The sequence below is a fragment of the Cetorhinus maximus genome, chromosome 12 (genome assembly GCF_964194155.1).
Source record: "Cetorhinus maximus chromosome 12, sCetMax3.hap1.1, whole genome shotgun sequence".
Taxonomy (NCBI): Eukaryota; Metazoa; Chordata; class Chondrichthyes; order Lamniformes; family Cetorhinidae; genus Cetorhinus; species Cetorhinus maximus.
In genome coordinates, this window is record NC_135890.1 from 64,597,829 (window position 1) to 64,741,488 (window position 143,660).

Sequence of the window (143,660 nt, forward strand, 5' to 3'; positions counted from 1 at the left end):
CTCGATGTTTCTCTCTCCCCTACCCGATGCTTCTCTCTCCCCTTCCCGATGCTTCTCTCTCCCCTGCCCGATGCTTCTCTCTCCCCTGCCCGATGCTTCTCTCTCCCCTGCCCGATGCTTCTCTCTCCCCTGCCCGATGCTTCTCTCTCCCCTGCCCGATGCTTCTCTCTCCCCTGCCCGATGCTTCTCTCTCCCCTGCCCGATGCTTCTCTCTCCCCTGCCCGATGCTTCTCTCTCCCCTGCCCGATGCTTCTCTCTCCCCTGCCCGATGCTTCTCTCTCCCCTGCCCGATGCTTCTCTCTCCCCTGCCCGATGCTTCTCTCTCCCCTGCCCGATGCTTCTCTCTCCCCTGCCCGATGCTTCTCTCTCCCCTGCCCGATGCTTCTCTCTCCCCTGCCCGATGCTTCTCTCTCCCCTGCCCGATGCTTCTCTCTCCCCTGCCCGATGCTTCTCTCTCCCCTGCCCGATGCTTCTCTCTCCCCTGCCCGATGCTTCTCTCTCCCCTGCCCGATGCTTCTCTCTCCCCTGCCCGATGCTTCTCTCTCCCCTGCCCGATGCTTCTCTCTCCCCTGCCCGATGCTTCTCTCTCCCCTGCCCGATGCTTCTCTCTCCCCTGCCCGATGCTTCTCTCTCCCCTGCCCGATGCTTCTCTCTCCCCTGCCCGATGCTTCTCTCTCCCCTGCCCGATGCTTCTCTCTCCCTTGCTGCCCGATGCTTCTCTCTCCCTTGCTGCCCGATGCTTCTCTCTCCCTTGCTGCCCGATGCTTCTCTCTCCCTTGCTGCCCGATGCTTCTCTCTCCCTTGCTGCCCGATGCTTCTCTCTCCCTTGCTGCCCGATGCTTCTCTCTCCCTTGCTGCCCGATGCTTCTCTCTCCCCTGCCCGATGCTTCTCTCTCCCCTGCCCGATGCTTCTCTCTCCCCTGCCCGATGCTTCTCTCTCCCCTGCCCGATGCTTCTCTCTCCCCTGCCCGATGCTTCTCTCTCCCCTGCCCGATGCTTCTCTCTCCCCTGCCCGATGCTTCTCTCTCCCCTGCCCGATGCTTCTCTCTCCCCTGCCCGATGCTTCTCTCTCCCCTGCCCGATGCTTCTCTCTCCCTTGCTGCCCGATGCTTCTCTCTCCCTTGCTGCCCGATGCTTCTCTCTCCCTTGCTGCCCGATGCTTCTCTCTCCCTTGCTGCCCGATGCTTCTCTCTCCCTTGCTGCCCGATGCTTCTCTCTCCCTTGCTGCCCGATGCTTCTCTCTCCCTTGCTGCCCGATGCTTCTCTCTCCCTTGCTGCCCGATGCTTCTCTCTCCCTTGCTGCCCGATGCTTCTCTCTCCCTTGCTGCCCGATGCTTCTCTCTCCCTTGCTGCCCGATGCTTCTCTCTCCCTTGCTGCCCGATGCTTCTCTCTCCCTTGCTGCCCGATGCTTCTCTCTCCCTTGCTGCCCGATGCTTCTCTCTCCCTTGCTGCCCGATGCTTCTCTCTCCCTTGCTGCCCGATGCTTCTCTCTCCCTTGCTGCCCGATGCTTCTCTCTCCCTTGCTGCCCGATGCTTCTCTCTCCCTTGCTGCCCGATGCTTCTCTCTCCCTTGCTGCCCGATGCTTCTCTCTCCCTTGCTGCCCGATGCTTCTCTCTCCCTTGCTGCCCGATGCTTCTCTCTCCCTTGCTGCCCGATGCTTCTCTCTCCCTTGCTGCCCGATGCTTCTCTCTCCCTTGCTGCCCGATGCTTCTCTCTCCCTTGCTGCCCGATGCTTCTCTCTCCCTTGCTGCCCGATGCTTCTCTCTCCCTTGCTGCCCGATGCTTCTCTCTCCCTTGCTGCCCGATGCTTCTCTCTCCCTTGCTGCCCGATGCTTCTCTCTCCCTTGCTGCCCGATGCTTCTCTCTCCCTTGCTGCCCGATGCTTCTCTCTCCCTTGCTGCCCGATGCTTCTCTCTCCCTTGCTGCCCGATGCTTCTCTCTCCCTTGCTGCCCGATGCTTCTCTCTCCCTTGCTGCCCGATGCTTCTCTCTCCCTTGCTGCCCGATGCTTCTCTCTCCCTTGCTGCCCGATGCTTCTCTCTCCCTTGCTGCCCGATGCTTCTCTCTCCCTTGCTGCCCGATGCTTCTCTCTCCCTTGCTGCCCGATGCTTCTCTCTCCCTTGCTGCCCGATGCTTCTCTCTCCCTTGCTGCCCGATGCTTCTCTCTCCCTTGCTGCCCGATGCTTCTCTCTCCCTTGCTGCCCGATGCTTCTCTCTCCCTTGCTGCCCGATGCTTCTCTCTCCCTTGCTGCCCGATGCTTCTCTCTCCCTTGCTGCCCGATGCTTCTCTCTCCCTTGCTGCCCGATGCTTCTCTCTCCCTTGCTGCCCGATGCTTCTCTCTCCCTTGCTGCCCGATGCTTCTCTCTCCCTTGCTGCCCGATGCTTCTCTCTCCCTTGCTGCCCGATGCTTCTCTCTCCCTTGCTGCCCGATGCTTCTCTCTCCCTTGCTGCCCGATGCTTCTCTCTCCCTTGCTGCCCGATGCTTCTCTCTCCCTTGCTGCCCGATGCTTCTCTCTCCCTTGCTGCCCGATGCTTCTCTCTCCCTTGCTGCCCGATGCTTCTCTCTCCCTTGCTGCCCGATGCTTCTCTCTCCCTTGCTGCCCGATGCTTCTCTCTCCCTTGCTGCCCGATGCTTCTCTCTCCCTTGCTGCCCGATGCTTCTCTCTCCCTTGCTGCCCGATGCTTCTCTCTCCCTTGCTGCCCGATGCTTCTCTCTCCCTTGCTGCCCGATGCTTCTCTCTCCCTTGCTGCCCGATGCTTCTCTCTCCCTTGCTGCCCGATGCTTCTCTCTCCCTTGCTGCCCGATGCTTCTCTCTCCCTTGCTGCCCGATGCTTCTCTCTCCCTTGCTGCCCGATGCTTCTCTCTCCCTTGCTGCCCGATGCTTCTCTCTCCCTTGCTGCCCGATGCTTCTCTCTCCCTTGCTGCCCGATGCTTCTCTCTCCCTTGCTGCCCGATGCTTCTCTCTCCCCTGCCCGATGCTTCTCTCTCCCCTGCCCGATGCTTCTCTCTCCCCTGCCCGATGCTTCTCTCTCCCCTGCCCGATGCTTCTCTCTCCCCTGCCCGATGCTTCTCTCTCCCCTGCCCGATGTGTCTCTCTCTCTTGCTGCCCGATGTTTCTCTTTCTCTCTCTGCCTGATGTTTCTCTCCCTCTCTCTGCCTGATGTTTCTTTCTCTCTCTGCCCTGTTTTTCTCTCTCCGGCCGATGTTTCTCTCTCTCTCTCCCCGATGTTTCTTTCTCTCTCTCTGCCCGGTGTTTCTCTCTCTCTCTCTCTCTCTCTCTCTCTGTCTAATGTTTCTTTCTCTCTCTCTGTCCGGTGTTTCTTTCTCTCTCTCTCTGCCCGGTGTTTCTCCTCTCTCTCTCTCTCCCTCCCCGATGTTTCTCTCTCTCTGCCTAATGTTTCTCTCTGTCTCTCTGCCCGATGTTTCTCTCTCTCCGCCCGATGTTTCTCTCTCTCTCTGCCCCATGTTAATCTCTCTCCCCTGCCCGATGTTTCTCTCTCCCCTGCCCGATGCTTCTCTCTCTCTCGCTGCCCGATGTTTGTTTCTCTCTCTCTCGCTGCCCGATGTTTGTTTCTCTCTCTCTCTCTGCCTGATGTTTCTCTCTCTCTCTCTGCCTGGTGTTTCTCTCTCTCTCTCCCCAATGTTTCTCTCTCTCTCTCTCCCTCCCCGATGTTTCTCTCTCGCTCTCCCTCCCCGATGTTTCTCTCTCTCTCTCCCTCCCCGATGTTTCTCTGTCTATCTCCCTCCCCGATGTTTCTCTGTCTATCTCCCCCCTCGATGTTTCTCTCACTCTGCCTGACGTTTCTCTCTCTCTCTGCCTGATGTTTCTCTCTCTCTCTGCCCGATGTTTCTCTCTCTCTCTGCCTGATGTTTCTCTCTCTCTCTGCCTGATGTTTCTCTCTCTCTCTGCCTGGTGTTTCTCTCTCTCTCTGCCTGATGTTTCTCTCTCTCTCTCTCTGCCCGGTGTTTCTCCTCTCTCTCTCTCCCACCCCGATGTTTCTCTCTCTCTGCCTAATGTTTCTCTCTGTCTCTCTGCCCGATGTTTCTCTCTCTCTGCCCGTTGTTTCTCTCTCTCTCTGCCCGATGTATCTCTCTCTCTCTGCCTGATGTATCTCTCTCTCCCTCTGCCTGAAGTTTCTCACTCTCTCTCTGCCCGAAGTTTCTCTCTCTCTCTGCCCGATGTTTCTCTCTTTCTGCCCGTTGTTTCTCTCTCTCTCTGCCCGATGTTTCTCTCACTCCCCTGCCGGATGTTTCTCTCTCCCCTGCCCGATGCTTCTCTCTCCCCTGCCCGATGCTTCTCTCTCCCTTGCTGCCCGATGCTTCTCTCTCCCTTGCTGCCCGATGCTTCTCTCTCCCTTGCTGCCCGATGCTTCTCTCTCCCTTGCTGCCCGATGCTTCTCTCTCCCTTGCTGCCCGATGCTTCTCTCTCCCTTGCTGCCCGATGCTTCTCTCTCCCTTGCTGCCCGATGCTTCTCTCTCCCTTGCTGCCCGATGCTTCTCTCTCCCTTGCTGCCCGATGCTTCTCTCTCCCCTGCCCGATGCTTCTCTCTCCCCTGCCCGATGCTTCTCTCTCCCCTGCCCGATGCTTCTCTCTCCCCTGCCCGATGCTTCTCTCTCCCCTGCCCGATGTGTCTCTCTCTCTTGCTGCCCGATGTTTCTCTTTCTCTCTCTGCCCGATGTTTCTCTCTCTCGCTGCCCGATGTTTCTCTCTCTCTCTCCCTCCCCGATGTTTCTCTCTCTCTCTCCCTCCCCGATGTTTCTCTCTCTCCCTCCCCGATGTTTCTCTCTCTCTCTGCCCGATGTTTCTCTCTCTCTGCCCGATGTTTCTCTCTCTCTGCCCGATGTTTCTCTCTCTCTGCCTGGTGTTTCTCTCTGTCTCTCTGCCCGATGTTTCTCTCTCTCTTTGCCCGATGTTTCTCTCTCTCTCTGCCCGATGTTTCTCTCTCTCTCTGCCCGATGTTTCTCTCTCTCTCTGCCCGATGTTTCTCTCTCTCTCTGCCCGATGTTAATCTCTCTCCCCTGCCCGATGCTTCTCTCTCTCTGCCCGATGTTTCTCTCTCTCTCTCTGCCTGGTGTTTCTCTCTCTCTCTTTCCCCAATGTTTCTCACTCTCTCTGCCCGGTGTTTCTTTCTCTCTCTCTCTGCCCGGTGTTTCTTTCTCTCTCTCTCTGCCCGATGTTTCTCTCTCTCTCTCTGCCTGGTGTTTCCTTCTCTCTCTTCACCCTGTTTTTCTCTCTCTCTCTCTCCGGCCGGTGTTTCTCTCTCTCTCTCTCTCCCCGATGTTTCTCTCTCTCTGCCTAATGTTTCTCTCTCTGCCTAATGTTTTTCTCTCTCTGCCCGATGTTTCTCTCTCTCTCTGCCCTGTTTTTCTCTCTCCTGCCGGTGTTTTTCTCTCTCTCTCTCTCCCCCCCCATGTTTCTCTCTCTCTCTGCCTAATGTTTCTTTCTCTCTCTCTGCCCGCTGTTTCTTTCTCTCTCTCTCTGCCCGCTGTTTCTTTCTCTCTCTCTCTGCCCGGTGTTTCTTTCTCTCTCTCTCTCTGCCTGATGTTTCTCTCTCTCTCTCTCTCTGCCTAATGTTTCTCTCTCTCTCTGCCTGATGTTTCTCTCTCTCTCTCTCTCTCTCTCTGCCCGATGTTTCTCTCTCTCTCTCTGCCTGGTGTTTCCTTCTCTCTCTTCGCCCTGTTTTTCTCTCTCTCTCTCTCCGGCCGGTGTTTTTCTCTCTCTCCCCGATGTTTCTCTCTCTCTGCCTAATGTTTCTCTCTCTCTCTCTCTCTCTGCCTAATGTTTCTCTCTCTCTGCCCGATGTTTCTCTCTCTCTCCATCCCCGATGTTTCTCTCTCTCTGCCCGATGTTTCTCTCTCTCTCTGCCCTATTTTTCTCTCTCCTGCCAGTGTTTTTCTTTCTCTGTCTCTCCTCCCCCCGCCCACCCCCCATGTTTTTCTCTCTCTCTGCCTAATGTTTCTCTCTCTCTGCCCGCTGTTTCTCCTCTCTCTTTCTCTCTCCCTCCCCGATGTTTCTCTCTCTCTGCCCGGTGTTTCTCCTTCTCTCTCTCTCTCTCCCTCCCTGATATTTCTCTCTGCCTAATGTTTCTCTCTGTCTCTCTGCCCGATGTTTCTCTCTCTCTCTGCCCGTTGTTTCTCTCTCTCTCTGCCCGTTGTTTCTCTCTCTCCCCTGCCCGATACTTCTCTCTCCCCTGCCCGATGCTTTTCTCTCCACTGCCCGATGCTTCTCTCTCCCCTGCCCGATGCTTCTCTCTCCCCTGCCCGATGCTTCTCTCTCTCTCTCTGCCCGATGTTTCTATCTCTCTCTCTGCCTGGTGTTTCTCTCTCTCTGCCTGATGTTTCTATCTCTCTCTCCGGCCGGTGTTTCTCTCTCTCTCTCCCCCCCATGTTTCTCTCCCTCTCTGCCTAATGTTTCTTTCTCTCTCTCTGCCCGGTGTTTCTCCTCTCTCTGCCCGCTGTTTCTTTCACTCTCTCTCCCCCCCATGTTTCTCTCCCTCTCTGCCCGCTGTTTCTTTCTCTCTCTCTGCCCGATTTTAATCTCTCTCCCCTGCCCGATGTTAATCTCTCTCCCCTGCCCGATGCTTCTCTCTCTTGCTGCCCGATGTTTCTCTCTCTCTTGCTGCCCGATGTTTCTCTCTCTCTTGCTGCCCGATGTTTCTCTCTCTCTCTGCCTGATGTTTCTCTCTGTCTCTCTGCCTGATGTTTCTCTCTCTCTGCCCAATGTTTCTCTCTCTCTGCCCGATGTTTCTCTCTCTCTGCCCGATGTTTCTCTCTCTCTGCCCGATGTTTCTCTCTCTCTGCCCGATGTTTCTCTCTCTCTGCCCGATGTTTCTCTCTCTCTGCCCGATGTTTCTCTCTGTCTCTCTGCCCGATGTTTCTCTCTGTCTCTCTGCCCGATGTTTCTCTCTGTCTCTCTGCCCGATGTTTCTCTCTGTCTCTCTGCCTGATGTTTCTCTCTGTCTCTCTGCCTGATGTTTCTCTCTGTCTCTCTGCCTGATGTTTCTCTCTCTCTCTCTCTGCCTGATGTTTCTCTCTGTCTCTCTGCCTGATGTCTCTCTCTGTCTCTCTGCCTGATGTTTCTCTCTCTCTCTCTCTGCCTGATGTATCTCTCTCTCTCAACAAAAACAGAATTACCTGGAAAAACTCAGCAGGTCTGGCAGCATCGGTGGAGAAGAAAAGAGCCGGCGTTTCGAGTCCAATGACCCTTCAACAGAACTTCAACAGAGTTCTGTTGAAGGGTCATTGGACTCGAAACGTCGGCTCTTTTCTTCTCCACCGATGCTGCCAGACCTGCTGAGTTTTTCCAGGTAATTCTGTTTTTCTTTTGGATTTCCAGCATCCGCAGTAGTTTTTTTGTTTTTATCTCTCTCTCTGCCTGATGTTTCTCTCTCTCTCTCTGCCCTGTTTCTCTCTCTCCGGCCGGTATTTCTCTCTCCCCCCCACCCCATGTTTCTCTCTCTCTCTCTGCCTAATGTTTCTTTCTCTCTCTCTTCCCGGTGTTTCTCTCTCTCTCTCTCCCTCCCCGATGTTTCTCTCTCTCTGCCTAATGTTTCTCTCTCTCTGCCCGATGTTTGTTTCTCTCTCTCTGCCTTGTGTTTCTCTCTCTCTCTCTCTCCCCAATGTTTCTCTCCCTCTCTCTCTCTCCCTCCCCGATGTTTCTCTCTCTCTCTGCCTAATGTTTCTCTCTCTCTGTCTGATGCTTCTCTCTCTCTCTCTGCCGGATGTTTCGCTGTCTCTCTGCCCGACGTTTCTCTCTCTCTCTCTGCCCGACGTTTCTCTCTCTCTCTCTGCCCGACGTTTCTCTCTCTCTCTCTGCCCGACGTTTCTCTCTCTCTCTCTGCCCGACGTTTCTCTCTCTCTCTCTGCCCGACGTTTCTCTCTCTCTCTCTGCCCGACGTTTCTCTCTCTCTCTCTGCCCGACGTTTCTCTCTCTCTCTCTGCCCGACGTTTCTCTCTCTCTCTCTGCCCGACGTTTCTCTCTCTCTCTCTGCCCGACGTTTCTCTCTCTCTCTCTGCCCGACGTTTCTCTCTCTCTCTCTGCCCGACGTTTCTCTCTCTCTCTCTGCCCGACGTTTCTTTCTCTCTCTCTGCCCGACGTTTCTCTCTCTCTCGCTGCCCGACGTTTCTCTCGCTGCCCGATGTTTCTCTCTCTCTGCCTGGTGTGTCTCTCTCTCTGTGCCTGATGTTTCTCTCTCTCTCTGTGCCTGATGTTTCTCTCTCTCTCTGTGCCTGATGTTTCTCTCTCTCTCTGTGCCGGATGTTTCTCTCTCTCTCTGCCTGGTGTGTCTCTCTCTCTCTGCCTGATGTTTCTCTCTCTCTCTCTGCCTGGTGTGTCTCTCTCTCTGTGCCTGATGTTTCTCTATCTCTGTGCCGGAAGTTTCTCTCTCTCTCTGTGCCGGATGTTTCTCTCTCTCTCTGCCTGGTGTGTCTCTCTCTCTGTGCCTGATGTTTCTCTCTCTCTCTCTCTGCCTGGTGTGTCTCTCTCTCTGTGCCTGATGTTTCTCTCTCTCTCTCTGCCTGATGTTTCTCTCTCTCTCTGCCTGGTGTGTCTCTCTCTCTGTGTCTGATGTTTCTCTCTCTCTCTGTGCCGGATGTTTCTCTCTCTCTCTGCCTGGTGTGTCTCTCTCTCTGTGCCTGATGTTTCTCTCTGCCTGCCTGATGTTTCTCTCTGCCTGCCTGATGTTTCTCTCTCTGCCTGCCTGATGTTTCCCTCTCCCTTCACACCTCCTGTTTGAATCTCCCGTATGCTCTCTCGGTGTCTGCATTTGGCTCTCAGTGTCTCTTCCCATGTCTCTTTCTTTACAACCTTTTAATAACTCGTATAAACCATAATACCATAAGACATTGGAGCCGAAATTAGGCCATTCGGCCCATCGAGTCTGCTCCGCCATTCAATCATGGCTGATAAGTTTCTCAACCCCTTTCTCCCGCCTTCTCCCCATAACCTTTCATCCCCTTACCAATCAAGAACCTATCTATCTCGTTCTTAAATACACTCAATGACCTGGCCTCCACAGCCTTCTGTGCCAATCAATTCCATAGATTCACCACTCTCTGGCTAAAGGAGTTTCTCCTCATCTCTGTTCTAAAAGGTCTTTCCTTTATTCTGAGGCTGTGCCCTCGGGTCCTAGTCTCTCCTGCTAATGGAAACATCTTCCCCACGTCCACTCTATCCAGGCCTTTCAGTATTCTGTAAATTTCAATCAGATCCCCTCTCATCCTTCTAAACTCCATCGAGTATAGACCCAGAGTCCTCAAACGTTCCTTATATGTTAAGCCTTTCATTCCTGGGATCGTTCTCGTGAACCTCCTCTGGACCCTCTCCAGGGCCAACACATCCTTCCTGAGATACGGGGCCCAAAATTGCTCACAATGTTCTAAATGTGGTCTGACCAGAGCCTTAGAAAGCCTCAGCAGCACATCCCTGCTTTTATATTCTAGTCCTGTCGAAATAAATGCCAACATTGCATTTGCCTTCCTAACTACCAACTCAACCTGCAAGTTAACCTTAAGAGAATCCTGAACTAGGTCCAAGTCCCTTTGCACTCCAGATTTCTGAATTCTCTCCCCATTTAGAAAATAGTCTATGCCTCTATTCTTCCTACCATATTGTGTAACCACACACATCCCCACGTTGTATTCCATCTGCCACTTCTTTGCCCATTCTCCTAACCTGTCTAAATCCTTCTGCAGCCTCCCCGCCTCCTCAATCCTACCTGTCCCTCCACCTATCATTGTATCATCTGCAAACGTATCCAGAATGTCCTCAGTTCCTTCATCTGGAACATTAATGTATAAAGTGAGAAGTTGTGGTCCCAACACTGACCCTTGCGGAACTCCACTAGTCACCGGCTGCCATCCTGAGAAGGACCCCCTTATCCCCACTCTCTGCCTCCTGCCAGACAGCCAATCTTCTATCCATGCTAGTACCTTGCCTCTAACACCATAGGCTCTTATCTTACTGAGCAGCCTCCTGTGCGGCACCTTGTCAAAGGCCTTCTGGAAGTCCAAGTAGATAACATCCATTGGCTCTCCTTTGTCTAACCTACTCGTTACCTCCTCAAAGAATTCTAACAGATCTGTCAGGCATGACCTTCCCTTGATGAAACCATGCTGACTTTGCCCTATTTTACCATGCACTTCCAAGTATTCTGAAATCTCATCCTTAATAATGGACTCTAAAATCTTACCAACGACTGAGGTCAGGCTAATCGGCCTGTAATTTCCTGTCTTTTGCCTCACTCCCTTCTTAAACGTTTAAGTATTTTGAAAACTGTCTTAACTGTTTTAGCCACGTAAAATGAGAATCATCTCCTCTGTCATTGAACTGAAGACTGAGCTCAGCTGGCTTTGCTTCAGTTTGTCAGATGACCAGGGTAGTGTGCGTTCCATAGCATTGCACTGGATTTGTCCTGACACTAGGCCCATCTGTAGCAGGAAGAGGAAGTTGCTGTAGTCAGCGAAGCAGGTAAGTTTGTTTTCCTCTGTGCGGTCAACAGTGAATGTCACCACTTCATCACTGACTACATTGTGGGAACTTTGTGCAAATTGGGTGTTTCATGTCCTACATTACAACTGTGATAACACTTCAAAAAAACTTCATTCGCTGTAAAACAGTTTGGGACTTCCTGAGGTTGTGAAAATGCTATAGAAATGTAAGCCTGTCTGTTATTTTTACTCCTTTCTTTACCTGTTGAGATGATGTAATCCCTTTCACAAGCTCTCTTTCTCTTAGGTTGGTAACTACCTGCGCATGTTCAGGGGTTCCCTGTACAAGAGGTACCCGTCTCTGTGTCGTCGACTAGCCACAGTTGAAGAAAGGAAGAAGATTGTAGCATCCTCACATGGTAGGTACCCTGCCCCTTCAACATAGTGTTTGTGTTGAAATGCTGACTCTTACATTAGATGTTGCTGAAAGAGCAAATATTTGAGGTTCATCCTAGGCCAGCTTTGCGTTAGGTAAAATGTTTTGTAGTTTTTAAGCCCCCACTGGCCACAGCACCATTGAAGGTACTGACTCTCACTGCAGAATAATGCCTGGACCATACCTGAAGCTGTATGAGTGCAGTGTGTTGGCCCACTGTTTAACTGTGGAGGCTATTACAGCCAAATCTATTCCTATTCAGGTCATATTCCCACATGCTTGCACTTTCAAAATGGTTGGGCGGGGTGGGATGGTCATTGGACAGTCAGTGCAGAGTCTGGCTGAATTCCTCCCCCACCCCCAACTCTGAACCCTTTTGTAGAGCCCAAGCCAGGGATTATACCTGGATCTTGGTGCTGTAATGCAACAGCCAGTGTGGAATGTGTTTCTGTTTTGCCCTCTTAATACTGCTTGCCGAAACTGACCAGGGAATTCCTCCATCCTAGTCCACTCCAGCATTGGAACCATAGTACCTACCCCATAATGGGAGCAACTCCCATGAATTAGACACCCACCTTTCTTGGGTGCACTGTGGGGAGGGGAGGGGACGGAACCAACCAGTAGATCCTGCACTGATTCCACATTTTGTGGAATTTGGTTTGTGCTCGAGGTGTAATCCCAGCTGCCCCATTCTCTTGTCAGTGGTAGTGGGACTGCCTGAGTGTCAGTGTCCATTGACATTGGAGCTCAGTAAGCAGGAGTCCAGTGGCACAGGGTCCATCTCATTTTACTGCACTGCCTGAAAGGACAGTGAAAGCAGATTCAATAATGACTTTCAAAAGGTAACTGGATAAATATTTGAATAGCCAACATTCTCAGGCCAGGGAATGGGATTAATTGGATAGCTCTTTCAAAGAACCGGCACATGCAGGATTTTGGTTTTTATTAAGTGTTGGGATGTGGCTGGGCCAGCATTTATTGCCCATCTCTACTTGCCCTTGAGAAGGTGGTGGTGAGCTGCTTTCTTGAACCGCTGCAGTCCCTGTGGTGTAGGTACACCCACAGTGCTGTTAGGAAGGGAGTTCTAGGGTTTTGACCCAGCGACAGTGAAGGAATGGCGATATTTGTCCAAGTCAGGATGGTGAATGACTTGGAGGGGAACTTCCAGGTGGTGGTGTTCCCTTTTGTCTGCTGCCCTTGTGTTTCTCGGTGGTAGTGGTCGTGGGTTTGAAAGGTGCTGTTCAAAAGGCCTCTTTTTGTGTTGTATCATTCTGACTGTAGTATATAACTCTTTCCATATCCGGTGTGGCTTTCAACAGTTTTGATAGGTTTGTACTTGTTACCTGGAAGACTTGCTGAAACACCTCACTCTCTCCTGTCCTGTCCTGGATGATTTGCCTGTAGGTAGGATTCCAGTTCCCTCCTCCTAGCCTCCTGTACTGTGCCACACAGATCTTCTTTGTGTAAGAACCAAGCAGTGAGTGTTGGCAGGATTCTCCCCTGCACTGATCTGGATGACTGGGTTCTGAGCAAGAGTGGGAACCCCGCCTGTGTTTCAACCCCCACCCGCCCACTCCCTGCAATGTTTATAGCATCGCACTTGAATTTTCTACACTGCTTAGTAATAATTAGCTTGCTGCTGCTCATTTATCATTTGACCTGTTTAAGTGTTTTGAACTGACATAAGTGTTGATGAAATACTTGATTCATGTAACTCCAGAATCACTACCTTTTATAAACAAGTCCCAGCCTAGTGAGAAATTGGCCCATGGAAACCATGTGACCACAGCCTCCATTGTCATTGATCCCAATAGTGTCTCCTTAGGTTACTGGCAGTCACATGACTATTAATACATTAATAGTCCACTGAGGGAGGGGATGGGGTGTGTCCAATGGAGGAAGGCTGAGGTAAGTGGGGAGTGTGGCAATGCAGACTGCAGGCTGGATGGGGCGGCAGTTAGTGCAGGGGTGAGTGTAGGCCAGGGGTGGCAGGTGAGGAGCATAGAAGTCTGAGCCATCGTGGCAAGAATTGTTTTGGAGATGGGGTGTTCAGAGTCTAGGATTTAGGCAGGGGAGGGGTGGAGAGTGGTTGGGGATGTTGCGGGGTGGCAAGTGAGGAGTACACGAGTCTGGGCCAGCAGGACAGGTGCTCTTTCAGGGGTGGGGTTGTCAGAGTGCAGGATTTGAGTGGGGGAATGGAAAGTGGTTGGGAATGCTGGGGAAGGTAGCGGGGTAGACAATAAGAGAAGTCGTCACCCTGGCCAATTGCACACTTGCAGTGCACAGTACTGCATCAGTCGTCAACCTCGGAGCATGCCACCCAGTTGTATCAGAGAAGCCTTGAAGTATAATCAAGGGACTAAAAGTAGAGAACCCTACAAAGCTTGCTATCTTCTAGCATTTTAGATTAAAACTGTACATTTGAAGTATTTATATTGTGTTTTTTTAATTGATCAGATCATGGTTATACCACTTTAGCTACCAGCGTGACGCTTCTCAAAGCAGCGGAGGTTGAAGAAATCCTAGAGGGAAACGATGAGAAGTACAAGGCCATCTCAATCAGCACTGAACCACCTGCCTATCTCAGGTACTGTCTGTATCTGACACTGTCCCAGTACAGTCCATACTCGCACTGATCCATTACCTATCTCGAGTACTGTCTGTATCTGACACAGTCCCAGTACAGTCCATACTTGCACTGACCCATCACCTATCTCAAGTACTGTCTGTATCTGACACTGTCCCTGGAGAGTCCACACTCAAACTGACCCATCACAGGTACTGTCTGAGTATAATAAAAGCAGAATGCTACAGATGCTGGAAATCTGAAATAAAAACCAAGTGCTGGAAATACTCAGCAGGTCTGGCAGCATCTCTGAAGAGAGAAACAAAGTTAATATTTCAAGTTGAATATGAATGAAGAACAGTCATATTTCACTTGAAGCATTGACTCTTTCTTTCTCCACAGATGCTGCCAGACCTGCTGAGTAGTTTCACTTTTACTGTCCCAGTACAGCACACACTGACACTGAACCCACCTGCATATCTCTGGCACTATCTGTATCTAATACTATCCCTGTACAGCCCACACTGACACTGACCCATCACCTATCTCTGGTATTATATGTATCTAACTCTGTCCTAGCAGAGAAGGATGAGTGACAACTAATGAGATAATTATATTTTTCTTCTAATTGGTAGCATGAATAAAGGTTATTACTGATGGGATTAATGACGGTTATGGCTAACAGGTTAGATTTACGCATAGTATTGACAGGATTTAAGTGGTCTCTGCTGACTGGTAGGATTAATGGTTAATGTACACATAGGATTAATTCTAGGTTAATGCTGATTGCTGGGATTAACATTGCGTTAGTGCTGATTGCGAGGACTAATGCTGGGTTCGTGCTGATTGCGAGGGCTAATGCTGATTGCGAGGGCTAATGCTGATTGCGAGGGCTAATGCTGATTGCGAGGGCTAATGCTGATTGCGAGGGCTAATGCTGATTGCGAGGGCTAATGCTGATTGCGAGGGCTAATGCTGATTGCGAGGGCTAATGCTGATTGCGAGGGCTAATGCTGGGTTAGTGCTGATTGCGAGGGTTAATGCTGGGTTAGCGCTGATTGCGAGGGTTAATGCTGGGTTAGCGCTGATTGCGAGGGTGAATGCTGAGTTAGCGCTGATTGCGAGGGTGAATGCTGGGTTAGCGCTGATTGCGAGGGTGAATGCTGGGTTAGCGCTGATTGCGAGGGTGAATGCTGGGTTAGCGCTGATTGCGAGAGTGAATGCTGGGTTAGCGCTGATTGCGAGGGTTAATGCTGGGTTAGCGCTGATTGCGAGGGTTAATGCTGGGTTAGCGCTGATTGCGAGGGTGAATGCTGGGTTAGCGCTGATTGCGAGGGTGAATGCTGGGTGAATGCTGGGTTAGTGCTGATTGCGAGGGTGAATGCTGGGTGTTATGACACATCAGATGGTAAATGCTGAGCTGTTCCAATCCCAGAGGTAAACTTGAAACAACTGTCACAACTAATTTTCAATTTGTATTTATAAAACTAAATTAACCATTTATTAATAAGGGAAAAGATTGTAAGCATATACGTATGTCTACAAATTACTATTATAATAACTTGTAAGTTCCCTAATCAATTTAGCTCCCAGTTACACTTTCATTAAGGCAACAGTAAGACACACAGATTTTATAAGACCCAGGCAGAGTAAACGATACCCTGAACAATCGGATTCAAATTGAATTCTCTTTCCTTCATTCCTTGGAGGCAGCAGTTTGGTACATACAGCCTGCAGGCTTTTCACACTTGTTGGATCTTAAGCTGCCTCCCTTACAAACAGCCTTCTCTCCTTTGTACATATTTTCCACTTTGAATGCAAATTCCCAATGTTTCACTATGTCTTTTGAACTTTACCTCTCTACTAATAAATAATCTATCATAGTACCAATTCCACCAGTAATCTTTGGGAAAAATAAATAAACACACTATTTCTTACTACTTCTGAGGAGGTATACATTACACCCACTCCTTTGAATTCAAGCCACTACAGTTTGTTTAAAAATGCAACTGTTCCCTTTACACTTTGCATTCTAAAACTTCACCATGTTTACCTAACATTTCAAACCTAACTTCTCCTTTTACATCAAAGCACCCAGACTAGCTGCCTTTAATTCAATTAAGTCTTATATACACACACACACACACACACATCCCACTATTACTGTATTTTACAATAAATACCAATAACATTATGGAAATTATTATATCCTCCTGAAATCCCCTCCGTATTGAAAAATGAACCGTCATGATTTAAAAAGACAGTTTCATTTTTATTAACCCATCTTATACTACCTCCTATACTTACCTATACACTCACACTATTACATTACCAGATGCATGCGTTAACATAATATATATACAAATCCTTCACAGCAACAGAAATCATTCCACTCAGAGTCCAGGTTTTTAAATGTCCAATTTCCCCTTTAAGCTTCAGAATCTTGATAAAGCATCGCCATCAGATTTTTTCGCCATGTATAATCTGTAGATTAAATGGTTGCAATAATAAACTCCATTTGAACAGCCTTGCACTTCTGTCTCAAAATTTCTCCAGAAACTTTAAAGGATTGTCCCTGATGAATTGTTTGCCACATAAATTTCAAAATGCTGCAACACTAACACCGAACCCAAAGTTTCCTTTTCGATTGTTGAATGTCTTCTCTGTTGTACATTCAATTTCCGTGAAAAATACCTTATCGGTTTTTCAATTCCAGTGTCATCTTGTAACAGTACCTATAACAATGCCTATATCACTGGCGTCAACAGCCAAATTAAATTGCTTGGTGTAATTGTGTAATGCCAAAACTGGTGTCGTCAATACAGTTTTCAAACTGTCAAATGCCTTCTGACACTCCAGTGTCCATTGAAACTTTTTGTTCTTTTTTAATAGTTCAGTCAATGGAGCAACCACACGGCTAAATTTTGGTACAAATTTCCAATAAAACTCACTCATGCCCAGAAATCTCAAAACTTCTTGTTTTGTTGTAGGTACTGGGAAATCCACGATAGCCTTGACCTTCACATCCCTTGGAGCCACCTTACCATGTCCAATGGTATGGCCTAGATATGTAACTTGAGCTTTGAAAATTCACTTTTAGTCAAGTTCATTACCAAATTAGCTTCTTGTAATTGAGAAAATAATTCTTCCAGATGTTGTAAATGCTCCTCCCACGTAGGACTGAAAAGTATCAAGTCGTCAATGTAAACAGCACAGTTGCTCAGACCTGCAATTACTTTGTTTGTCAGCCTTTGAAATGTCGCAGGTGCATTCTTCATACCAAATGGAATGATTTTAAACTGATATAGTCCATTTGGCGTCACAAAAGCCGATATCTCCTTTGCTCTCTCCGACAGCGGTACCTGCCAATATCCTTTTAGCAAGTCAATCTTTCAGATAAATTTTGATTGTCCCACCTTCTCAATGCAATCTTCCAACCTTGTTATAGGATATGAATCTGCTTTCGTCACCGCATTCACCGTTCGATAGTCCACACGCTGTCTTTGTGTTCCATCCAGTTTCGGTACCAGCACAACAGGCGAACTCCAGTTACTGCAACTAGACTCTATGATATAATTTTGAAGCGTGAAGTCAATTTCTTTCTGTACTTGTGATAACTTTGCCAGATTTAATCTATAAGGATGTTGCCTTACCAAAGATGAAACTTCTACAGACACATCATGTATAGCTAAATCTGTCCTCCCAAACTTAATTCCACAAATAGCTTTGTGTGACTACAATAGCTTTTCCAAATCACTTTGACACTTGTCTGGAAGGTAATTCAATATTACATTTAAAATTTTCAAGTACCCCCTCATTATTCAATTTTATTAAAAGAAAATCAATTTCAAAATCCTGCATTTCTTCTACTTTCTCATTATCTACCACCACTAATATCTCCTTCTGGTCCTCTTCCCTGTCAAAGTACTTTTTAAGCATGTTTACATGACACACCCTCTGCTTCTTTCTTCTATCTGGAATATTTATTAAATAATTTGCTTCACTCAGTTTCTTTTCAATCCTGTAAGGCCCACTAAACCTTGCCTTTAATGAGTTACCCAGTATTGGTAACAGAACAAGCACTTTCTCTCCAACAACAAAATTCTGAGCTGTAGCTTTCCTGTCTGCTTTCACTTTCATCACTTGCTGTGATATCTTTAAATGTCCCCGAACCAACTCATATGCTCTGTCCAATCTCTCTCTCTGAGGTTTGATACGTAATCCAGGAGAGTAGTTTCTGAATTTTGACCCACCAATTTCTCATAAATAAATTTCAGTGGTCCCCTTACCTCATGACCGTAGACTAGTTAGAAAGGACTAAAACCAGTTGATGCATTAGACATGTCCCTAATAGCAAATAAGAAGAATGGAATTCTTCTATCCCAATCCTGTGGATAATCCTGTATGCTCGCATCATAGTTTTTAAAGTTTGATTCCATCTTTCCAAAGCCCCTTGTGGCTCAGGATGATAAGCTGTTGTCTTAATTTGTTTTATCCCCAAACTGTTCATTACTTCCGTAAACAGCTGTGACATACAATCAGATCAGGGTTTAAGTTTTATTTCCTTCGGTAAACCATATCTTGTAAAAAAATTTAGTTAACTCTTCCACAATCATCTTTGTTGTAATGTTTCTCAAAGATATTGCTTCAGGAAATCTGGCAGACACATCTATTTTTGTCAGTGGGTACTGATTTCCACTTTTCGTCTTAGGGAGGGGTCCTACACAATCAATCATGACCCTAGTGAAAGGTTCTTCAAATGCTTGAATTGGAATTAAAGGTGCCTGCTTAATCACTGCTTGTGGTTTCCCTATCACCTGACATGACCTTCTACAGAATTTGACTATACAATTCAGGCCAAAAAATCTTTTTGTATCTTCGCCAGTGTCTTTCTAATTTCTAAATGTCCCCCCATTAGAATTTCTTGAGCTATCCTCAGAATCTCATTTCTATATTCAAATGGTATTACTATCTGATGTACCTCCCTCCAGCTTTCATTTGCTGAAACATGATACGGCCTCAATTTTCTCATTAAAACATTACTCTTAAGGCAATAACATTCTGGAATACATTTTGCCTCTGTTTCTGAGTAAGCTGTTTAATATAAATGTTTCATTTGCAAATCCTTTTCCTGTAACTCCACTAACCTCCTTGAGTTGAACACTTCAGCTGAATTATCCTCTGTTCTTTCCTCCTGAGCAATGTTATCAAACACTGTTAGCTAATTGGATTTCCACACCATCTCCCTGCCTTTGAACTTCCTGTTCTTCTTATTTTAATCTAATGAGTCTGTCATCTTGTTAACACACAATCTGGAAACAACCCAGGATGCTCTCTCAGCAACACTTCTGTTGAAGATACCTCTACAGGCTGCTCAACTACCATAGGCATAACCCACATTTGTGATCCAGCTATACAATTACCCAAGATAAATTGAACTCCTGCAATGGGCAATTTTTCCACCACTCCAACAGAAACTTTGCCTGTTTTCCACTTATTCTTTAAATTTACCTTCCACAATGGAATAGGTTTAGCATCTCCATGAATGCCACTTAACACCTGTTCCTGCAATACTCCCTCTGAACAACAAACATCACTATCCCACAACATTAAGGATTGACTAGCCCCTGTGTGTCTTAAAATTTTAACATCTTTACCTACTCCATCCTGTATACATGGAAAGACTTTCCCTTCACACAAAAAATCTTTAAACATCTCTGCAACCTGCTCCTCAGAATTCTCATGAGTAAATTGTGAACACGTTCCCACTTCTTTACCTATCACTGATTCTTCCTGTTTTACCTGTGCACAAACCACTGGTTTTTCCTGTGCCTGAACCTCAAAAACCCACAGTACTTTTACTTCCAGAACTTTTCTGCACCCCTATAATTCCAACAGATTTTCCTTGCAATTTCCAGCACACTGACTTTGTGTGTCACCTGTACCCTCAGCACCTTCCTTTTTATTCTGAGAGAAAACTTGCTGCAAATTTCCAACTCATACTTCTCTTCCCTGACTACCCACCTTCCTTTTACCTTCCCATTTTCTATTCTTTCCCGATTTGAAAGGGTGACGGAAAAAAGATTTGGCTTTGTGAACTAACTCATAATCATGAGCTATCTCTGCTGCTTGCCTTACAGATTCAACTCTCTGTTCCTTCACATGAGTTCTCACTACCAAAGGAATTGAATCTTTAAATTCTTCCAGAAGGATTACTTCTCAAAGACTCTTATCTTTAATGCCCGCATCCACTGATCAAAATTACTTTGTTTTACTCTCTCAAACTCAATATAAGTTTGTCCAGGCTGTTTTCTCATATTCCTAAATATCTGCCTGTATGCCTCAGGAACCAACTCGTATGCACTCAAAATAGCCTTTGTTTTTACGATTTCATAGTTCACCAATACCTCTTCTGACAGCGAAGCATAAACCTCATGTGCTCTACCCTCCAACCTGTATTGTAACAACAATGTCCAGTTTTCCTGTGGCCATTTCATCTGTTTAGCTATCTTCTCAGATGAAATAAAGAATGCTTCAACATCCCTTTCCTCAAACTTTGGAAGAGTTTGTACAAATTTAAACATCTCCCCATTGGGTTCTGATCTGGAAATAAGTCTTTCCTCACCTACTGGCATCTCTTTATTAACCGCCTGCATTTTAAGCTGGAATTCTCTCTCTCTCTTTCTTTCCTCGTTTTCTAAACTCACCATTTCTAATTCCCTTTTTTGTTTTCTTTCTCTCTCTTGCCTTTCTGCCTGTTCCCTTTGAAATGCTCCTTTTCTTTTTCTGCTGCCTTTAGTTCCATTTTTTTTCAAGTGCAACTGAATTTGAGCCCATTCCAATGAACCACCCCTTGGAAAACTTGATCTCTCAGGTATTCCTTCCAATTTCAAATGCTGTGCTATACCTTCAATTATGTCTGATTTCCTCACCCCTGAAAGTAATCCTAATTGTAACTTATCTGCCAATTCCATTAATTTAGCTTTATTTACCTTTTGTAAACCAACCAAAGTTATAACTTGGCTCCCAGACAAGACTTAGCAATTGCCAAAGCCATGTTGCAGTCTCACTACTACAAGAAAAACCTCACACCAACTCCTAAATTCAAAGTGCTTCTCGTACTCATAACCTTAAGATTCACCAGTTCCAAACTAGCCAAGGAATTTCAAATATGTCCAGCAAAAAGCCCCCAATTTTTGTTATGACACAGCAGATGGTAAATGCGGAACTATTCAAATCCCAGAGGGAAACTTGAAACAACTGTCACAACTAATTTTCAATTTGTATGTTTTGAGATGTGGGCTTTGAATTCAATAGTAAGACCACCAAGTCTTAAGAGGTTTTTAAAAAAAACTAAATTAAACATTTATTAATAAAAGAAAAGTTTGTAAGCACATAAGTATATCTACAAATTACCACTATAATAACTTGTAAATTCCCTAATCAATTTAACTCCCAGTTACACTTCCCCATGTTTACCTAACTTCTCTTCTTACATCAAAGCACCCAGACTAGCTGCCTCTAATTCAATTAAATCTCTGTCACTCTCTCTCGCAAACAAACACACTGACACATCCCACTATTACTCTATTTTACAATAAATTCCAATAAAATTATGGAAATTATTATTGGATTCTTCCTGACACTGGATTAGTGCTGATTGTGAGGGTTAATGCTGGGTTAGTGCTGCTTGCGAGGGTTAATGCTGGGTTAGTGCTGCTTGCGAGGGTTAATGCTGGGTTAGTGCTGCTTGCGAGGGTGAACGCTGGGTTAGTGCTGCTTGTGAGGGTGAACGCTGGGTTAGTGCTGCTTGCGAGGGTGAATGCAGGGTTAGTGCTGCTTGCGAGGGTGAATGCTGGGTTAGTGCTGCTTGCGAGGGTGAATGCTGGGTTAGTGCTGCTTGCGAGGGTGAATGCTGGGTTAGTGCTGCTTGCGAGGGTGAATGCTGGGTTAGTGCTGCTTGCGAGGGTGAATGCTGGGTTAGTGCTGCTTGCGAGGGTGAATGCTGGGTTAGTGCTGATTGCGAGGATTACTGCTGGGTTAGTGCTGATAGGGTTAATGCTGGGTTAGTGCTGCTTGCGAGGGTGAATGCTGGGTTAGTGCTGCTTGCGAGGGCGAATGCTGGGTTAGTGCTGATTGCGAGGATTACTGCTGGGTTAGTGCTGATAGCGAGGGTTAATGCTGGGTTAGTGCTGCTTGCGAGGATTAATGCTGGGTTAGTGATGATTGCGAGGATTAATGCTGGGTTAGTGCTGATTGCGAGGGTTAATGCTGGGTTAGTGCTGCTTGCGAGGGCGAATGCTGGGTTAGTGCTGATTGCGAGGGTTAATGCTGGGTTAGTGCTGCTTGCGAGGGCGAATGCTGGGTTAGTGCTGATTGCGAGGATTAATGCTGGGTTAGTGCTGATTGCGAGGGTTAATGCTGGGTTAGTGCTGATTGCGAGGATGAATGCTGGGTTAGTGCTGATTGCGAGGGTTAATGCTGGGTTAGCGCTGATTTGCAGGTGCAAAATGCTGGCAGCCTTGTGTAAACAATCTGCCATCTATTGAAAATCGATATGGGATGTGTGACTGTGGAGCACCCCAGCCGCAGCTTTATGAATATTCTTTATTCCTTTGTGCCAAAATAGAGAGCAGAAGGCGAAACGGAATAGTCAGTGGGTGCCAACCCTGCCCAACAGCTCACACCACCTCGATGCTGTGCCCTGTTCCACAACCATCAATCGCAACCGTATGAGCCGGGACAAGAAAAGAACATTCCCTCTCTGGTAAGTATTATTGGAAACCGCTACCAAGCTTGTTGAGGGCCTTGAGCCTGTTTGTGTATATCTGTTGAGGCTCAGTGCTGCTGATCCTGAGTTCAAATTCCAGTATGGCAAACTGTGCAACTGAATTGAGTAAATCTGGTTAATTGTGGCTGGCACTGGGAAAATGAGCTTGAAATCTGGATTGACCTAAAAACCAAACTGGTTCAGTAATGTCCTTCAGAGAAAGAAACCTGCCTCCCTTGCCAAAAACCCCAATGACAAATTTTAAAAAAACAATCCCATTGTGCATTTCACAATGTGATCTGACTGTTAAATGACCTGGCAGAATGGGAAAAGAAATCCATTGCAGCGGTCCCTGGGAAATCTTTAACTACATTTGTTGCCAGTGCCTTGGATCCACTAGCCACTAAGAACCCCTGCTTATCAGGGGTGAAGTCTTCAACTTAAAAGCCCTCAATTCCATTCCTCGGTATCCCGCCTGACTTGATCTCAGTGCTACCCCAGTCTGCAGCAAAGATGTAAAAGCCTTTCAACGGCTGAAAAACAACAAGGCTTCCGGAGCAGATGGAATCCCTGCCAAAGTTCTGAAATATGGTGGAGGTACACTCCTGTCACAGCTGCACAACCTCATATCGCTCATGTGGGAAAAGGAGTGCATGCCAGGTGATCCGCTGTGATTGTGATTCTACTGGAGAAGATGGACACGTCTGATTGTAGTAACTACAAAGGAGACTGCCTCCTCCCAGTGGCCAAGGAACTCCTTCCAGGGTTACATTGTGGTTTTTGCCCATTAAGAGGCACCACAGACATGATCTTCACTCCCTGGAAAATTCAAGAAAAATGCAACAGCATTAACCGCTGTACATGGCCTTTTTCATCCTCACCAAAGCCTTTGACTCTGTGAAGGCTAATGGAGTGTACTCCTGAAATTTGGTTGCCCTCAGAAACGTCACCATCCTCTGCCTATTGAAAGTAACATTGTAAAAGAAGTAGATCATTTAACCTGTCAATTTGTTCTGTCATTCACTGAGATCATGGCTGTTCTGTGACCCAGATCCACATACCTACCAATACCCCATATCCCTTAATACCTCTGGTTAACAAAAAATTTATCATTTTCAGATTTACAGTGAACCAATTGATTTAACATCAATTGCTGTTTGCAGAAGAGAGTTCCAAACTGCTATCACCCTTTGTGTGTGGAAATGTTTCCTAATTTCACCCCTGAAAGGTCTAGCTCTAATTTTTAAACTGTCCCCTGGTCCTAAGCCAGCAGAAATAGTTCCTCAGCTGGTTGGAAATCTATTTAAACATGCTTAGTGGAATTTGTTTTATAAAGAGCGATATATTATAACCATAGAAAAATTACAGCACGGAAATAGGTCATTCAGCTCATTGTGTCTGTGCTAGTTGGAAAAAAATAGCCACCCATTCTAATCCCACCTTCCAGCACTTGTCCATAGCCTTGCAGGTTGCAACACGTCAGGTGCAGATCCAGGTATCTTTTAAATGAGTTAAAGATTTCAGCCTCAACCACCAATCCGGGCAATGAATACCAGACACCTACCACCCTCTGGGTGAAAACGTTTTCCTAATATCCCCTCTAATCCTTCTACCAATCACCTTAAATCTGTGCCCCGGTAACTGACCTCTCCGCTAGGAGAAACGGGTCTTTCCTGTATACTCCATCTAGGCCCCTCAATCTTGTCCAACTCTCCACATTCCCCTGTATCCCATGGACTTTTACTTTTCTGACCAGTCTGCCATGTGGGACCTTGTCAAATGCCTTATTAAAATCCATGTAGACAACATCCACTGCATTACTCTCATCAATCCTCCTTGTTACTTACTCAAAAAGTTCTATTAAGTTAGTAAGACATGATCTTCCCCTAACAAAAACATGCTGACTGTCCCTGATCAACCCGTGCCTTTCTAAATGACAGTTTATTCTGTGTCTCAGAATTGATTCTAATTTTCCTACCACTGAAGTCAGACTGACTGGCCTATAATTATTTGGCCTATCCTTTGCACCCTTTTTAAACAATGGTACAATGTTCATAGACCTCCAATCCTCTGGTACCTCACCTGTATGTAGTAAGGATTGGAAAATGATCCTCAGGGCATCCTCTACTTCCTCCCTGGCTTCCTTCAACGGCCTGGGATACGATCCATCCAGCCCTGGTGACTCATCCACCTTCAAGGATGCCAGTCCCTCTAGTACTTCCTCTCCCATTACGCTTACTGTATCTAATATTTCACACTCCTGCTCATTAACTAGAATGTCTGCATCATCCCTCTTCTTAATGAAGACAGAGACAAAGTACTCATCGAGAACCCTGCCCACATCTTCTGCATCCACACATAAATGATCTTGTACATCCCTGATAGGACCTAACTTTTCCTTAGTTATCCTCTTGCTCTAAAAGTACTGGTAAAACATCTTTGGGTTTTACTTGATTTTACCTGCCAGTATCTTTTCATGTCCTCTCATTGCTTTCTTAATTTCCTTTTTTTACTTCACCCCTGTACTTTCTATACTCCTATAAGCTTTCTAATGTATTAAGCTTTTTGTAACTGTCAAAAGCTTTATTTTTCTGCTTTATCTTACCCTGTATGCTTCTAGATAGCCAGGATTTGGCATAACCACCCTTTTACTTTGTGGGGACACATCTACACTGTGCCTGTAGAATTTCGCTTTTGAATGCCCCCCACTGGTCTGTCACTGATTTCCTCCCAAGTAACTGTAACCAGTCCACTTTCACCAGATCACTTCTCAGCTTTGTAAAATTTGCCTTTCCCCAATTTAGAACTCTTACTCCTGTTCTATCTTTATCCTTTTCCATAATGCTTCTAAATCTAAGTGTATTGTGGTCACTATCTCCAAAATGGTCACCCACTGCTACTTCATCCACTTGCCCAGCTTCATTTCCTAAGTCTAAATCTAGAATTGCACTCCCTCTCATTGGGTTTGTTGCGTGCTGGCTAAAAAAATTCTCTAGAATGCGGTTCAACAATTTTGTGCCCTCTGTGCCTTTCACACTGTTCGTATCCCAGTTGATATGAAGGTAGTTGAATTCCTCAGTTAATATTGCCCTATTGTTTTTGTACTCAGAGATGTGCCTGTATAATTGTTTTTCTATCTCCCTCTCACTACTTGGGGGTTTATAGTGCACTCCTAGTAATGTGGCTGCCCTTTTTTATATTTCTGAGCTCAACCCAAACGGCCTCATTTGGTGATTCATTTATTACATCATCCCTCCTCACAGCCATAATTGATTCTTTAATCGATAATGCTACACCCTCACCTCTTTTAGCCCACCCCCATCCTGCCTGAAAACCCTATATCCAGGGCTGTTGAGCTGCCATTTTTGCCCCTCTTTAAGCGAAGTTTCCATTATAGCAATGATATCATGCTGCCATGTTTATTGTTTGCTAAACTCCTTGCATTTAAATATGTACCTTTTAACAATGCCAAATTTCTGTGCTGTACACTTTTAACCTTTGTTTCTTCTGTCTTTCAGAGTCAGTCACTAATTTTCTATCACCTGCTACCTGTGCTGTATTTGTCCTATCTGAATCTGCCCTTAGGTTCCATCTCCTGCGAGGATATTCATCACATAAGACATAAGATCACATAAGACATAGGAGCAGAAATTAGGCCAATCGGCCCATCGAGTCTGCTCCGCCATTCAATCATGGCTGATAAGTTTCTCAACCCCATTCTCCCGCCTTATCCCTGTAACCTTTGATCCCCTTACCAATCAAGAACCTATCTATCTCAGTCTTAAATACACTCAATGACCTGGCCTCCACAACCTTCTGTGGCAATGAATTCCATAGATTCACCACTCTCTGGCTAAAGAAGTTTCTCCTCATCTCTGTTCTAAAAGGTCTTCCCTTTACTCTGAGGCTGTGCCCTCAGGTCCTAGTCTCTCCCACTAATGGAAACATCTTCCCCAAGTCCACTCTATCCACGCCTTTCAGTATTTTGTAAGTTTCAATCAGATCCCCCCTCATCCTTAAACTCCATCGAGTATAGACCCAGAGTCCTCAAACGTTGCTCATATGTTAAACCTTTCATTCCTGGGATCATTCTCATGAACCTCCTCTGGACCCTCTCCAGGGCCAGCACATCCTTCCTGAGATACGGGGCCCAAAATTGCTCTCAATATTCTAAATGTGGTCTGACCAGAGCCTTATAAAGCCTCAGCAGCACATCCCTGCTTTTATATTCTAGTCCTGTCGAAATAAATGCCAACATTGCATTTGCCTTCCTAACTACCGACTCAACCTGCAAGTTAACCTTAAGAGAATCCTGGACTAGGACTTCCAAGTGCCTTTGCACTCCAGATTTCTGAATTCTCTCCCCATTTAGAAAATAGTCTATGCCTCTATTCTTCCTACCGAAGTGCATGACCTCATACTTCCCCACATTGTATTCCATCTGCCACTTCTTTGCCCATTCTCCTAACCTGTCCAAATCCTTCTGCAGCCTCCCCGCCTCCTCAATACTACCTGTCCCTCAACCTAGAACCATAGAATTTTATTCTATATTATATATTATAATTATATATATTATATATAAACTCTAGGGTTGTAAAGAAAGCTTTTGGCATACTGACCTTCATAAATCAAAGTATTGAGTATAGGGAGTTGGGATGTTATGGTGAGGTTGTATAAGACATTGGTGAGGCCAACTTTGGAGTATTGTGTGCAGTTCTGGTCGCCTAACTACAGGAAGGATATCAGTAAGATTGAAAGAGTGCAGAGAAGATTTACTAGGATGTTGCCGGGTCTTAAGGAGTTGAGTTACAGGGAAAGATTAAACAGGTTAGGACTTTATTCCTTGGAGCGTAGAAGAATGAGGGGAGATTTGATAGAAGTTTACAAAATTATGAGGGGTATAGACAGAGTAAATGCGAGTAGGCTCTTTCCACTTAGATTAGGAGAGATAAACACGAGAGGACATGGCTTTAGGGGAAAGGTTTAGGGGGAACATTAGGGGGAAACTTCTTCACTCAGAGAGTGGTGAGAGTGTGGAACGAGCTGCCATCTGACGTGGTAAATGCGGGCTCACTCTTAATTTTTAAGAATAAATTAGATAGAAACATGGATGGGAGAGGTCTGGAGGGTTATGGACTGGGTGCAGGTCAATGGGATTAGCAGAATAATATTTCAGCACAGACTAGAAGGGCCGAACTGCAAACTTAGCCAGGATGCCCTCAGTTCCTTCATCTAGATCATTAATGTGTAAAGTGAAAAGTTGTGGTCCCAACACTGACCCCCGCGGAACTCCACTAGTCACCGGCCGCCATCCTGAGAAGGACCCCCTTATCCCCACTCTCTGCCTCCTGCCAGACAGCCAATCTTCTATCCATGCTAATACCTTGCCTCTAACGCCATGGGCTCTTATCTTATTGAGCAGCCTCCTGTGCGGCACCTTGTCAAAGGCCTTCTGGAAGTCCAAGTAGATAACATCCATTGGCTCTCCTTGGTCCAACCTACTTGTTACCTCCTCAAAGAATTCTAACAGATTTGTCAGGCATGACCTCCCCTTGATGAAACCATGCTGACTTTGCCCTATTTTACCATGCACTTCCAAGTATTATGAAATCTCATCCTTAATAATGGACTCTAAAATCCTACCAACGACCGAGGTCAGGCTAATCGGCCTGTAATTTCCCGTCTTTTGCCTCACTCCCTTCTTAAACAGGGGGGTTACATTAGCGATTTTCCAGTCCTCTGGGACCCTCCCTGACTCCAGTGATTCCTGAAAGATCACCACTAACGCCGCCACTATCTCTTCAGCTATCTCCTTCAGAACTCTGGGGTGTAATCCATCTGGTCCAGGTGATTTATCCACCTTCAGACCTTTCAGTTTTCCTAGCATCTTCTCTTTGGTAATGGCCACCATACTCACCTCTGCCCCCTGACTCTCTTGAACTTTGGGGATGTCACTCGTGTCTTCCACTGTGAAGACTGACGCCAAGTACCCATTCAGTTCCTCCGCCATTTCTTTGTTCCCCACAACTACTTCTCCAGCGTCATTTTCCAGCGGCCCAATGTCCACTTTTGCCTCTCTCTTCCCCTTTATATATCTAAAAGAACTCTTGCAATCTTCTTTTATATTACTGGCTAGTTTACCCTCATATTTAATCTTCTCCCTCATTTCTTTTTTAGTTGTCCTCTGTTGGTCTTTGTAAGCTTCCCAATCCCCTGGTTTCCCATTGCTCTTCGCCGCATTGTATGCTTTCTCTTTAGCTTGTATGCTGTCCCTGACTTCCCTTGTCAGCTATGGTTGCCTCGTCCTCCGTTTAGTATGCTTCTTCTTCCTAGGGATGAATTTTTGCTGTGTCTCCCAAATTACTCCAAGAAACTCCTGCCATAGCTGTTCCACTTTCCTGCTAGGCTCATCTCCCAGTCAATTCTGGCCAGTTCCTCCCTCATGCCTCTGTAGTTGCCTTTATTCAACTGTAATACCGTTACATCTGATTCCAGCTTTTTCCTCTCAAATTGCAGGATATTATGATAGAATTTTCTATCATATTATGGTCACTTCCTCCTAAGGGCTCCTTCACCTTAAGCTCCCTTATCAAATCTGCCTCATTACACATCACTAAATCTAGAATTGCCTGTTCCCTTATGGGCTCCACCACAAGCTGCTCCAAAAAGCCACCTCATAGACATTCCACAAATTCCTTTTCTTGGGATCCACTACCAACCTGATTTTCCCAGTCTACGTGCATATTGAAATCCCCCATGATCACTGTAACCTTGCCTTTCTTACACACCTTTTCTATCTCCTGGTGTATCTTGTGCCCCACATCCTGACTACTGTTCGGAGGCCTGTACATAACTCCCATTATGGTTTTTTACCTTTGCAGTTCCTCAACTCTACCCACACAGATCCTACATCATCTGACCCTACATCATTTCTTACTATCGATTTAATTTCATTTCTTACTAACAAAGCAACCCCACCCCCTCTGCCAACCTGCCTATCTTTTCGATAGGATGTATATCCTTGGATATTTAGCTCCCAGTCCTGATCCCCTTGCAGCTATGTCTCCCGTAATGCCCACCACATCATACCTGCCAATTTCAATCTGCGCCACAAGCTCATTTACCCTATTTCGTATACTGCGTGCATTCAGATACAACACCTTCAGTCCTGTATTTCCCGTCACCTTTCTCATTGTCGTCCCTTTATTTGATGTGCTTGAAGTTAGATTCCTAGCCCTTTCCAAACACTCTGTCCTATTTTGTGTTCTGGGGACTTTAATAGCCTCTCCTGGGCTCTCCTTTCTTTTCAGTTTTTTCATAATTTTCCATGAAGTTGGATCCACCACCCCCCCCCCCCCCCCCCGCCACACGCCAACCTGCTGCTTTGTTTCCCATTTGTCATATTTCTTCGAGTTTTACCCTTCCCTCCCCCCCCACTTTCTAGTTTAAAGCCCTGTTGACCACCCTATTTACCCTTTTCGCTAGAACATTGGTCCCAGATCGGTTCAGGTGGAGACCATCCCAATGGTACAGATCCCTCCTGTTCCAATACTGATGCCAGTGCCCCACGAAATGGAACCCCTCTTTCCCATACCACGTGTTTACTTCCCTTATTCTCGTGTCCCTATGCCAATTTGCACCTGGTCCTGTTCAGGTGTAGACCGTCCAACTTGTACAGATCCCACCTTTCCCCAGAACTGTTCCCAATGCCCCAGAAATCTGAAGCCCTCCCTCCTGCACCATCTCTCCAACCACGCATTCATCTGGTGTATTCTGCTATTTCCATGCTCAAGTGGCTTTGAGAGTAATCCGGAGATTACCACTTTAGAAGTCTTGCTAGCTAATCTCTTTCCTAACTCCCTATACTCAGCCCACAGGACCTCATCCCTTTTTCTACCAAATCGTTAGTACCAATGTGGACAATGACTTCTGGCTATTCACCCTCCCCTAGAAGGATGCCCTGCAACCGCTACGTGACATCTTTGACCCTGGCAGCAGGGAGGCAACATACCATCCTGGAGTCATGGGACTGTTTACTGCCACGGATATGCCTGTCTGCTCCCCTGACTATTGAATCCCCTATCACTATTGCACTTCTTTCTCTCCTCCTGTGCAGCTGAGCCTCCTGGGGTGCCATGGACTGGCTGCATTCCCCTGAGGAACCATCTCGCTCACCAGTATCCAAAATGGAAAACTGATTAGCAAGCAAATCGATTCCAGGAACTTCCGCACTACCTTCCTGGTTCTCTTAGACTCCCTGGTGGCCACCCATTCCCTCTCTGCCAATATGCTCCTTACCTGCAGTGTGACTGCCTGCCTAGTCATGCCATCCATGTAATTCTGTGCCTTGTGGATGCACCACGGTGACCCCAGCTGCTGCTCAAGTTCCAAAACCCGGAGCTCAAGCTTCTGCAGCCGGTGACACTTCCTGCAGATGTGTTCATCTAGGTCGCATGGTGCCTCCATGACTTCTCACTTTTCACAGGATGCACATTCTACTGGGTCAAGCTAATCTGCCTATAAGTTTGAAAACTATTTATTACAATTGGAATAACTTACCAATTACTCTCCAATCATCATCCTCCCCTGTACCAAAGAGCCAACTGCTGGAGGCTGAAAAAAAAGTAGAGGAAGAAAGAGAAAAGAGCAGCATCTTCACCGAACTCCCTCACTCACCAAACCTTCACTTTGCATTCTATGCAGGCAAAAAGCATAGGTTTTGATAAACCAAAATGACACACTCACTGGGTCTGTGCAGCTTCAAAGCTCTAATTGAAATAATAAAAGCAAACCACTGCAGGTGCTGGAAATCTGAAGTAAAAACAGAAAATGCTGGAAAAACTCAGCAGGTCTGGTAGCATCTGTGGAGAGAAAAAAACAATGTTTCGAGTCCATATGACTTCAGAGCTGAAAAGAAGTAGAAATGTGATGGATTTTATACTGTTTAAGAGGGGATGGAGCAAAATAGAAGGTCAGGGATAGGTGGGAGTGAGAAGAGATAGACAAAGATGTCATGGATGCAAAACAAATGGAGCATTAATGATGTTAAAGACTAAAGAAGGTGCTGATAGTGGCATTAAGGTAAGATAGCAGAATGTGTTAATAACAGAACAAGGGTCAGCGCTTTGAAAGCACAACATAGAAACAAGCGACAGATGGCTCTGTGGGGGGAGGACGTAGGAGGAAAAGGATTAAAAAAAAACAATTTTTAAAACAATATTTTAAAAAAACATGAATAAATAAAAATAAATTTAAAAAAGTAAAAAAATAATTTTAAAATTGGATTTATAAAGGAGTAAAGATGAAGAAGAGAGTTCATGGTCTGAAGTTGTTGAACACAATGTTAAGCCGGAAGTCTGTTAAATGCCTAATTGGAAGATGAGGTGCTGATCCTCCAGTTTGCGTTGGGCCTCACGAGAACATTTATTAAGATTCAGGATCCTAGTCTCAGAATCAACTACGTCACTCTCCATCTTGATGAAGAATTCTTGATGAAGAATTGTATCATATTATGGTTGCTCATCCCCAAGGGGCCTCGCACAACTAAATTGCCAATTATTCCTTTCTCATTACACGATACCCAGTCTAGGATGTCCTGTTCTCTGTTGGTTCCTCAACATATTGGTCAAGAAAACCATCCTGTATACACTCCAGGAATTCCTCCTCTACAGTATTGTTACTAATTTGATTTGCCCAATCTATATGCAGATTAGAGTCACCCATAATTACAGATGTTCCTTTATTGCATGCGTCTCTAATTTCCTGTTTAATGCCATTCCTAACATCAGCACTACAGTTTGGGTGTCTATATACAACCCCCACTAATGTTTTTTGCCCCTTAGTGTTTCTCAGCACTACCCATACAGATTCCACATCATCGGAGCTAATATCTTTCCTCACTATTGCGTTAATTTCCTCTTTAACTGGCAATGCAACTCTACCGCCTTTTCCTTTTTGTCTGCCCTTCCTAAATACTGAATGCCCTTGGATGTTCAGTTCCCATCCCTGGTTACCCTGCAGCCATGACTCTCTAATCCTGACTATATCATACCTGTTTACATCTATTTGCGCGGTTAATTCATCCACTTTATTGCGAATGCTCCTCATGTTAAGACACAAAGCCTTAAGGCTTGTCTTTTTAACATCACTTGTCCCGTTCCCACTATTTTTAACTGAGGCACTGTTGGATTCTTGCCCTTGATTTCTCTGCCTATCACTTATTCCCCTTTCTGTGTTTCATTCTTGTCCTTGATCCTCCTTCCTCTGACTCCTAAGTTAATTAGGGTTCCCAGTAGCTCATACTGTCTCCACAAACTGGAAAATGTCATCAATGCTGCATCCAATTTTCACCATTCTATCACCTTCACATGATCCATCTCTGACTCTTCACTTCTTCAACTTCTCCATCTCCATTTCTGGGAATAGACCATCAACCAGTATCTACTACAAACCCACTGAGACCCAAGACTCATTGGTTACACTCCCTTCCATCCCGCTCCCCATAAGTACTCTGTTCCATTCTCCCAGACTCTCCATCTCTGTCATATCTGTTCTGACAATCACACTTTCCATACCAGCCTGTCCAATGGCTCTTCCTTTTTCCTCAGGACTGCCCTTCACCGTGGAGGCCAGGGCCCTTAACTGTGTCCAGCCCATTTCCAACATTTCTCTTCTCTCCCCACCCCCACCCCACCCAACTCCCCCACTTTCTCAGAACCACAATAATGTTCCCCTTTTTTCTCACCTTCCACTCCACCAGCCTTCACATTCAACAGATTTCCACCAGCACAGGACACACACACAGTCTCTTTTCCTTCATTTCCACCAACACCACCAAACATCTTCCTTGGTCCTCCCCTTTCAGCATTCTGAAGGGGACATTTCCTCTGTGTCATCCTGTTCCACTCCTCTCAACCCCCAATAAGTCCTCCATTTCCTATAACACCTTCCCATGTAAACACAGGAGATACAACACCTGCCCTTTTACTTCCCCTCTCCTCACTATCCAAGGCCATGAGGTGAAACAGTGATTCCAGTTTATAATACAGTATTTGCTGTACATTGGGAATACCTAATGCAGATTGGGTGCTACGTGAAACAACTCTGTTCAGTTTGCAAGTGTAGCGCTAAGCTTCCAGTTGCCTGTGTTTTTAATTCTCTGCCCCAGTGCCACTCTAACCTCTCTGTTCTAGGCCTTCTACACTGCTCCAGTGAAGCTCAATGTAAGTTTGAGGAACAGAAGCTGATCTTTTGATTCAGCACTGTCCGTGCATGTGTGTGTGGCCTGTGATGAACTGTCCTGGGTGTACCCTGCCTAGCACCCATTGTCTGTCGGGATAGGCTCCGACTCCCCACGACCCTGAATTGGATGAAACGGTTCTGGAAAAGTGAGTGAGTGACCTGTGCTGTGATGTAATTAAATATTGATTGAACGCTCAGAGCTGTATTCTATTGTAGCACTGTGGATCTGCTCAGTGAGTTTTAATGAGACCTTTCCTTTTCTCTTCCTCTGTCTTTCCCTCTCCCCTCTCTCTTTCTCTATCTCACACTATCTTTTGTGTGTTCTGTCTCTCACGTACTTTCTTCTCTCTCTTTCTCTCACCCAGTTTTGATGACCATGACCCAGCAGTGATCCATGAAAACGCCTCTCAGGCCGAGGTGCTGGTTCCTATCCGCCTCGACATGGAGATAGATGGACAGAAGCTGAGGGACGCCTTCACGTGGAACATGAATGGTGAGTAGCAGCAAATGAGATAGCTCAAGTCTCCCCTTCGCTGTAACCCATAGGACACACTGGAACCATTCTGCTTCAGGCTTCTGTACACTGAGGCAACCTGTGGAAGGGCTTCCTTTAGCCCACATGCTTAATCCAGGACCAATTGTAAGGGGAACAGAGGAAGAGTTTGCATGAGAGGGGGGCCAGGATTCGCAACCTGCAGAGGCAGCCATAGAGTCACAGAATGACAGCCGCGGCACCTGGCGCTGTGCTGACTCTATCCAATTAATCCCACACCTGCTAATTTTTCCTTCATTTATCCAGTTCCATTTTGAAAGTCACTGTTGAATCTGGTTCCACTGCTCTTTCAGGCAGCACATTCTAGATCATTGTAATGCACTGTGTTTAAAAAAAAAAAATCTTTGATCCTGACTGATGCCCTTTGCTAAAACCCCTAATGTGAGACCTGAATCAAGCAGTTAATAATCCTGATAAACAGTCCTGCAGAATAACTAGGGGATGGGGATGTTACAGATTCTCCTGTGTAGGCGAAGAAACTCCAGGCAGGTTCTGCTGGCAGAAAGCTGGGACTTGAGAACCAGAGAAAATACATTCATTGGATTTATCTTATTGAATCCCATAATCATTTTAAATACCTTTGAGTATATCACCCCTCAACCTCCTAAACTCAAGGGAATGCAAGCCAGCTTTGTGCAAACTGTTCTTCTAACTTGACTGTCTGGGGTCTGATAGTATTTTGGTCAGTCTGCACTCTATCCCCTCCCAGGCCAATATATATCACTGTTGAGTTGCAGTGCTCGTAATAGCCTCTATTTCCAGTGAAGTATTTTTGAAATGTAGTCACTGTTGTAATGTAGCAAACACAGCAGCTAATTTGTGCAAACAAGATCATCTGCATTTTAGTCATGTTGGTTGAGGGATAAATAGAAGCCAGGATACTGAGCCGAGCTCTCCTGCTTCAAAACAATGCCGCTGTATATTTTATACCAGGTAGCTGGTGTTTTAGAGAACAGGCCATGCCTCCATTCAGTGTCTGATCTGAAAGATTGAATCTGTAACAGTGCTGCACTGCACAATCAGCCTAGATAATTTGCTCAAGTCTGTGGAATATGACTAAAACCCACTGAACCACAGCTGATACCTTAGCATCTACACCTGGCCCTGGATATGTATGATGGAGTGTCAGTGGGGCTGATTGGGCAGGCCTGAGTACTTGCTCATTCAGCATGGTGTTGTGCCAGTCTTGCTGCATCTGCTGTTATTGAGCATTGCTTTTCCTATTCACAACCAGCTTCTCACTTCCTTTGCAGAGAAGTTGATGACCCCAGAGATGTTTGCAGAGATTTTGTGTGATGACCTGGATTTGAATCCTTTGACCTTTGTCCCTGCCATCGCCTCAGCAATTCGTCAACAGATTGACTCATATCCGACAGACAGTATTCTAGAAGATCAGTCCGATCAGAGGGTCATCATTAAGGTGAGTCCTTCCAAATCCTGTCATAGTCCTTGGCTTCAGTGGTGCTGGGTTAGGAAGAGGAATAAATCCAGGCTGTTTGATGCTTCCAATTCATTTTATCCCTCCTGCAGCTCCATAGTTTGGGGAAGATGACATTAGGCCCAGCTGTGATAGAATCCCCTTGTGTTCAAACAGTCTGCCAATACTGAATCCCATCCAGCTTCCTTTGGAGCTAGATACCACAATGGAGCAGCATTTGAAGATGGCATGGGGCATGTATTGTGTTTTATTTTCAATTCAAGTTGACACTTGATGCAGAGTCTGTAATGGGTAGATGGGCTGAGTCATTTTAGTTTTGGTCACAGACCTAACCCATTTTTTTCCCTCCCAGCAGAGCTGCTGGTGCTTGTGATCCAGTCCTGGTCTATCCTAGCCCAGCTGGAAATGTTGTTGATGTTGCCCTGGTTCTGTACCAAGCCTGCCATTGTTGGGGTGATAGCTGCTTCCAGTTGAGTTCAGTTAGCACCTTGATAGGAAAACCTGCTGAAGGTGATCATCTCATGCAAAGGGTAACTTCAGTGTGAGGGAATAAGTTGGATTCTAGGGACATGAGCTGCAGTGGATGAGAACCTGATCACACTCCCTCCAGTGGATCTGCCAAAATGACAATGTAATGCTCCACCGAGTCTTCCCTAGTGCCCTAATAAAGAAGCACACAGCCTGCTGCAATGCTGAGAACAGGAAGATCCTAGTTCATCCCCAGGGCTGTGCTGAGCTCATTGATCTTGGCCAGGAAAAATGGTTTGGGTGCTGCTGCACTAGGGATCTGGTCATCAGGTAATGATCACCACTTGCTGTGGGAAAGCACGCATGTGGCCACACACCCAGAGCAAGGAGCCTGGCTGTGATACCCTTAGTGGCTGAATAGCTGGCTACACATAACTGTCTGAACTACGAGTGTGTTGTTTCTTTAGAGCAAGAAGTGTACTGGTTCCAATCTGAGTTCAGCCCATTAGGCCCTCTCTAAACAGTTATTTATATAGTTGGGGGCTGAGTGAAACTGGGCAGTAATGGAGGTGTTGTGTTTGTGCAGCTGAACATCCATGTGGGGAACATCTCGCTGGTGGATCAGTTTGAGTGGGACATGTCTGAGAGGGAGAACTCGCCTGAGAAGTTTGCTCTGAAGCTGTGCTCTGAGTTGGGTCTCGGAGGAGAGTTTGTCACCACCATTGCTTACAGTATCAGGGGTCAGCTGAGCTGGCATCAGCGCACATATGCCTTCAGGTAGGCCGGAGTCAATTGGCAAAGGTTTTCTTGCTTTTTCATTGCTTTAATACTGGTTTACTAGTTTTTCATGATTTCTGAACATGGATCCCTAAATCTCTCTCTCAAACTGTTCTTACCTTCTCAGCATTTAGGAAATACTTTGATCTCTTTCTTAGGTCCAAAGTGGATTATCTCTCACCTCCTCGCATTGAACTCCATCTGCCAGTTTTGCCCACTCACTTAATGTACCAATGTTCCTTTGCAACTTTCTGCTCCCATCTACACTACTTATTGTGCCACCAAACTTAGTGTTGTGCGCAAATTTGGATATACGGCCCTCATTCCCTTTATTTATGAAATTGATAAATATAGTGAAAAGCTGAGGCCCAGTACAGAACCCTGAAGGACAGCACTGCTGACATCCTGCTATTACACAGTCTATTCAGTCTCCTACCTCCTAATAGATTCCCTATCCATGTTAGTAGGTTGTCACTCCCCCTCATTGTTCCCCATTTGCCCACTTAGAGTCACAAACTCATTCCTATTTGCTAGGTCACCCTGCAACCGTTGAGTCCTGGCTGGGAAACAGGGTGTCACTAACCCACTGACCATGTGTGAGTCTGGATTTTGATTATCAACTACCTGCAAACGACTACCTGGAGGCCTGGGCAAAAGCTGTGATCCCTGGCTATGATAATAATAGGACTAGCCCGTGCAGTCCATTGAGCCCGCTCCAGTATTGAAAAAGATCAAGGCTGATCTATCTCAACTTCACCTTCCTGTCTGATCCTTTGATTTATTTTTGATCTGTTTTAATTATATTTAACAATAGATAATCCACAGCTCTGGGCTAGAGAATTCCAAAGATTCATAATACTTTGAAATTTCTCATCTCATCTCAGTCCTTAATGACCAACCTTTTATCCTGAGACTCCTAGTGTTAACTCTCCAGACAAGGGAACTACCCTCCCAGCATCTATCTGGTCAAACTGCTTAAGAATTTTATGTTTCAATGAGATCATCCCTCATTCTTCAAAATTCCAGCGCATATAGGCCCAATTTATTCAATGTGCCCTCAAAGGAGAGCCCTCTTTTCCAGGAGTAAGTCTTCAATGCACTCCCTCTCGGACAAGTACATCCTTCCTTGGATAAGAAGAACAAAACTGTACACGGGTGTGGTCTCACCAAAGCCCTGTATAATTGTAGCAAGACTCCCTTATTCATACTCCAATCCCCTTACAATAAGGCAAATATAGCATTTGCTTTCCAAATTGCTTGTGGTTCCTAAATGTTAACTTTGTGATATATGTACAGGAGCACCCAGACCCCTCTGAACTAGGTTCCCAATACCAAAGTGCGTAACTGCATTTCTCCACTTCATTTTCCACCTGCCGTATTCTTGCCAACTCACATATCCTTTCAATCTCTTGCAGCTTCTTTGTGTCCACCTCACAGCTTACTTTCCCATGCAGCATTGTATTGTCAGCAAACTTAAATACATTAATTCTTCCTAATCATTGACATACAGTGTAATTGGCTGAGGCCACAGCTCTGATCATTGCACAGCCTGCCAAACTGAAAATGTCCTATTGGTTCCTACAGCCTGTAGGAATACAAGATCCTGAAGGGGTTTGACAGGGTAGACACTGAGAGGTTGTTTGTCATGGCTGGTAAATCTAGAATAGGAGGGCACAGTTTTCAGGATAAGGGTTTGGTCATTTAGGACTGAGGTGAGGGTTGAGTTTTTAGAATTCTCTACCCTAGAAGGTTGTGGATTCTCTACCATTGAATATATTTAAGGCTGAAATAGACAGATTTTTTGGCCTCAAGGAATCGAGGGATAGGGGGAATCGGCAGGAAAGTAGAGTTGAGGCAGAAGATCAGCCATGATCATATTGAATAACGGAGCAGGCTTGAGGACAGTATGGTCTACTGATGCTCCTATTTCCTAGCTTCTTATGTCTGTTAACCAATCTGAATCCAATATGTTACCTCCAATTCCATGAGCCTTGGTTTTGTGTAGCTCCTTGTCAAATGCTTTTTGAAAATCCAAATACATAACATCCACTTATTTACCCTGCTGGTTACAACCTCATTTTTTGATAGATTTTTAATCTTTAATAGATTTGTCAAGCATTGTCAAAGATTTGTCCCTTTCAAAAATGTTTACTTTTACTCTGCACAATCGTATTATGATTTTCTAAGTCCCTAATAATAGGTCATGATGTCAGCCAAACAGGCCCAGTTTTCTCCTGCCCTCTCTTCTTGAATAGCTGGCTTACATTTGCTACCTTCTAATCCATGGGGACTGTTCTAAAATCTCAGAATCCTGTAAGAACGTACCAATCTCAATCTTTGAAGCCATATCATTTAAAACCTGGACTATTGCTGGGAGCTCTTTCATGGGCTGTTTATCCTGTGAGTTTCTGATAATGTATATATGCTTTCAGCTGAACCCAGTGTTGTAATCCCAGAGAAAAGCCAGCACCAGGTCAGGGATGGGGCCTAGACTCTTATCTGCTTAGTGTGAGGCTCAGTATCACACAGGGTGAGCCCAGTTAGCACAAGCTGAGATCTTTGATAGTGTCATGAACCACACACTCCATCAGCCAACACCACTTAAAACACAGTAATCGGTCATTCACATCATAGTTGTATATGGAATCCCACCATACACAAAATAGCTGCTGCATTCACCTACATGGGTGACATAAATAGTTTAAAAAGTGGTAAAAGGAGTAGGGCTGATTAGGGACCAAAAAGGGGATTTACATATGGAGGCAGAGAGGGTTGACGAGGATAATGCTGTTGGTGTGGTGTACATGGACTTCCAAAAAGCATTCGATACAGTGCCACACAACAGATTTGTGAGAAAAAGTTATAGCTCATGAAATAAAAGGGACTGGCAATATGGATACAAAATTGGCTGTGTAATAGGAAACTGAGTAATGGATATTTTTCAGGCTGGAGGAAGGTTCGTAGTGGAGTTCCCCAGGGACCCTTGGTTATTGGGACCCTTGCTTTTCCTGATATATATTAATGATCTTGGTATGCAGGGGACAGTTTCAAAGTTTGCGGATGATACAAAACATAGGAGCATTATAAACTGCGAGGAGGACAAAGTGGAACTTCAGACGGACATTGATCAGTTCGTAGAGTGGGCAGATAGGTGGCAGGTGAAGTTCCATGCAGCGAAGTGTGAGGTGATTCATTTTGGTAGGAAGAACATGGAGAGACGATATAAAATGAGGGGTTCAACTCTCAAGGGTGTGCAGGAGCAGAGGGACCTGGGTGTATATGTGCACAGATAATTAAATGTGGCAGGACAGGCACAGAGAGCAGTTAATAAAGCATATGCAGTACATATATAAAGTACAAGAGCAGGGAGGTTAAGCTAAACTTGTATTGGACACTAGTTAGACCTCAGCTGGAGTATTGTGTACAGTTCTGGATGACACACTTTAGGAAGGATGTGAACGCATTGGACAGAGTGTAGAAGAGGTTTACAAAATTGGTTCTAGGAATGAGAAATTTCAGTTATGAAGATAGACTGTCGAGGTTGGGACTGTTCTCCTTGGAGAGCTAAAGGCTAAGAGGAGATTTGATAGAGGTGCTCAAAATCATGAGGGGGCTGGACAGAGTAGATAGGGAGAAACTATCCCAGCTTGAAAAAGGATCAAGAACAAGAGGGCACAGATTTAAAATTATTTGCAAAAGAAGAGAAAATTTTTCACACAGCAAATGGTTTGGGTCTGGAATGCACTGGCTGGAAGTCTGGTGGAGGCAGGTTCAATCGAGGCATTCAAAAGGGCATTAGATGATTGTTTCTATTTAAATGATGTGCAGGGTTATGGGGCAAAGGCAGGAAATTGGCACTAAGACACAGTGCTCGTTCAGAAAGCTAGTGCGCACACGATGGGCCGAATGGCTGTCTTCTGCACTGTAACAATTATGTGATTCTGTGACAGGAGTTCACTGTGTGAAATGCTTTGGACTATGACCTGGCTCCCCATGCAGTATACCTAACTGCTAAGCTGGCTGTGAGGGGGTGCTTTCTGCAGCCAGTGATTATAATGCCTGTTTCTTCTTTCTTGTGATATGACAGTGAGAACCCGCTGCCCACGGTGGAGATTGCGATCCGAAACACTGGAGACGCTGATCAGTGGTGCCCCCTGCTCGAGACGCTGACTGATGCCGAAATGGAGAAGAAGATTCGAGATCAGGACAGAAACACGAGGTACGTTCATATTACCAGGATCACCAAATGATCTCCACACCCTCCAATGCACATGCTCCCTATCCCCCAACACACACCAGCCCAGACTTGTCAGTCAGTCTTGACAGGCTGATTAAGGATAGTCAGCATGGCTTTGTGCGTGGTAGGTCGTGTTTAACGAACCTTGTAGAGTTTTTCGAGGAGGTTACCAAGAAAGTAGATGAAGGAAAGGCTGTGGATTTTGTCTACATGGACTTTAGTAAGGCCTTTGACAAGGTCCCACATGGGAGGTTAGTTCAGAAGGTTCAGACACTTGGTATCCATGTAAACTGGATTCGAAATTGGCTGTGTGGGAGAAGACAGAGAGTGGTAGTGGATGATTGCTTCTCAGACTGGAGGTCTGTGACTAGTGGTGTGCCTCAGGGATCTGTACTGGGACCATTGTTGTTTGTTGTCTATATCGATGATTTGGATGATAATGTGGTGAATTGGATCAGCAAGTTTGCTGATGACACTAAGATTGGAGGCGTTGTGGACAGCGAGCAAGGCTTTCAAAGCTTGCAGAGAGATCTGGACCAACTGGAAAAATGGGCCAGAAAATGGCAGATGGAATTTAATGCGGAAAAGTGTGAGGTGTTACATTTTGGAAGGTCAAGCCAAGGTAGGACATACGCAGTAAATGGTAGAGCACTGAGGAGTGCGGAGGAACAAAGGGATCTGGGAGTTCAGATACATAATTCCCCGAAAGTGGTGTCACAGGTAGACAAGGTTGTAAAGAAAGCTTTTGGCATACTGGCCTTCATAAATCAAAGTATTGAGTATAGGGAGTTGGGATGTTATGGTGAGGTTGTATAAGACATTGGTGAGGCCAACTTTGGAGTATTGTGTGCAGTTCTGGTCGCCTAACTACAGGAAGGATATCAGTAAGATTGAGAGAGTGCAGAGAAGATTTACTAGGATGTTGCCGGATCTTAAGGAGTTGAGTTACAGGGAAAGATTAAACAGGTTAGGACTTTATTCCTTGGAGCGTAGAAGAATGAGGGGAGATTTGATAGAAGTTTACAAAATTGTGAGGGGTATAGACAAAGTAAATGCAAGTAGGCTCTTTCCACTTAGATTAGGAGAAATAAACACGAGAGGACATGGCTTTAGGGTGAAAGGGGAAAGGTTTAGGGGGAACATTAGGGGGAACTTCTTCACTCAGAGAGTGGTGAGAATGTTGAACGAGCTACCATCTGACGTGGTAAATGCGGGCTCACTCCTAAGTTTTAAGAATAAATTAGATACATGGATGGGAGAGGTCTGAAGGGTTATGGACTAGGTGCAGGTCAATGGGACTAGCAGAATAATATTTCGGCACAGACTAGAAGGGCCGAATGGCCTGTTTTCTGTGCTGTAGTGATCTATGGTTCTATGCATGCACACGTGCGCACGCGTACACCCACTCCCCACCCTTCACATGCACACACATATACTGCCCACCCTGTGACACACACACACACATCCCCCCAACACACCCTGCCCCCAATGCTCAATGATTCACAGCTAATGAAGTATTTTTGAAGTGTCATTATTGCTGTAATGTAGGAGGCATATCAACCAATTTGCGCACAGCAAGCTCCCACAAGAAGCAGTGTGATGATCATGATCTGTTAAATCTGTTTTATGATGTTTGTTATGGGATGTGTTGCCCAGGACTCTCTTGCTTTCCGAATAGTTCCATGGAATCTTTTACACCCGCGTGAGAGGGCAGATGAGGCTTCAGTTAAAGGGCACATCTGGAAAGACGGCACCTCCAACAGTGCAGCACTCCCTCTGTACTGCAGTGGAGTGTTAGCCTCCACTTTGTGACTCCTACTCAACTGTGAGCATTTGGATGTGAGGAGAATAGGCTCGGGCTTTAGCTAAATGCTAGTGACAACACAACCAAGCAGTAAGGGTGAACTATATGTTGTGATTAGGATATGGAATCTGCTTCCACAGGGAGTGGTTGAGGCAAATAGTATAGAAGCATTTAAATAGAATTCAGATAAACACATGAGGCAGAAGGGAAGGGAATATTTTGTTTTTGTGTTGTGAATAGTATGTAATGACAGGTTATTTTTTTGTTTTACAGACGCATGAGACGTCTTGCAAACACAGCTCCAGCCTGGTAACTGAACCTATGTTCACCCTGGTCACCAGCCTGGTAACTGAACCTGTGCTCACCCTGGTCACCAGCCTGGTAACTGAACCCGTGCTCACCCTGGTCACCAGCCTGGTACAGATAATGAAGTTCCTGCAGCAATCATTGCAAGGGCTAATTCTGAAAGAATAGACATTCCCCACAGTGGCCTTGTCACAGACCCCCACACTGTGTATAAGGACTGGTGCAGTAGTGTCAGTGCTCCTTACAAGATGTCTTGATCTTATCCAGTTCCTATCCCTGCAGTCACTGCACAGGAGTCTTGCCTTAATCCGTTTTTTGTATAGGTGCCTATTGCACTTCTAGCGAAGTTTTTTAAATAAAGTTCTTAATTTTAATTATATTGTATTGTAATTGTTTTCATTTTTAATGCTTTTTGATGTGATCACTTGCTTGGCAGAGGTTATCAAACTGGTCATAAATTATAGCTACTAGTTGTCTCTCTTCACCTCACCACATCTCCCGATCCATTGATTCTTTGGTACAGAGGTTTGGAATGTCTGAAAGTGAAGTACAAGCTTTGTCATGAATGCTTTTTTCTCAGTCTGACGGGTCATACTTGTGTTTGGGGAAAGCAGAGAGAACCAAAGGCAGTGAAGTGATTGGTGAAAGCTACTGTTCCTGCTGAGTTGAATCTCCAACTTGAATGTTATTCAAAATGGGTTTGATGAGCTTTGGCTAGTCCTTAATGAAAGGCTGGCAAAAGGAGTTCCTCTCTCTCCAGGGTTATGGACAGTCATTCACACATTGATTTTCTGCTTAGAGTTGGGCACGTCCCTACAGTCAGACGTTGGAAAACATAGAACTTGGATTGAGCACTGTGCTGTGCAGGTCCATGGTCAGTATCTTTCCTGTTCTATAACATGCTGCTGATGTTCAAAACCCTATTGGCAATTGACATCTGATTGGAAAGAAGGGGGAGATTCTTTTTTTGAATGAGACCAGTTGACTGAGGATTGCATTGCTCTGTCTAAGCATAGTCATTTATGGCACAGGAGGAGGCTATTCAGCCCATTGAATCTATGCTGGCTCTCTGCAGAGCAATCCAGTGAGCCCCATTCTATCCTCATAGCCCTGCAGGTTTATTTCCCTCAAGTGCCCATCCAATTTCTTTTTGAAATCCTTGTCTCTGCTTCCACCACCCTCATGGGCAGAGTTACAGGTTTATTACCACTAGCTGCATAAAAATGTTCTTCCACACAACCCTCCTGCATCTCTTGCCCAAAATCTTAAAACTCTTTAGCAAGCCTGAGTTATTCAGTCCCTTTTAACTCAGTTGTACATCACTTCCCACAGTCACCTTCAAACCAGGGCAACCATCAAGTAGGCACACCTTTTAAAAATGTATTTTTGATGCCTTGACCGCTTGGGAGGAGCATTGCAATACACTCTTGTGAAGATGCAATGGATTGTGGTTTGTTTGTTCCTTTGTTTTTCCCATCTCACCAGCAGGAACCATCTGCCACCAGAACACAGGCCCAGGGAGACATTGTCATGAATGTGGGACGTTACAAGATGGTTATGTTTTTTAAGGTGAAGTAGAATGGTGGTCATACTAAATCTCTTCCCAGACACAGACCAATGTGACCTGGTTGTCCTGGAAAAGAAAGAAACCAAAACCTATTGAAAATCAAGTGACAGTTTTTGCATCTTGACAACTTTTTTGATACAGAGAGTGAACGAGATCATGCAGCTTTGAAAGTCTGTGTTTGCATTAGCTACCAAGCAGGATGCTAGTAAGAGCTGATCCCCTGTTCAAAAAAATATACAGACAAGATTTTTGGAGATTTAAGGAACAAGGAGTCAAGTTACTCAGGGGCTGGTTCCTATAACCTATCTGCCAGTAGTGTGCTACACAGCAAAAAGTGTTGTAAGAGCCCAGGACAATTTTCCTCTCAGGAACTCCACTGCACTAACTGGTTGAACCAGCTAAATTATACAGATTTGGTTCTGCTCTTTGCTGAGTATCAGAGGAATTTTACCCAGTCGTAAGAATAAGTAGAAAAATACACACACCCATTGCTAAAGTAGGTGGTCATACACTGAATAAGAAGCTGTTATAATAGATATTACTCCTTTACATTTCTCATCTCTTCCCACAAACTGTCATGGGCAGAAGGCCAGATTGGAGATAAAATGGAATACAAAGTAATGTGATTGGCAAGCTACTCAGTTCTAGGGCAATTAGGAATGGGCAACAAATACTGGCCTTGCCAATGACACCCACATCCCATGGATGTAGAAATAAAAAATGAATAAGATTATGTTTGGGATACATATCAAAAGGAGTAAAGGAAATGATGGCTATGCGTAACATCTGTGATTTTCATACAGAGCAAACAATGAACAAGAGAGGTAGAACTGCTTACAATTAACATAACATGGTGATATAGTGAGCAAACATACTCCCATATTAAATAGACTAATTGACAGAATGACACAATGTTAAGCTTATAAAGATACAGCACACCAGAGCCAGTCTGGAACTTAACCCAATCTTGCTTAAGCTAACGTGAACAGTCAAGACAACACCAAATGAATCTGTTGGCCTGTTGGGTGTATCATTGATTTAATAAAGAATATTCTTTATATTCGACATGTTTAAGAGCAGGAGGTTTTTTTTAAAATCAGGAACTAGTTTTTAAAGAGAAAAGCAAAATACTACGGATGCTGGAAATCTGAAATAAAAATAGTTGGAAAAACTCAGTAGGTCGGACAGCATCTGCAGAGAGGAATACAGTTAATGTATCGAGTCCATGTGACTCTTCATCAGATGAAGAGTCATACGGACTTGAAACGTTAACTGTATTCCTCTCCGCAGATGCTGTCAGACCTGCTGAGTTTTTCCAGCTACTTTTATTTTTGTTTTACTTTTAAAGAGACTTGGTAAATTGTCAGAATTTCCAATTCCTTCAGAGATAAATGACACTGAACAGGGCGAGATCCAGTTTGTCAAAATTTTTTCCATTTCTGCCCCAAACAGCTTGCTCCCTTTTACCATGGATTGGTGAACCCCCAGCTCTGGGTTGGATTTGGGCCAGGGTCTAAAACCCAGTGTGCAAACCCCAGACACAGTTACAGCCCCAACAGATTCCCCACCTCATTCTTCTGAAGTTGCCAACTCTCACTGGTGCCATTCTTCATATGAGCTTGGACAATGAAGGTCAGCCTCACATGCACACATTTCCAAGCAGGAATCATGTGCAGGCCTCAATCCGTGTTGAATACTGCATGTTCCTGTCAGCCTGCACAGTAACAGCAGGCCTTGGTCCCTGATGAATACTGCATGTGTTTATTAAGACTCTTTCACGGTCCAAGCACCTGGGATACAATGGATTTACACACAAATAAAAATGTTCAAAGTACTACGAGATACTCTATGAATAAAAACTCAAAATATTCTGGAATTTGTCCATGATTCTGATGCGACAATCGTGATCAGTTAGCATTTTAATTGCCATAGTCGGAAATCAAAGACCGTGAATGGACCACAATCTCTACATAAAATGAAAATTAAAAAATCAACTTTCTTCAGTTCAGTAATGTCCAGTCTCTTGAAAGAATGTGGAGTATCACTGCCGTGCGTTAGGGTTCTGTTCGTTCTGCCCCCCGAGTCTTTGCCCCTGGCCCCAGTTCAACCCCCCAGGCTGATCTTCAGGCAGCACGTTGTAATTGGGATCTTCGTCTGCGACATCAAATATTGCCTTCCTGTAATTCAGAGAGGAGCAGGAAACAGAGACTTACATAGGGTGTGGAAATTGCTATAAAAATCTTGACAGCTGTGGCAATGTTCAATATAGCAGGGACCCTGAGCACCGACAGCGCTGGTGGTGCAGGGAATTTGCATAATCAGATTTTAACTGAACAATCGGGCACAGCTGGTGCTAACAGGGTACTGGTTGTACCACAGCAGCCCTACCGGCTCCTATTCAGTCTCAAACAACATCACTACTAACATCGAACTCTCGCTAATACAATGGAACAACCTCCAAAGCACAATGTTCATCAGTTATTTCTTGTAAGTTGACTGCACTCTATGTGGTCATTATAGTTGATGGGTTGTGAATACTGTGCTATAATAGATTTGAAGTCAGTTCTGGGGTACATGTACCAACCGCGTTGGTAGCAGGAGCCCCAGGCCAATGCTGAAGTAGCAGTGGAAAAACTACAATTAGCCTCAGCACCTTTAGTCTGGGGAAACCAGGGCAATCTGGCAATCAGAACATTTGCCCACACTCTGAGAACAAGGTCTGGCTTGGCTGTGTTGTTGTTGAGATTCACAGTGGCCGAACCGGAGCAGGATACGAGAATGCAGAAAGTACCATGAAAGCCTAGCCCAGCGTCAGTCATCAGCCTTCAGAGCAGGGTACTCTGAGGTTAGAAAGTAAAGTTAGCAGAAGCCAAACAACTGAGATTATGAACAGGTGTAACAATGATTAAATGGTTCTTGGAGTGAAGGGGATTTACTCCAGCGCTCAGCTGAAGGCAGCCAGCTCCATTTCGCTAAATGTATTTTGTTCATTGCATTAACAAAAAATGGTAAAACTCAAAGGAAAGAGACAACACTTACAGAAACCCCGGGGTTACCAGTAACTTCACTCCTCCCGGCTGATTTGGGAATACATCTTCCAGAAAGTAATATATATGGCCAACTGCAATCCCTGTATCAAAGAGAATGTACAGGCTTCAATCTACTTGGGGTCTGATATCGATTTCCACTGACAGAATGATTTGACACTACTGAGATGGAGAGGGACAGGAGATCAGATAGTCCACTTGTACCTCACACACAACAGATTAATATTTACAAAGTGATCGAATAGCTCATTTCCTGCATTCTTATTCATGGATGACCCACAACATGGTTCCCCTCTCTGATGTTTCGCTGTTAATTCGCACTTTAAAATTCTTCCATTCATCGGCCCACACTCCGTGACCTCCTCTGCATTCTTCCTCTCCCCCCCAACTCCTCACACCCCCCTCTCACAATGATTTCTCCTCACCCCTCCCTCCCTCCAACACTGGCTGCTCCTTGTCCACGCCCCTTATCACTGGCCTCTCTTCAGCCCCGTAGATATACTCACAAATGAACATTGGAAACCAAGGTAATAAAACAGAAAATGCTGCAAATTCTCAGCAGGTCTGGCAGCATCATACTGAGAGAAATATTTAATGTTTCAGGTCCCCCTGGCCTTTCATCAGAATCATCACAACCTGAATTTCTCTCTCCACAGATGCTGCCAGACTGCTGAGTATTTCCAGCATTTGTGTTTTTATTGCAGGTTTCCAGAATTCACAGTATTTTGCTTTTGGATTGGTAACTCCGATCACCGGGTAGAATTTCACACTGCAATCAGAGGACAACTGAACAAAATGTCTCCTTCCAAGCTGAGGTTTGAATTCACTTTGATGAAGCTTAAGAGCACAGCAATGAAGAGATTGATAAATGCGTAGATATCCATCTCCCTTTCTAATACTGAAGATTCAGAAACAATTCAGTAGAATCTACTTTAAATCAGTTTACCATCAGACAATTAGTTAAATAAGGCTTGTCTGGGACGAGCATGAACAACTTAGTAAATTTAAACGCTTCATCTTACCCAACAAGTCAACGATGACAGAGTTGCCCAGAAGCAGTGAGAATCCCATCAGCACCCATGGTAAGAATGGAGCCTGGAAGTTTAGCAGCCCAAAGAAATTCATTCGTACAAATGGGTTCCTCCTGCTCCAGATGTACACCAGCATGATAGTGAAGGCCTGGCCCAGGAAGAACAAGCTTGCAAAGATTCCAAACAGCTGAGTACCAGAGTCAAGGGTCACTGAACAGGAGGAGCAGGTGAGACACTAGGCTGGTTTTCATATAATGAACTGTGGGAGGTTAGTCATGGCTGCCTTACACTCAATTGCATTTAATGAAACCTAGCCTTTTGCTTAGTTTGCTCATTGACAGGTGAACCAAGCATTTAAAAAGTGAGTAAAAATGACATCTCTGTTTATCACAGACAAATTAACTCAATCTAGTTTGATGAACACAGAAGTAAAATGCCAGAAAAAGAGTAAACCTTGCTTACCAGCCTCTCCCACCCATATCCAGCTAACAGGCCAGCATCTCTCTGCTTTCCTGCAATGATTTACAAACTATTCCTCAGCTGTACAGCCCTGTAAATGGTCTCCAGGTATTGTGCATAGATACCTCCTAGGCCTTTCATTCCCCCTTCTAGACCAATGTGTACAGCTGAGTTCATCTCTCTTGCAAACTAACCAATGCAGCCCAGTGTGTAGGCCATTTGTGCTCACTAAAAGGTGCACTCAACTGAAAATCAAAGGTGAACAGCTCCATCCAGACTACAACGCTGTACCAGTCCCTGAAAGTTCTCAATATATTTAGTGATTTACATGGGGTTACTCATCAGTGCTCTCCCCAGCACAGTGTTTGACACGACCGATTGGTCAATCGCCCAGAGCTTGACACAGCTGATTGGTCAATCACCCAGGCCTGGTGTTTGGTGTACCTGCACCTCTTGAGTGGAGTGAGAGAGAACAATGGCCATGTTTTACTGCACTGGGGTAATTTCCCTACATTAATTGAAGTACTTTTTGAAATTTAGTCAATGTAATATGCTCAGAGATCCTATGCTGTGAAAGGTGCTATATAAATGTAAACCTTTCCTTCTATTACAAACAGCCCTGCCCTGGATATTTGGAGCAGATGGTGATCAAAGGTTCAGGATGTTGGCTAGAGAGGGAAGAGAGTTGACATTATCCCTACATAGTCCACAGCAACATGTTCAGAACGATCTTCAAAGGCTTAGAAATGAGGCACTCACCAATCTGAGAAATATAAAGCAGGTGTAATGAAGCACTGTGTATGAGAAACCAACAATAATGACTGCTGCAGCTATCAGATACACTGCAAAAAGGATACTGTCATTAAAAACCCACCAAAAATAAACATCAGCAGAAAGTCAGCCGTTCTTCCCCTGAATGATCCTTCTTCCAACATTCGACAATATCTGTATCTGGGACACTGAGTAAAAGAAGACAGCCTGCAAATCACCATCAGATCCAGTCCCACTGGAACAATGGGCATTCAACCCAAAACCCTCCCAGTTACCCACACAGAAGCAGCCACTTTACAGGTACTGGGATTCGGACATCACAGACAGATTATGGACACCATCTGATGTGATCCCAGATGCTATCCCATTCTGTGCCTGATTTGGCAGTGGGGGGTGGGGGGGGGGGGGGGGGCGCGGTGGTAGTTGAAACCTGTGAGGGCTGAAATTTTTCTGCTCTACTCTCCAACACCTCATTCTGCACTTCAACTGTCCTGGGATGAGACCCATTAACCTCAACCACCAATGGTTCACCCAAATGGTCACTCTGTGCTTAGGCCTAGGCAGGGAGTGTTGGCCAGGTATTCAACAAAGGGGCACTAAAAGCAAGCCTGATTCTGTACAGCGAGAATCACTGAACAGAGGTCAGGAGGAAAGACGACTGATCAACCCCTTGGTGAGCTGAAAAGATATATCACAATCTCTGAACCAATGAGCTGACTTGGCACAGAGCAGAGACTCAATCGACCTTCAGCAATCAGAAGCACAGATTGGACTGGCTACGAACTCGGTGGTTGAACTTTAGTGAGCCAATGTTTTAATTCATTTAAACACATCCTTTCATATTAGCTTCAAGCGCTCAGACTGCTGGCTCCGCCATATTGAGTAAAGTCATTTGGCCCACCAGTCAGTACCAATTTTCATGTTCCATTTGAGTTTCCTCCATCCCCAACCTCCGAGGTATCTGTGCTCCTCTAATTCTGGCCTCTTGAGTATCCCCAATATTAATTGCTCCACCATTGGTGACTGTGCCTTCAGCTGCCTCTGCCCCAAGCTCTGGGATTCCCTCCCTAAACTTCTCCACCCAGAGAGGCGACCGCACTTTACTCCTTTTGGACAAAGAGTTAGAGAAACAGAGGAACAAATCTGTAGGGAAATCACAGAGCGCAAGAACTATTGAGTGGTGACTGAAATAGCCAAATATCGACTGGGATAATGTTAAAGGGAAGGGAAGGGGGATAAATTTCTGAAATGTGTTAGGAGAACATCCTTGACCAGTGGGTTATTGTCCTGCTGGGAATGAGGCGCCGCTGGGGAATGAGGTGGGCCATGAGGAACAAGTGTCTCTGGGGCAATACTCAGGTAAAAGTGATTATATAATAAGGTTTAGATTAGTAATGGAGTATTTTGTATGAAGGAAAAGGAAGCTGAAAAAATATCAGTATAACTTAAATGGTAGAGGGAATGGATGGGGTAAAAATTGATATGCAGGACATACTGGACATTATGCTATTGAGTGGATAAGTAACCTGGTCTGAATGGCTTTATTCCCAGGTTACTGAAGAAAAGGTTGAGGGGCGGGGCGGGGCAGGGGGCTGGTGTTGGAGGGAAGAAGGGTGGGGGCTGGGGGAGGTAGCAGAAGGCTTGCCATCATCTTCCAACCTTCCCTAGATTCAGTGAGATGCCAGACTGGAGAGTGGCAAATGCCTTATTCAAGAAAGGGTGTCAGGGCAGTCCTGTAACTACAGATTAGTCAGTTTAACATCAGTGGTGGGTAAAGTTTTAGGAACAATAATCAGGGGGAAAAAAATCAACAGGTACTTGGGAGAGGGTTGAATTAATCAAGGAGAACAAGCAGAGATTTGTAAAAGATATACTAAAATTCTCTGACCTAATTCAATTTTTTGATGAAATAATCATGAAGGCTTATGATGTTGCCTGTATGGATTTTAAGAACGTGTTTGGCAAAGTACCACATAAAAGGCTGGTTAACAAAATTGAGGCTCATTGAATAAGAGCTTAGATAGAAAAATTTGCTTCAGGACAGAAAACAGTGGTAGTGAACTGGAACTCTGTGCCTAAGAGGCTGGTGAAACTGGAGGTGAGAAAAGGAAATTGGACAGGCATTTGAAGGAAATAAACTTGCTGTGCTACAGAGATAGAACAGGGGAATGGGACTGTTTGAACCACTCTACAGAGAGTTGGCATGGACTTAATGGGCCAAATATGCTATAATGACTCCTTTAACATATTTTGTTTGGCCAAGCATTTTATTACCTGCCCTAATATTAGGTGGCTTGGTGTCATATGTTGTTTTTTAATGCCTGTGAAGCACCTTGAATGCTTCATTACGTTAAAGGTGCTAGGTGTTTCTCACGTGTCGGTGCAGACTCAATGGGCCGAAAGGCCTCTTCTGCACTTTGTGATTCTGTGATAAATACAAGCTGTTGTTGAAGATTTGCTTTATCCAGTTCATAAATCCTTGTTTTAACTTGTTTAAATAAAGGGCATAATTTATGCTAAATGTGACTCTTCCTCTTTTGTCTTGGAAGTGAGAGTGCTGCTGACTGAGCCACAGCTGACACAAAGAAACCTTTGTACATGAGGTGCCTGCTCTCCTCTACTTCCACAGACTCATAGGCAACTGAAAAACTGTAGACAGGGCAAGTTCATGTAGAAGCTTCCAATAATGACAGCACAAGAAAAACTGAACCTTATTCAGAGTTTTTGTTGCTTCTACAGTTTTTCAGTTGCCTATGAGTCTGTGGAAGTAGAGAGCAGAGTAAACTTCATAAACTCACCTAGTTCCAGTATGTATGTTCATTCCCTACTTGGCAGTTTGGTCAAATATCCCACAAGGCAATTCCCAGGGGGAGTGGAAATGGACAAGAAGATTGCCTTTGGAAGTCTAATAGTGCTGGCGGGATGAGCGAGTATCCCAATATTGATTACCTTTAAGGATTTGAGAATATTTCAACTGAAATTTCCACTTAGGTTATTGAATAAGTTGGTGCAGGTTGCGATTGTGTTAATAGGACTCCACAGGAATGTTCAGGGTCGATTATGTTGAATGGTGTTTGCCATCTCTGTTCTCTGTCCAGTTCTTCCAAGAATGAAAACTTAGGCCCATAACCACCAAGCTCTGGGGTGTCATAACTGGGGGTCACAGGGTCAACACAGCCCTAACTCCATAGGGTCACGGGGTCAATACGGCCCTAATTTCATAGGGTCACAGGGTTACTAGGGTCCTAATTTAATAGAGTTACAGGGTTAATATTATCCTAATTTAATATGGTTACATGCGTACGCTCTGATGAACTTGTACTCTCCTTATCTTACTGTAACAATTGCAGGAAACTACTAATTACTGAGTAAGAAGTTTACATAGGCAATTTCCACTATAAATATGGGCAAGAAATTTATAATAGAATTTTTAAATAAACACAGATTTGTGACTTTAAAAGGGAGACTGAATTCCACTAATTACTCCCCCTCCCAAACCCACTTTACATGAAGCTTACACTAGGTCTGCACCTACCCACGCATTGCACCACAGGAGGCAAACTGGTTAAAACATTCACAGGAGTCAGAACTTCAAATACTCACACACATTTCCTTCTGTGCAAATAACAGGTAATTACAGGTGAAAGACAGGGCAAGTTCATGTAGAAGCTTCCAATAATGACAGCACAAGAAAAACTGAACCTTATTCAGAGTTTTTGTTGCTTCTACAGTTTTTCAGTTGCCTATGAGTCTGTGGAAGTAGACAGAGCAGGCACCTCATGTACAAAGGTTTCTTTGTGTCAGCTGTGGCTCAGTCAGCAGCACTCTCACTTCCAAGACAAAAGGTTTCAGGCTCAAGTCCCATTCCATAGCTTCAGCACAAATATCAAGGTTAACACTCCAGTGCCGTTCTGAGTGAGTGCTGCACTGTTTAACGTGCTACCTTTTGGATGAGGCATTAAACTGAGGCACCAACATGCTTGCTCTGGTGGATGTAAAAGATCCCATATCACTATTTTGGAGAGTAGGAGAGTTATCCACATTTACTATATTACAACAGTGACTACATTCCGAAAGTACTTCACTGGTTGTAAAGTGATTGAGACGTCTCGTGGTTGTGAAAGGCACTATAGAAATGCAGGTCTTTTAGAAAGCTGAATGCAGTAATTTTAATATGTTAACCTGATTCAGCCCTTTGGTTAAAGCCCGCAGTTCACAGGATATTAAAGACAAGTTAACTCACCCTTCAGGTGGCTTCAACAGCGACCTAATGGGTAAAGGCACCAACATGCGCAGCGTAAACACAGCTTCCAAATGCTACCTCTGCTGAATTATCTGAATTTAGCCACACCAACAGTCAGGGTGCAGTGATTGGGTTCAGTGAGAGGTGGGAGAGGTAAAACATAATCATACTTGATCAATATGAACAGGCCAGGACTCTTTTCTCTAGAAAGGAGGTGATCTAATGATGGGATTCAATAAGGTAGATGTAGAAATGATGTTTCCACTTATGGCAAGTTCAAAACTAGGGTTCACAAATATATCATGGCCACTAAATCTAATGGAGAATTATGGAAACCTTTACCCAGAAAGTGGAACTCGCGACCGCAGGGAATAGTTGAGACGAATGGCACAGTTGCATTTAGAGAATATGGTGATGGAATGAGATGAAGGCAAGGTTGGAGGATGCTCAATGTACAACATCAGCACAAACTTGTTGGGCTAAATGGCCTGTTTTTTGACGGAAAATTCATCAAGATTCCTTCGGCAGCACCTTCCAAACCAGCGAGCTCTACCATCTAGAAGGACAAGGGCAGCAGACAGATGAGAACACCACCACCTGTAAGTTCCCCTTTAAGTAACTCTCCATCCTGACACGGAAATATATCGCCGTTCCTTCACTGTCACTAGATCAAAATCCTGGAACTCCCTAACAGCACTGTGGATGTACCTACACCACTTGGACTGCAGCGGTTCAAGAAAGCAGCTCACCACCACCTTCTCAAGGGCAATTAGGGATGGGCAATAAATGCTGGCCTTGTCAGCGATGTCCAAATCATATGAATGAATAAAAATAGTGTGCAATCCCAGCAGATCTCTGCTGGAAAGAAACAATGAGAGTGTGCACTGGAAAAGAAGAAGATTGGACCCAATGATGCCCCCATAATCTTGACCACACTTACTGGCCAATTTCACACATGCAAAATGGCTTCATTAAATAGACACTGACTGGAGGGCACTCATGGAGTCCATCAGGAGTTAATGCCTTTGGGCGAGCCAGAGCGAGAAAACTGGGCTGCGGTGGGGTCTGTCTGACTCTAGTTGTGATGTACAATCCAAACTGCACTTATAGACACTGTTCTTCATGGGATAATTGAGGTAAGTGTAACTAAATGGGATAGAACTGGGGAATGGGGCTGATTTTGCTTTACAGAGAGCTGGCATGGACTCCTTCTATGCTGTGCTAGGGTCACTATTAAGTGCCAAGTTAGCTAGAGATGGCTTTTAACTGCTTGCAAATGTCACTGACTGCTTCTTTGTTTGAAAAAAAGCTTACATCAAAAGACAGAGGGAATATTTTTCAAGGGTAGTGAGCAGCCATTGATAAATTACTCCCAGCTGTGCAATGATAGACACTGGACAGGACACAAGGTGGTTTCTAAAGCTGTTTTCAAAAGAACATTAAAAAATTCAAAGTGATAAGGTCCCCAGAAAGGAGGGTGGTGTCAAGGGCACATAGCCCACACAAGCTGTACAACAGAAACTGCAGCAGCTCTGACTTACCTCATTACACACAGTAGCCAAGAAGGGAGAACAGCTGCAGACCTCTGACGGCTTTCAGTCTCCAGCTGCCTCTGTGATCTCATCTGGCGCAGGGTTTTTCATTGAAGCTTTGTACAAAATGAAGGTGTTTCATCCTGTCTAGAACTGGGCTGGACTAGGAAGAGCCCAACAATAAATCCTCACACACCTGAAGGGTATAGAATCTGCAAGGCCTCTAAATGAAGGCAGGGGGTTTACATTTAGCCCAGCGACAACTCCTGAAAGCTCCACTCATCAGGGACAAGTCAGCTTGCAATCAAACAAATTCAAAGTTAGCTCTAGCAAGCAGCAAATACCTGAAGTTGTGCGCACTGGAAACAGGAAGGTGTTTAGAAAAAAAAATAACTTCAGATGCACTGAAAACTGCCCCAGTGTCGTAATAAACTCCAAAACTCAGACTACCTGCATCAAGTTAATTTTTTGCAATATCACTTCCAACATTAAAAGAATCAGGAGAGAAACAATGTCCTCTGGCACATGGCAAAGCGCCAGGGTGTCCCCACCCTCCCCCCACCCCAGCAAAATGCAGTCAGCTCATATTTGTGTTTAGGGAGCGAGTGTGTTACCCCTGCACCATCAGCTCCAGGTCAGAACTGTGTGTAAAACTCAAACCCATCTGAAACCCATTCTGCCACACACAAAGGATACAAAAAGATCATATTGAACAAAAAACTAAATCCCAACGGTCCGAAGAAAAGAAAGTTGGTTAGTAGTCTCCACACCTGCGAAAAATAAGAGGAACACAAGAATGAATTATACACATACTTGCATACAATATAGGTTGAATTAACTTTACAAAATTGAACTTATTGCATTGAAGAAGTTCAGTGAGGTGGAAGGGTTAGGTGATAGTTTCAGAGTGATGGAACTATGGAAGCAGTTTGAAGTGATGGATTATGAGTATCAAACAAGAAACAACTACTACTGGGTTCAGTGCAGTAGAGAACTGGTAATAAGTTAAATAAATCTCTGGGCAATGCATCATAAAGTGTGGGGTAATATTGTTTTTAAACTTACCTGATATTTCTTGACTATCAGGTCAGGATTGAAATAAAGCTGGAATGGGGTGATGAACTCCAGTTGCTGTGAAAAGAGAAGGAAGAATTTACTGGAGGAAAGTACAGCTTCAACGTCAGCCCTAACAAGCCAGAAGTACACAGGCATCCCATTAAACTACAGGGAGTAGAAGAGCAAGGAGACTGGAGATAGTCAGAGCTCAGGTAGCCAGGTCGTATCTTAGCTCGTATCGTTACCCCATCAGATGAATGGAGACGATTGTGGTTAACAGGTCAAAGCTGATTTTCATTGGTTAGTGCACAATTAGGTGTGATACACACTAGAAGATCCTAATCCATGCTTTGTGGTGGGGTAACCAATCTCAGCCAGTGCTGTGGGTTGTAGGGAGACACAAGAATCAGCAAAGATCCTTTGCTGGAGAATATACAATTATAACAGCCAAGGCCAGTCAATTGTAATATCTCACCAAACCCACAAACTACAAGCTTGACAACATTCACTGTGCCTGAGAGAAATATTCGAATAAATACTGAAAATCTCAACCACTGCTTGCACACCATTTGGCAGCACGTGTGTCCTGACTGAAATGTATTCCTCAATCAACATCACTAAAAAAAAAGAAAGATTTTCAAGTTGTTTCCGGAACACTGATTGCAGAATCTGGCTGTGTACAAGATTGTTGCCATGTTCCCTGTGTCACAATAGTGACTATATTTCCAAAAAGTACTTCAGTGACGAAAACACTTGGGAATGTCCTGGGGTCACCGAATGTACCACAGAAACCCAAGTGCTTTCGTTCACTGACCCAACACTTTGTTTGGGCCTCCAATTACCCTCACTGGGAATATTTAGGAGAGACAACACTCAGAAAGGGAAACAAGAATCAAATTATAACCAGAAACACATCAAGCTGACAGGTCAGTCAGTCGCTGATACAGGACGCAGCCAAAATGTCTGCACCTGGTCCAGTGTCTGTACCTGAACTTTCAGTCCTCAGCAAGAAACCAGTGACTCCATGGGCCCTTCCCTACACAGCCAGCATCATGGGGGCGGGGGCCTTCCCTACACAGCCAGCACCATGGGGAGGGGGGGCCTTCCCTACACAGCCAGCACCATTGAGGGGGGGGGGGGGGGGGGCTTCCCTACACAGCCAGCACCATGGGGAGGGGGGGGCCTTCCCTACACAGCCAGCACCATGGGGAGGGGGGGCCTTCCCTACACAGCCAGCACCATGGGGGGGGGGGGCCTTCCCTACACAGCCAGCACCATGGGGGGGGGGGGGCCTTCCCTACACAGCCAGCACCATTGGGGGGGGGGGGCCTTCCCTACACAGCCAGCACCATGGGGAGGGGGGGGCCTTCCCTACACAGCCAGCACCATTGGGGAGGGGGGGCCTTCCCTACACAGCCAGCACCATGGGGAGGGGGGGGCCTTCCCTACACAGCCAGCACCATGGGGAGGGGGGGGCCTTCCCTACACAGCCAGCACCATGGGGAGGGGGGGCCTTCCCTACACAGCCAGCACCATGGGGAGGGGGGCCCTTCCCTACACAGCCAGCACCATGGGGAGGGGGGGCCTTCCCTACACAGCCAGCACCATGGGGAGGGGGGGCCTTCCCTACACAGCCAGCACCATGGGGAGGGGGGGGCCTTCCCTACACAGCCAGCACCATGGGGAGGGGGGGGCCTTCCCTACACAGCCAGCACCATGGGGAGGGGGGGCCTTCCCTACACAGCCAGCACCATGGGGGGGGGGGGCCTTCCCTACACAGCCAGCACCATGGGGAGGGGGGGCCTTCCCTACACAGCCAGCACCATTGGGGGGGGGAGGGGGGGGCCTTCCCTACACAGCCAGCACCATGGGGAGGGGGGGGCCTTCCCTACACAGCCAGCACCATGGGGAGGGGGGGCCTTCCCTACACAGCCAGCACCATTGGGGGGGGGGGGGGGGGGGCTTCCCTACACAGCCAGCACCATGGGGAGGGGGGGGGCCTTCCCTACACAGCCAGCACCATTGGGGGGGGGGGGGGCTTCCCTACACAGCCAGCACCATTGGGGGGGGGGGGGGCTTCCCTACACAGCCAGCACCATTGGGGGGGGGGGGCCTTCCCTACACAGCCAGCACCATGGGGAGGGGGGGGCCTTCCCTACACAGCCAGCACCATATTCCATTCAGACACCCAGGGGTTGTGAAAGGTGCTAACTGAAATTCTTTCTTAGGCAGCCTTTGTTCAGGGGAAGAGAGGGACACCGTATTGTTCCCACATGCTGTGTTTATCATACACACAAGCTAATCCTGTGGAGAGGTCAGTAGAAATTTAAAGTGCCACATCACCTGTACATGGCAGGACATATATCAAACAGCAGCTGTTTCCTGAGTGAGAGTGTCTGAACAGCATAGCTCAGCCCAGGTCAAACAGTACCCTGTACTATGCAACAATCCATTTGTTCCCCAGCCCTCCCCAAAGCAAAGCAAACGTGGAGTGCTACACAGATCCCATTTGAGAATCCAATCTCAATTTACCCCTCCAATGGACACAGCACACAAACCACCTGCCCCAACCACAACCCTGCCTACTGAAGCCCATTCTTAACTCCCCCACTGGTCTCCACCAACTATGTCCCCACCCCAACCTCCCACTGACCCCCCACTGATCCCCCACCCGACTCCCCTCTAATACCCCAAACCCGACTCCCTCACTGAGCCCCCCACCCGCACCCGACCTCCCACTGATGCCCCAACCCCGAACCCCGCCCATTGACATCCCAACCCCCCCACTGACCCCCCCAACCCTGTACCTCCCCCCCAACCACCCCGAACGATACTGACAGTCATCTCAGTCATCCATATCCAAATCACCCCGCCCCGCTCTGTCCATCCTACACCACCTGTCTCCACTTTCTGGGTGTTGCCATATCTGCATTTGCTGCTCCCAGTGCGGTTTCCTCTACATTGGAGAGACCAAACGCAGACTGGGTGGCTGCTTTGCGGAACACCTTCGGTCTGTCCGCAAGCATGACCCAGACCTCTCTGTCGCTTGCCATTTCAACACACCACCCTGTTCTCATGTCCACATGTCCATCCTTGGTCTGCTGCAATGTTCCAATGAAGCTCAACGCAAACTGGAGGAACAGCACCTCATCTTCCGACTAGGCACTTTACAGCCTTCCGGACTGAATATTGAGTTCAACAATTTTAGATCATGAACTCTCTCCTCCATCCCCACTCCCTTTCCGATCCCCCATTTTTCCAATAATTTATTTAGATTTTTCTTTCCCCACTTTTTCCATTATTTTTAAATGTATTTCCATCAATTGTTTTATCTCTACCTTTTAGCTTATTTCGATCCCTCCCCCCCACCCCACCCCCACTAGGGCTATCTGTCCCTTGCTCGTCATGCTTTCTACCCTTAATGTCACCTATTAGCACATTCCTTAGCTAATATCACCACCGTCAACACCTCTTTGTCCTTTTGTCTATGACATCTTTTGGCAATCTCCACCTATCACTGGCCCTCTATCCAGCTCTACCTGTCCCACCCCCCCCCCCCCTTAAACCAGCTTATATTTCACCTCTCTTCTATTTTTCCTTAGTTCTGTTGAAGAGTCAAATGGACTCAAAACATTAACTGTGTTCCTCTCCACAGATGCTGTCAGACCTGCTGAGTTTTTCCAGGTATTTTTATTTTTGTTTTTGTTTTGGATTTCCAGCATCCGCAGTTTTTTGCATTTATCTGTCTCCATAAGATTTCCTCTCATTTTTGCTATACATTTATGGCATGTGCGCGTCACTGGCTTGGCCAGCATTTATTGCCCTTGAGAAGGTGGTGGTGAGCTGCCTTCTTCAACCACTGCAGTCCATGTGATGTAGGTACACCCACAGTGCTGTTAGGGAGGGAGTTCCAGGATTTTAACCCAGTGACATGAAGGAACGGTGATATATTTCCAAGTCAGGATGGTGTGTGATTTGAAGGGGAACTTCCAGGTGGTGGTTTTAAACTATTCTCTTCCACTCTTTCACACCTGCTCACTCTTCTTTCCTATTTTTCCTCAATTTATCCGATGCCCCTTTCCTAAGCCTCATTTAATTTGAATGTCTCAATTCAGCTCTCCTTTTACCTCTTGTGAGAACATGTCCAGTCTGTAAACTCAAAAAATAACAGGTACCTTTCTATTCTCCCACTCAAACCAGTTAGATTCAGCTTTTGCATTGTACCCAACACTGTCCTTTCATTATACACTCTGAGAATCTTACACTAACGCCCCTAACCCCTCCTTTCTTTTCTCATTACTCTGTCCTTCCTGAATATTTAACATCAAAGACCAGACATGCGATTAACTGATTGCTGGATTCTGCCAATTCTGCTGCATTTTACATCAATGAAACAATAAGGAAAGCTGGAAAGTACCAAAAGAGTCGAATCTACTTCTTCAATGTTGTTCAGAAGAAAGACAAGTTGCTGAAGCTTTTCATCTTGTACTTCAGCTATTTCTCTTCAACAATAATCTATTCCCATGAATGGAATTTGTCTCAAATCACAACATGGACGAGTTATGAAACTGCACTGAATAAATCTGGACATTTCTGGGCTTACACCGGGAAAATCATAAAATTATATCAGGTTATTATGAAAACTCAGCTGGGTCACCAATGTCCTTCGGGAAAAGGGGATTGTTGTTTCTACCTGCTCTGCTCCATTTGTGAGTGCACAGTGTAGGAGATTCATAGTGCCTTTAGGACAAAAAAATCCTGCCTCAAACAGTATCACCCACAACCTGAGAATAGGTTATACAAAATCTCCCTGTCAACATTTTACTATTATAAATTCCAATGTCCGCACTCACACTGTTGATGGCCTCCCAACAGTGGAGTCATTCAAAATCGAAGAATAGAATGAATTAATTACATCTAATCATTCCTCACCCTCGAATCCTGCTTGGTTTTGACTCCTTATATGCAATGCCAAAGGAGATTCACTGGTCTGTTATGAAATATTGGTTCAATAGCTGTATGCTTCTGGATCCAGAGATCAGGAGTTCAACTCCCCCACGATAAATTGACTTCGACTTCCCTTTTCGTGTTTCACAGAATCTCACAGTGCAGAAGAGGCCCTTCGGCCCATCGAGTCTGCATTGACACGAGAAACACCTGACCTACCTACCTAATCCCATCTACCAGCACTCGGCCCATAGCCTTGAATGTTATGACATGCCAAGTGCTCATTCAGCTACTTTTTAAAGGATGTGAGGCAACCTGCCTCCACCACCCTCCCAGGCAGTGCATTCCAGACCGTCACCACCCTCTGGGTAAAAAGGTTTTTCCTCACATCCCCCCTAAACCTCCTGCCCCTCACCTTGAACTTGTGTCCCCTCGTGACTGACCCTTCAACTAAGGGGCACAGCTGCTCCCTATCCACCCTGTCCATGCCCCTCAATCTCATACACCTCGATCAGGTCGCCCCTCAGTTTTCTCTGCTCCAACGAAAACAAGTCTATCCAATCTCTCTTCATAACTTAAATGTTTCATCCCAGGCAACATCCTGGTGAATCTCCTCTGCACCCCCTCCAGTGCAATCCTTCGTATAATGTGGTGACCAGAACAGCACACAGTACTCCAGCTGTGGCCTCACCAAGGTTCTATACAGCTCCAACATGACCTCCCTACGTTTGTAATCTATGCCTCGATTGATAAAGGCAAGTGTCCCATATGCCTTTTTCAGCACCCCACTAACATGCCCCTCCGCCTTCAGAGATCTATGGATACACACGCCAAGGTCCCTTTGTTCCTCAGAACTTCCTAGTGTCATGCTGTTCATTGAATACTTCCTTGTCAAATTACTCCTTCCATAGTTTTCAGGGTTAAATTCCATCTGCCACTTATCTGCCCATTTGACCATCCCGTCTATATCTTCCTGTAGTCCAAGACACTCAACCTCACTGTTAACCACACGGCCAATCTTTGTGTCATCCGCAAACTTACTAATCCTACTCCCCACATAGTCATCTATGTCGTTTATATAAATGATGAATAATAGGGGACCCAGCACAGAACCCTGTGTAACGCCACTGGACACTGGCTTCCAGTCACTAAAGCAGCCTTCTGTCATCACCCTCTGTCTCCTACAACTAAGCCAATTTTGAAACCACCTTATCAAATTACCCTGTGTCCCATGTGCATTTGACTTCTTTATAAGTCTCCCATGTGGAGCCTTGTCAAAGGCTTTGCTGAAATACATATAAACTACATCAACTGCACTACCCTCATCTACACACCTGGTCACCTCCTCAAAAAATTCAATCAAATTTGTTAAGTATGACCTGCCTCTGACAAAGCTATGCTGACTATCCCTGATCAAACCTTGCCTCTCCAAGTGGAGATAGATTCTCTCCTTCAGAATTTTCTCCAATAGTTTCCCTACCACTGACGTGTGACTCACTGGTCTGTAGTTCTCTGGTTTATCTCTACAACCCTTCTTAAATAGTGGAACCACATTAGCTGTTCTCCAGTCCTCTGGCACCTCCCCGGTGGACAGAGAGGAATTAAAAATTTGGGTCAGAGCCCCTGCGATCTCCTCCCTTGCCTCCCTCAGCAGTCTGGGACACAAATCATCAGGACCTGGAGATTTGTCCACTTTTAAGTCTGCCAACACCTCCAATACCTTGTCACTCCCTATATCAATTTGTTCAAGAATCTTGCAATCTCTCTCCCCGAGTTCCATACCTTCATCCTCATTTTCTTGGGTTAAGACGGATGTGAAGTATTCGTTCAACACTCTACCGATGTCATCTGGCTCCGCCCATAGGTTGCCCCCTTGGTCCCTAATGGGCCCTACTCTTTCCCTGGTTATCCTCTTTCCATTGATATACTAATAGAATATCTTGGGATTTCCCCCACTTTTACCAGCCAGAGCTTTCTCATATCCCTTCTTTGCTCTCCTAATTGCTTTAAGCTCCACCCCACACTTTCTGTACTCCACTAATGCTTCTGCTGATTTGCTTCCCTTGTACCTGCTAAAAGCCTCTCTTTTCCTTCTCATCGTATCCTGAATATCTCTGGTCATCCATGGTTCTATGGGCTTGTTACTCCTTCCTATCATCCTAGAGGGAACATGTTGAGCCTGTACCCTCCCCATTTCCTATCTGAACATCCCCCACTCTTCTTCTGTAGATATCCCCACAAGTAACTGTTCCCAGTCTACCTGCCTTATTTTACTAAAATCCACTCTCCCCAAATCCAAAACATTTTTTTGCAAATTGTCTATTTCTTTGTCCATAACAAGCTTAAACTGTACCATGTTGTGGTCACTATCACTAAAATGCTCCCCCACCACTACCTCAGCCACCTGTCCTGCTTCATTCCCCAGATTTTGGTCCAGCACTGCGCCGTCCCTTGTTGGACTCTCTACATGTTGACCTAAAAAGTTCTGCTGTATACATTTCAAGAAATCCACTCCATTCAAGCCCTTAACACTATGTTTACCCAATTAATGTTGGGATAGTTGAAATCACCTGTTATAATTACCCTATTGTTATTGTTTTTACACACTTCTGCAAATTGTGCACATATTTGCTCCTCAATTTCCCGCTGATTATCTGGGGGTCTATCACAAACACCTAACAATGTGGCTGCCCCTTTTTTATTCCTAAGCTCTGCCCACAAAGCTTCATTCGATGCCCCCTCCAATATATCATCTCTCCTCACTGTAGTAACTGACCCCTTAATTAATAATGCAACGCCTCCTCCTCTTTTACCCCCTCCCCTGTCTTGCCTGAAGATTCTATAACCCAGAATGTTGAGCTGCTAATCCTGCCCCTCCTTTAATCAGGTATCTGTCAAATTTGCTTTGATAGCTACAACACCCTCCTCAGGAACTGTCCCTGGCTCCAAATTATTCCACGTGGTTTCCATTGGAAGCTCCACTCTTCATGTTTGGGATCCATGATAACAGGCATCTCCCAGACATTCAACATTCTCCAAACCACTGTTCTCACCACTTCCTGAGATCCACGCTCAATGTCATCTGCTGCCACACATTCCATCTCTTCCCCTCATACCGCAATAGGTGCCAACTCTAACTGGTGGCAGCACTGACCACATACGTGATGTCCTATTTCCCGACTGCTCTTTGTGCAGTGAGGGGATGTTACCTCACTTGGGGTTAGGGTGCTGCTACTACAGATCTCCAAACTGGCCAACAGCAGAACCTGGGATCCACGTCCCTTCCCCAGAGACTCCAGGACAATCCAGGAGAGTAGAGAACATTATAGAAGATTGTTCATTAGCCTGGGTGGGCTGGGGAGGGGGGCAGTCCGCCCCTGAGGAGGGGGAGGAGGGCTGTCTGGCCCGGGGGAGGGGGAAGGGGAGGGGGGCTGTCCGTCCCGGGGGAGGGGGAGGGGGGGGGCTGTCTGGCCTGGGGGAGGGGGAAGGGGAGGGGGGCTGTCCGCCCCTGAGGAGGGGGAGGGAGGGCTGTCCGTCCCGGGGGAGGGGGAGGGGGGGGGGCTGTCTGTCCCGGGGGAGGGGGAGGGGGGGGGCTGTCTGTCCCGGGGGAGGGGGAGGGGGAGGGGGAGGGGGAGGGGGGGGCTGTCCGTCCCGGGGGAGGGGGAGGGGCTGTCCGTCGAGGGGGAGGGGCTGTCCGTCGAGGGGGAGGGGGAGGGGGGGGCTGTCCGTCCCGGGGGAGGGGGAGGGCGGGGGCTGTCCGTCCCGGGGGAGGGGGAGGGGGGGGGCTGTCCGTCCCGGGGGAGGGGGAGGGGGGGGGCTGTCCGTCCCGGGGGAGGGGGAGGGGGGGGGCTGTCCGTCCCGGGGGAGGGGGAGGGGGGGGGCTGTCCGTCCCGGGGGAGGGGGAGGGGGAGGGGGAGGGGGGGGCTGTCCGTCCCGGGGGAGGGGGGGGGGGGGCTGTCCGTCCCGGGGGAGGGGGAGGGGGGGCTGTCCGTCCCGGGGGAGGGGGAGGGGGGGGCTGTCCGTCCCGGGGGAGGGGGGGGGGGGCGGTCCGTCCCGGGGGAGGGGGAGGGGGGGGCTGTCCGTCCCGGGGGAGGGGGAGGGGGGGGGCTGTCCGTCCCGGGGGAGGGGGAGGGGGGGGGGCTGTCCGTCCCGGGGGAGGGGGAGGGGGGGGGCTGTCCGTCCCGGGGGAGGGGGAGGGGGGGGCTGTCCGTCCCGGGGGAGGGGGAGGGGGAGGGCTGTCCGTCCCGGGGGAGGGGGAGGGGGGGGGGCTGTCCGTCCCGGGGGAGGGGGGGGGGGCTGTCCGTCCCGGGGGAGGGGGAGGGGGGGGGGCTGTCCGTCCCGGGGGAGGGGGAGGGGGGGGGCTGTCCGTCCCGGGGGAGGGGGGGGGCTGTCCGTCCCGGGGGAGGGGGAGGGGGGGGCTGTCCGTCCCGGGGGAGGGGGAGGGGGGGGGCTGTCCGTCCCGGGGGAGGGGGAGGGGGGGGCTGTCCGTCCCGGGGGAGGGGGGGCTGTCCGGCCCGGGATAGGGGTCTGACCATTCTGCTTCTTACCACGGCCGCCGTGGTGAGCACACAAGCGGTGGTGTAGGCCCGGGTGACGGTCGGCATCCTCCGGTATTCCTGCAGCAAACTCTGATAAGCCGCCATGGCCACTCCGCCGCCGCCGCCTGACTGACACTCCCAACAGCCAATGGCAAGCACCACTCAGGGCAACGACCAATCAGACTGCAGGATCTAGAGGCGGGGCTACAACTCTCCCACCTCAACCAATAAGAGCGGAGAAAGGGTGGAGCTTCGAACCACGTCGCTTTTATCGACCAATAGCAGAATAGTTCATTTCATTGGCTGTGGCCAATAGAGACAGTCCAAAACAAAGCCGCAGCCAATGGGTGATCACCACGTGAGGACCAGGAACTACAGAGGCTGGGTGAGGAACTGAGGAAGAGGACTCAGGACCTATAGCCTGCTCTGCCATTGAATGAGATCTGAGCTGATCTTTTACCTCAATGCCATTTTCCCACACTATCACCAAATAGATTGATGTCTTTAATATCTAGAAACCTGTCCATATCTGTTTTGAACATACTCAATGACTGAGCCTCCACTGACCGCCAGGGCAGAGAATTCCAAAGATTCACTACCCTCTGAATGAAGAAATTCCTCCTCATCTCAGTCCCAAATGGCCTAGCCTTACCCTGAGACCATATGCCCTGGTTTTAGGACCCCATAGCCGGGGAAAACATCCTTCCTGCATCTACACTGGCAAGCCCCATTAGAATTTTGTATACTTCAATGAGATCACCTCTCATTCTTCGAAACTCTAGAGAATACTGGCCCAGTCTCATTAATCGCTCCTCATAGGACAATCCCACCATCCTAGTCCATGATAGTCCATAATCCACCATGATTAGTCTGGTAAACCTCTGTTGCCCTCCCTCTATGGCCAGTATATCCTTCCTTTGTTAGGAGACCAAACTTGCATGCAATACTCCAGGTGCGGTCTCACCAAGTTTCTATGGAATTGCAGCAAGACATCTTCACTTATGTATTCAAATCCCCTTACAATAAAGGCCAACGTACCATTTGCCTTCCTAATTACTTGTTGCACTTGTCAGATTTACGAACAAGGAGACCCAGGTGCCTTTGGATATCAACACTTCCCAATCTCTCCCCATTTAAGAAATATTCTGCATTTCTGTTTTTCTTATTGAAGGGGATAACTTCACATTTTTCCACATTATAATTCCAACTGCCATGTTCTTGCCCAGCCACCTAGTCTGTCTAATCCCCTTGAAGCCTCTTTGCATCCTTCTCGGAACTCATATTCCCACTAAGTTTTCTGTCATCAGCGAACTTGGAAATATTACACTAAGATAAAAGCAAAATATTTCAGATGCTGGAAATCTGAAATAAATCCAAAAATGCTGGAAAAACTCAGCAGCATCTGTGGAGGGAGAAACAGAGTTAACGTTTCAAGGCTATATGACTCTTCAGTGCTATAGAGAAGTAGGAATGTGAGGGATTTTATACTGTTTTTGGCAGGGGGGGCGGGTGGAGCAGGTGGTGCAAAATAGAATGTCAGGGATAGTTGGGAGCTCAGGAGAGATTGACAAAAATGTCACGGACATGAGGACAAAGGGAGTAAGAAAGCAGAATGTGTTAATGGCAGAAAAAGGATGAATCTCTGTGAAAGCAAAACATAGAAACCAGTGACAGATGGCACTGTGGCGAAGAGGGGGTGGAGGGGAGGGCGTTGAGAAAAAAGGATGTAAAAATGAGAGCTGGAGAGTTAAAAGAGCGGAAGACTGAGAGTGGAGTAGAAGGTTAAAAGAACGTGAGAAGGGGTGAGACTGACAGTGGAGTCGGAGAGTTAAAAGAGCGCAAGAAGGAGAAAGACTGAGAGCGGAGTCAGGGAGGTAAAACAGAGCGAGAAGGAGCGAGACTGAGAGCGGACCCGGAGAGAAAAAAGAGCGCGAGAAGGAGCGAGAGTGAGAGCGGAGTCAGAGAGGTAAAAGAGCGCGAGAAGGAGCGAGAGTGAGAGTCGAGTCAGAGAGGTAAAAGAGCGCGAGAAGGAGCGAGAGTGAGAGTCGAGTCAGAGAGGTAAAAGAGCGCGAGAAGGAGCGAGAGTGAGAGCGGAGTCAGAGAGGTAAAAGAGCGCGAGAAGGTGTGAGACAGAGAGCGGAGTCAGAGAGTTAAAAAATCACAAGAAGGAGTGAGACTGAGAGCAGAGGCAGAGAGTTAAAAGAGAGTGAAGAGGAGCAAAAATGAGAGTGGTGTTGAAGAGTTAAAAGAGCGCGAGAAGGGGCGAGACTGAGAGCAGAGTCGGAGAGTTTAAAGAGCGCGAGAAGGGGCGAGACTGAGAGCGGAGTCGGAGAGTTTAAAGAGCGCGAGAAGGGGCGAGAGTGAGAGCGGAGTCGGAGAGTTAACAAGCACGAGAATGAGCAAGACTGAGGACAGAATCAGAGAATTAAAAGATCGTGAGAAGGAGCAAATCTGAGAGTGGAGTAGGAGAGTTAAAAGAGCGCGAGAAGGAGCGAGATTGAGAGCAGAGTAGGAGAGTTAAAAGAGCGCCAGACGGAGCAAGAGTGAATGGAGTCAGAGAGTTAAAAGACGCGAGAAGGAGCGAGATTGAGAGTGGATTCGGAGAGCTAATGGAGCACGAGAAGGAGGTAGACTGAGAGTGGTTTCGGTGAGTTAAAAGAGTTTAAAAAGCGCAAGAAGGAGCGTGACTGAGAGCGGAGTCGGAGAGATAAAAGAGTGTGAGAAGTAGCGAGACTGAGAGCACAGCCGGAGAGTTAAAAGAGCGCGAGAAGGGGCGAGGCTGACCGCAGATTCAGAGAGCTACAGGAGCTGGAGAAGGACCGAGACTGAAATTGGAGTTGGAGAGTAAAAGGAGCGCGAGAAGGAGGAAGACTGAGAGCGGTTTCGGAGAGATAAAATGGCGAGAGAAGGAGTGACATTGAGAGCAGAGTTAGAGAGTTGAAAGTGCGCGAGAAGGAGAGAGACTGAGAGCGGAGTCAGAGAGTTAAAAGAGTGAGTGAATGAGCGAGACGGAGAGCGGAGTAGGAGAGTTATAAGAGCACGAGAAGGGGCGAGATTGAGAGCGGATTCGGAGAGTTAAATGAGCGCGAGAAGGACCGAGACTGAAATTGGAGTTGCAGAGTAAAAGGAGTGCAAGTAGGAGGGAGACTGAGAGCGGTTGCGGAGAGATAAAATGGCGAGAGAGGGAGCGAGACAGAGAGCGGAGTCGTAGAGAAAAAAGAGCGCGAGAAGGGTCGAGACTGAGAGTGGAGTCGGAGAGTTAAAACAGCGCGAGAAGGATCGAAACTGAGAGAGGAGTCGGTGAGTTAACAAGCACGAAAATGAGCGAGACTGAGGGCAGAATCGGAGAATTAAAAGAGCGAGAGAAGGGGTGAGACTAAGAGCAGAGTCGGAGAGTTAAAAGAGAGTGAGGAGGAGTGAGGCTGAGAGTGTAGTAGGAGAGTTAAAAAAGCGTGAGATGGAGCGAGTCTGAGAGCGGAGTCAGAGAGTTAAAAGAATGCGAGAAGGGGCGAGACTGAGAGCGGATTCGGAGAGCTGAAGGACCGAGACTGAAATTGGAGTTGGAGAGTAAAAGAAGCGCGAGAAGGAGGGAGACTGAGAGCGGATTCGGAGAGATAAAATGGCGAGAGAAGGAGCGAGATTGAGAGCAGAGTTGGAGAGTTGAAAGAGCGCGAGAAGGAGAGAAACTGAGAGCGGAGTCAGAGAGTTAAAAGAGCGAGCGAATGAGCGAGAGGGAGAGCAGAGTTGGAGAGTTAATAGAGCGCGAGAAGGAACGAGTTTGAGAGCGGGGTCAGAGACCTAAAAAAGCACGAGAAGGAGCGAGACTGAGAGTGGAGTCGGAGATTTAAAAGAGCGAAAGAAGTAGCGAGACTGAGAGCGGATTCGGAGAGTTTAAGCAGCGTAAGAAGGACCGAGACTGCAGTTGGAGTTGGAGAGTAAAAGAAGCGCGAGAAGGAGGGAGACTGAGAGCGGAGTCGGAGAGTTAAAAGAGCGCGAGAAGGATCGAGACTGAGAGCGGAGTCGGTGAGATAAGCACGAGAATGAGCGAGACGGAGAGCGGAGTCGGTGAGATAAAAAGCACGAGAATGAGCGAGACTGAGAGCAGATTCGGAGAGTTTAAGGAGCGTAAGAAGGACCGAGACTGCAATTGGAGTCGTAGAGTAAAAGGAGCGCGAGAAGGACTGAGACTGAGAGCGGATTCGGAGAGCTACAGGAGCGCGAGCAGGACCGATACTGAAATTGGAGTTGGAGAGTGAAAGAAGCGCTGGAAGGAGGGAGACTGAGAGCGGATTCGGAGAGATAAAATGGCGAGAGAAGGAGCGACATTGAGAGCGGAGTTGGAGAGTTGAAAGAGCGCGAGAAGGAGAGAGACTGAGAGCGGAGTCAGAGAGTTAAAAAAGTGAGTGAATGAGAGAGACGGAGAGCAGAGTCGGAGAGTTAAAAGACCGCGAGAAGGGGCGAGACTGAGAGAGGAATCAGAGACTTAATAGAGTGCGAGAAGGGGCGAGATTGAGAGCGGTTTCTGAGAGTAAAAATTGCGCGAGAAAGGGCCGAGACTGAGAGCGGAGTAGGAGAGTTAAAAGAGCGCGAGGAGGAGCAAATCTGAGAGTGGGGTTGGAGAGTTAAAAGAGCGTGAGAAGGGCCCAGGCTGAAATTGGAGTTGGAGAGTGAAAGAAGTGCGAATAGGAGGGAGACTGAGAGCGGTTTCGGAGAGGTAAAACAGCGCAAGAAGGATCGAGACTGAGAGCGGAGTCGGTGAGTTAAAAAGCACGAGAATGAGCGAGACTGAGGGCAGAATCGGAGAATTGAAAGAGAGAGAGAAGGGGTGAGACTGAGAGCGGATTCAGAGAGCTACAGGAGCTGGAGAAGGACCGAGACTGAAATTGGAGTTGGAGAATAAAAGAAGCGCGAGAAGGAGCGAGACTGAGAGCGGAGTCGGACAGTTAAAAGTGCACGAGAAGGAGAGAGACTGAGAGCAGAGTAGGAGAGTTAAAAGTGCGCAAGAAGGAGAGAGGCCTAGAGCGGAGTAGGAGAGTTAAAAAAGCCTGTGAAGCGGCAAGACTGAAAGCGGAGTCGGAGAGTTAAAAGAGCGCGAGAAAGGGCGTCACTGATAGTGGATCCGGAAGTTAAAAGAGAGCGAGAAGAGCCGAGACTGAGAGCGGGGTCAGAGACCTAAAAAAGCACGAGAAGGAGCGAGACTGAGTGGAGTCGGAGAGTTAAAAGAGCGAGAGAAGTAGCGAGACTGAGAGCAGATTCGGAGAGTTAAAGGAGCGTAAGAAGGACCGAGACTGCAATTGGAGTCGTAGAGTAAAAGGGGCGCGAGAAGGACTGAGACTGAGAGCGGATTCGGAGAGATAAAATGGTGAGAGAAGGAGCGACATTGAGAGCAGAGTTAGAGAGTTGAAAGAGCGCGAGAAGGAGAGAGACTGAGAGCGGAGTCAGAGAGTTAAAAGAGTGAGTGAATGAGAGAGACGGAGAGCAGAGTCGGAGAGTTAAAAGAGTGCGAGAAGGGCCGAGACTGAGAGCGGAATCAGAGACTTAATAGAGCGCGAGAAGGGGCGAGACTGAGAGAGGGGTCGGAGAGTTAAAAGAGAGTGAGGAGGAACAAGACTGAGAATGTTGTTGGAGAGTTAAAAGAACACGAGAAAGGTTGAGACTGAGAGCAGAGTAGGAGAGTTAAAACAGCGTGAGAAGGATCGAGACTGAGAGTGGAGTCAGTGAGTTAAAAAGCACGAGAAGGAGCGAGACTGAGAGCGGAGTCGGAGAGTTAAAGGAGCGTTAGAAGGAGGTAGACTGAGAGCGGAGTCGGAGAGTTTAAAGAGCACAAGAATGAGTATGACTGAGCTCGGAGTTGGAGAGTTAAAAGAGCGCGAGAAGGACTGAGACTGAAATTGGAGTTGGAGAGTAAAAGGAGGGCGAAAAGGAGGAAGACTGAGAGCAGTTTCGGAGAGTTGAAAGAGCGCGAGAAGGAGCGAGACTGAGAGCGGATTCGGAGAGCTAGAGGAGCGCGAGCAGGACCGATACTGAAATTGGAGTTGGAGAGTGAAAGAAGCGCTAGAAGGAGGGAGACTGAGAGCGGTTTCGGAGAGATAAAATGGCGAGAGAAGGAGCGACATTGAGAACAGAGTTGGAGAGTTAAAAGTGCGCGAGAAGGGGCGAGACTGAGAGGGGTCGGAGAGTTAAAGGAGCGCGAGAAGGAGATAGACTGAGAGCCGTTTCGGATAGTTAAAAGAGCACGAAAATGAACGAGACTGAGAGCAGAGTCGAAGACTTAACAGAGCGAGAGAAGGGGCGAAACTGAGAGCGGATTCGGAGAGCTAAAGGAGCGCGAGAAGGACCGAGACTGAAATTGGAGCCGGAGAGTAAGAGGAGCGATAGAAGGAGCGAGACTGAGAGCGGAGTCGGAGAGCTAAAAGAGCACGAGAAGGGGCGAGACTGAGAGCGGATTCGGAGAGTCAAAACAGTGCGAGACGGATTGAGACTGAGAGTGGAGTTGGTGAGTTAAAAAGCACGAGAATGAGCGAGACTGAGGGCAGAGTCGGAGAATTGAAAGAGAGCGAGAAGGGGCGAGACTGAGAGCGGATTCGGAGAGCTACAGGAGCTGGAGAAGGACCGAGACTGAAATTGGAGTTGGAGAGTAAAAGGAGCACGAGAAGGAGGGAGACTGAGAGTGTTTTCGGAGAGAGAAAATGGTGAGAGAGGGAGTGAGACTGAGAGCAGATTTGGAGTGTTAAAAGTGCGCGAGAAGGAGAGAGACTGAGAGCGGAGTCGGTGAGATAAAAAACACGAGAATGAGCGAGACTGAGAGCAGAGTCGGAGAATTAAAAGAGAGAGAGAAGGGGCGTCACTGAGAGTGGATCCAGGAGTTAAAAGAGAGCGAGAAGGGGCGAGACTGAGAGCGGATTCGGAGAGTTAAAAGAGCGTGAGAAGCACCGAGACTGAAAGTGGATTCGGAGAGCTACAGGAGAGGGAGAAGGACTGAGACTGAAATTGGAGTTGGAGAGTAAAAGAAGCACAAGAAGGAGGGAGACTGAGAGCGGAGTTGGTGAGTTAAAAGAGCGTGAGAAGGATCGAGACTGAGAGCGGAGTCAGTGAGATAAAAAGCACGAGAATGAGCGAGACTGAGAGCAGAGTCGGAGAATTAAAAGAGAGAGAGAAGGGGCGTCACTAAGAGTGGATCCGGGAGTTAAAAGAGAGCGAGAAGGGGCGAGACTGAGAGCGGATCGGAGAGTTAAAAGTGCACGAGAAGGGGCGAGACTGAGGGCAGAGTCGGAGAATTAAAATGGCGAGAGAAGGGCGAGATTGAGAGCAGTTTCTGAGAGTAAAAAGTGCGTGAGAAGGGCCGAGACTGAGAGCGGAGTAGGAGAGTTGAAAGAGTGTGAGAAGGGGCAAGACTGAGAGTGGAGTCGGTGAGATAAAAAGCACGAGAATGAGCGAGACTGAGAGCAGAGACTGAGAATTAAAAGAGCGTGAGAAGGGGCGAGACTGAGAGCAGAGTCGGTGAGATAAAAAGCACGAGAATGAGCGAGACTGAGAGCGGAGACTGAGAATTAAAAGAGCGCGAGAAGGGGCGAGACTGAGAGCGGATTTGGAGAGCTAAATGAATGCGAGAAGCACCGAGACTGAAAGCGGATGCGGAGAGCTACAGGAGAGGGAGAAGGACTGAGACTGAAATTGGAGTTGGAGAGGAAAAGAAGCACGAGAAGGAGGGAGACTGAGAGTGGTTTCGGAGAGATAAAGTGGCGAGAGAGGGAGCGAGACTGAGAGCTGAGCAAGAGAGTAAAAAGTGCACGAGAAGGAGAGAGGCTGTGAGCGGAGTTGGAGAGTTAAAAGAGCGCGAGAAGGATCGAGACTGAGAGCGGAGTCAGTGAGTTAAAAAGCACGAGAATGAGCGAGACTGAGGGCAGAATCGGAGAATTAAAAGAGAGAGAGAAGGACCGAGACTGAGAGCGGATTCGGAGAGCTACAGGAGCTGGAGAAGGACCCAGACTGAAATTGGAGTTGGAGAGTAAAAGAAGCGCGAGAAGGAGGGAGGCTGGGAGCAGTTTCTGTTAGTTAAAGGAGCACGAGAAGGGGCGAGACTGAGAGTGGAGTCGGAGAGTTAAAAGTGCGCGAGAAGGGGCGAGACTGAGAGCGGAGACGGAGAGTTAAAATAACGTGAGAAGGAGAGGGACTGAGTGGAGTCGGAGAGTTAAAAGAGAGTGAGTAGGAGCGAGACTGAGAGCGGAGTAGGAGAGTTAAAAAAGGGCGAGAAGGGGCGAGATTGAGAGCGGAGGCGGAGACTTTAATAGAGCGCGAGAAAGGTCAAGACTGAGAGCAGAGTCGGAGAGTTAAAAGAGAGTGAGTAGGAGCGAGACTGAGAGTGGAGGCGGAGACTTAATAGAGCGCGAGAAGCGTCGAGACTGAGAGCGGAGTCGGAGAGTTAAAGGAGCGTGAGAAGGAGGCAGACTGACAGCTGTTTCGGAGAGTTAAAAGAGCACGAGAATGAACGAGACTGAGAGCGGAGTCGGAGACTTAAAAAAACGTGAAAAGGAGCAAAACTGAAAGCGGAGTCAGAGAGCTTTAAGAGCGTGAGAAGGACCAAAACTGAAAGTGGAGTCGGAGAGTAAGAGGAGCGCGAGAAGGAGGGAGACCGAGAGCGGTTTCGGAGGGATAAAATGGCGAGAGAATGAGCGAGACTGAGAGTCGAGTTGGAGAGTTAAAAGAGCGCAAGAAGGGGCGAGACTGAGAGGGGATTCGGAGAGCTAAATGAGTGCGAGAAGCACCGAGACTGAAAGCGGATTCGGAGAGCTACAGGAGAAGGACTGAGACTGAAATTGGAGTTGGAGAGTAATAGAAGCGCGAGAAGGAGTTAGACTGAGAGCGGAGTCGGAGAGTTAAAAGGGCGCAAGAAGGGGCGAGAATGAAATTGGAGTCGGAGAGTAAAAGGAGCGCGAGAAGGAGTTAGACTGAGAGCGGAGTCGGAGAGTTAAAAGGGCGCAAGAAGGGGCGAGAATGAAATTGGAGTCGGAGAGTAAAAGGAGCGCGAGAAGGAGTTAGACTGAGAGCGGAGTAGGAGAGTTAAAAAAGGGCGAGAAGGGGCGAGATTGAGAGCGGAGTCAGAGAGTTAAAAGAGCGCGGGAAGGAGAAAAACTCAGAGTGGAGTCAGAGCGTTAAAAGAGGGCGAGCAGGAGCAAAATTGACAGCAGAGTAGGAGAGTTAAAAGAGCGCCAGAAGGGGCAAGAGTGAATGGAGTCAGAGAGTTAAAAGAACGCAAGGTGGGGCGAGACTGAGAGCGGAGTCGGAGAGTTAAAAGACGCGAGAAGGAGCGAGACTGAGAGCGGATTCGGAGAGCTAAAGGAGCGCGAGAAGGACCGAGACTGAAATTGGAGTCGGAGAGTAAAAGGAGCACGAGAAGGGGGGAGATTGAGAGCGGTTTCGGAGAGATGAAATGGTGAGTGAAGGAGTGAGACCGACAGCCGAGTAGGAGAGTTAAAAGAGCGCGGGAAGGAGCGAAACTCAGAGCGGAGTCAGAGCGTTAAAAGAGGGCGAGCAGGAGCAAAATTGAGAGCGGAGTCGGAGAGTTAAAAGAGCGCCAGATGGGGCAAGAGTTAATGGAGTCAGAGAGTTAAAAGAACGCGAGATGGGGCGAGACTGAGAGCGGATTCGTAGAGTTAAAAGAGCACGAGAAGGAGTATGACTGAGCTCGGAGTCGGAGAGTTAAAAGACGCGAGAAGGAGCGAGACTGAGAGCGGATTCGGAGAGCTAAAGGAGCGCGAGAAGGACCGAGACTGCAGTTGGAGCCGGAGGTAAAAGGAGCACGAGAAGGATGGAGATTGAGAGCGGTTTCAGAGAGATGAAATGGTGAGAGAAGGAGTGAGACCGAGAGCCGAGTAGGAGAGTTAAAAAAGCCCGGGAAGGAGCGAGACTGGGAGCGGAGTCGGAGAGTTAAAGTACCGTGAGAAGGGGTGAGAATGAAATTGGAGTTGGAGATTAAAAGTAGCGCGAGAAGGAATTAGACTGAGAGCCGTTTCGGATAGTTAAAAGAGCACGAGAATGAACGAGACTGAGAGCGGAGTCGGAGCGTTAAAGGAGCGTGAGAAGGGGTGGGAATGAAATTGTAGTTGGAGAGTAAAAGGAGCGTGAGAAGGAGGTAGACTGAGAGCAGTTTCTGAGAGTTAAAAGAGCACGAGAATGAACGAGACTGAGAGCGGAGTCGGAGAGTTAAAATAACGCGAGAAGGAGCAAATCTGAGAGTAGTGTCAGAGAGTTAAAAGAACACGAGATGGGGCGAGACTGAGAGCGGATTCTTAGAGTTAAAAGACGCGAGAAGGAGTATGACTGAGCACCGAGTCGGAGATTTAAAAGACACGAGAAGGAGCGAGACTGAGAGCGGATTCGGAGAGCTAAAGGAGCGCCAGAAGGACCGAGACTGCAATTGGAGTCGGAGAGTAAAAGGAGCACGAGAAGGAGGGAGACTGAGAGAGTTTCAGAGAGATGAAATGGCAAGAGAAGGAGCGAGACTGAGAGTGGAGTCGGAGAGTTAAAAGAGAGTGAGGAGGAGCGAGACTGAGAGCGGAGTAGGAGAGTTAAAAGAGAGTGAGGAGGAGCGAGACTGAGAGCGGAGTAGGAGAGTTAAAAGAGCGAGAGAAGGAGGTAGACTGAGAGCGGTCTCTGAGAGTTAAAAGAGCTAGAGAAGTAGCAAGACTGAGAGCAGAGTCGGAGAGTTAATATTGCGCGAGAAGGGGCAGGGCTGAGAGTGGATTCGGAGAGCTAAAGGAGCGCGAGAAGGACCGAGACTCAAATTGGAGCTGGAGAGTAAGAGGAGCAAAAGAAGGAGCGAGACTGAGAGCGGAGTCGGAGAGTTAAAAGAGCGCGAGAAGAATCGAGACTGAGAGCGGAGTTGGTGAGTTAAAAAGCACGAGAATGAGTGAGACTGAGGGCAGAATCGGAGAATTAAAAGAGAGAAAGAAGGGGCGAGACTGAGAGTAGATTCGGAGAGCTAAAGGAGTGCGAGAAGGACCGAGACTGAGAGCGGATTCGGAGAGCTAAAGGAGTGCAAGAAGGACCGAGACTGAAATTGGAGTTGGAGAGTAAAAGAAGCACGAGAAGGGGCGAGACTGAGAGCGGATTCGGAGAGCTAAATGAATGCGAGAAGCACCGAGACTGAAAGCGGATTCGGAGAGCTACAGGAGAGGGAGAAGGACTGAGACTGAAATTGGAGTTGGAGAGGAAAAGAAGCGCGAGAAGGAGGGAGACTGAGAGTGGTTTCGGAGGGATAAAATGGCGAGAGAAGGAGCTAGACTGAGAGCAGAGCAAGAGAGTAAAAAGTGCACGAGAAGGAGAGAGGCTGAGAGCGGAGTTGGAGAGTTAAAAAAGCGCGAGAAGGATCGAGACTGAGAGCGGAGTCGGTGAGTTAAAAAGCACGAGAATGAGCGAGACTGAGGGCAGAATCGGAGAATTAAAAGAGAGAGAGAAGGACCGAGACTGAGAGCGGATTCGGAGAGCTACAGGAGCTGGAGAAGGACCGAGACTGAAATTGGAGTTGGAGAGTAAAAGAAGCGCGAGAAGGGGCGAGACTGAGAGCGGATTCGGAGAGCTACAGGAGCTGGAGAAGGACCCAGACTGAAATTGGAGTTGGAGATAAAAGAAGCGCGAGAAGGAGGGAGGCTGTGAGCAGTTTCTGATAGTTAAAGGAGCACGAGAAGGGGCGAGACTGAGAGCGGAGTCGGAAAGTTAAAAGTGCGCGAGAAGGGGCGAGACTGAGAGCGGAGACGGAGAGTTAAAATAACGTGAGAAGGAGAGGGACTGAGTGGAGTTGGAGAGTTAAAAGAGAGTGAGTAGGAGCGAGACTGAGAGCGGAGTAGGAGAGTTAAAAAAGGGCGAGAAGGGGCGAGATTGAGAGCGGCGTCAGAGAGTTAAAAGAGCGCAGGAAGGAGCAAAACTTAGAGCAGAGTAGGAGAGTTAAAGGAGCGCCAGAAGGGGCAAGAGTGAATGGAGTCAGAGAGTTAAAAGTACGTGAGATGGGGCGAGACTGAGAGCGGAGTCGGAGAGTTAAAAGAGCGAGAGAAGTAGCGAGACTGAGAACAGAGTCGGAGAGTTAAAAGAGCAAGAGAAGTAGCGAGACGGAGAGCAGGGTTGGAGAGTTAAGAGTGCGCGAGAAGGGGCAGGGCTGAGAGCGGATTCGGAGAGCTACAGGAGCGCGAGAAGTACCGAAACTGAAAGTGGAGTCGGAGAGTAAAAGAAGCACGAGAAGGAGGGAGACTGAGAGCTGTTTCGGAGAGATAAAATGGCGAGAGAAGCAGCGAGACTGAGAGCGGTTTCGGAGAGATAAAATGGCGAGAGAATGAGCGAGACTGAGAGCGGTTTCGGAGAGATAAAATGGCGAGAGAATGAGCGATTAAGAGATCAGAGTCGGAGCGTTAGAAGAGCGCGAGAAGGGGCGAGACTGAGAGCGGAGTCGGAGCATTAAAAGAGCGCAAGAAGGGTCGAGAATGAAATTATAGTCGGAGAGTAAAAGGAGCACGAGAACGAGATAGACTGAGAGCGGAGTAGGAGAGTTAAAAGAACGCGAGATGGGGCGACACTGAGAGCGGAGTCGGAGAGTTAAAAGAGCACGAGAAGGAGTATGACTGAGCACCGAGTCGGAGAGTTAAAAGACGCGAGAAGGAGCGAGACTGAGAGCGGATTCGGACAGCTAAAGGAGCGCGAGAAGGACTGAGACTGCAATTGGAGTCGGAGAGTAAAAGGAGCACGAGAAGGATGGAGATTGAGGACGGTTTCAGAGAGATGAAATGGTGAGAGAAGGAGTGAGACCGAGAGCCGAGTAGGAGAGTTAAAAGAGCGCGGGAAGGAGCGAGACTGAGAGCGGAAGCGGAGACTTAATAGAGCGCGAGAAGCGTCGAGACTAAGAGCGGAGTCAGAGAGTTAAAGGAGCGTGAGAAGGAGGCAGACTGACAGCTGTTTCGGAGAGTTAAAAGAGCACGAGAATGAACGAGACTGAGAGCGGAGTCGGAGACTTAAAAAAGCGTGAAAAGGAGCAAAACTGAAAGCGGAGTCAGAGAGCTGAAGGAGCGCGAGAAGGACCGAAACTGAAAGTGGAGTCGGAGAGTAAGAGGAGCGCGAGAAGGAGGGAGACCGAGAGCGGTTTTGGAGGGATAAAATGGCGAGAGAATGAGCGAGACTGAGAGTCGAGTTGGAGAGTTAAAAGAGCGCAAGAAGGGGCGAGACTGAGAGGGGATTCGGAGAGCTAAATGAGTGCGAGAAGCACCGAGACTAAAAGCGGATTCGGAGAGCTACAGGAGAAGGACCGAGACTCAAATTGGAGCCGGAGAGTAAGAGGAGCGAAAGAAGGAGCGAGACTGAGAGCGGATTCGGAGAGTTAAAAGAGCGCGAGAAGGATTGAGACTGAGAGCGGAGTTGGTGAGTTAAAAAGCACGAGAATGAGTGACACTGAGAGCAGAATCGGAGCATTGAAAGAGAGAAAGAAGGGGCGAGACTGAGAGCGGATTCGGAGAGCTAAAGGAGTGCGAGAAGGACCGAGACTGAAATTGGAGTTGGAGAGTAAAAGAAGCGCGAGAAGGGGAGAGACTGAGAGCGGATTCGGAGAGTAAAAAGTGCGCGAGAAGGGCCGAGACTGAGAGCGGAGTAGGAGAGTTAAAAAAATGAGCGAGAAGGGGCGTGACTGAGAGCGGAGTCGGAGAGTTAAAAAAGCCTAAGAAGGGGCGACACTAATAGCGGAGTCGGAGAGTTAAAACAGCGCGAGAAGGGTCAAGACTGAGAGCAGAGTCGGAGAGTGAAAAGAGCGCGAGAAGGGGCGACACTGATAGCGGAGTCGGAGAGTTAAAACAGCGCGAGAAGGGTCAAGACTGAGAGCAGAGTCGGAGAGTTAAAAGAGCGCGAGAAGGGGCGAAACTGAGAGTGGAGTCGGAGAGTTAAAAGAGCGCGAGAAGGATCGAGACTGAGAGCGGAGTCGGTGAGATAAGCACGAGAATGAGCGAGACTGAGGACAGAGTCGGAGAATTAAACGAGCGCGAGAAAGGGCGTCACTGAGAGTGGATCCGGGAGTTAAAAGAGAGCGAGTAGGGACGAGGCTGAGAGCGGATTCGGAGAGCTACGGGAGAAGGACTGAGACTGAAATTGGAGTTGGAGAGTAAAAGAAGCACGAGAAGGAGGGAGACTGAGAGCGGTTTCGGAGTGTTAAAAGAGCGCGAGAAGGATCGAGACTGAGAGTGGAGTCGGTGAGTTAAAAAGGACGAGAATCAGCGGGACTGAGGACAGAGTCGGAGAATTAAAAGAGCGAGAGAAGGGGTGAGACTGAGAGCGGATCCGGGAGTTAAAAGAGAGCGAGGAGGAGCGAGACTGAGAGCGGATCCGGGAGTTAAAAGAGAGCGAGGAGGAGCGAGACTGAGAGCGGAGTAGGAGAGTTAAAAGAGAGCGAGGAGGAGCGAGACTGAGAGCGGAGTCGGTGAGTTAAAAAGGACGAGAATCAGCGGGACTGAGGACAGAGTCGGAGAATTAAAAGAGCGAGAGAAGGGGCGAGACTGAGAGCGGATCCGGGAGTTAAAAGAGAGCGAGGAGGAGCGAGACTGAGAGTGGAGTCGGAGAGTCAAAAGAGAGCGAGGAGGAGCGAGACTGAGAGTGGAGTAGGAGAGTTAAAAAAGGGCGAGAAGTGGCGAGATTGAGAGCGGAGTCGGAGAGTTGAAAGAGCAAGAGAAGGAGTGAGGCTGAGTGCAGAGTTGGAGAGTTAAAAGAGCGCGAGAAGGGGCAGGGCTGAGAGCGGATTCAGAGAGCTACAGGAGCGCGAGAAGGACCGAAACTGAAAGTGGAGTCGGAGAGTAAAAGGAGCGCGAGAAGAATGGAGATTGAGAGCGGTTTCGGAGAGATGAAATGGTGAGAGAAGGAGTGAGACTGAGAGCCGAGTAGGAGAGTTAAAAGAGCACGGGAAGGAGCGAGACTGAGAGCGGAGGCGGAGACTTAATAGAGCGCGAGAAGGGGCGAGAATGAAATTGGAGTCGGAGAGTAAAAGGAGCACGAGAAGGATGGAGATTGAGAGCGGTTTCGGAGAGATGAAATGATGAGAGAAGGAGTGAGACCGAGAGCCGAGTAGGAGAGTTAAAAGAGCGCGGGAAGGAGCGAAACTCAGAGCGGAGTCGGAGACTTAAAAAAACGTGAAAAGGAGCAAAACTGAAAGCAGAGTCAGAGAGCTAAAAGTGCGCGAGAAGGACCGAAACTGAAAGTGGAGTCAGAGAGTAAGAGGAGCGCGAGAAGGAGGGAGACCGAGAGCGGTTTCGGAGGGATAAAATGGCGAGAGAATGAGCGAGACTGAGAGTCGAGTTGGAGAGTTAAAAGAGCGCAAGAAGGGGCGAGACTGAGAGGGGATTCGGAGAGCTAAATGAGTGCGAGAAGCACCGAGACTGAAAGCGGATTCGGAGAGCTACAGGAGAAGGACTGAGACTGAAATTGGAGTTGGAGAGTAATAGAAGCGCGAGAAGGAGTTAGACTGAGAGCGGAGTCGGAGAGCTAAAAGATGCGAGAAGGAGCGAGACTGAGAGCGGATTTGGAGAGCTAATGGAGCACGAGAAGGACCGAGACTGCAATTGGAGTCGGAGAGTAAAAGGAGCACGAGAAGGATGGAGATTGAGAGCGGTTTCAGAGAGATGAAATGGTGAGAGAAGGAGTGAGATCGAGAGCCGAGTAGGAGAGTTAAAAAAGCCCGGGAAGGGGCGAGACTGAGAGTGGAGTCGGAGAGTAAAAGTAGCGCGAGAAGGAATTAGACTGAGAGCCGTTTCGGATAGTTAAAAGAGCACGAGAATGAACGAGACTGAGAGCGGAGTCGGAGCGTTAAAGGAGCGTGAGAAGGGGTGGGAATGAAATTGTAGTTGGAGAGTAAAAGGAGCGTGAGAAGGAGGTAGACTGAGAGCAGTTCCTGAGAGTTAAAAGAGCACGAGAATGAACGAGACTGAGAGCGGAGTCGGAGACTTAAAAAAGCGTGAAAAGGAGCAAAACTGAAAGCGGAGTCAGAGAGCTGAAGGAGCGCGAGAAGGACCGAAACTGAAAGTGGAGCCGGAGAGTAAGAGGAGCGCGAGAAGGAGGGAGACCGAGAGCGGTTTTGGAGGGATAAAATGGCGAGAGAATGAGCGAGACTGAGAGTCGAGTTGGAGAGTTAAAAGAGCGCAAGAAGGGGCGAGACTGAGAGGGGATTCGGAGAGCTAAATGAGTGCGAGAAGCACCGAGACTAAAAGCGGATTCGGAGAGCTACAGGAGAAGGACCGAGACTCAAATTGGAGCCGGAGAGTAAGAGGAGCGAAAGAAGGAGCGAGACTGAGAGCGGATTCGGAGAGTTAAAAGAGCGCGAGAAGGATTGAGACTGAGAGCGGAGTTGGTGAGTTAAAAAGCACGAGAATGAGTGAGACTGAGAGCAGAATCGGAGCATTGAAAGAGAGAAAGAAGGAGCGAGACTGAGAGCGGATTCGGAGAGCTAAAGGAGTGCGAGAAGGACCGAGACTGAAATTGGAGTTGGAGAGTAAAAGAAGCGCGAGAAGGGGAGAGACTGAGAGCGGATTCGGAGAGTAAAAAGTGCGCGAGAAGGGCCGAGACTGAGAGCGGAGTAGGAGAGTTAAAAAAATGAGCGAGAAGGGGCGTGACTGAGAGCGGAGTCGGAGAGTTAAAAAAGCCTAAGAAGGGGCGACACTAATAGCGGAGTCGGAGAGTTAAAACAGCGCGAGAAGGGTCAAGACTGAGAGCAGAGTCGGAGAGTGAAAAGAGCGCGAGAAGGGGCGACACTGATAGCGGAGTCGGAGAGTTAAAACAGCGCGAGAAGGGTCAAGACTGAGAGCAGAGTCGGAGAGTTAAAAGAGCGCGAGAAGGGGCGAAACTGAGAGTGGAGTCGGAGAGTTAAAAGAGCGCGAGAAGGATCGAGACTGAGAGCGGAGTCGGTGAGATAAGCACGAGAATGAGCGAGACTGAGGACAGAGTCGGAGAATTAAACGAGCGCGAGAAAGGGCGTCACTGAGAGTGGATCCGGGAGTTAAAAGAGAGCGAGTAGGGACGAGGCTGAGAGCGGATTCGGAGAGCTACGGGAGAAGGACTGAGACTGAAATTGGAGTTGGAGAGTAAAAGAAGCACGAGAAGGAGGGAGACTGAGAGCGGTTTCGGAGTGTTAAAAGAGCGCGAGAAGGATCGAGACTGAGAGTGGAGTCGGTGAGTTAAAAAGGACGAGAATCAGCGGGACTGAGGACAGAGTCGGAGAATTAAAAGAGCGAGAGAAGGGGTGAGACTGAGAGCGGATCCGGGAGTTAAAAGAGAGCGAGGAGGAGCGAGACTGAGAGCGGATCCGGGAGTTAAAAGAGAGCGAGGAGGAGCGAGACTGAGAGCGGAGTAGGAGAGTTAAAAGAGAGCGAGGAGGAGCGAGACTGAGAGCGGAGTCGGTGAGTTAAAAAGGACGAGAATCAGCGGGACTGAGGACAGAGTCGGAGAATTAAAAGAGCGAGAGAAGGGGCGAGACTGAGAGCGGATCCGGGAGTTAAAAGAGAGCGAGGAGGAGCGAGACTGAGAGTGGAGTCGGAGAGTCAAAAGAGAGCGAGGAGGAGCGAGACTGAGAGTGGAGTAGGAGAGTTAAAAAAGGGCGAGAAGTGGCGAGATTGAGAGCGGAGTCGGAGAGTTGAAAGAGCAAGAGAAGGAGTGAGGCTGAGTGCAGAGTTGGAGAGTTAAAAGAGCGCGAGAAGGGGCAGGGCTGAGAGCGGATTCAGAGAGCTACAGGAGCGCGAGAAGGACCGAAACTGAAAGTGGAGTCGGAGAGTAAAAGGAGCGCGAGAAGAATGGAGATTGAGAGCGGTTTCGGAGAGATGAAATGGTGAGAGAAGGAGTGAGACTGAGAGCCGAGTAGGAGAGTTAAAAGAGCACGGGAAGGAGCGAGACTGAGAGCGGAGGCGGAGACTTAATAGAGCGCGAGAAGGGGCGAGAATGAAATTGGAGTCGGAGAGTAAAAGGAGCACGAGAAGGATGGAGATTGAGAGCGGTTTCGGAGAGATGAAATGATGAGAGAAGGAGTGAGACCGAGAGCCGAGTAGGAGAGTTAAAAGAGCGCGGGAAGGAGCGAAACTCAGAGCGGAGTCGGAGACTTAAAAAAACGTGAAAAGGAGCAAAACTGAAAGCAGAGTCAGAGAGCTAAAAGTGCGCGAGAAGGACCGAAACTGAAAGTGGAGTCAGAGAGTAAGAGGAGCGCGAGAAGGAGGGAGACCGAGAGCGGTTTCGGAGGGATAAAATGGCGAGAGAATGAGCGAGACTGAGAGTCGAGTTGGAGAGTTAAAAGAGCGCAAGAAGGGGCGAGACTGAGAGGGGATTCGGAGAGCTAAATGAGTGCGAGAAGCACCGAGACTGAAAGCGGATTCGGAGAGCTACAGGAGAAGGACTGAGACTGAAATTGGAGTTGGAGAGTAATAGAAGCGCGAGAAGGAGTTAGACTGAGAGCGGAGTCGGAGAGCTAAAAGATGCGAGAAGGAGCGAGACTGAGAGCGGATTTGGAGAGCTAATGGAGCACGAGAAGGACCGAGACTGCAATTGGAGTCGGAGAGTAAAAGGAGCACGAGAAGGATGGAGATTGAGAGCGGTTTCAGAGAGATGAAATGGTGAGAGAAGGAGTGAGATCGAGAGCCGAGTAGGAGAGTTAAAAAAGCCCGGGAAGGGGCGAGACTGAGAGTGGAGTCGGAGAGTAAAAGTAGCGCGAGAAGGAATTAGACTGAGAGCCGTTTCGGATAGTTAAAAGAGCACGAGAATGAACGAGACTGAGAGCGGAGTCGGAGCGTTAAAGGAGCGTGAGAAGGGGTGGGAATGAAATTGTAGTTGGAGAGTAAAAGGAGCGTGAGAAGGAGGTAGACTGAGAGCAGTTCCTGAGAGTTAAAAGAGCACGAGAATGAACGAGACTGAGAGCGGAGTCGGAGACTTAAAAAAGCGTGAAAAGGAGCAAAACTGAAAGCGGAGTCAGAGAGCTGAAGGAGCGCGAGAAGGACCGAAACTGAAAGTGGAGCCGGAGAGTAAGAGGAGCGCGAGAAGGAGGGAGACCGAGAGCGGTTTTGGAGGGATAAAATGGCGAGAGAATGAGCGAGACTGAGAGTCGAGTTGGAGAGTTAAAAGAGCGCAAGAAGGGGCGAGACTGAGAGGGGATTCGGAGAGCTAAATGAGTGCGAGAAGCACCGAGACTAAAAGCGGATTCGGAGAGCTACAGGAGAAGGACCGAGACTCAAATTGGAGCCGGAGAGTAAGAGGAGCGAAAGAAGGAGCGAGACTGAGAGCGGATTCGGAGAGTTAAAAGAGCGCGAGAAGGATTGAGACTGAGAGCGGAGTTGGTGAGTTAAAAAGCACGAGAATGAGTGAGACTGAGAGCAGAATCGGAGCATTGAAAGAGAGAAAGAAGGAGCGAGACTGAGAGCGGATTCGGAGAGCTAAAGGAGTGCGAGAAGGACCGAGACTGAAATTGGAGTTGGAGAGTAAAAGAAGCGCGAGAAGGGGAGAGACTGAGAGCGGATTCGGAGAGTAAAAAGTGCGCGAGAAGGGCCGAGACTGAGAGCGGAGTAGGAGAGTTAAAAAAATGAGCGAGAAGGGGCGTGACTGAGAGCGGAGTCGGAGAGTTAAAAAAGCCTAAGAAGGGGCGACACTAATAGCGGAGTCGGAGAGTTAAAACAGCGCGAGAAGGGTCAAGACTGAGAGCAGAGTCGGAGAGTGAAAAGAGCGCGAGAAGGGGCGACACTGATAGCGGAGTCGGAGAGTTAAAACAGCGCGAGAAGGGTCAAGACTGAGAGCAGAGTCGGAGAGTTAAAAGAGCGCGAGAAGGGGCGAAACTGAGAGTGGAGTCGGAGAGTTAAAAGAGCGCGAGAAGGATCGAGACTGAGAGCGGAGTCGGTGAGATAAGCACGAGAATGAGCGAGACTGAGGACAGAGTCGGAGAATTAAACGAGCGCGAGAAAGGGCGTCACTGAGAGTGGATCCGGGAGTTAAAAGAGAGCGAGTAGGGACGAGGCTGAGAGCGGATTCGGAGAGCTACGGGAGAAGGACTGAGACTGAAATTGGAGTTGGAGAGTAAAAGAAGCACGAGAAGGAGGGAGACTGAGAGCGGTTTCGGAGTGTTAAAAGAGCGCGAGAAGGATCGAGACTGAGAGTGGAGTCGGTGAGTTAAAAAGGACGAGAATCAGCGGGACTGAGGACAGAGTCGGAGAATTAAAAGAGCGAGAGAAGGGGTGAGACTGAGAGCGGATCCGGGAGTTAAAAGAGAGCGAGGAGGAGCGAGACTGAGAGCGGATCCGGGAGTTAAAAGAGAGCGAGGAGGAGCGAGACTGAGAGCGGAGTAGGAGAGTTAAAAGAGAGCGAGGAGGAGCGAGACTGAGAGCGGAGTCGGTGAGTTAAAAAGGACGAGAATCAGCGGGACTGAGGACAGAGTCGGAGAATTAAAAGAGCGAGAGAAGGGGCGAGACTGAGAGCGGATCCGGGAGTTAAAAGAGAGCGAGGAGGAGCGAGACTGAGAGTGGAGTCGGAGAGTCAAAAGAGAGCGAGGAGGAGCGAGACTGAGAGTGGAGTAGGAGAGTTAAAAAAGGGCGAGAAGTGGCGAGATTGAGAGCGGAGTCGGAGAGTTGAAAGAGCAAGAGAAGGAGTGAGGCTGAGTGCAGAGTTGGAGAGTTAAAAGAGCGCGAGAAGGGGCAGGGCTGAGAGCGGATTCAGAGAGCTACAGGAGCGCGAGAAGGACCGAAACTGAAAGTGGAGTCGGAGAGTAAAAGGAGCGCGAGAAGAATGGAGATTGAGAGCGGTTTCGGAGAGATGAAATGGTGAGAGAAGGAGTGAGACTGAGAGCCGAGTAGGAGAGTTAAAAGAGCACGGGAAGGAGCGAGACTGAGAGCGGAGGCGGAGACTTAATAGAGCGCGAGAAGGGGCGAGAATGAAATTGGAGTCGGAGAGTAAAAGGAGCACGAGAAGGATGGAGATTGAGAGCGGTTTCGGAGAGATGAAATGATGAGAGAAGGAGTGAGACCGAGAGCCGAGTAGGAGAGTTAAAAGAGCGCGGGAAGGAGCGAAACTCAGAGCGGAGTCGGAGACTTAAAAAAACGTGAAAAGGAGCAAAACTGAAAGCAGAGTCAGAGAGCTAAAAGTGCGCGAGAAGGACCGAAACTGAAAGTGGAGTCAGAGAGTAAGAGGAGCGCGAGAAGGAGGGAGACCGAGAGCGGTTTCGGAGGGATAAAATGGCGAGAGAATGAGCGAGACTGAGAGTCGAGTTGGAGAGTTAAAAGAGCGCAAGAAGGGGCGAGACTGAGAGGGGATTCGGAGAGCTAAATGAGTGCGAGAAGCACCGAGACTGAAAGCGGATTCGGAGAGCTACAGGAGAAGGACTGAGACTGAAATTGGAGTTGGAGAGTAATAGAAGCGCGAGAAGGAGTTAGACTGAGAGCGGAGTCGGAGAGCTAAAAGATGCGAGAAGGAGCGAGACTGAGAGCGGATTTGGAGAGCTAATGGAGCACGAGAAGGACCGAGACTGCAATTGGAGTCGGAGAGTAAAAGGAGCACGAGAAGGATGGAGATTGAGAGCGGTTTCAGAGAGATGAAATGGTGAGAGAAGGAGTGAGATCGAGAGCCGAGTAGGAGAGTTAAAAAAGCCCGGGAAGGGGCGAGACTGAGAGTGGAGTCGGAGAGTAAAAGTAGCGCGAGAAGGAATTAGACTGAGAGCCGTTTCGGATAGTTAAAAGAGCACGAGAATGAACGAGACTGAGAGCGGAGTCGGAGCGTTAAAGGAGCGTGAGAAGGGGTGGGAATGAAATTGTAGTTGGAGAGTAAAAGGAGCGTGAGAAGGAGGTAGACTGAGAGCAGTTCCTGAGAGTTAAAAGAGCACGAGAATGAACGAGACTTAGAGCGGAGTCGGAGAGTTAAAATAACGCGAGAAGGAGCAAATCTGAGAGTAGTGTCAGAGAGTTAAAAGACGTGAGAAGGAGTATGACTGAGCACCGAGTCGGAGAGTTAAAAGACGCGAGAAGGAGCGAGACTGAGAGCGGATTCGGAGAGCTAAAGGAGCGCCAGAAGGACCGAGACTGCAATTGGAGTCGGAGAGTAAAAGGAGCACGAGAAGGAGCGAGACTGAGAGCGGAGGCGGAGACTAAATAGAGCGCGAGAAGGGGCGAGACTGAGAGCGGAGTCAGAGAGTTAAAGGACCGTGAGAAGGGGCGAGAATGAAATTGGAGTCAGAGAGTAAAAGAAGCGAGAGAAGGAGGCAGACTGAGAGCTGTTTCGGAGAGATAAAATGGCGAGAGAGGGAGCGAGATTGAGAGCAGAGTTGGAGAGTTAAAAGAGCGCGAGAAGGAGAGAAACTGAGAGCGCAGTCGGTGAGATAAAAAGCACGAGAATGAGCGAGACTGAGAGCAGAGTTGGAGAATTAAAAGAGCGCGAGAAGGGGCGTCACTGATAGTGGATCCGGGAGTTAAAAGAGAGCGAGAAGGGGCGAGACTGAGAGTGGATTCGGAGAGCTAAAGAAGTGCGAGAAGGGGCGAGACTGAGAGCGGATTCTGAGAGTAAAAAGTGCGCGAGAAGGGGCGAGACTGAGAGCAGAGTCGGAGAATTAAAAGAGCGAGAGAAGGGGTGAGACTGAGAGCGGATCCGGGAGTTAAAAGAGAGCGCGAAGGGGCGAGACTGAGAGTGGAGTCAGTGAGTTAAAAAGGACGAGAATGAGTGGGACTGAGGACAGAGTCAGAGAATTAAAAGAGCGCGAGAAGGATCGAGACTGAGAGCGGATTCGGAGAGCTAAAGGAGTGCGAAAAGGACCGAGATTGAAATTGGAGTTGGAGAGTAAAAAAAGCGAGAGAAGGAGGGAGACTGAGAGCGGTTTCGGAGAGATAAAATGGCAAGAGAAGGAGCGAGATTGAGAGCGGAGTCGGAGTGTTAAAAGAGAATGAGGAGGAGCGAGACTGAGAGCGGAGTCAGTGAGTTAAAAAGCACGAGAATGAGCGAGACTGAGGGCAGAATCAGAGAATTAAAAGAGCGAGCGAAGGGGCGAGACTGAGAGCGGATCCGGGAGTTAAAAGAGAGCGAGAAGGGGCGAGACTGAAAGCGGTTTCAGAGAGATAAAATGGCGAGAAAAGGAGCGAGATTTTGAGCAGAGTCGGAGAATTAAAAGAGCGCGAGAAGGGGAGAGACTGAGAGCGGAGTTGGAGAGTAAAAGGACCGTGAGAAGGAGGTAGACTGACAGCTGTTTCGGAGAGTTAAAAGAGCACGAGAATGAACGAGACTGAGAGCGGAGTCGGAGAGTTAAAAGACGCGAGAAGGGGCGAGACTGAGAGCAGAGTCGGAGAGTTAAAAGAGCGCGTGAAGAGCCGAGACTGAGAGTGGAGTCGGAGAGTTAATAGAGCGCGAGAAGTAGCAAGACTGAGAGCAGAGTCTATGAGTTAAAAAGCACGAGAAGTAGCGAGACTGAGAGTGGAGTCGGAGAGTTAAAGGACCGTGAGAAGGGGCGAGAATGAAATTGGAGTCGGAGAGTAAAAGGAGCGCGAGAAGGAGGTAGACTGAGAGCGGAGTCGGAGAGTTAAAAGAGCGCGAGAAGGGGCGAGAATGAAATTGGAATTGGAGAGTAAAAGGAGCGCGAGAAGGAGTTAGACTGAGAGCCGTTTCGGATAGTTAAAAGAGCACGAGAATGAACGAGACTGAGAGCAGAATCGGAGACTTAACAGAGCGACAGAAGGGGTGAGGTTGAGAGCGGATTCGGAGAGGTAAGGGAGCGCGAGAAGGACCGAGACTGAAATTGGAGCCGCAGAGTAAGAGGAGTGAAAGAAGGAGCGAGACTGAGAGCAGAGTCGGAGAGTTAAAAGAGCGTGAGAAGGACCGAGACTGAGAGCGGAGTCGGTGAGTTAAAAAGCACGAGAATGAGCGAGACTGAGGGCAGAATCAGAGAATTGAAAGAGAGAGAGAAGGACTGAGATTGAGAGCGGATTCAGAGAGCTACAGGAGAGGGAGAAGGACCGAGACTGAAATTTGAGTTCGAGAGTAAAAGAAGCGCGAGAAGGAGCGAGACTGAGAGCGGAGTCGGAGAGTTAAAAGAGCGCGAGAAGGGGCGAGAATGAAATTGGAATTGGAGAGTAAAAGGAGCGCGAGAAGGAGTTAGACTGAGAGCCGTTTCGGATAGTTAAAAGAGCACGAGAATGAACGAGACTGAGAGCGGAGTCGGAGACTTAAAAGATCATGAGAAGGAGAGAGACTGAGAGCAGAGTCGGAGAGCTAATAGAGTGCGAGAAGCGGCAAGACTGAGAGCGAAGTCGGAGAGTTAAAAAGCACGAGAAGGGGCGAGAATGAAATTGGAGTCGGAGAGTTAAAGGAGCATGAGAAGGAGGTAGGCTGAGAGCAGTTTTGGATAGTTAAAAGAGCACGAGAATGAACGAGACTGAGAGCGGAGTCGGAGACGTAAAAGAGCATGAGAAGGAGGGAGACTGAGAGTGGAGTTGGAGACGTAAAAGAGCATGAGAAGGAGGGAGACTGAGAGTGGATTCAGAGAGTTAAAAGAGCGCGAGAAGAGGCGAGACTGAAATTGGAGTCGGAGAGTAAAAGGAGCGCGAGAAGGAGTCAGACCGAGAGCTGTTTCGGATAGTTAAAAGAGCATGAGAATGTACGAGACTGAGAGCGGAGTTGGAGACTTAAACGAGCATGAGAAGGAGCGAGACCGAGAGCGGAGTCGGAGAGCTAATAGAGCGCGAGAAGCGGCGAGACTGAGAGCGGAGTCGGAGAGTTAAAAGAGCGCAAGAAGCGGCGAAACTGAGAGCGGAGTCAGTGAGTTAAAAAGCGCGAGAAGGAGCGAGGCTGAGAGTGGAGTTGGAGAGTTAAAAGAGCGCGGGAAGGAGCGAGACTGAGAGCGATGTCGGAGTGTTAAAAGTGCGCGAGAAGGAGTGTGACTGAGAGCAGAGTCGGAGAGTTAAAAGAGCGTGATAAGTAGCGAGACTGAGAGCGGAGTCAATGAGTTAAAAAGCACGAGAAGGAGCGAGACTGAGCGTGGAGCCGGAGAGTTAAAGGAGCATGAGAAGGGGCGAGAATGACATTGGAGTCGGAGAGTAAAAGGAGCGCGAGAAGGAGCAGACTGAGAGCTGTTTCGGATAGTTAAAAGAGCACGAGAATGAATGAGACTGAGAGCGGAGTCGTAGACCTAAAAGTGCATGAGAAGGAGAGAGATTGAGAGCCGAGTCGGCTCTCAATAAAACGACTCTCAGTCTCCCTCCTGCTCGCACTCCTTTTACTCTCCAACTCCAATTTTAGTCTCAGTCCTTCTCACGCTCCGACGCCGCTCTCAATCTCGCTCCTTCTCTCGCCATTTTAACTCCCTGAATCCGCTCTCAGCCTCCCTCCTTCTCGCGCTTCTTTTACACTCCAACTCCAATTCCAGTCTTGGTCCTTCTCGCGCTCCTTAGCTCTCCGAATCAGCACTCAGTCTCGCCTCTTCTCTTGCTCTTTTAACTATCCGAATCCGCTCTCAGCCTCGCCCCTTCTCTTGCTCTTTTAACTCTCCGAATCCGCTCTCAGTCTCGCTCCTTCTCTCGCCATTTTATCTCTCCAAAACCGCTCTGTCTCCCTGCTACTCACGCTCACTTTACTCTCCAACTCCAATTTCAGTCTCGCCCCTTCTCGCGCACTTTTAACTCTCCGACTCTGTTCTCAGTCTCATTCCTTCTCGTGCTTTTTTAAGTCTCCGAATCCGCTCTCAGTCTCGCTTCTTCTTGATCTCTTTTAACTCCCCGGTCCGCCTTCAGTCTCGACCCTTCTCGCGTTCTTTTAACTCTCTGACTCCATTCGCTCTTGCTCCTTCTGGCGCTCTTTTAACTCTCCTACTCCGCTCTCAGTTTTCCTCCTTCTTGCCCTCTTTTAACTCTCTGAGTCCGCTCTGACTTTCGCTCCTTCTCACTGTCTGTTAATTCTCTGATTCCGCTCTCAATCTCGCCCCTTCTCGCGCACTTTTATCTCTCCGACTCCGCTCCCTGTCTCGCCCCCTTCTCGCGCACTTTTAAATCTCAGACTGTGCTATCGGTCTCACTCCTTCTCACGTTCTTTTAAATCTCCGACACTGCTCTCAGTGTCGCTCCTTCTCGTGCTTTTTATCTCTCCAAAACGACTCTCAGTCTCCCTCCTTCTCGCACTTCTTTTACTCTCCAACTCCAATTTCAGTCTCGGTCCTTCTCGCGCTCCTTTAGCTCTCCGAATCTGCTCTCAGCCTCGCTCCTTCTCGCGCTCTTTTAACTCTCCTACTCCACTCTCAGTCACGCACCTTCTCGCGCTCTTTTAACTCTCCTACTCCACTTTCAGTCTCGCTCCTTCTCACGCTCTTTTATCTCTCCGATTCCGCTCTCGGTCTTGGTCCCTCTCTCGCTATTTTATCTCTCCGAAACCACTCTTAGTCTCCCTCCTACTCAGGCTCCTTTTACTCTCCAACTCCAATTTCAGTCTCGGTCCTTCTCGCGCTCCTGTAGCTCTTCGAATCCGCTCTCAGTTTGAGTCCTTCTCGTGCTCTTTTAACTCTCCGACTCTGCTCTCAGTCTCGCTCCTTCTCGCGCTCTTTTAACTCTCTGACACCGCTCTCAGTCTCGCTCCTTCTCACGCTCTTTTAGTTCTCCAAAATCTCTCTCCGTCTACATCCTTCTCGTGGTCCTTTTACTCTCCGACTCCAATTTCAGTCTCGGTCCTTCTCACACTCCTTTCACTCTCCGAATCCGCTCTCAGTCTCGCCCCTTCTCGCGTTCTTTTAACTCTTTGACTCCATTCACTCTTGCTCCTTCTGGCGCTCTTTTAACTCTCCTACTCCGCTCTCAGTTTTGCTCCTTCTCGCCATTTTTTAACTCTCTGAGTCCGCTCTGACTTTCGCTCCTTCTCGCGCTTTTTTAACTCACCTACTCTGCTCTCAGTCACGCCCCTTCTCGCGCTCTTTTAACTCTTCGACTCCGCTCTCGGTCTCGCTCCCTCTCTCGCCATTTTATCTCTCCAAAACTCTCTCAGTCTCCCTCCTGCTCGCACTCCTTTTACTCTCCAACTCCAATTTCAGTCTCGGTCCTTCTCATGCTCTTTTAGCTCTCCGACTCCGCTCTCAGTCTCGTTCATTCTCGTGCCCTTCTAAGTATCTGAAACGGCTCTCAGTCTAACTCCTTCTCGCGCTTCTTTTACTCTTCGACTCCAATTTCATTCTCGCCCCTTCTCGCGCTCCTTTAACTCTCCAACACCGCTCTCAGTCTCGCTTCTTCTCGCGCTTCTTTTACACTCCAACTCCAATTTCAGTCTTGGTCCTTCTCGCGCTCCTTAGCTCTCCGAATCCGCTCTTAGTCTCGGTCCTTCTCTTGCTCTTTTAACTCTCCAAATCTGCACTCAGCCTCGCCCCTTCTCTCGCTCTATTAACTCTCTGATTCCGCTCTCAGTCTCGCCCCTCCTCACTCCCTTTTAATTCTCCGACTCCGCCCTCAATCTCGACCCTTCTCGCGTTCTTTTAACTCTCTGACTCCCATTCACTCTTGCTCCTTCTGGCGCTCCTCTAACTCTCCTACTCCGCTCTCTGTCTCACCCCTTCTCGCGCTCCTTTAACTCTCCTACTCCGCTCTCTGTCTCACCCCTTCTCGCGCTCCTTTAACTCTCCTACTCCGCTCTCTGTCTCATCCCTTCTCACGCTCTTTGAACTCTTCGACTCTGTTCTCGGTCTCGCTCCTTCTCGCGCTCTTTTATCTCTCCGAAACCGCTCTCAGTGTCCCTCCTACTCACGCTCATTTTACTCTCCAACTCCAATTTCAGTCTCGCCCCTTCTCGCGCACTTTTAACTCTCCGACTCTGTTCTCAGTCTCATTCCTTCTCGTGCTTTTTTAAGTCTCCGAATCCGCTCTCAGTCTCGCTCCTTCTCGATCTCTTTTAACTCCCAGTTCCGCTCTCAGTCTCGACTCTTCTCGCGTTCTTTTAACTCTCTGACTCCATTCACTCTTGCTCCGTCTGGCGCTCTTTTAACTCTCCTACTCCGCACTCAGTTTTGATCCTTCTCGCCCTCTTTTAACTCTCTGAGTCCGCTCTGAATTTTGCTCCTTCTCACTGTCTGTTAATTCTCTGACACCGCTCTCAATCTTGCCCCATCCCGCGATCTTTTAACTCTCCAACACCGCTCTCAGTCTCGCTCCTCCTCACTCTCTTTTAACTCTCCGACTCCACTCTCAATCTCGCCCCTTCTCACGATCTTTTAACTCTCCAACACCGCTCTCAGTCTCGCTCCTCCTCACTCTCTTTTAACTCTCCGAATCCACTCTCAGATTTGCTCCTTCTCGCGCTCTTTTATCTCTCCGACTCCGCTCCCTGTCTTGCCCCCTTCTCGTGATCTTTTAAATCTCAGACTGTGCTATCGGTCTCGCTCCTTCTCACGTTCTTTTAAATCTCCGACACTGCTCTCAGTGTCGCTCCTTCTCGTGCTTTTTAACTCTGACTCCGCTCTCGGTCTCGCTCCTTCTCGCGCTTTTTATCTCTCCGATTCCGCTCTCGGTCTCGCTCCCTCTCTCGCCATTTTATCTCTCCAAAACGACTCCCAGTCTCCCTCCTACTCGCACTCCCTTTACTCTCCAACTCCAATTTCATTCTCGCCCCTTCTCACGCTCCATTAACTCTCCGACTCCGCTCTCAGTCTCGCTCCTACTCGTACTCCTTTTACTCTCCAACTCCAATTTCAGTCTTGGTCCTTCTCGCGCTCTTTTAGCTTTCCGAATCCGCTCTCAGTCTCGTTCATTCTCGTGCCCTTCTAAACATCTGAAACGGCTCTCAGTCTACCTCCTTCTCGCGCTTCTTTTACTCTCCGACTCCAATTTCATTCTCGCCCCTTCTCACGCTCCTTTAACTCTCAGACGCCGCTCTCAGTCTCGCTCCTTCTCTCGCCATTTTATCTCTCCGAAACCACTCCCAGCCTCCCTCCTTCTCGTGCTTCTTTTACACTCCAACTCCAATTTCAGTCTCGGTCCTTCTCGCGCTCCTTAGCTCTCCGAATCCGCTCTCAGTCTCGCCCCTTCTCTTGGTCTTTTAACTCTCCGAATCTGCACTCAGCCTCGCCCCTTCTTGCGCTCTTTTAACACTCTGATTCCGCCCTCAATCTCGACCCTTCTCGCGTTCTTTTAACTCTCTGACTCCATTCACTCTTGCTCCTTCTGGCGCTCTATTAACTCTCCTACTCCGCTCTCAGATTTGCTCCTTCTCGCGCTCTTTTAACTCTTCGACTCCGCTCTCTGTCTCGCCCCTTCTCGTGCTCTTTTATATTTCAGGCTACGCTGTCAGTCTCGCTCCTTCTCACATTCTTTTAACTCTCTGACTCCGCTCTCAGTCTCGCCCCTTCTCGCGCTCTTTAAACTGTCCGACTCTGAGCTCAGTCACACTCCTTCTCGTGCTATTTTAACTCTCCTACTCCGCTCTCTGTCTCGCCCCTTCTCGCACTCATTTAACTCTCCTACTCCACTCTCAGTCTCGCCCCTTCTCGCGCTCTTTTAACTCTCCGACTCTGAGCCCAGTCACACTCCTTCTTGTGCTATTTTAACTCTTCGACTCTGCACTCAGTCTCGCCCCTTCTCGCGCTCTTTTAACTCTCCGACTCAGAGCTCAGTCACACTCCTTCTCGCGCTCTTTTAACTCTCCGACTCCGCTCTCAGTCTCGCCCCTTCTCGCGGTCTTTTAACTCACCGACTCTGCACTTAGTCTCGCTCCTGCTCGTGCTTTTTTAAGTCTCCGACTCCGCTCTCAGTCTCGTTCATTCTCGTGCTCTTCTAACTATCTGAAAGGGCTCTCAGTCTACATCCTTCTCACGCTTCTTTTAGTCTCCGACTCCAATTTTATTCTCGCCCATTCTCACGCTCCTTTAACTCTCCAACTCCGCTCTCAGTCTTGCTCCATCTCTCGCCATTTTCTCTCTCCGAAACCGCTCCCAGTCTCCCTCCTTCTCGTGCTTCTTTTACTCTCCAACTCCAATTTCAGTCTCGGTCCTTCTCGCGCTCTTTTAACTCTCCCAATCCGCTCTCAGTCTCGCACCTTCTCACTCTCTTTTAACTCCCGGATTCCTCTCAGTCTCGCCCCTTCTCACGCTCTTTAAATTCTCTGACTCCACCCTCAGTCTCGACCCTTCTCGCATTCTTTTAACTCTCTGACTCCATTCACTCTTGCTCCTTCTGGCGCTCTTTTAACTCTCCTACTCCGCTCTCAGTTTTGCTCCTTCTCGCCCTCTTTTAACTCTCTGAGTCCGCTCTGACTTTCGCTCCTTCTCACGGTCTGTTAATTCTCTGACTCCGCTCTCAATCTCGCCCCTTCTCGCGCTCTTTTACTCTCCGAATCCGCTCTCAATCTCGCTCCTTCCCGCTCTCTTTTACTCTCCGAATCCGCTCTCAGTCTCGCCCCTTCTCGCGCTCTTTTAACTCTCCGACTCTGTTCTCAGTCTCACACCTTCTCGTGCTTTTTTAAGTCTCAGAAACTACTATCAGTCTCGCCCCGCTCATTCTCGTGCTCTTTTAAAGCTTCGACTCCACTCTCACTCTCGCTCCTTTTATCACTCTTTTAACCATCCAACTCCGCTCTCAAACTTGCCCCTTCTCGTCCTCTTTTAAATCCCAGACAGCGCTCTCAGTCTCGCTCCTTCTCACGCTCTTTTAATTCTCCGACTCAGCTCTCAGTCTCGCTCCTTCACGCGCTCACGTAACTCTCTGACTCCACTCAGTCCCACTCCTTCTCTTGCTCTTTTAACTCTCTGACTAAGCTCTCAGTCTTGCTTCTCTTGCTCTCTTCTAACTCTCCGACTCCGCACTCAGTCTCGCGTCTTCTCACGCTCTTTTTACTCTCCAAACCGCTCTCAGTCTCGTTCCTTCTCGTGTCGTTTTTACTCTCCGACTCTGCTCTCAATCTCGTTCCTTCTGGCTCGCTTTTAACTCTCAGTGCCGCTCCTTCTCTTGCTCTTTTAACTTTCTGTCTCCGCTCTCAGTCTCGTTCCTGCTCGTGCTTTTTTAACTCTCCGTCTTCCCTCTCGGTTTCACTCATTCTTGTGCTTAATTAACTCTCCGACTCCACTCTCATTGTCGCTCCTGCTCACCCTCTTTTAACTCTCCAAAACCTCTCTCGGTCTCGCTCCTCCTCGCGCCCTTTTACCTCCCTGACTCTGCTTTCAGTCTCGCTCATTCTCACGCTCTTTTAACCCTCCATCTCCGTACTCAGTCTCACTCCTTCTCGCGCCCTTTTACCTCTCCAACTCCGCTCTCATTTTCGCTCCTTCGTGTGCCCTTTTAACTCCTCGACTCCGCACTCAGTCTCGCTCCTTTGTCGTGCTCATTTAAATCTCAAACTGCCCCTGTCAGACTCGCCCCTTCTCACGTTACTTTAACCGCCCCTCTCCGCACTCAGTCTCGCTCCTACTCGCGCTCTTTTAACTCTCCGACTCCACTCTCTGTCTCGCCCCCTGTCGTGCTCATTTAAATCTCAAACTGCGCTGTCAGGCTTGCCTCTTCTCACATTACTTCAACACTCCAACTCCGCTCTTAGTCTCGCTCCTTCACGTGCTTTTTTAAAGCTTCGACTCCACTCTCACTCTCGCTCCTTTTATCGCTCTTTTAACCATCCAACTCCGCTCTCAATCTTGCCCATTCTCGTCCTCTTTTAAATCCCAGACAGCGCTCTCAGTCTCGCTACTTCACGCGCTCATGTAACTCTCCGACTCCACTCTCAGTCTCGCTCCTTCTTGTGTTTTTTTAACTCTCCATCTCCGCTCTCAGTCTCGCCCCTTCTCGCGCTCCTTTAACCGTCCCTCTCCGCACTCAGTCTCACCTCTTCTCGCGCTCTTTTTACTCTCCAAACCGCTCTCAGTCTCACTCCTTCTCGCGCCCTTTTACCTCTCTGACCCCACTCTCAGTTTCGCTCCTTCTCGCACTCTTTTTACTCAATGACTCTGCTCTTAGTCTCGCTCCTTCTCGTGTCGTTTTTACTCTCCGACTCCGCTCTCAATCTTGTTCCTTCTGGCTCGCTTTTAACTCTCTGTCTCCGCTCTCAGTCCCGCTCCTTCTCTTGCTCTTTTAACTTTCTGTCTCCGCTCTCAGTCTCGTTCCTACTCGCGCTCTTTTAACTCTCCGACTCCACTCTCTGTCTTGCCCCCTGTCGTGCTCATTTAAATCTCAAACTGCGCTGTCAGGCTTGCCACTTCTCACATTACTTCAACACTCCAACTCCGCTCTCAGTCCCGCTCCTTCTCGCGCTCTTTTAACTCTCTGACTAAGCTCTCAGTCATGCTTCTCTCGCTCTCTTTTAACTCTCCGAATCCGCTCAGAGTCTCGCCCTTTCTTGTGCTCTTTTAACTCTCTGACTCCGATCTCAGTCTTGCTCCTTCTCCCGCTCTTTTAACTCAATGACTCTGTTCTCAGTCTCGCCACTTCTCGTGCCCTTTTTACTCTCCGACTCCACTCTCAATCTCGTTTCTTCTGGCGCACTTTTAACTTTCCACCTCCGCTCTCAGTCTCGCGTCTTCTTGCTCTCTTTTTACTCTCCAAAACCGCTATCAGTCTCACGCCATGCCGCACCCTTTTACCTCGCCGACTCCGCTCTCATTTTCGCACCTTCACGTGCTTCTTTAAAGCTTCGACTCCACTCTCACTCTCGCTCCTTTAATCGCTCTTTTCACCATCCAACTCTGCTCTCAAACTTGCCCCTTCTCGTCCTCTTTTAAATCCCAGACAGCGCTCTCAGTCTCGCTCCTTCACGCGCTCATGTAACTCTCCGTCTCCCCTCTCAGTCTCACTCCTTCTCGTGCTTTTTTAACTCTCCGACTCTGCTCTCAGTCTCGTTCATTCTCGTGCCCTTCTAAACATCTGAAACCGCTCTCAGTCTACCTCCTTCTCATGCTCCTTTAACTCTCCGACTCCGAGCTTAGTCACACTCCTTCTCGCGCTATTTTAACTCTCCAACTCCGCCTTCAGTCTCGACCCTTCTCGTGTTCTTTTAACTCTCTGACTCCATTCACTCTTGCTCCGTCTGGCGCTCTTTTAACTCTCCTACTCCGCTCTCAGTTTTGATCCTTCTCGCCCTCTTTTAACTCTCTGAGTCCGCTCTGACTTTCGCTCCTTCTCACGGTCTGTTAATTCTCTGACACCGCTCTCAATCTCGCCCCTTCTCGCGCTCTTTTAACTCTGCAACAGCACTCTCAGTCTCGCTCCTCCTCACTCTCTTTTAACTCTCCGACTCCACTCTCAGATTTGATCCTTCTCGCACTCTTTTAAGTCTCCTACTCCGCTCGCAGTCTCACCCCCTTCTCGCGCTCTTTTAAATCTCAGACTGTCCTGTCAGTCTTTCCTTCTCACGTTCTTTTAAATCTCCAACACTGCTCTCAGTGTCGCTCCTTCTCGTGCTTTTTAACTCTGACTCCGCTCTCGGTCTCGCTCCCTCTCTCGCCATTTTATCTCTCCGAAACCACTCAGTCTCCCTCCTACTCGCACTCCTTTTACTCTCCAACTCCAATTTCAGTCTCGGTCCTTCTCACGTTCTTTCAGCTCTCCGAATCCGCTCTCAGTTTCACCCCTTCTCTCGCTCTTTTAACTCTCCAACTCTGCTCTCAGTCTCGTTCATTCTCGTGCTCTTCTAAACATCTGAAACGGCTCTCAGTCTACCTCATTCTCGCGCTTCTTTTACTCTCCGACTCCAATTTCATTCTCACCCTTTCTCTCGCTCTTTTAACTCTCCAACTCTGCTCTCAGTCTCACTCCTTCTCATTCCCTTTTAAGTCTCCGACTCTGCTCTCAGTCTCGTTCCTTCTCGTGCTTCTTTTACACTCTAACTCCAATTTCAGTTTCGGTCCTTCTCGCGCTCCTTAGCTCTCCGAATCTGCACTCAGCCTCGCCCCTTCTCGTGCTCTTTTAACTCTCCGAATCCGCTCTCAGCCTCGCTCCTTCTCTTGCTCTTTTAAGTCTCCGAATCTGCACTCAGCCTCGCCCCTTCTCGCGCTCTTTTAACTCTCCGAATCCGCTCTCAGCCTCGTTCCTTCTCTTGCACTTTTAACTCTCCGAATCTGCACTCAGCCTTGCCCCTTCTTGCACGCTATTAACTCTCCGACTCTGCTCTCAGTCTTGGTACTTCTCTCGCTCTTTTAGCTCTCTGAATCGGCTCTCAGTCTTGCTCCTTCTCGCTCTCTTTTAGCTCCCGGATCCGCTCTCAGTCCCGCCCCTTCTCACATCTTGTAACTCTCCGACTCCGCCCTCAATCTCGACCCTTCTCGCGTTCTTTTAACTCTCTGACACTATTCACTCTTGCTCCTTCTGGCGCTCTTTTAACTCTCCTACTCCGCTCTCAGTTTTCCTCCTTCTTGCCCTCTTTTAACTCTCCGACCCCACTCTCAGTCTCGCTCCCTCTCTCGCCATTTTCTCTCTCCGAAACCGCTCCCAGTCTCCCTCCGTCTCGCGCTTCTTTTACTCTCCAACTCCGCTCTAAGTCTCGCTCCTTCTCACTCTCTTTTAACTCTCCGACTCCGCTCTCAGTCTCGCCCCCTTCTTGTGCTCTTTTAAATCTCAGACTGTGCTGTCAGTCTCGCTCCTTCTCGCGCTCTTTTAACTCTCCAACTCCGCTCTCAGTGTCGCTCCCTCTCTCGCCATTTTATCTCTCCGAAACGACTCTCAGTCTCCCTCCTACTCGCACTCCTTTTACTCTCCAAATCCGCTCTCAGTTTCACCCCTTCTCTCGCTCTTTTAACTCTCCGACTCTGCTCTCAGTCTCACTCCTTCTCATTCTCTTTTAAGTCTCCGACTCCGCTGTCAGTCTTGTTCATTCTCGTGCCCTTCTAACCTTCTGAAACGGCTCTCAGTCTAACTCCTTCTCACGCTCCTTTAAATCTCCGACGCCGCTCTCAGTCTCGCTCCTTCTCTCGCCATTAACATTGTTAATGTTTATTAATGTTAATTACAATGTTCAGGTTTGTTAATATCAATTACATCGTTAATGTTTATTAATCTCAATTGCATTTTTCAGGTTTGTTAATGTCAATTATATTGTTAATGTTTGTTAATGTCAATTACATTGTTCATATTTGTCAATCTCAATTACATTGTTCATATTTTTTAATATCAATTACATAGTCAATGTTTATTAATGTTAATTACATCGTTCAGGTTGGTTAATATCAATTACATTGTTAATGTTTATTAATGTCAATTCCTTTGTTCAAATTTGTTAATCTTAATTACATTGTTCAGGGTTGTTAATATCAATTACATTGTTCATATTTCTTAATGTCAATTACATTGTTAATGTTTATTAATGTTAATTACATTGTTCAGGTTTGTTAATGTCAATTACATTGTTCATGTATTTTAATGTCAATTACTTTGTTCATATTTGTTAATGTTAAATACATTGTTCATATTTGTTAATATTAATTACATTGTTAATGTTGGTTAATGTCAATTAAATTGTTCGTATTTGTTAATATTAAATAAATTGTTATTTTTTATTAATCTTAATTACATTGTTAATGTGGATTACATTGTTCATATTTGTTAATGTCAATTACATTATTAATGTTTATTATCATTAATTACAATGTGCAGGTTTTTTAATATCAATTACAGTCTTCATGTTTATTAATGTAAATTATGTTGTTCATATTTGTTAATGTGAATTAAATTGTTAATGCTTATTAATGTTAATTACATTGTTCAGGTTTGTTGATAGCAATTACATCATTAATGTTTATTAATCTCAATTGCATTTTTCAGGTTTGTTAATGTCAATTACATTGTTCATATTTGTTAATGTGAATTACATTGTTAATGTTTGTTAATGTCAATTACATTGTTCATATTTGTTAATGTCAATTACATTGTTCATATTTGTCAATCTCAATTGCATTGCTCATATTTGTTAATGTCAATTAAATTGTTAATGTTTATTATCGTAAATTACAATGTTCAGGTTTGTTAATATCAATTACATCGTTAATGTTTATCAATCTCAATTGCATTTTTCAGGTTTGTTAATGTCAACTACATTGTTCATATTTGTTAATGTCAATTACATTGTTCATATTTGACAATCTCAATTGCGTTGTTTATATTTGTTAATGTCAATTACATTGTTAATTTTTATTAATGTCAATTACATTGTTCATATTTGTTAATGTCAATTACATTGTTAATGATGGTTAATGTCAATTACATTGTTCATATTTTTAAAATATCAATTACACAGTTAATGTTTATTAATGTTAATTACATCGTTCAGGTTGGTTAATATCAATTACATTGTTAATGTTTAGTGATGTCAATTACTTTGTTCATATTTCTTAATGTAAATTACATTGTTAATGTTTATTAATATCAATTAACATGTTCATATTTCTGAATCTTAATTACATTGTTCAGGTGTGTTAATTTCGATTACATTGTTCATATTTATTAATGTCAATTGCATTGTTAATGTTTATTAATGTTAATTACATTGGTCAGGTTTGTTAATGTCAATTACATTGTTAATGTTTGTTAATGTCAATTACATTGTTGATATTTTTTAATATCAATTACATAGTTAATGTTTATTAATGTTAGTTACATCGTTCAGGTTGGTTAATATCAATTACATTTTTAATGTTTATTAATGTTAATTATATTTTCAGGTTTGTTAATATCAATTACAGTCTCCATGTTTATTAATGTCAATTATGTCGTTCATATTTGTTGATGTCAATTACATTGTTAATGTTTATTAATGTCAATTATATTGTTAATGTTTGTTAATGTTAATTACATTGTTCATATTTGTCAATCTCAATTACATTGTTCATATTTTTTAATATCAATTACATAGTTAATTTTTATTAATGTTAATTACATCGTTCAGGTTGGTTAATATAAATTACACTGTTAATGTTTAGTAATGTCAATTACTTTGTTCATATTTGTTAATGTAAATTACATTGTTAATGTTTATTAATGTCAATTCCTTTGTTCAAATTTGTCAATCTTAATTACATTGTTCAGGGTTGTTAATATCAATTACATTGTTCATATTTCTTAATGTCAATTACATTGTTAATGTTTATTAATGTTTATTACACTGTTCAGGTTTCTTAATGTCAATTACATTATTAATGTTTGTTAATGTCAATGACATTGTTCATATTTGTTAATATTAAATAAATTGTTAATTTTTATTAATCTCAATTACATTGTTAATGTTTGTTAATGTGGATTACATTGTTCATATTTGTTAATGTCAATTAAATTGTTAATGTTTATTAATGTTAATTACATTGTTCAGGTTTGTTAATATCAATTACATTGTTAATGTTTATTAATGTCAATTACTTTGTCCATATTTGTTAATGCCAATTACATTGTTCAGGTTTGTTAATATCAATTTCATTGTGAATGTTTATTAATGTCAATTACATTTTTCAGTTTTGTTTATGTCAATTACATTGTTCATATTTGTCAATCTCAATTACATTGTTCGTACTTGTTAATGTCAATTACATTGTTGTTAATTACATTGTTCAGGTTTGTTAATGTCAATTACATTGTTAATGTTTGTTAATGTCAATTACATTGTTCATATTTTTTAATGTCAATTACTTTGTTCATATTTGTTAATGTTAAATACAATGTTCAAATTTGTTAATATCAATTACATTGTTAATGTTTATTAAAGTTTATAACTTTGTTCAGGTTTCTTAATGTCAATTACATTATTAATGTTTGTTAATGTCAATTACATTGTTCATATTTGTTAATGACAATTACATTGTTATTGTTTATTAATGTTAATTACATCGTACAGGTTGGATAATATCAATTACATTGTTAATGTTAGTTAATGTCAATTACATTGTTCATAGTTGTTAACGTCAATTATGCTGTAAATGTTCATTAATGTCAATTACATTGTTCATATTTGTTAACGTCAATTACATTGCTAATGTTTATTAATGTTAATTACATTGTTGAGGTTTGTTAATATCAATTACATTGTTAATATTTATTAATGTCAATTACTTTGTTCATATTTGTTAATGTGAATTATATTGTTAATGTTTATTAATGTCCATTACTTTGTTCATATTTGTTATTCTTAATTACATTGTTCAGGTTTGTTAATATCAATTACATTGTTCATATTTATTAATGTCAATTACATTGCTAATGGTTATTAATGTTAATTACATTATTCAGGTTTGTTAATGTTAATTACATTGTTAATGTTTATTAATGTTTATAACTTTGTTCAGGTTTCTTAATGTCAATTACGGTATTAATGTTTGTTAATGTCAATTACATTGTTCTTATTTGTTAATGTCAATTACATTGTTCTTTTTTGTTAATGACAATTACATTGTTAATGTTTATTAATGTTAATTACATTGTTCAGTTTTGTTAATATCAATTACATTGTTCAGGTTTATTAATATCAATTACATGGTTAATGTTTGTTAATGTCAATTACAGTGTTCAGGTTTGTTAATATCAATTTCATTGTTATTGTTTATTAATGTCAATTATATTTTTCAGGTGTGTTAATGTCAATTACAGTGTTCATATTTGTTAATGTCAATTATATTTTTCATAATTGTTAATGTCAAATACATTGTTCATATTTGTTAATATCAATTACATAGTTACTGTTTATTAATGTTTATCACATTATTCAGGTTTCTTAATGTCAATTACATTATTAATGTTTGTTAATGTTAATTACATTGTTCAGTTTTGTTAATATCAATTACATTGTTCAGGTTTGTTAATATCAATTACATGGTTAATGTTTGTTAATATCAATTACATTGTTCGTATTTGTTAATGTCAATTACATTGTTAATGTTTATTAATGTCAATTACATTGTTAATGTTGGTTAATGTCAATTAAATTGTTCATATTTGTTAATATTAAATAAATTGTTATTTTTTATTAATCTCAAATACATTGTTAATGTTTGTTAATGTGGATTACATTGTTCATATTTGTTAATGTCAATTACATTGTTAATGTTTATTAATCTTAATTACAACGTTCAGGTTTGTTAATATCAATTACAGTCTTCATGTTTTTTAATGTCAAGTACTTTGTTCATGTTTGCTAATGTCAATTACATTGTTAATGTTTAATAATGTTACTTACATTGTTCAGGTTTGTTAATGTCAATTATATTGTTCATATTTGTTAATGTCAATTCAAATTTTAATATTTGTTAATGTCAATTACAGTGTTCAGGTTTGTTAATATCAATTTCATTGTTATTGTTTATTAATGTCAATTATATTTTTCAGGTGTGTTAATGTCAATTACAGTGTTCATATTTGTTAATGTCAATTATATTTTTCATAATTGTTAATGTCAATTATATTGTTAATGTTTGTTAATGTCAAATACATTGTTCATATTTGTTAATATCAATTACATAGTTACTGTTTATTAATGTGAATTACTTTGTTCATATTTGTTAAACTTAATTATGTTGTTCAGGTTTGTTAATATCAATTACATTGTTCATATTTGTTAATGTCAATTACATTGTTAATATTTATTAATGTCAATTACATTGTTCTTATTTGTTAATGACAATTACATTATTAATGTTTGTTAATGTCAATTACATTGTTCATAACTGTTAATGACAATTACATTGTTAATGTTCACTAATGTTAATTACTTTGTTAATGTTTATTAATATTAATTACATTGTTCAGTTTTGTTAATATCAATTACATTGTTCAGGTTTGTTAAAGTCAATTACATTGTTCAGGTTTGTAAAAGTCAATTACATTGTTAATGTTTATTAATGTTAATTACATTGTTCAGGTTTGTTAATCGCAATTACATAATTAATGTTTGTTAATGTAAATTACATTGTTCATATTTGTTAATGTCAATAACATTGTTATTGCTTGTTAATGTCAATTACATGGTTCATAATTGTTAATATTACTTACATTGTGAATGTTTATTAATCTTAATTACATTGTTCAGGTTTGTTATTATCAAGTACATTGTTAATGTTTATTAATGTTTATAACTTTGTTCAGGTTTCTGAATGTCAATTACATTATTAAAATTGGATAATGCCAATTACATTGTCCTTATTTGTTAATTACAATTACACTGTTAATGTTTATTAATGTTAATTACATTGTTCAGTTGTGTTAATATCAATTACATTGTTCAGGTTTGTTAATATCAATTACATTGTTAATGTTTATTAATGTTAATTACATTGTTCAGGTTTGTAAATGTCAATTACATTGTTAATGTTTATTAATGTTGGTTAATGTCAGTTAAATTGTTCATATTTGTTCATGTTAAATAAATTGTTAATTTTTATTAATTTCAATTACATTCTTAATGTTTGTTAATGTGGATTTCATTGTACAGCAAAACATCAAAACAGCAAAACAGTGAAACAGTGATTCAGCAAAACAGCAAAACAGCAAACCAGCCAATCAGTGAAACAGCACAAGAGCGAAACCGTGAAACAGCAAATCAGCGAAACAGCCAACCAGCAAAACAGCAAAACAGTGAAACAGTAAAACAGCAAAACATCAAAACAGCAAAACAGCAAAACAGTGAAACAGCAATACAGTGAAACAGCGAAACGGCAAAACAGCAAAGCAGCAAAACAGCAAAACAGTGAAACAGCAAATCAGAGAAACAGCAAAACACCAAAATAGCAAATCAGTGAAACAGCACAACAGCGAAACAGTGAAACAGCAAACCAGCGAAACAGCAAACCAGCGAAACAGCAAAACAGTGAAACAGTAAAACAGCAAAACAGTGAAACAGTAAAACAGTGATACAGCAAAACAGCCAAACAGTGAAACAGCGAAACAGCAAAACACTGAAACAGTAAAACAGTGAAACAGCAAAACAGTGATACAGCAAAACTGCGAAACAGTGAAACAGAGAAACAGCATGACAGCGAAACAGTGAAACATTGAAACAGTGAAACAGCAAAACAGCAAACCAGTGAAACAGCAAAACAGTGAAAGAGCAAAACAGCAAAGCAGCGAAACAGTGAAATAGCACAACAGTGAAACAGTGAAACAGGAAAACAGTGATACATCAAAGCAGCAAAAGAATGATATAGCAAAGCCGCAAAACAGCAAAACAGCAAAACAGTGGACGAGCAAAACACCAAAACAGTAAAACAGTGAAACTGCAAAACAGCGAATCAATAAAACAGCAAAACAGTGAAACATCAAAACAGTGATCCATAAAAGCAGCGAAACAGTGAAATAGCAAAAGAGCACAACAGCAAAACAGCAAAAGAATGAAGCAGCGAAACAGCAAAACAGTGAAACAGCAAAATAGTGAAACAGTAAAACAGCAAAATAGTGAAACAGTAAAACAGTGAAACAGCAAAACAGTGAAGCAGCAAAACAGCGAAACACTAAAACAGCAAAATAGTGAAACAATAAAACAGTGAAACAGCAAAACAGCAAAACAGTGAAACAGCGAAACAGCGAAACACTGAAACAGCAAACCAGTGAAACAGAAAAACAGTGATCCATAAAAGCAGCAAAACAGTGAAACAGCATAACATCAAAACAGTGAAGCAGCAGAACAGCGAAACAGCAAAACAGTGAAACAGCAAAACAGTGATACATCAAAGCAGCTGAACAGTGAAATACCAAAGCTGCGAAACAGCAATACAGCGAAGCAGTAAAACAGCAAAACAGTGAAACAGCAAAACATTGAAACAGTGAAATAGAAAAACAGCAAAGCAGCAAAACAACAAAACAGCAAAACAGCCAAACAGCAAAAGAGCTAAACAGCGAAACAGTGAAACAACGAAACAGCCAAACAGCAAAACATCAAAACAGTGATACATCAAAGCAACAAAACAATGATATAGCAAAGCCACGAAACAGCAAAACAGTGGAAGAGCAAAACACCAAAACAGTAAAACAGTGAAACTACAAAACAGCAAAACAGCGAATCAGTAAAACAGCAAAACATTGAAACATCAAAACAGTGATCCATAAAAGCAACGAAACAGTGAAATAGCAAAACAGTGCAACAGCAAAACAGTGAAAAAGCAAAACAGCCAAACAGTGAATCATCAAAACAATAAAACAGCAAAACAGTGAAACAGCAAAACAGCAAACCAGTAAAACAGCAAAACAGTGAAACAGCGAAACAGCAAATCAGTGAAACACCAAAACAGCGAAACAATGAAACAGGGAAATAGTGATACAGCAAAACAGCACAACAGCAAAACAGTGAAAGAGCACAACAGTGAAACAGCAAATTAGCGAAACAGCAAAACAGCAAACCATCGCATCAACAAAACAGCGAAACAGCCAAACACTGAATCATCAAAACAATCAAACAGTGAAACAGCAAAACAATGAAACAGCAAAACAGCGAAACAGTAAAACAGCAAAACAGCAAACCAGTAAAACAGCAAAACAGTGAAACAGCAAACCAGCGAAACAGCGAAACAATGAAACAGCGAAATACTGATACAGCAAAGCAGCGAAACAGCGAAACAGCAAAACAGTGATCCATAAAAGCAGCGAAATAGTGAAATAGCAAAATATCGCAACAGCAAAACAGCAAAAGAGTGAAGCAGCAAAACAGCAAAACAGCAAATCAGCGAAACAGTGAAACAGCAAATCAGCGAAACAGCCAATCAGTGAAACAGCACAACAGCGAAACAGTGAAACAGCAAATCAGTGAAACAACAAACCAGCAAAACAGCCAAACAGCAAAACAGCAAAACAGTGAAACACTGAAACAGCAAAACAGCAAGTCTGCGCAACACCAAAACAGCTAAACACTAACACAGCCAAGTGAAACAGTGAGACAGCAAAAAAGCAAAATACCAAACCAGTGCAACAGCAAAACACTGAAACAGCAAAACAGCAAAACAGTGAAACAGCAAAATAGCGATTCAGCAAAACAGCAAAAGACCACAACAGCGCAACAGTGAAACAGCAAATCAGTGAAACAGTGAAACAGTAAAACAGCAAAGCAGCAAAACAGCAAAACAGTAAAACAGCAAAGCAGCAAAACAGTGAAACACTGAAACAGGGAAACAGCAAAACAGCAATTCTGCACAACAGCAAAACAGCGAAACACTGACACAGCAAAACAGTGAAACAGCAAAACAGCCAAACAGTGAAAGCGAAACAGCAAAACAGTGAAGCAGTATAACAGCGAAACAGCGAAACATCAAAACAGCGAAACACTGAAACAGCAAAATAGTGAAACAGTAAAACAGTGAAACAGCAAAACAGCAAAACAGTGAAACAGCAAAACAGTGAAACAGCGAAATACTGAAACAGCAAACCAGTGAAACAGCAAACCAGTGAAACAGCAAAACAGTGATTCATAAAAGCTGCGAAACAGTGAAACAGCAAAACATCAAAACAGTGAAGCAGCAGAACAGCGAAACAGCAAAACAGTGAAACAGCAAAACAGTGATACATCAAAGCAGCTAAACAGTGAAATACCAAAGCTGCGAAACAGCAATACAGCGAAGCAGTAAAACAGCAAAACAGTGAAACAGCAAAACATTGAAACAGCAAAACAGTGAAACAGCAATATATTGAAACAGTGAAATAGAAAAACAGCAAAGCAGCAAAACAACAAAACAGCAAAAGAGCCAAACAGCAAAAGAGCAAAACAGCAAAACAGTGAAACAAGGAAACAGCCAAACAGCGAAACATAAAAACAGTGATACATCAAAACAACAAAACAATGTTATAGCAAAGCCGCGAAACAGCAAAATAGCAAAACAATGGAAGAGCAAAACATCAAAACAGTAAAACAGTGAAACTACAAAACAGCAAAACAGCAAAACGGCGAATCAGTAAAACAGCAAAACATTGAAACATCAAAACAGTGATCCATAAAAGCAACGAAACAGTGAAATAGCAAAACAGCGCAACAGCAAAACAGTGAAAAAGCGAAACAGCCAAACAGTGAATCATCAAAACAATAAAACAGCAAAACAGCAAAACAGTGAAACAGCAAAACAGCAAACCAGTAAAACAGCAAAACAGTGAAACAGAAAATCAGTGAAACACCAAAACAGCGAAACAGTGAAACAGCGAAACAATGAAACAGCGAAATAGTGATACAGCAAAACAGCGCAACAGCAAAACAGTGAAAGAGCACAACAGTGAAACAGCAAATTAGCGAAACAGCAAAACAGCAAACCATCGCATCAGCAAAACAGTGAAACAGCCAAACACTGAATCATCAAAACAATCAAACAGCAAAACAGCGAAACAGCAAAACAGTGAAACAGCAAAACAATGAAACAGCAAAACAGCGAAACAGTAAAACAGCAAAACAGCAAACCAGTAAAACAGCAAAACAGTGAAACAGCAAAACAGTGAAACACCAAAACAGCGAAACAGCAAACCAGCGAAACAGTGAAACAATGAAACAGCAAAATAGTGATACAGCAAAGCAGCGAAACAGCAAAACAGTAATCCATAAAAGCAGCGAAACAGTGAAATAGCAAAACAGCGCAACAGCAAAACAGTGAAAGAGCACAACAGCGAAACCGTGAAACAGCAAATTAGCGAAACACCAAAACAGCAAACCAAAGAGTGAAACAGCGAAACAGCAAAACAGTGAAGCAGTAAAACAGCGAAACAGCAAAACAGTGAAGCAGTAAAACAGCGAAACAGCGAAACATCAAAACAGCAAAATAGTGAAACAGCAAAACTGCAAACCAGTGAAACAGCAAAACAGTGAAACAGCAAAACAGTGATCCTTAAAAGCAGCGAAACAGTGAAACAGCAAAACAGCGAAACAGCAAAACAGTGAAACAGTAGAACAGCAAAACATCAAAACAGCAAAACAGCGAAACAGCAATACAGTGAAACAGCGAAACGGCAAAACAGCAAAGCAGCAAAACAGTGAAACACTGAAACAGGGAAACAGCAAAACAGCAAATCTGCGCAACAGTAAAACAGCGAAACACTGACACAGCAAAACAGTGAAACGGCAAAACATCCATACAGCAAAACAGCCAAACAGCGAAACAACAAAACAGTGAAACAGTATAACAGCGAAACAGCGAAACATCAAAACAGCAAAACAGTGAAACAGCAAAACAGCGAAACATCAAAACAGCAAAACAATGAAACAGCAAATCAACGAAACAGCAAAACAGTGAAACAGCAAAACAGTGAAACAGTATAACAGCAAAACAGCAAAACAGTGAAACAGTGATACAGCAAAACAGCAAAACACCAAACCAGTGAAACAGCAAAACAGTGAAACAGCAAAACAGCGAAACAGCAAAGCAGTGAAACAGTAAAATAGCGAAACAGCAATACAGTGAAACGGCAAAACAGCGAAGCAGCAAAACAGCAAAACACTACAACAGCGAAACAGTGAAACAGCACAACAGCGAAACAGTGAAACAGCAAATCAGCGAAACAGCAAACCAGCGAAACAGCAAAACAGTGAAACAGTAAAACAGCAAAATATCAAAACAGCAAAACAGCGAAACAGCAAAACAGTGAAACAGGAAAACAGCGATACAGCAAAACAGCGATACAGCAAAACAGCCAAAGAGTGAAACAGCAAAACAGCAAAACAGTGAAACAGCAAAACAGTGAAACAGCAAAACAGCGATACAGCAAAACAGCCAAAGAGAGAAACAGAGAAACAGCAAAACAGTGAAACAGTAAAACAGCGAAGCAGCGAAACATCAAAACAGCAAAATAGTGAAACAGCAAACCAGTGAAACAGCAAAACAGTGAAACAGCAAAACAGTGATCCATAAAAGCAGCGAAACAGTGAAACAGCAAAACAGCAAAACAGTGAAGCAGTATAACAGCAAAACAGTGAAACAGCAAAACAGTGATATATCAAAGCAACAAAACAATGATATAGCAAAGCCGTGAAACAGGAAAACAGCAAAACAGTGGAAGAGCAAAACACCAAAACAGTAAAACAGTGAAACAGCAAAACAGCGAATAAGTGAAACAGCAAAACAGTGAAACATCAAAACAGTGAAACAGCAAGACAGCGAAACAGCAAAATAGTGAAACAGCAAAACAGCAAACCAGTGAAACAGCAAAACAGCAAAAAAGCAAAACTACGAAACAGTGAAACGGTGAAACAGAAAAACAGTGATACGCCAAAGCCGCGAAACAGTGAAATAGCAGAGCAGCGAAACAACAAAACAGCAAACCAGTGGAAGAGCAAAACACCAAAACAGCAAAACAGTGAAACAGCCAAAAAGCGAAACAGCAAAACAGTGAAACAGCAAAACAGTGCAACAGTGAAACAGCAAAACAGTGCAACAGTGAAACAGCAAAACAGCAAAACAGCGAAACAGCAAAACAGCAAAACAGTGATACATCAAAGCAGCAATACAATGATATAGCTAAGCCACAAAACAGCAAAACAGTGGAAGAGCAAAACACCAAAACAGCAAAACAATGAAACTGCAAAACAGTGAAACAGCAATACAATGAAACAACAAAATCGCAAAACAGCAAAGCAGCAAAACAGGAAAACTACGAAACAGCAAAACAGCAAAACAGCGAAACACTGAAACAGCAAAACACCAATACAGCAAAACAGCAACCCAGAAATACAGCAAAACAGTGAAGCAGCAAAACAGCGAAACAGCAAATCAGCAAAAGACCACAACAGCGCAACAGTGAAACAGCAAATCAGTAAATCAGTGAAACAGCACAACAGCGAAACAGCAAACCAGCAAAACAGCAAAACAGTGAAACAGTAAAACAGCAAAACATCAAAACAGCAAAACAGTGAAACCGCAAAACAGCGAAACAGCAATACAGTGAAACAGCGAAACGGCAAAACAGCAAAGCAGCAAAACAGCAAAACAGCAAAGCAGCAAAACAGTGAAACACTGAAACAGGGAAACAGCAAAACAGCAAATCTGCGCAACAGCAAAACAGCGAAACACTGACACAGCAAAACAGTGGAACAGCAAAACAGCCATACAGCAAAACAGCCAAACAGTGAAACAGCGAAACAGCAAAACAGTGAAACAGTATAACAGCGAAACAACGAAACATCAAAACAGCAAAACAGTGAAACAGCAAAACAGCGAAACAGCAAAAAAGCAAAACAACACAACAGCGAAAAAGTGAAACAACAAATCAGCGAAACAGCAAAACACGAAAACAGCAAATCAGTCAAACAGCACAATAGCGAAACAGTGATACAGCAAATCAGTGAAACAGCAAACCAGCAAAACAGTGAAACAGCAAAACAGTGAAACAGTATAACAGCAAAACAGTGAAACAGCAAAACAGCAAAGCACCAAACCAGTGAAACAGCAAAACAGCGAAGCAGCAAAGCAGTGAAACAGTGAAACGGCAAAACAGCGAAGCAGCAAAACAGCAAGACATCACAACAGCAAAACAGTGAAACAGAAAATCAGTGAAACAGCAGAACACCAAAACAGTAAATCAGTGAAACAGCACAACAGCGAAACAGTGAAACAGCAAACCAGCGAAACAGCAAAACAGAGAAACAGTAAAACGGCAAAACATCAAAACAGCAAAACAGTGAAACAGCAAAACAGTGTAACAGCAAAACAGTGAAACAGTGAAACAGCGATACAGCAAAACAGTCAAAGAGTGAAATAGCGAAACAACAAAACAGTGAAACAGTAAAACAGCGAAACAGCAAAACATCAAAACAGCAAAACAGTGAAACAGCAAAACAGCAAACCAATGAAACAGCAAAACAGTGAAACAGCAAAACAGTAATCCATAAAAGCAGCGAAACAGTGAAACAGCAAAACAGTGAAGCAGTATAACAGCGAAACAGTGAAACAGCAAAACAGTGAAACAGCAAAACAGCAAAAGACCACAACAGCGCAACAGTGAAACAGCAAATCAGTAAATCAGTGAAACAGCACAACAGCGAAACAATGAAACAGCAAACCAGCGAAACAGCAAAACAGTGAAACAGCAAAACATTGATACATCAAAGCAGCTAAACAGTGAAATACCAAAGCTGCGAAACAGCAATACAGCGAAGCAGTAAAACAGCAAAACAGTGAAACAGAAAAACACTGAAACAGCAAAACAGCGAAACAGCAATACATTGAAACAGTGAAATAGAAAAACAGCAAAGCAGCAAAACAACAAAACAGCAAAACAGCCAAACAGCAAAAGAGCTAAACAGCGAAACAGTGAAACAACGAAACAGCCAAACAGCAAAACATAAAAACAGTGATACATCAAAGCAACAAAACAATGATATAGCAAAGCCGCGAAACAGCAAAACAGCAAAACAGTGGAAGAGCAAAACACCAAAACAGTGAAACTACAAAACAGCAAAACAGCGAATCAGTAAAACAGCAAAACATTGAAACATCAAAACAGTGATCCATAAAAGCAACGAAACAGTGAAATAGCAAAACAGTGCAACAGCAAAACAGTGAAAAAGCGAAACAGCCAAACAGTGAATCATCAAAACAATAAAACAGCAAAACAGCAAAACAGTGAAACAGCAAAACAGCAAACCAGTAAAACAGCAAAACAGTGAAACAGCGAAACAGCAAATCAGTGAAACACCAAAACAGCGAAACAATGAAACAGCGAAATAGTGATACAGCAAAACAGCGCAACAGCAAAACAGTGAAAGAGCACAACAGTGAAACAGCAAATTAGCGAAACAGCAAAACAGCAAACCATCGCATCAACAAAACAGTGAAACAGCGAAACAGCCAAACACTGAATCATCAAAACAATCAAACAGCAAAAACAGCGAAACAGCAAAACAGTGAAACAGCAAAACAATGAAACAGCAAAACAGCGAAACAGTAAAACAGCAAAACAGCAAAACAGCAAACCAGTAAAACAGCAAAACAGTACAACAGCAAAACAGCAAAGCAGTGAAACACCAAAACAGCGAAACAGCAAACCAGCGAAACAGCGAAACAATGAAACAGCGAAATACTGATACAGCAAAGCAGCGAAACAGCAAAACAGTGATCCATAAAAGCAGCGAAATAGTGAAATAGCAAAATATCGCAACAGCAAAACAGCAAAAGAGTGAAGCAGCAAAACAGCAAATCAGCACAACAGTGAAACAGTGAAACAGCAAATCAGCGAAACAGCCAATCAGTGAAACAGCACAACAGCGAAACAGTGAAACAGCAAATCAGTGAAACAACAAACCAGCAAAACAGCCAAACAGCAAAACAGCAAAACAGTGAAACACTGAAACAGCAAAACAGCAAGTCTGCGCAACACCAAAACAGCTAAACACTAACACAGCCAAGTGAAACAGCGAGACAGCAAAAAAGCAAAATACCAAACCAGTGCAACAGCAAAACAGTGAAACAGCAAAACAGCAAACCAGTAAAACCGCAAAACAGTGAAACAGAAAATCAGTGAAACACCAAAACAGCGAAACAGTGAAACAGCGAAACAATGAAACAGCGAAATAGTGATACAGCAAAACAGCGCAACAGCAAAACAGTGAAAGAACACAAGAGTGAAACAGCAAATTAGCGAAACAGCAAAACAGCAAACCATCGCATCAGCAAAACAGTGAAACAGCAAAACAATGAAACAGCAAAACAGCGAAACAGCAAAACAGCAAACCATCGCATCAGCAAACCAGTGAAACAGCAAAACAGTGAAACAGCAAAACAGTGATCCATAAAAGTAGCGAAACAGTGAAATAGCAAAACAGCGCAACAGCAAAACAGTGAAAGAGCACAACAGCGAAACCGTGAAAAAGCAAATTAGCGAAACACCAAAACAGCAAACCAGTGAAACAGCAAAACAGTGATCCATAAAAGCAGCGAAACAGTGAAATAGCAAAACATCGCAACAGCAAAACAGCAAAAGAGTGAAGCAGCAAAACAGTGAAACTGCAAAACAACAAATCAGCACAACAGCGAAACAGTGAAACAGCAAAACAGCGAAACAGCAAAAAAGCAAAACAACACAACAGCGAAAAAGTGAAACAACAAATCAGTGAAACAGCAAAACACCAAAACAGCAAATCAGTGAAACAGCACAATAGCGAAACAGTGATACAGCAAATCAGCGAAACAGCAAAACAGTGAAACAGCAAAACAGTGAAACAGTATAACAGCAAAACAGCAAAACAGTGAAACAGCGAAACAGCAAAACAGCGAAACACCAAAGCAGTGAAACAGCAAAACAGCGAAACAGCAATACAGTGAAACAGTGAAACGGCAAAACAGCGAAGCAGCAAAACAGCAAAACACCACAACAACGAAACAGTGAAACAGCAAATCAGTGAAACAGCAGAACACCAAAACAGTAAATCAGTGAAACAGCACAACAGCGAAGCAGTGAAACAGCAAATCAGCGAAACAGCAAACCAGCGAAACAGCAAAACAGTGAAACAGTAAAACAGCGAAAGAGCGAAACAGCAAAACAGCAAAACAGTGAAACAGCAAAACAGCAAACCAGTGAAACAGCAAAACAGTGAAACAGTAAAACAGTGATCCATAAAAGCAGCGAAACAGTGAAACAGCAAAACAGCAAAACAGTGAAGCAGTATAACAGCAAAACAGTGAAACAGCAAAACAGAGATATATCAAAGCAGCAAAACAATGATATAGCAAAGCCGCGAAACAGGAAAACAGCAAAACAGTGGAAGAGCAAAACACCAAAACAGTAAAACAGTGAAACTGCAAAACAGCAAAACAGCGAATAAGTAAAACAGCAAAACAGTGAAACATCAAAACAGTGAAAGAGCAAGACAGCGAAACAGCAAAATAGTGAAACAGCAAAACAGCAAACCAGTGAAACAGCAAAACAGTGAAACAGTGAAACAGCAAAACAGCAAAACAGTGAAACAGCAAAACAGTGATACATCAAAGCAGCAATACCATGATATAGCAAAGCCACAAAACAGCAAAACAGTGGAAGAGCAAATCACCAAAACAGCAAAACAAAGAAACTGCAAAACAGCGAAACAGCAATACAGTGAAACAACAAAATCGCAAAACAGCAAAGCAGCAAAACAACAAAACAGCAAAACAGGAAAACTGCAAAACAGCAAAACAGCGAAACACTGAAGCAGCAAAACACCAATACAGCAAAACAGCAAACCAGAAAAACAGCAAAACAGTGAAACAGCAAAACAGCGAAACAGCAAAACATCAAAAGACCACAACAACGCAACAGTGAAACAGCAAATCAGTAAATCAGTGAAACAGCACAACAGCGAAACAGTGAAACAGCAAATCAGTGAAACAGCAAACCAGCGAAACAGCAAAACAGTGAAACAGTAAAACAGCAAAACATCAAAACAGCAAAACAGCAAAACAGTGAAACCGCAAAACAGCGAAACAGCAATACAGTGAAACAGCGAAACGGCAAAACAGCAAAGCAGCAAAACAGCAAAACAGCAAAGCAGCAAAACAGTGAAACACTGAAACAGGGAAACAGCAAAACAGCAAATCTGCGCAACAGCTAAACAGCGAAACACTGACACAGCAAAACAGTGAAACAGCAAAACAGCCATACAGCAAAACAGCCAAACAGCGAAACATCAAAACAGCAAAACAGCGAAACAGCAAAAAAGCAAAACAACACAACAGCGAAAAAGTGAAACAACAAATCAGCGAAACAGCAAAACACCAAAACAGCAAATCCGTGAAACAGCACAATAGCGAAACAGTGATACAGCAAATCAGCGAAACAGCAAACCAGCAAAACAGTGAAACAGCAAAACAGTGAAACAGTATAACAGCAAAACAGTGAAACAGTGATACAGCAAAACAGCAAAACAGTGAAACAGCAAAACATCAAGCCAGTGAAACAGCAGAACAGTGACACAGCAAAATAGCAAAAGTGCAAAACAGCAAACGAGTGAAACAGCAAAACAGAGAAACAGCAAAAGAGCAAACCAGTGAAACAGCAAAACCGTGAAACAGCAAAACAGCAAAACAGCGAAACAGTGAAACAGCAAAACAGCAAACCAGAGGATGAGCCAAACAGCAAAACTGCAAAACAGTGAAACAGCAAAACAGTGAATCAATAAAACAGCCAAACAGTGAAACAGCCAAACAGCAAAACAGCAAAACAGTGAAACAGCAACACAGCAAAACAGCAGAACAGTGAAACAGCAAAAGAGTGATATATCAAAGCAGCAAAACAATGATATAGCAAAGCCGAGAAACAACAAAACAGTGGAAGACCAAAACTCCAAAACAGTAAAACAGTGTAACTGCAAAACAGCATAACAGCGAATCAGTAAAACAGCAAAACAGTGAAACATCAAAACAGTGATCCATAAAAGCAGCGAAACACTGAAATAGCAAAACAGCACAACAGCAAAACAGCAAAACAGTGAAACAGCAATAGAGCGAAACAGTGAAACAGCAAAACAGTCATACATCAAAGCAGCAAAACAGTGAAATAGCAACGCAGCGAAATAGCAAAACAGCAAACCAGCGGAAGAGCAAAACACCAAAACAGCAGAACAATGAAACGGCAAAACAGCGAAACAGCAATACAGTGAAACAACGAAATGGCAAAACAGCAAAGCAGCAAAACAAAAAAACAGCAAAACAGGAAAACCACGATACAGCAAAACAGGAAAACAGCGAAACACTGAAACAGCAAGACAGCAAAAGAGCAAATCTGCGCAACAGCGAAACACTGGAACAGCAAAACAGCAAAACGGCAAAACAGCAAATGAGTGAAACAGCAAAACAGTGAAACAGCAAAACAGCAAACCAGTGAAACAGGAAAACATTAAAAGAGCAAAACAGCGAAACAGCAAAACAGCGAAACAATGCAACAGCGAAACAGTGATACAGCAAAGCAGCGAAACAGTGAAATAGCAAAATATTGAAACAGTAAAACAGCAAACCAGTGAAACAGCGAAACAGCAAAACAGCAAAACAGTGATATATCAAAGCGAAACAGTGAAACAGCAAAATATTGAAACAGTAAAACAGCAAAGCAGTGAAACAGCGAAACAGCAAAACAGCAAAACAGTGATATATCAAAGCGAAACAGTGAAACAGCAAAATATTGAAACAGTAAAACAGCAAACCAGTGAAACAGCAAAACAGTGAAAGAGCAAAACAGTGATCCATAAAAGCAGCGAAACAGCAAAACAGCAAAACAGTGAAGCAGCAAAACAGCGAAACAGTGAAACAGCAAAACAGCAAAACATTGAAACAGCAAAACAGCAAACCAGTGAAACAGCAAAACAGTGAAGCAGCAAAACAGCGAAATGGCGAAACAGTGAAACCGCAAAATAGTGAAACAGTAAAACAGCAAAACATTGAAACAGCAAAACAGCAAACCAGTGAAACAGCAAAACAGTGAAACAGCAAAACAGCAAAACATTGAAACAGCAAAACAGCAAACCAGTGTAGCAGCAAAACAGTGAAACAGCAAAACGGTGATCCATAAAAGCAGCGAAACAGTGAAATAGCAAAACAGCGCTACAGCAAAAAAGCAAAACAGCAAAACAGTGAAGCAGCAAAACAGCGAAACAGCGAAACAGTGAAACAGCAAAACAGTGATACATCAAAGCAGCGAAGCAGTGAATTACCAAACCTGCGAAATAGCAATACAGCGAAGCAGTAAAACAGCAAAACAGTGAAACAGCAAAACAGTGAAACAGCAAAACAGCGAAACGGCAAAACAGCAAAGCAGCAAAGCAACAAAACAGCAAAACACCAAAACAGTGAATCAGTAAAACAGCAAAATATGAAACAGCAAAACAGTGAAACAGCAAAACAGAAAAACAGTAGAACAGTGAAACAGCAAAACAGCGAAACAGTGAAACAGTGAAATAGCAAAACAGTGATAAATCAAAGCAGCAAAACAGTGAAATGAGCAAAGCAGTGAAACAGCAAAACAGCAAACCAGTGGAAGAGCCAAACAGCGAAAATACAAAACAGTGAAACAGCAAAACAGCGAATCAATAAAACAGCCAAACAGTGAAACAGCCAAACAGTGAAACAGCAAAACAGTGAAACAACAAAACAGCAAAACAGTGAAACAGCAAAACAGTGAAACAGTGAAACAGCAAAACAGTGATATATCAAAGCAGCGAATCAATGAAACAGCGAAACAGTGAAACAGCAAAATAGTGAAACAGCAAAACAGTGATCCATAAAAGCTGCGAAACAGTGAAACAGCAAAACAGTGAAGCAGCAAAACATCGAAACAGTGAAACGACAAAATAGTGAAACAGTAAAACAGCAAAACATTGAAACAGCAAAACAGCAAACCAGTGAAACAGCAAAACAGTGAAACAGTGAAAGAGCAAAACACCAAAACAGTAAAACAGTGAAACTGCAAAACAGCAAAACAGTGAATAAGTAAAACAGCAAAACAGTGAAACATCAAAACAGTGAAACAGCAAGACAGTGAAACAGCAAAATATTGAAACAACAAAACAGCAAACCAGTGAAACAGCAAAACAGTGAAACAGCAAAACAGCGAAAAAGCAAAACAGCGAAACAGTGAAACAGTGAAACAGCAAAACAGTGATACGTCAAAGCAGCGAAACAGTGAAACAGCAAAGCAGCCAAACAGCGAAACTGCAAAACATTGAAACAGCAAAACAGCAAACCAGTGAAACAGCAAAACAGTGAAACAGTGGAAGAGCAAAACACCAAAACAGTAAAACAGTGAAACTGCAAAACAGCAAAACAGCGAATAAGTAAAACAGCAAAACAGTGAAACATCAAAACACTGAAACAGCAAGACAGTGAAACAGCAAAATAGTGAAACAACAAAACAGCAAACCAGTGAAACAGCAAAACAGTGACACAGCAAAACAGCGAAAAAGCAAAACAGCGAAACAGTGAAACAGTGAAACAGCAAAACAGTGATACGTCAAAGCAGCGAAACAGTGAAATAGCAAAGCAGCAAAACAGCAAAACAGTGAAACAGCAAAACAGCAAAACACCAAAACAGTGAAACAGCAAGACAGTGATACATCAAAGCAGCAAAACAATGATATAGCAAAGCCGCAAAACAGCAAAACAGTGGAAGAGCAAAACACCAAAACAGTAAAACAGTGAAACTGCAAAACAGCGAATCACTAAAACAGTCAAAAAGCAAATCAGCAAAACAGTGAAACAACAAAACAGCAAACCAGCGAAACAGCAAAACAGTGAAACAGTAAAACAGCAATACATCGAAACAGCAAAACAGCAAAACAGTGAAACAGCAAAACAGCGATACAGCAAAACAGCCAAACAGCGAAACAGCGAAACATCAAAACAGCGAAACAGCAAAACATCAAGCCAGTGAAACAGCAGAACAGTGACACAGCAAAATAGCAAAAGTGCAAAACAGCAAACGAGTGAAACAGCAAAACAGTGAAACAGCAAAACAGCAAAACAGTGAAACAGCAAAACAGCAAACCAGAGGATGAGGCAAACAGCAAAACTGCAAAACAGTGAAACAGCAAAACAGCGAATCAATAAAACAGCCAAACAGTGAAACAGCCAAACAGCGAAACAGCAAAACAGTGAAACAGCAACACAGCAAAACAGCAGAACAGTGAAACAGCAAAACAGCGAAAAAGCAAGACAGCGAAACAGTGAAACAGCAAAACAGTGATACATCAAAGCAGCGAAACAGCAAAACAGTAAACCAGTGGAAGAGCAAAACACCAAAACAGCAAAACAGTGAAATAGCAAAACAGCGAATCATTAAAATAGCCAAACAGTGAAACAGCCAAAAAGCGAAATAGCAAAACAGTGAAACAGCAAAACAGTGAAACAGCAAAACAGCAATACACCGAAACAGTGAAACAGCAAAACAGTGATACATCAAAGCAACAAAACAATGATATAGCAAAGCCACGAAACAGTAAAACAGCAAAACACTGGAAGAGCAAAACACCAAAACAGTAAAACAGTGAAACTGCAAAACAGCGAAACAGCAACACAGTGAAACAATGAAATGGCAAAATGGCAAAGCAGCAAAACAACAAAACAGCAAAACCGCAAAACAGCAAAACAGCGAAACACTGAAACAGCAAAACAGTGAAACAGCAAAGCAGCGATACAGCAAAACAGCCAAACAGTGAAACAGCAAAACAGCAAAACAGCGAAACAGTGAAACAGCAAAACAGCAAACCAGTAAAACAGCAAATCAGCGAAACAGCAAACCAGCGAAACAGCAAAACAGTGAAACAGTAAAACAGCAAAACATCAAAACAGCAAAACAGCAAAACAGCGATACAGCAAAACAGCCAAACAGTGAAACAGCGAAGCAGCAAAACAGTGAAAGAGTAAAGCAGCGAAATAGCGAAACATCAAAACAGCAAAACAGCGAAACAGTGAAACAGCAAAACAGCAAACCAGTAAAACAGCAAATCAGCGAAACAGCAAACCAGCGAAACAGCAAAACAGTGAAACAGTAAAACAGCAAAACATCGAAACAGCAAAACAGCGATACAGCAAAACAGCCAAACAGTGAAACAGCGAAGCAGCAAAACAGTGAAAGAGTAAAGCAGCGAAATAGCGAAACATCAAAACAGCAAAACTGCGAAACTGTGAAACAGAGAAACAGCAAGACAGCGAAACAGTGAAACATCGAAACAGTGAAACAGCAAAACATCAAACCAGTGAAACGGCAGAACAGTAAAACAGCAAAATAGCAAAACTGTAAAACAGCAAACGAGTGAAACAGCAAGTCAGTGAAACAGCAAAACAGCAAACCAGTGAAACAGCAAAACAATGAAACAGCAAAACAGCGAAACAATGAAACAGCAAAACAGCGAAACAGTGAAACAGTGCACCAGCAAAACAGTCATACATCAAAGCAGCAAAACAGTGAAACAGCAGAACAGCGAATCAATAAAACAGCCAAACAGTGAAACAGCAAAACAGCGAAACAGTGAAACAGCAAAACAGTGATACATCAAAGCAGCAAAACAATGATATAGCAAAGCCATGAAACAACAAAACAGCAAAACAGTGGAAGAGCAAAACACCAAAACAGTAAAACAGTGAAACTGCAAAACAGCGAATCATTAAAACAGTCAAAAAGCGAATCACCAAAACAGTGAAACAGCAAAACAGCAGAACAGCAAAACAGTGAAACAGCAAAACAGTGAAACAGCAAAACAGTGATACATCAAAGCAGCAAAACAATGATATAGCAGAGCCGCGAAATAGCAAAACAGCAAAACAGTGGAAGAGCAAAACACCAAAACAGCAAAGCAATGAAACTGCAAAACAGCGAAACAGCAATACAGTGGAACAACAAAATCGCAAAACAGCAAAGCAGCAAAACAATAAAACAGCAAAACAGGAAAACCGCGAAACAGCAAAACAGCAAAACAGCGAAACACTGAAACAGCAAAACAGCAAAACATCAAATCTGCACAACAGCAAAACAGTGAAACAGTAAAACAGCAAAACATTGAAACAGCAAAACAGCAAAACAGCAAAACATCGATCCATAAAAGCAGCGAAACAGTGAAATAGCAAAACAGCGCAACAGCAAAACAGTGAAACAGTAAACAGCAAAACATCGAAACAGCAAAACAACCGAACAGTGAAACAGCGAAACAGCAAAACAGTGAAACAGTAAAGCAGCGAAACAGCAAAACATCAAAACAGTAAAACTGCGAAACAGTGAAACAGCATGACAGCGAAACCGTGAAACATCAACACAGCAAAACAGCAAACCAGTGAAACAGCAAAACAATGAAACAGCAAAATAGCGAAACAGCAAACCAGTGGAACAGCAAAACAGCAAAACAGCAAACCAGTGAAACAGCAAAACGGTGAAACAGCAAAACAGCGAAAGAGCAAAACAGTGAAACAGCAACACAACGAAACAGCAAAACAATGAAACAGTGAAACAGTGATACAGCGAAACAGTGAAATAGCAAAACATCGAAACAGCAAAACAGTGAAACAGCAAAACAGCGCAGTTGATCCTCAACTCCTGACAGCTCTCCCCTGCAGGTCCGGTTCTCAGCTCCCAATTGTCCCCTGCAGGTCCGGTCCTCAGCTACCAACTGTTCCCCGCAGGTCCGTTCTTCATCTCCGCTCCCACTCCCAGCAAGGTAAGCCACTCTGCAGTCCTCGGTCTATATTTATAGGCACCAATCAGCTCCCGACTGTCTCCTGCAGGCCCACTCCACTCCCACTCCCAGTAGGTACTATGGTCTTTGCCTTATTTAAAAATGTTCTCCTCAATCTTTATCTCAAAACTCATTGTGTTGTGATTGCTATTGCCCAGATATTCCACCACACTTCTGGTATCTGTTCTAGCTCATTTTCCATTACAAGATTCAGCAGATCTCCCTATCTTGTTGGGCTTTTTATATTCTGGATAAGAAAGGGGTCATGCATACATTGTAAAACCTCAATTTCCAGAACCCCTTTCGCTAAGTCTTCTTGTCAGTTTATTTTAGGAAGAGGGCAAGGGTGGGGGCAGAAGGAAGAGAGGGTGAGGCGAAGGGTAGCAAGAGGGAGATGAAAACAAAACTGAGTACATGATTAATGGCGCACTCTGAATGACGTGGAAACAGCAGGCTGGAGTTGGTTGGGGGAGGAGCGGGATTCTGGAACGGGATTGGTTGAAGGATAAATATTGCCCACAACACTGGGAATAACTTCCCTGATCTTCAATTGGTATCATAGGATCTTTTATGTCCACCTGAGATGGCAGACAGGGCCTCGGTTTAACATCTCATCCAAATGATGGCACCTCTGACAGTGCAGCAGTCTCTGAGTACTGCCTTGAAGTGCCAGCCTGGATTATGTACTCACCTCTCTGGAATGGGACTTTACTCAGATACTGATCAATGGCTAACATTGTGTTGTCACATCTCCTAAAGTTTTAAACTTGGCACATTGTGCTAGCTGCAGCAATTATTGTGACATTATTCAAACATTTGAAACATAAAATGATACACATGGCTATGGGTAGAGAGTGCAGGACAGTGAGATTTTTTAAAAATATTTTAGCTAAGAACAAGCAAAGAAATTATGGGTCAAATGGCCTCCTTCTGTGTTGAAAACAACTATAGATTTTGGCAAATTAGCTGTCATTGGTAGCATCATTTTCCAGGTCACAGAAAACACGAGGTATATTCTTCAGACAATGCTGTTTAGTATTGATGAAGCAGGTGATCTCTGACATGCACAGTTAGTTGCTCATATCACCTTGAACAATTGCATGTAAAAAGGCAGCAAATTGAATTTGGACAAAAGCAAAATACTGCAGATACTCAACATCTGAAATAAGGACAGAAATTGCTGGAAAAGCTCAGCAGGTCTGGCAGCATCTGTGGAGATGTTTCAAGTCTATATGACTCTTCTTCAGAGACTGGTAACTGTTTCTCTCTCCACAGATGCCGCCAGACCTGCTGAGTTTTTCCAGCATTTTCTGTTTTTATTTCAAATTGAATTTGGAACTATTTATCATAGGTTTACAATTTATCACCAGAAAATAGAGTTTGTGACGTGGAATCATGTTTCTTCATTGTTGCTGGAACTCCCTCCCTGATAGCACTGTGGGAGTCTCTTTACCACCTTCTCAAGGGCAATTAGGGATGGGCAATAAATGCTGGTCTAGTTAGTGACACCCACATCCCAAAAATGATTTGATTTTGAAGGGCTGCTGTACATTGGAACAATTATGAAACTGAATGTCCTCAGAACCTATTTCAACTCAATTTAAGATAAGTTGAGCATTTATTTATAATAATCCCAAAACAGAACTTTAAACATTCGTCGCTCAGGGTATTTGATGATTGTACTATCTTCTTCCTTCACAGGGCTGTATTTCTGACCTGGTGACTCAGGTGATGCTGTAACTTTTGGGTCTTGGAATTATGGGTTACCTCTTGCTGTGGCCCTCAGTGCTGCTTTAAATCAGCAACAGCCACTATATAAAAAAAAAATCCACCTTCAGATTGCCCCCACACTCTGGGTTTATACATTAGCAAGAAATGAGAACTTTTTCCAGTCTCACCTGGTCTAAATGAAAAACTAATTTCCCTGTAAAAAGATGAGATGCTTTGACATGCAAAGCCACAGATTACAACACTAGAATGGAATGCTCTTTTGAAGATACTGCTTATGTCAGTGCCAGGTGTCCAAGCTGATTGCATCTGCAGATATGAAAAGAAACTTCTTGGCCACTTCAGCATCTATTTGTCTCTTAAACACTGAATTACATCTTACATCTGGGAAACTTGAAGCATGTCCAATCTTTCACAGCACAGACATTCCAAGCTCTCATCTGTTGGATAAGATTGTGAAATTCTTTGTCACTTTGCCACATAGCAGCACAGAGGATTCTGATGGGAGAGATTGAGGTGAGGAGGGATTCTGAAGAGGAGGGATTGAGGTGAGAAGGGATTCTGATGAAGAGGGATTGAGATGAGGAGGGATGTTTATATGGGAAATATTCTAATAAGAGGTTATTCAAATGCATGTGTTTTCAGTTGAGAAGATATTCAAATGAGATGCTAATCAAATAACAGGATTTTGAAATGAGGTGGTGTTGAAATTAGAGGGTATTCAGATGAGGTAGCATTTAATGAAAGGGAATTTCAAATTAGAGGGTACTTAGGTGAGGGGGTATTTATGTGAGGGGCATTTTTAAAACAGGGTATTTAGGTGAGGGATATTTTTGGGGGCATCAATGAGGGGGGTATTGAGATGAGGAGATATTTAGATAAGGGGTGTTTAAGTGAGGGAGTATTTAGGTGAGAGGATATTTAGATAAGGGGATTTAAGTGAGGGGGTATTTAGGTGAAAAACATTTAGGTGAGAGATTTTTAAGTGAGGGGTATTTAAGTGGGGTTGTACTTGGATGAAGGAGTAATCTTCTGCTGCTCTTCATGAGGAGATTATATTTGTTGTGCATTAGCTGCACACAGATATTGACAACACCTTAAATATAAACCCACACCAACTGTACAGCACATAATATAAGAAATAAAGACTATTCTAGAATTAATTATGGACTGGAATCTAATTATGGCGGTTTATCTACAACATAATGCAGAGGTTGGTGACTTGGAGCCAAATGGCATATCAGTACCAGCTTAATTATCTTCATTCTTTGGGTCTGTGGCTTCTTCTTATCAAAAGGCATCTTTGACTAATGCAAGTGAGCCTTCATCTGAGGATTCAGAAGAAGAGGAGGTTGCAACTTACAGCCAAGATGAAGGTGAAAATGAAAATGAGGTTTAAGATGAACAAGAAAAGAAAGTTCAGAGGAGCACTGGTCATAGGAGAGAGTGAGACACAGGAAACACTGATTAGGAAAGGGAGGTAACAGGTGAGAACATAAAAACTGGAAGAGGCAATTTAATCCCTTGAGCCTGTCCATCATTCAATTAGATCATGGCTGATCTGTCCATGAACTCTATTTATCTGTCTTCATTCCATGACAATACCCAAAAAGAAAATCTGCCTCCATTTTGAAAGTTCCAATTGATTGCCAGCATCCATAGCCTTTTGGGAGAGAGACTTTCAGAATTCTGTTACCCTTTGTGTCAATAAGAGCTTCCTGTTTTCAGTCCTCAACTGCATAGGTATCATTTTAAGGTTTAAGACTCCCAAACCAGAGGAAGTAATTCTCTCTATCTACCCTATGGAATCATTTTTCATTATTTTAAACACTTCAATTAGATTACCTGCAACTGCTATGGAAAATAGAACATTTATCAAACCTGTACTCATAATTTAACCCTCTGAGCCCTGGTATTATCCTGGTGAACCCGTGCTGCATCCCATCCAAAGTCAACGGCTGGAATTTTCCAGTCCTGTTGACGTCGGGTGTCATGGTGGGTGGGGGGGGACACAATATGGCAAGAAGGCCAAAAATCAGTTTCACACCAGTGAACAGCAGGATCATCTGCTGGAGTACAGAGGGGGGAAGGAGTCCAGGGGGAGGATGGGCTCCGGGGGGGAGGAAGGAGTTCAGAGGGGAGAATCAGTCTAGGGGTAGGAAGGAGTAACGATGGAAGAGGGTGTAAGGGTGGATGTCCAGGTGAACGTGCAAGGGAAGGCTCCCTCCTGCCTCCTGGGGAGTGAACTGAGGGTGGGCTTGGTAGGAGGGAATGGTGAGTATGAGAAGGGTCAGAGTGAGGCAGTAGGGTGGGAGGATGAGGGTGCAAGGTAGCGCTCGAAGAGATGGCGAGGGTGGTTGGTGGGCACTCAGAGACAGACATGGACCCTGGGGATGGGAAAGAGGAGGTCAGGGAGGCCAATGTGGATGAGGGTGGAATTCTTGGGAAGATAGGGAATGTGCGCGTTCACCCGGACATCCTGGCAAGAAAAGGGTTCCGGTTTGTAAGTGATGGTGGGGAGGTGGAAAGTGATGTTGGGGGGGTCAGGAAAGGACATGGGCGATTGGGGGATGGGAAAGGACAGGGGAGCTTATGAGAAATGTGACTACGGCCATGTTTTTCAAATGGAAAATGAAGTGGAGAGTGGAGCCTCCTGTTAGATGGGCACAGGTGCTGCGTGGGAGTGTGATCAGTGGGTGCAGGGAGATGCAGGTCAGCTCAGATGGACAACTGAAAGAGATCCCCAGGCAGGCAGCATTGAAAATGCTCAGGATAAGTGAGATGAGTGTGATTGAAGAAGACTCCGCGTGCAAGGGAGAGTGTTTGCATGAGGCTCCGAAAGGCTCTGACACACACACACACACACACACACACATGCATGCATGCACATACTTCTCCCTCCGGAATCACTCATTGGTCCGGCTGTGTGCAGCTGAACTGCAACTGTAGGGGGGCATGCAGAGGGAGGATTCATGAAGCCTGTAAATGAAGCTGAAAGACAATATTACGCATTATTCACTGAAAGTGAATATATTTTCAGATTATAAAGTGACAAAATGTATTAACTTTTCTAAGCCTACCTCTTCTTCTAGGTGCCGCCCTGACATCCGCAGCAGAGGTGAAGACAGCCTGTGCAATAGTTCACCCTGTTGCCTTTGATGACTTCGGCGTGAGTCCTCTGGAGAGCCGAGGCCTTGAGGGCCCTGGCTTGCTTTGGATATCCTCCTGTGGGCCAGCTGATCTCTCTGCAATGACAAAAGACGAGGTTGAGGATATCACAGGCAAAGGGGACTGGGAGGGAGAGGACAGCCTCTGAGATTCCTAAGTGGATGACCCAGCAGTATCCAGCTGCTGCTCCTCCTCCCTTTGGGTGCCTGAGGGCCCCAGCCTGACTCCTTGAGGGGAAGGAGCACCTGGATGGATGTCGAAGTGCCCTGTTTCCCTCTTGCGTTGCCACTGCAGGAACTCACCCATGGCTCCCACAATGGAGCGCAGGGCTGTGTGCATCTCCACATTCTGCTGGACCAGGGTCGCCATTGTGTCTGCCATCCTTCCCATGGAGACCTCCATATGCACATGTGGGCACCACTTCATCAGAGAGTAGGCGAACGCACTCCTCCAACTCATGTGCCACTCTGCTGAGGATTTCCAACAACTCTGCGTGATGTTCCCCTGCCTTCTGCTGACTCTCCACCATGAGTAGGAAGGCCGAATCCAGAGGCTTGTCATCTGATCTGGACCTCACAGATGCCTCTTCCCCAGCAGTCCTCGAAGTGCTGGGGAGCTTGGCTGAAACTGCCTCCTCCTGCTGTGGACACATGTCCGTGTGGTGACCACCAGATTGTGAACCCGAGCCTGCTCTATTTCTATGTCCTGCCGAGGTGTGTGTCTCTGCGCTGGTGGAGGGTGTGGGTAAGCGCTGTGGCAGGTCTGCCAGGCTACTTATTTCCAGTTCTTCAATGGAGGAGAAGTCCTCTTGGTTAGAGATGAAGACATGAATGGAGTTGAGGGACTGGCTGGCTGAGGGCATCGGGCACTTGGCAGAGCTCCTTGTGAACCAAAGTAGAGATAATTAGTGCTTTGCAGCAGAGTCAAAAGTAGGAGAGAGAGCACTCACATTTCCATTGAGAGAGGGATGATGTGCAGGATCCTCATGTGGGTGTTCACCACCAACCTCACTGTCACCACAGGCACCATCCACATCCTTACTAGTCAATGCGATGGCCGCTCCTCAAAGTGAGTGAGGGGTCTAACGTGGGCCACTCCACCCCTGGTCTGGGGCCTCTCCCTGCTGGTGAGCCAGCTTCTTCTGTATGAAAAGAATGCGAACAGGACACATGGCACTGCGTGGAATGTTTGTACAGTGAGCGGTGTCATGGAAAGGATGAGGACGCAATCTTGAGGGGGTATGAGCCTGATGGAGATGTGAGGGTGTCTGTGAGAGTTATTGGTGTTGTCCCTTGAGGTGTGAGATCCCTGTGTGATAGGTTTATGAGTGTGTGAATTGAGAGTGATGAGAAGAGTGACTTACCCTAGCAGAACGGATGAGACCATTTATTCCTGCACTGAATGGCCGACCTCCTCTGTGCTCCAGTGGTGCTCACCGCTACTACCACCGATTGGTGACTCTGGTGGACCTCCTGCAGCCAGAGCTGGGTAGAGGACATTGAGGCAGCCTTCCACTGGGTTCAGCAGGCGCCCCAGAGAGGTGTCACTAAATTTGGGGGCTGCCATCTTCTTTGCTTTCGGGGCCACCTGTCGCCTGGAGCAGTCCTGGCCTGTAGATATGAAGTAGGCTGCACTCTGGTGCATTTTAAACACGGCGCCTGGAGCGAGGCAGCACTGACATGTTGGCATGGCAGGCAAATCCGAGCTCACCCACCAGCGATCTGGCATGTTTCCCGTGAATGCATTATTAAAAAGGTGGGGCGTGCCAGGAATAGGACGATATGGCGTGAAAAGCCGCCATTGTGGCCGGCGGGTAAAAAGTCCCAACCTGTGTAAATCTGAGACAATCCCGCCCAACATATCCTTCCTGAAGCATGGTCCCCAAACTCAACACAATACTCCAGATGGCTCTGGCTAAGGTCCACATCTTCCGGTCTCTGGATTGTCGGAGACTGGATTTACCCAAGGTATGCGTTTGGGAATCCTTAGAAGTCTTGACATACTGACTCCATGGGAATTGCCTGGAAGGTTGAACTTCTAATGGGAAATTCTCCTGTTCTCTGGGGCCCTCCGAGAAAGTGTCCAACTCAGTTAGAGTTGATGACTCCATACAGTTCTGACTTACTTATATGAAGGAAATGTTAGAAGAAAAAACCTTAGTTTAACTCCTGATTAACTATACAACTGACACCCCCACCAAACCCCCAACTCCCCCTCGACCCAAGCTGACCTGGCCTCACCACCTGACTCTCCCTCGATTCAAGCTGACCAGGTCTCACCACCTGACTGACCCCGATCCCACCACCCCCACCGATCCCCCTGTCCCAACCTCACCGCCCAACAAACTCCCCCTCCCGACACCCAACTCTCCCGACCCAGCCTGACCCGAACTCACCATCCTACCCACCTGTCAACCCACTCCCCTGCCATCCTATCATCCCACCCACCTGCCACCCCACCCATCTGCCACCCTACCCATCTAACACCCTACCCACCTGACAACTTACCCACCTGACACCCTATCGCTCTACCCACATAATACCCTGACACTCTACCCATCTGACACCTTACCCACCTGACACCCTATTGCCCTACCCACCTAACACCCTGACACCCTACCCACATGACACCCTACCCACCTTACACCCTACCCACCTGACACCTTACCCACCTGACACCCTATCACCCTACCCACCTGACACCCTGACACCTTACACACCTGACACCCTATCGCCCTACCTACCTGACAATCTGATACCTTGACCACTTAACACCCTACCCACCTAACACCCTATCCACCTACCCACCTGACACCCTATCACCCTACTCACCTGCCACCCTACCCACCCTACCATCCTACCCACCTGTTACCTGAAATCGTGAAACAAGTGGAAATGGGAATTTGTGAAACGTCAACTTTCAGCAAGAACATGGCGGACACCGTGGTAAAAGAAAATTCGAGTCCACTTTAGGAATGAACGGAGTGCACATTCCCTGCAGAAGGAACGTGACAAACCCACCATGTCAAAAAAAAAGCAGATGAATTGTTAATAAAGAGAAATGTATCTTGAAGGAGCTCAAAAAGCAAATCAAATGGACATAGCCAAGCACCAGAAACACGGAGAATAGCCCTGCCCATAGTATGATGTACAGAGTCACATGGCAATAGACTCAGAAAGAACAATCTAGAAATAACACTCTGGAACCAGCCTGCATGGAGGCAACAGCACCATGCGTGACAGTAACCCAGGATCTATAAATAGTTAAAAATTAACAATAAATGGTTCATGTTTAAATATACAAATCTCAAGATCTCATCATTGAGACATCTAAAGAACCCATGTTCCAGCACACACTAGCCTGACTTGGAACTATATCACTGTTCCTTCACTGTCACTGGGTCAAAATCCTGGAACTCCCTTCCTAACAGCACTGGGTGTACTAACACCACATGGATTGCAATGGTTCGAGAAGACAGCTCACCACCACCTTCTCAAGGGTAACAAATGCTGGTCTTGGCAGTAATGCTCATATCCCATGAACGAATATAAAAATCTGCCAGTTTCTCACACTGATTTAATCTATGAACGTCTCTATGGTGACTTATATTTTTGCGTTATGGTCAGTGAAGGAGGGAAGGTAAGGTGACAAGAATATAAAGAATTAAAACAAGGAGTCAACCATACAGCCCTTCATGTCTGCCCCACCATTTAATACGATCATGGCTAATCTGATCTTGGCTTCAACTTCACTTTCCTGCCTGCTCCCCATAACCCTTGATTCCTCTATAGTTCAATAATCTGCCTAACTCAGCCTTGAATATATTTAATGACTTAGCCTCCATTGCTCTCTAGGGAAGAGAATTCTAAAGATTAACAACCCTATAAGAGAAGAAATCCTCAACTCTGTCTTAAATGGGTCACCCCTTATTTTGAAACTGTGCTGCCTAGTTCTAGATTCCCACATGACGGGAAACATTGTCTCAGCATCTACCTTATCAAACACCCTCAGAAACCTATCTGGTTCAATAAGATCACCTCTCGTTCTTCTAAACTCCAATGCGTATAGGCCTAACCTGCTTAACCTTTCAGGCCTTTCTGGAAAGAGATGATTAGTCTCTTAGTGCCTTAGAACAGTTGACTAAAGATTACTTGAAGGTTGAAGCAGAGAAAATGGGGGTCAGCTTAAAATCAGGAGCTAAGAAGGTGGAGATCATTGAAGTATTGGCTCAATGACTTGAAACTTGAATAAGAAAAGAATGTTTATGCTGGTACTCAATGTGAACTAGCAAGACTTCAATTACAAAAAGGAAAGTTAGAATTCAAAAGAGAAAGGCGAAAGAAAACTCAGAAAGGGACATTTTAAAACTTGAATTTGAAAGAGAAAGGGAAAGATTAGAAAGGGAGAAATTTGAATTAGAAAGAGAAAAGCTCAAAGTACATGCGTTGAGGGGGAAAGGTGAGGATGACCAAGAACAAACTCCTCATAGGTTTGATTTGGTGAAGAATATTTGTTTGGTATCTAAATTTAGCGAGGAGGGAGAAGAAATGTCTCATTTGAGAAAATTGCCACAAATCTGAATTGTCCTTAAAATCTTGGACTATGCCCCTATGGAGTGTTTTCATAGGAAAAGCTTTGGAAGTGTACTCATCTCTTTCAGAAATATACTCAGGTGACTGACAGAGTAAAGACTACTGTTCTCAATGGCAATGAGTTGGTACCAAAGACCTACAGGCAGAAATTCAGAAATTTGAAAAGGAAACAGGGTCAGACCTATGTGGAATTTCCAGAGAGACAGAAGTGGGATGATGTTTAATGTAGGTGACGGAGTTCGCCTGCTGACTGGAGATCCCCCATGTTGCCTCTTTTTGGAATGGCCTGCCACATTAAGTGCCAATCAAGCACTTAACTGGGCAGCAGTTGGCCTTCTCCAGGATCAAAGACCCTGTAGGACTGGAGGTCCCACCTGCCAAGAGCTGTCGGCCAATCAGAGGCCAGCAGCTCTTCATTTCTCAGGAGTTATCAATGGGGGAGGCAGTGGTTGCTGCCAGTATTACACCCACCTAGGATCGAGGGTCATCAAGGACTCAGGCACGGGTAAGTGATGGCAGTAGGGGCTCATCTGGTTTGCGGGGTGAGGGTCAGCAACAAGGGCAGGGGTTTGGCTCTCAGCAGGCACCCAACCTCCACCATCATTATGCTAAGTCCCTCGATCAGGTACTGAGTGCCTGACAACAAATTTGGTCATCCGCATCTTTCCTTGCCATCATCTTGCACTCCATGACCTAGTGCCCAGGTTCACAGAGCACACTGGAAAAGCTAAGGAGGTGACCAGACGCGGCCTTCTCCAACCCTAGTGGGCCCATTGAGTGAGCAATACTATAGATGAGACCTGACAGGACAACAGGAATTGAAAGGATGACCAACAGCAGACAGTCAAATATTTCAGTCATAGAGTTATACAGCACAGAAACAGGCCCTTCAGCTCATCGTGTCCATGCTGGCCATTAAGCACCTATCTATTCTAATCCCATTTTCCAGCACTTGGCCCGTAGCCTGTATGCTATGGCATTTCAAGTGCTCATCTAACTATTTAATGTTGTGAGGGTTCCTGCCTCTACCATTCCATCAGGCAGTGGGTTCCAGATTCCAACCACCTTCTGGGTGAAAAAATGTTTCCTCAAATCCTCTTTAAACCTCTTGCCCCCTACCTTAAATCTATGCCCCCTGGTCATTGACACCTCCACTAAGGGGAAAAGTTTCTTCCTATCTACCCTATCTATGCCCCTCATAATTTTGTATACCTCTATCAGTTCTCCCCTCAACCTTCTCTGCTCCAAGGAAAACAACTCTAGCCTATCCAGTCTTTCCTCCTAGCTGAAACGCTCCAGCCCAAGCAACATCCTGGTGAATCTCCTCTGCACCCTCTCCAGTACAATCACATCCCTCCTATAGTGTGGCGACTAGAACTGTACACAGTGCTCCAGCTGTGGCCTAACTAGCCATTTATACAGCTCCAACATAATCTGCCTGCTCTTATATTCTATGCCCCAGCTAATAAAGGCAAGTATCCCATATGCCTTCTTAACCACCTTATCTAACTGTGCTGCTGCCTTCAGGGATCTATAGACATTGCACCAAGGTTCCTCTGATCCTCTGTACTTTTTAGGGTCCTACCATTTGTTGTGTATTCCCTTGCCATGTTAGTTCTCCCAAAATGCATCACCTCACACTTCTCACGATTAAATTCAATTTGCCACTGCTCTGCCCATCTTACCAGCCCATCTATAACATCCTGTAATCTAAGGCTTTCCTCTTCACTATTTATGACACCACCAATTTTCATGTCACCTGTGAACTTACTGATCATACCTCCTATGTTCAAGTTTAAATCATTAACTTACAGTACAAATGATCCCAGCACCAATCTCTGTGGTACACCACTCGTCACAGCCTTCCAATCACAAAAACAACCTTTGACCACCACCTTCTGCCTCCTGCCACTAAACCAATTCTGGATTCAATTTGTCAAATTGCCCTGGATCCCATGGGCTCTTACCTTCTTGACCATTCTCCCATGCAGGATCTTGTCAAAAGCCTTACTGAAGTCCATGTAGACTACATCAACTATACTACCCTCATCTACATGACTAGTCACCTCCTCAAAAGATGCAATCAAATTTGTTAGACATGATCTCCCCCTGACAAAGCAATGCTGACTATCCCTGATTAATCCCTGCCTCTCCAAGTGGAGATTAATCCTGTCACTCAGAATTTTTTCCAATAGTTTCCCTACCACTGATGTTAGACTTACTGGCCTGTAGTTACCTGGTTTATCCCTACTACCTTTCTTGAATAATGGTACCACATTCGTTGTCCTCCAGTCCTCTGGCACCTCTCCTGTGGCCAGAGAGGATTTGAAAATTAGTGTCAGAGCCCCTGCAATCTCCTCCCTTGCCTCACATAGCAGCCTGGGATACATCTCATCTGGGCCTGGAGGTTTACCACTTTTAAGCCCGCTAAATACCTTCTCCTGTTCAATGCTAATTTGTTCAAATATATCACAGCTCCTCTCCCTGATTTCTACACCTACATCGTCCTTCTCCATTGTGAACACAGATGCCTAACATTTATTGGGTGGTACAACAGAAGCAAGCCATCATATGTACAAAATCTAAATATCCATATTTATGCTCTTCTTAACACCTCGTACGTGTGTTCCTATGTGGTGCTTCCCCTGTACTTGCAGCTGCCCCATGGTCTGGGATGACCTTTGCCATCATCCTCTGGCCACCTGAGCCTGGAGAGCCCTGAAATGATGAGAGGCTCCTGCACAGATGCCGAAACCTCCTTTGTTGTTGAGGTTACTGGAGGCGCTGGCTTCATTATCAGAGGATTTGAGGAGCCGCTATCCACAGAGGAAGTGCCCTGAGAGGAACCGCCACAAGCAGGAGCTAGCTGTCCAGTGGTAGACACATTAGCATTATGCCTCATGTATAGGCTCATGTATATCATATATATGCTGTAGATGCACCCTTGTGCCCCTGAACTCGCTCTCTCACTCTGCAGTGAAGACACTGCTGTTTTTCCATGAGCAATCACACAGCCACTCTTGAAAACCAGCCAATTCAAAGGCTTACTTCTCTAATAAGGGTCAGGATATGTAGGTCTGGGATTCCTCCACCCCTTTCCATGCGGTTGTGCAGCCATTTCTCCAGCAAACACAAAGAAGAATTTCCCCACAAAGACCAGCACAAAACCTATGCTGGTGACAGCCCATTGGTTCATGATAAGGGTACACGAATACCTCCTCCATACTCCCGCTCTTGAGGGACCATGTGTGGATCACTAATGGCAGACAGGCCCCTAATGGGACCTGCTGCTTCCTGACCTCCTTCCAGCTGACTGGGTGGTCCCTCCTTCCCCACCTACTTCACTGCCTCATGTGGCCACATGCAAACGCCAAAGAGGAAAGCAGTATGGAGGGCTCACCTTGGCAGTGTGAAGGAAGTCATTGACGTGCTTGTGGTACTCACTCAAATTTGGAGCGTTACCCAACAACTGCTGATCTCCTCTGCAATCTCTGTCCAAGCTTGTTTGGTCAGGTGGACCAGTCTCTTCTTCCCAGGAAGAGCACATCCTGTCTTCATCTTGCAGCCTGGAAGAGGAGAACCTGCAGGGAGGCATCACTGAACTGTGAGATCACTCAGGTTCTTCCTTCTGCCATGGTCACTACAGGCTCCCTCCCGTTCAGCACCTTGGTTGTCAGTTTCAGGCAGGCAGCAGGAGGGATATTCAGGCCAGCCAATAAGAGGGGCCTACTCCTAATTCATCTGTGTACTCTTATGGGCTTTCAGGCCAGTCAGACACTCCTTTACACTAGACAACTGTGAATGCAGAGCTGGCTGCCTGTTAAATATGGTGCCAACATGTTGTGGAGTCAGCTGGGTGCCGTTGCTGGGATTTGTGGCCTTGCGATAAAATTCAGTTTGAGTTAATACTTCAGATTGTTGACCTAACTGACTTGAAACATTAACTCTGTTTTTCTCGCCACAGATGCTGCCTGACCTGCTGAGAATTTCCAGCATTTTCTGTTTTTATTTCAGATTTCCAGAATCTGCAGTATTTTCCTTTTGTAATGGAAAAGGCTTACATTTCTACAGCACCTTTTAATGACCTCAGAATGTCCTGAAGTGTTTTACAATCTATTCAGTATTTTTGAAGTACAGCTGGGATGCAGGAATACGCAGTAGCAGCTTTACACATAAGCAAGGCCTAACAAACAACACTGACCAATCTGTTTTTAGCAATGGTAATTGGCCAGGACAGTGGGATAACTCCCTTGCTCTTCTTTGAGATACTGCCATGGGATATTTCACATCCATCTGAAATAGCAAGCAGGGCCTCAGTTTAATATCTCATCCAAAGAACAGCACTTCCTCAGGACTGCACTGGAATGTTAGATTTGTTATGTGCTCACTTTACTGGAACGGGACTTAAACCTTCTGACTCCGAAGTGAGATTACTACCAACTGAACCACAGCTGACGCTGACACTGATTTGGAATACTGGATTATATGAAATAATGGCCTGCATGTCTAGGGGAGCTGGAAATTGTGCTTCATTTGTTCAGAGCCTTGGTCAGGCTCCATCTGGGATACTGCAATCAGTTTTAGGCACCGCATCTCAGGAAAGAAACAGGGTTAGAAATTTGTCACAAAATATTATACTTAGTGCCTGATCAGTCCTTAATCCATTCTTGCCATTCTGCACCATCACCTGAGATGAACTTCTACTCAAAGAGTTAATTTATGAAGGTGGTTGTATTGTTTAGACTTGTATTCCATTGAGGGGTGATGAAACTGAGGTGTTTAACATGACAAAAGGATTTGAAAAGATAAATACAGAGAAACCATTTCATCTGGTGGAGGCATCCAGAACAAGAGGGCAAATTAAATTAGAGCTAGAAAAACTCAGCAGGTCTGACAGCATCTCCGGAGAGGGATACAGTTGACTTTTTGAGTCCGTATGACCCTTCCTCAGAACTAAGACATATATAAATGAGATGAAATATAAGCTGGTAGAAGTGGGTGGGACAGTAGAGCTCGATAGGGGGCCAGTGATAGGTGGAGGCCAAGAAGAGACTGCCAAAGATGTCATAGACGAAAGGACAAAGGGGCGTTGATGGTGGTGATATTATCTAAAGGATGTGCTAATGGGGACATTAAGGGAAGCAAGCTAGTGGCAGATGGCCCTACTGTGGGTGGGATGGGGGGAAGGGATTGAAATGGGCTAAAAGGTGGAGATGAAACAATAGATCAAAATAAATTTAAAAATAGGAGGGAAAAGAAAAAAATATAGTGTAAAAAAATTATAAATTATTGGAAAAAGGGGGATCGGGGTGGGGGATGGAGGAAAGAGTTCATGATCTGAAATTGTTGAACTCAATATTAAGTCCGGAAGGCTACAAAGTGCCTAGTCAGAAGATGAGGTGCTGTTCCTCCAGTTGAGCTTCACTGGAACATTGCAGCAGGCCAAGGACGGACATGTGGGCATGAGAGCAGGGTGGTGTGTTGAAATGGCAAGCGACAGGGAGGTCTGGGTCATGCTTGCGGACAGACCAAAGGTGTTCCACAAAGCGGTCACCCAGTTTTTTTTGCACTATTTTTTTTCTTTTCCCTCCTATTTTTAAATTTATTTCAATCTATTGTTTCATCTCCACCTTTTAGCCCATTTCGATCCCTTCTCCCCACCCCACCCGCACTGGGGCCATCTGCCACTAGCTTGATTCCCTTAATGTCCCCATTAGCACATCCTTCAGATAATATCACCACCGTCAACACCCCTTTGTCCTTTTGTCTATGACATCTTTGGCAGTCTCTTCTTGGTCTCCACCTATCACTGGCCCCCTATCGAGCTCTCCTGTCCCACCCACTTCTATCAGCTTATATTTCATCTCATTTGTATATGTTTTAGTTCTGATGAAGGATCATACAGACTCAAAACATCAACTGTATCCCTCTCTACAGATGCTGTCAGACCTGCTGAGTTTTTCCAGCTATTTTTGTTTTTGTTCTAGATTTCCAGCATCCGCTGTATTTTGCTTTTAAATTAGAGCTAGGCTGTTCTGGAGCGAAAACAGGAAGAACTTTTTCAAACAAAGGATAGTGAAATCTGGAACATTCTCCACAAAAGGCTCTGGCTGCTGGGGGACAACTGAGCTTTCAAGTCTGAGCTTCATTGATTTTTGTTGGGTAAAGGGTTTCTGGGGAAATGGAGCAAAGGTGAGTAAATGAAGTTAAGATGCAGATCAGCCATAATCTAATCGACTGGCAGAACAAGCTGTAGAGGCTGAACAGCCTCCTCCTGTTCCATTCAGTGTTCCACACAATGACAGAGGACCCCTAGTGAATGCATTAATGCGTTAAGTTGAGAAAGCTTGAATTCACAAAGCATTTGACATGTAGGTTGTAAATGTTATAGCTGTTAAAAGCTTAAAACAAGGTCGCATTTCCCGATATGTGATGATTGGACACATTTCCTTCCAGTCGGCTGCAGATTCTCCATTGTTGCACATCGTGATAAGGCTGTTTGCTTTGAAGCAGACTGATGGTATCAGCTGGAGAGTCGGAGTGATCATTACCATCGCCTGATTGACTCAGTGAAGCACAGCCATCAGTGAAAATTTTTAACAACCCCAAACACTCCAGGCAGATGTCAGTGATTCTTGCAGCAGCAGGTTTGAATACTCACAATAAATGCTTAGCTCAGCAGATAAGAATTCGGGGCCAATCTGCTTGTTTTAAGCCTTGAATAACAGCACTTAGTAAAGTGCGGTTTCTTTTGATTCTTATCTCAGTACTAAACTCCCTGGGGCCAATGCCCATTGAGACTCTGATCAGCAGGGGTAAGGTGAGGTGAGTGCAGGATGGGGCCAGCACTCACTCCTCAGGCTCATATTTGGCTGGGGTAGCAGATCACAGACAACACTTAGTAAATCAGCAAATATATTAATATCTACCCCTTTAGAGAAAAAAAAAGTTGTTCCTTTCCAATTGATTTTGGTGTTCTACTTTTCTTTGACAGATTCACACCTTTGACCAGAGTTGGCAAACTGAGATTGGAGATATCATGAGGTATTAGATGGTCCAAAAGCAGGACCATCCCTCTTCACACACTCAGGGCTCACATTAACCCTTTCCCTGCAGTACTGACTGATTGCTTTCCTCCCTATAGATATCCACCTATGATCAGCTGAAGACTGTTGCTGGGGTCTGCAGTCTTCAAATACCTTCTTCAAATGATCTTCCTTCATGTATCGCTGTAAAGGCTTGCCCTGTCCTGACATTACACAATTTACTGAGTTTCAGTAGCTTATTGGGGAGAAAGTTTCCAGGTATCCATGATGAAGAATTGCTTCCTGGCATCAACCTTTAACAGGCAAATTTATTTTATTCATTCATGGATGTGAACGTCACTGGCATTTATTGCCCACTCCAAATTTCCCTTGAGAAGGTGGTGGTGTTTCTTGGACCACTGCAAGTGCGATATCAATATGGACATTCCATGTAATCATAGATTGGTTACAGCACAGAAAGAGGCCATTTGGCGTGACATGTCTGTGCAAGTGCTGCAAGTGCAGCTCACCTAGTCACATTGCCCCACCACTTCCCCACTGCCCTGCAATTTTTTTCTTTTCAGCTAATTGTAATTCTCTTTTGAAAGCCTTGATTGAACCTGCATCCACCACACTCTCAGGCAGTGCATTCCAGATCCTAACCACTTGCTGTGTAAAAAGGTTTTTCCACATGCTGCCATTTGCTTCTTTTGCGAGTCACCTTCAATCGGTGATCTCTGGTTCTTAATTCTTCCACCAAAGGCAACAATTTCTCTAATCTGTCCGGAACACTCATGATTTTGAACACCCCAAACAAATCCTTTAATCACAGAATTTTTACTGCACAGAAGGAGGCCATTCGGCCTATCATGTCTGTGCCAGCTCTCTGTGGGATTAATTTACCTATGCCACTCCCCTGTCCTCCCCACTCCTCCTGGCCCTTCACATTCATCCTTTTCAGAAAACAATCCAATTCCCTTTTGAAAGCCTCAATTGACTCTGCTTCCACCACACTCTCAGGCAGAACATTCAGGATCCTAACCACTCGCTGTGTGAAAAAGTTTTTCCTCATGTTGCCATTGCTTCTTTTGCCAATCACCTTAAATCTGTGCCCTCTTGTTCTCAATCCTTCCACCAATGGAAGCATTTTTCCCTATCTATTCTGTCCACACCCCTCATGATTTTGAACACCTCCTAACAAATCTCCTCTCAGCCTTCTCTTCTCCAAGGGAAACAGTCCCAACTTCTCCAATCTATCTATGTAACTGAAGTTCCTCATCCCTGGAACCATTCTTGTGAACCCTTTCTGCACTCTCTCTAATGTCTTCACATCCTTCCTAAAGTTTGATGTTCAGGGCTGGACACAATACTTCAGTCAAGGCCAAACTTGTGTTCTTACAGGTTTTTCCTTACTTCTCTGATTTTGTACAATGTAGCCCTATTTATAAAGTCCAGAAAGCTTTAATAACCACTTCTCAATCTGTCCTATAACCTTCAATGATTTGTGTGCACAAAATTCCAGATCTTTGTGTTCCTGCATCTGCTTTAGAATTGTACTCTTTATTTTATATTGCCTCTCCTTGTTCTTCCTTCCAAAATGAATCACTTCACACTTCCTCTCATTAAATCTCATCTGCCACTTGTGGAATCTGCCATTCCACCGACCTGCCCGCTCATTCCATCAGCTTCTCTGTGACCTTTTGAAGTTTAACACTATCCCCCTCACAGTTCAAAATACTTCCAAGTTTGTGTCATCCGCATTGATTGCAACTGGCTTGTGAGGCCATTTCAGGAGGCAGTTAAGAGTCAACCAGGTTATTGTGTATATGGAGTCACCTGTAGGTCAAACTGGTTAAGGACAACAGATTTCCTTTCCTGGAGGACATAAGTGAATCAGATGGGTTTTTACTTGAATAGTACTGTATCATGGTCATTATTGCTAACACTAGCTTTTTTATTCCAGATTTAAATTAAATAAAATTAAATTGGATTAAAATATTGTGGAACATGTAATGAAGATGAGGGGGGGATTGAGGTGGTTATGCCCATAGCAAGGGCTCATTTGGAGAAGGTACAGGGAAACCAGAGAGCCCAGTACATTAGAAACTCCAAGCAGGAAGGTCCAACCAGGCATTATGACCCTAGTATCCACACCTGAAAATAAGCTGTTTGCATGGTGGCAGGGATCTCATGAGGTTGTAAGGGTGGGGAAATCCGTGAGTATAAGGTAAGAAAATCTCCAAGAAGGAAGCCTGAGTACGTCTATCATGTGAATGTCCTAAAGCCATAGTGAGAATAATGCAGTGTTGAGGGAACCGCTCAGGGTTCCTGACCCCCAAGGTGCAAAGAACATTCACCTTTCTAGTGAACTATCACCACAAGCAGACTCACAATATGTAAGTTAGAGCTAGGATATCTTGACCCGGAAGGACAACTGCTCTGATCTGATGATGCGACCCAGAGTGACAGTAAACATAATACTGCATTGCAGAAATTAAATGGAGAGAGGTTAGCCAGGGGATTAAGAGGATATTGAAGATGGGTGTGATTGAAGTGAATGGAGTGTCCCATTGTTTTAGCTCCAAAACCCAACAGGACATGATGATTCAGTGACAGGGATCCAAATTTGTTACTTATACGATGCCCCAGTTGAATGAATTGATTGAGAAGTTGGGGAAAGCTAATTTTCTCACCACATTGGAACTGACCAAAGGGTACAAGCAGAGAAAGGATTTTCACAGCTCCTGAGGGGCTCTACCTGTACATTATCTTGCAGTTGGATTGTTTGATGCCCCAGCCGCCTTGCAGGGAGTTATGGGCCTGAATCTTCGGCTCGGCGGGCGGGGGTGGGGCCTGCTCACCGAGGTGTAAAATGACGCGCGGTGACATCGGGCGGGTGTCCTGGCGTTGGCTGCGTGCCTGCC

General features: G+C 45.5%; 2 protein-coding genes across 4 annotated transcripts; one reads left to right on the forward strand and one right to left on the reverse strand.

Moving 5' to 3' along the window:
* The first annotated feature begins 10,719 nt into the window (after positions 1-10,719).
* Positions 10,720-43,401, forward strand: LOC144687521 (SWI/SNF-related matrix-associated actin-dependent regulator of chromatin subfamily B member 1-A). Of its 3 annotated transcripts, XM_078553764.1 has the most exons (9): positions 10,720-10,850; positions 13,325-13,454; positions 22,063-22,200; positions 33,810-33,937; positions 35,251-35,417; positions 36,490-36,680; positions 40,768-40,899; positions 42,995-43,040; positions 43,077-43,401. In XM_078553764.1, exons 1-8 carry the CDS (start codon positions 10,757-10,759, stop codon positions 43,032-43,034), a joined length of 1,020 nt encoding a protein of 339 aa, XP_078409890.1. In that variant the 5' UTR covers positions 10,720-10,756; the 3' UTR covers positions 43,035-43,040; positions 43,077-43,401. The 3 variants fall into 3 exon arrangements, with proteins under 3 accessions (XP_078409890.1, XP_078409889.1, XP_078409891.1); XM_078553763.1 differs by having other exon boundaries at positions 42,995-43,401; XM_078553765.1 differs by having other exon boundaries at positions 13,346-13,454; positions 42,995-43,401.
* A 3,096-nt stretch (positions 43,402-46,497) lies between these two features.
* On the reverse strand, positions 46,498-66,363 carry derl3 (derlin 3). The gene is made up of 7 exons (XM_078553766.1): positions 66,228-66,363; positions 56,743-56,808; positions 56,374-56,447; positions 49,989-50,082; positions 48,664-48,859; positions 47,634-47,724; positions 46,498-46,771 (listed from the first exon to the last, which is right to left on the reverse strand). Exons 1-7 carry the CDS (start codon positions 66,321-66,323, stop codon positions 46,636-46,638), a joined length of 753 nt encoding a protein of 250 aa, XP_078409892.1. The 5' UTR covers positions 66,324-66,363; the 3' UTR covers positions 46,498-46,635.
* Between the last annotated feature and the right edge of the window lie 77,297 nt (positions 66,364-143,660).

Coding starts and splice junctions, on each gene's coding strand:
- LOC144687521 (XM_078553763.1), top strand. CDS start 10,757: ATGTTCAGGGGTTCCCTGTACAAGAGGTACCCGTCTCTGTGTCGTCGA. Junction 13,455..22,062: donor GAACCACCTGCCTATCTCAG/GTACTGTCTGTA, acceptor GTGCCAAAATAG/AGAGCAGAAGGCGAAACGGA. Junction 40,900..42,994: donor GATCAGGACAGAAACACGAG/GTACGTTCATAT, acceptor TTTGTTTTACAG/ACGCATGAGACGTCTTGCAA.
- derl3 (XM_078553766.1), bottom strand. CDS start 66,323: ATGGCGGCTTATCAGAGTTTGCTGCAGGAATACCGGAGGATGCCGACC. Junction 56,448..56,742: donor TGATAGTCAAGAAATATCAG/GTAAGTTTAAAA, acceptor TATTTTTCGCAG/GTGTGGAGACTACTAACCAA. Junction 47,725..48,663: donor TGTCATCGTTGACTTGTTGG/GTAAGATGAAGC, acceptor TCTTTGATACAG/GGATTGCAGTTGGCCATATA.